Raw genomic sequence first — 144,179 nt, 5'->3', positions numbered from 1 at the left:
TGGAGACATACAATAGCAGATCTCAAGAGGCAGAAGAAAACACTCAGGAACTGGAGAAGAAGACACCTGAAATTCTACACAAAAGAACAGATAGGGAAAAGAATGGAAAAAATATGAGCAACGTCTCAGAGAATTGAATGACAACATGAAGTGCATGAATGTACACGTCATGGGTGTCCCAGAAGGAAAAAAGAAGGGAAAGGGGGCAGAAGCAGTAAGAGAGGAAATAATCAATGGAGATTTCCCATCTCTTATGAAAGACACAAAATTACAGATCCAAGAAGTGCAGCATACCCCAAACAGAATAGATCTGAATAGACCTACGCCAAGACATTTAATAATCAGATCATGAAACGTCAAAGTCAAAGAGAGGATCCTGAAAGCAGCAAGAGAAAAGCGATCCGTCACATGCAAAGGAAGCTTGATAAGATTATGTGTGGATTTCTCAGTAGAAACCATGAAGGCAAGAAGAAAGTGGTGTGTCATATTTAAGATACTGAACGAGAAAATCCACCAACCAGTAATCCCATATCCTGCAAAACTGTCCTTCAAATATGAGGGATAATTTAAAATATTCTCTGACAAACAGACAGTGAGAGAGTATGTGAACAAGATACCTGAGCTACAGGAAATACTAAAGGGAACACTACAGACAGATAGGAAAAGACAGGAGTGAGAAGTTTGGAACACAATTTTGGGGGATGGTAGTACAACACAACAATCTGTGAGTATGGTTGAAAGAGGGAGATTAGGAGCATGTGGGGCACCAGAAGGAAAGAGGAAAGGTAAAGACTGGGATTGTATAACTCAGTAATACCTAGCGTGCTCAACAAGTGTGATAAAATGTACAAATATGTTTTTATATGAGGGAGAACAAATAAATGTCAACCTTGCAAGATGTTAAAAATGGGGTGGTATTGGGGAAAAAAGACAATCAATGCAAACTAGTAACTATAGTTAACAGAAACATTGTAATATGCATCCTTAATGTAACAAAGGCAATATACCAAAGCTAAATGCGTATAAGAGGGGGACGTAAGGGAGGGGTATGGGACTCTTGGCAATGGTGATGTTGTCTGCCTGTTTTATTGTACTTTAGTTAATTCCATCTTTCCTTTTGTTCCTTTTAACTGTCATTTTTTTTCTTTTTCTTTTGTCTCTCTACGTTCTTTGATTCTTCCTCCTTCTTTGTGGAAGAAATGGAGATGTCCTTATATAGATAGTGGTGATGGTGGTGAATGCATAATACGTGATTATATAGGGAACCATCGATTGTTTACTGAGGACAGACTGTATGGTGGGTGAACAAAACCGTCTTAAAAAACAAACAAAAAAACACCAGTTAATGAAGAAAACTTGAGGGCACTATATTGAGTGAAATAAGTCAGGCACAAAATGATAAATACTGTATGGTCTCACTGATATGAACTAATTATAATACGTAAACTCATAGATATGAAATATAAGTTACCAGCATATAGAATCAGGCTAAAGAATGGGGAGTCGTTGCTTATTATAAGCAGAATGTTTAACTAGGTTGAACGCAAATGTTTGGAAATGGACAGAGGTGACGGTAGCACATTATTATGAGAATACTTAACAGTGCTGAATGGTATGTGAATGTGGTGGAAAGGGGAAGCTTAAAGTCACGAATGTCATCAGAAGGAAAGTTGGAAGTTAAAAAATGGGAATGTATAAAGTAGTGAATCTTGTAGTGGACAACGTCTGTGATTAACTGTAAGAATATTAGAAATCTCTTCCATGAACTAGAAAAATGTATGACACTATAACTAGAAGTTAATAATAAGAGGAGAATATAGGGAAAAAATATACCTATTGCAAACTATGTACTACAGTTAGTAGTATTTTAACATTCTTTCATCAACAGTAACAAACGTACTATACCAATACTATGAGTCAATAATGGAGGCGGGGTGGTTAGGGGTATGGGAGAATTCAAGTTTTCTTTTTTGTCTTTATTTCTTTTCTGGAGTATTGAAAATTTTCTAAAAATTAGGAAGAAAAAATTTATTATGGTGATGGATGCACAGCTATAAGATGGTACCGTGGGCAAATGATTGCCCCCTTCAGATCTTTGTACGATTGTATGGTATGTGAACAATCTCAATAAAATCTAAAAAAAAAAAAAAAAAAAGGTGAAAAAGAGACTCAAAAATAAGATATGACATATAAAAACCAAAGGTTTGAGTAAGTACTGCCTTTATAATAATAATATTGAATGTTAATGGATGAAAACTCCCCAATCAAAAAACACAGATTGGCAGAATGGATTTTAAAAAGTATGATCCAACTATATGCTGTTTACAAGACACTCACCTTAGATTCAAAGACACAAAGAGATGAAACCGAAAAGCTGGAAAAAGATACTCCACACAAACAGTAACCATAAAAGAGCTGGGGTAGCTATACTAACATCAGACAACACAGACGTTAAATGCAAAGCTGTTATAAGTGACAAAGAAATACATTATATATGAATAAAAGGGGCAACAAGAGGAAATAACAATCGTAAATATAGATTCACCTAACCAGGGTGGCCCCAAAATACATGAGGCAAACATTAGCAAAGCTGAACAGAGAAATACATGTATCTACAATAGTTGGAGACTTCAATACACTACTCACACCAACAGAAAGAATACAGAAGTAGAATCATTAAGGAAAGAGAGAACTTGAACAATTTGATAAATGATCTAGACCTAACAGATATATACAGAACAAAGCACCTCCAAAATGCAGGATACACTTTCTTCTCAAGTGCTCATGATCATTCTTCAGGAAAGATTACATATTGGGTCACAGAACAGGTCTTAATAAACTTTAAAAGACTGAAATTATACAAAGCACTTTCTCTGATCATAATGGAATGAAGCTGGAAGTCAACAACAGGTGGAGGACTGGAAAATGCACAAAACTATGGGCATTAAACAACACACTCTTAAACAATCAAAGAAGAAATTGCAAAAGAAATCAGTAAATATCTCAAGATGAATGAAAACAAGAACACAACATATCAAAATGTTTGGGATGCAGCGAAGGCAGTGCTCAGAAAAATTTATAGCCCTAAATGCCTACATTAAAAAGGAAGAGCCGCTATCAAAGACTTAAGTACACACCTGGAGGAACTAGAAAAAGAGCAGCAAACTAATCCCAAAGCAAGGAGAAAGAAAGAAATAACAAAGATTAGAGCAGAAATAAATGAAATTGAGAACAATAAACAACAGAATCAACAAAACCAAAGGTTGGTTCTTTGAGAAGATCAACAAAATTGACAATTCCATAGTTAGACTAAGTAAAAAAGAAGATGCAAATAAATAAAATCATAAATAAGAGGGGGGGTGTTGCTACTGACCCCACAGAAATGAAAAGGATCATAAGAGGATACTATGAACAACTGTATGCTAACAAATTATAGACAACTTAGATGAAATAGACAAATTACTAAAAACATAACCTACCTACAAGGACTCAAGAAAGAATAAAAGACCTCAACAGACCAATCACAAGTAGAGACAGAATCAGTCATCACAAGCCTCCCAAGAAGGAAAACCCCAGGAACAGATGACTTCATGGGGGAATTCTGCCAATTATTCCAAGGAGTATTAATACCTGTCCTGCTCAAACTCTTCCAAGAATTTGAGGTGGAGGAAATACTACTAAACTTATTCTATAAAGCCATCACACTAATACCAAAGCCAGATAAAGGTATTAGAAGAAAAGAAAATTACAGATCAATTTCTCTAATGATAAAAGATGCAAAAATCATTAACAAAATATTTACAATGGAAATCCAGCAGCACATTAAAAGAATCACACACCAAAATCAAGTGTTTTAACCTAGGTATGCAAGTGTCATTCAACACAAGAAAAACAACTAATGTAATACACCACATTAACAAATCCAAAGGGGAAAACCACATGATCATCTTGATTGATGCAGAAAACGCATCTGATAAAAACACTTTAAAAAGTAGGAACAGAAGGAACCTTCCTCAACATGATAAAGGGCATATATGAAAAGCCCACAGCTAGCATCAAACTCATTGGCTAAAGACTGAAAGCCTTCCCTCTAAGATCTGGAACAAAGATAAGGATGCCCAGTATCACCACTATTATTCAACATTGGCTGGAATTCTGTCCAGAGCAGTTAAGCAAGAAAAAGAAATAAAAGTTATCCAAATTGGAGAGGAAAAAATTAAAACTTTCACTATTTGCAGATGGCATGATCTTATATATAGTAAGCCTCAAAAAATCAACAGAGCTATTAGATCTAATAAATGAGTTCAGCAAAGTGGTGGGAGACAAATCAAAAGTGTTTCTATACACTAGTAATGACCAATCTGAGGAGGAAATCTAGAAAAAAAATTCCATTTACAATAGCAACTTAAAGAATCAAATATCTAGGAATAAATTTAACCAAGGATGTAAAGGACTTATACACAGAAAAGTACAAACATTGCTAAAAGAAATCAAGGAAGACCTAAATAAATGGAAAGACATTCCATGTTCATGGACTGGAAGAAGAAATATTGTTCAGATGTCAATTCCACTCATACCAATTTACCAATTCAATGCAATTCCAATAAAAATTCCAACAGCTTGCTTTTCAGAAATGGAAAAGCCAATTATCAAATTTACTTGGAAAGGAAGAAGCCAGAAACATTTTGATAAAGAAGATCAAAGTTGGAAGAGTCACATTTCCTGAATTTAAAGAATATTACAAAGCTACAGTGGCAAAACAGCATGATACTGGAATAAAGATAAATATATTTATCAATGGAATCAAATTATGAGTTCAGAAATAGACCCTCACATCTATGGCCAATTGATATTTGACAAGTCTGCCAAGTCCATTCAACTGGAACAGAATGATTTTTCTACAAATGAGGCTGAGAGAACTGGATATCCATAGGCAAAAGAATGAAAGAGGACCTCTACCTCACACCTCATACAAACATTAACTCAAAATAGATCAAAGATCTAAATATAAGAACCAGGACAATAAAACACCTAGAAGAAAATGTAGGGAAGCATCTTCAAGATCTTGTGATAGGCCACGGTTTCTTAGAGTTACACGGAAAGTACAAGCAACCAAAGAAAAACTAGATAAATGGGACCTCCTCAAAAATAGAAACTTTTGTGCTTCAAAGGACTTTGTAAAGGAAGTGCAAAGGCAACCTACTCAATGGGAGAAAATATTTGGAAAGCATATATCCAATAAGGATATGTTATCCAAAATATATAAAGAAATCTTACAACTCAACAATAGTAAACAACCCAATTAAAAATGGGCAAAAGACTTCAAAAGTCATTTTTCCAAAAAAGGAAATACAAATGACTAAAAAGTGCACGAAAATATGTTCAACATCATCACCATCAGGAAAACGCATATCAAAACCACAATACAATATCATTTCACACCTAATAAAACGGCCACTATTAAAAAAGCAGAAAACTACAAGTGATGGAGAGCATGTGGAGAAATAGGAACACTCATTCACTGCTGGTGGTAATGTAAAATGGTGTTGCCACTCTGGAAGGCAGTTTGGCGGTTCCTCAGGAAGCTAAGTATAGAAATTCCATATGATACGCAATCCTGTTACCAGTAATATACCCAGAAGAACTGAAAGCGGGGATGAGAACAGACATTTGCACACCAATCTTCACAGTGGTATTATTCACAACTGCTGCCAAAAGTTGGATGCAACCCAAGTGTCCAACAACTGATGAATGGATATACATGTAGTATATACATATGATAGAATATTATTATTCAGCTGTAAGAAAGAATGAACTCCTGATGCATGCAACAACAGTGCATTATGTTGAGTGAAATAAGCCCGACACAAAATGTTGAATGATCTTACTGATATGAACTAATTAGGACAAGCAAACTCATAGAGTTAGAATCTAAAATATAGGTTACCAGGGAATACAATGGGGGTAGAGAATGGGGAGGTGATGCTTACTTTGTACAGAATTTCTACTTAGGTTGATTGTAAATGTTTGGAAATGGATAGTGGTGATGGTAGCACATTATTGTGAGTTTAATTAACTGCAATGAATTATGTTTGTGAAAGTGGATGAAAAGGGAACTTTTGGTTGTGTTTGTTACTAGAAGAAGGAAAGTTAGAAGACAAGACAGGGACCTGTATAACACAGTGAACCCTGTTGTGGACGACTGACTGGGATTAATAATACAAATATAAGAGTGTTCTCTCATGAATTGTAACAAATGTACTAAACTATTACAAGGTATTAATGACAGTGTAGCATATGGGGAAAAATACACCTAATGTAAACTATAGTGGACTATAGTTAACAGTAATATTTTAATATTCTTTCATCAATTACAACAAGGGCACAAAAAAAATAAGATACCCAGGAATAAATTTAATAAAATATTTGCATGACCTATATGGAGAATATTGTAAAACTCTGTAGGAAGACATTAAAGAAGACCCAGTTAATTTAAAAGATAAAACTAACAAATGGACAGGAAGACCCAATGTTGTAAAAATGTTTATTCTCCCTATTAATGATATTTGCAAATTAAAATCCCAAGCATACCAAAAAACATGTATAAGAGTTTCACAACAGCATTATTCATAATAGCCCCAAACAATAAAACAACCCAAATATTCATCAACAGTAAAATGGACACATAAATTGCAGCACATTCAGATAATGGACTGATTATGTAGCAATGAAAACTAACTACAGCCACACACAACTCAACACAGATGAATTTCACAAATTTAACAAAAGAAGCCAGAAACAATACATACAGTATGATTCCATTTATATAAAATTTAAAAACACACAAAACTAACCCATTGTATTAGAAGTAGGGATGGTAGTTTCCTTTGGGTGGGAAGGAGGGAGTACTGATTGGTAAGAGGGGGAAGAGGCACAAGGGGGACTTCTGGATGTTTTATTTCTTCAATAAGTGGTGGTTACACACAGTTGTATTCACTTTGCAATAATTAAACAACCAGAGCACTTAAAATGTGTTTCTTGTTCTGTATATATGTTACACTTCAATAACAGGAAGCATAGTGGTATCTGTAATTTACTTTGACATGCATCCAAAAAGTAAGATGGATTGATGGATGGACAGTGGGATGGATAAATGGACAGCTATGTTATAAAGCAAGCATTATACCATGTTATTGGTACAATCTAAGAGGTGGGCATACAGGTGTTCACTGTAATTTTACATTTTCTGAATAAGTGTTAGAGAAAAAATACCAACAGATTTTTCTGCAGAACTTAACAAGTTGATTCTAATATTATGGAAAATTCAAAGGGCAAAATAGCCAAGACAGCTCTGAAGAGGGAAAAGGCAAGTAGGGACCTGTCCTAACAAATAGCAAGACTAATTATGAAACAACAGTAACTAAAATGAGGTAGTGTTAGCACAGAGATGGACAGAGACTAGTGAAAAAGAATAGAGAGCCTAAAAACTGACTTAGAGAAATAGAAGAGGGCTGGCATGTACAGTAGAGAAAAATAGGACTACTCAATAAATGGTGATGAGACAACCATCTGGGAAAAAAAAAAAAGTAAAATTAGCCCCTACCTTACAACATACAAAAAATTAATTTCAAGTAGATTAAAGATCATATGGGAAAGGCAAAATGTAAAATTCTTAGAAGAAAATGTAAGTTACTTTTTATAATGCACACAGAAAATAAAAATTGAGCAATAAACACAAGTTGCAGAAGAACACAGAAGAATTCTCTCTGTCTTCCCCATACACACACAAAGGTTTAAAACATGAGAAATAGTATTATATATTGCCTAGAACTATATACACACGCAATAAAAATATAGAAATACTTGCCAATGAAATACCAAATTCAAGGTAGGAATTACCTCTGGGGAAAAAAGATGAGAAGGCATTCATGTGCGGAGAGTACACAAGTTGAGTGGTACTTGAGTACATGGGTATTTGCTATATTATTCTTTACACCTTTTTTATCTTAAATATTTCATAACAAATTATATGATTTTTTTTTTTTAATTTAAAAAATTTTGAGGTGAGAGTGCATGGTTTGTAAGTGGTACTAAAAGTAGCTTAATAAGCTAGAGCAAAGACCAAGGAATGGGGGGATGATAAGGGAAGAAGCTAAAAGAACAGAAAGAGACCAGATTCTGTAAAACCTTCTGAAACATGCCAAGAAATTTACTTATTTTTAATGTTTTCATTTTTATCCCATAGGGCAGTCACTGAAAAATATTAAGCTAATGAGTTCTGAAAGGTCACTCTTAACAAAATATATAGGATAGGGTGAGTTCCCTGATGGCAGAGACTTGCTTGCCATTAAATCACTAATTTTAGCACAGTTTATAACATGCTGATGATCAATAAGTATTTGCTGAATTAATGAATTCATGGAAGAGGTGGGGAGGGGAAAGCACAGATAAAGGAAGACAAATTAGAAAGCAATTATAATCCAGGCAGGAAATGTTGGGCTTAAAAGGATCACCTAAATTTACCACTGTTTCTTTATTTTACAAGAAACATTAAGACTATAAGAAACTTTAAACAGACATGAAATAAAATGAGGCTCTACTACATTATAAACATGAACACCCAGGTTCAAATCAGGCAATGTAATAATTCCATAGCCACTCACCATTCTTCCGCTCACTCAGTGGAGGCAAATTGGGAATCCTGCCAGGGTGGAGTCCTACGGTCAGCTCGGGCTGCAGGGAGAGCTCCTGCAGCTCATTGGCAACAGCTTCACTCTGGGGGCTGGGTGCCGCAGAAAGGGACACCAAAACTGGCTCATCATCATTTTCGCCAGCCCCTCCTCCGTCCAGCCCATTCACAGCAATGACGGAAGGGGGCAGGCACACCACACTGGAGAAATCCACTTTGGCTTTCGTGATGGCAACCTGAAAATGGAAGGAAAAACAAAAGTTTAGATGTCACCAAAAAGAGACTATTCCAAGGAGTGTATGTTGAATACTGATATAAATTATATTTTTAGTAAATTACCATCATTCTTAAAAGCTCTTTGTAAAGTAAGTTACCATCATTATTAAATAAAAGCTCACAGCATGCATGAATTTGATGTCTGGTACTGACCTCAAATAGATCACTCAAAGAGGATAACACACCAATGAAATAAAAGCAGACATAGATAATGGGATAAAAGAATATGACAGTCAAGAAGAAAAAGGTATGAGATAAATGTTCCCTTCCAACAACTGAGCGCAAGTACCTTGAGAAATAACATTTAATGAGCAACCACAAAATACTAAACTATTATATTGTATCAACATAATCTTTAAGAAAACAATCACCGAACAATCCATAAAGAAACCAAAATAGAGATGTCTGTTTGATGATGGCTATTAGCCCAAATATTTTAATCTACATGAATATGCATGTAGGAATGGGATTTAAAAACAAAACACCTGAAAACATGAGAAACCATAGTCTTTTAAAATGTCAAAGAATACATATAACATGAAGTTCTCTTCAGCAACATGGGAATTAACAGTTAAGTGAATTAAGAACATATTCACTCCTTGACTGCTATGCAGCTATTAAGCACAATTTTCATAAAGCATTTAAAATGTGGAAAATGTTTATTCTAAAGTTAAGATTTTTAAAATGCATACGCAGATGTAAATATTACACAGAGAAAAAAATTATAAAGGAAGCATACCCCCCCAAAAAATAAATAAATAAAACCAAAAAAACAGGGGTTTTGTTTGATAGGACTATGAAAATTTCTTTTTACCTTCATGTAGTTCCCAAATTTTCTCTACAAAAACAAACAAAAACCCACTTGTATTGCCTTTATAAAGAGAAAGATTTTGTTCTTGATCTAGAAAAGGGACCTGGGAGTTCCCTGCAGAGTTTAGGGAGGATTTTAGTCTAATTTGCTTCATATGAAGAAACCAACAAAATATTTGAAAGTTATGAAGAAAGTCAGTGAAAACTAAAAAGACCATCACATTCTACCTTCATGTAAGGTTATAGTGTACTCAAACCTGACTGTGATTCTGGTTGACATACCTCATAAAATATAAATTAGATTGGAAAAGATCCAGATAAGAACAATTAAGAAGACGGGGGATGACATTAAGAAGAATAAAGATATTAAGAAGGAGTCTCTACTGCAAAAAGACTGGAAGAAGACTTGAATGAGGCAAGTCTAAAAGAAAAAAAAAGGAAATTTTAGGAACTCAGCAATTCAAGAGGCAGTATGGGCAAACATTGAGAAAAGGACTTCTTTTAAGGGTTTGAACAATTTTAGGAATTATAATCCAATGATAGCTACTAAGAAAATCCAGAATATAACTAACCTTCAAAGATTTTTTTTCCATCCTCCTATGACTTACTATCACGTAAGTCATGTCTCTGTGTGTGTTGGGAACACAGCAATTGCCATACTGTATTAATCTATCTGGCTCAGTATTCTTTGGCCATCAACCTTAGAAAAGCATTCTTGGCTTTCCTTAACAGCAGCCTTTTCAGACTAAGAAGACGTCAGTTTCATGAAATTCAAGGACCCCTTGAGACCCATCCTCCTTAGGACAGCAGTCCTCTATGCTTTTCCTCCACCCCACCCCTCACAGGGATAACTGCAAAGGGAATATGTTTTCTAAAAACACAAAATGCTTTCCTAAAGGAAAGAAGGAGCAGTATAGTATCAAAACTTCAGTTCTACAAGAAGTGGCTTCACATACAGTAACAGGTTCTCAATATAGTTGTTAAATCATTATGAATTACAGAAGTTCATACCTCTAAAAACATTAGAAAATTGCGAGATTTTAACTGACAGTAACAACCATGTATGAAATAGCTAGACCCTGCAAATAATAGCTACACCCTGCATATAGTATTTGCACATAATAAGCATTCAAATATTTACTGACTGAAAAAAGAGAGAAGCAAATAAAAAATACATAAAGATAATCTGAGAACCAAAACAAGCAGGTCTTAGGGAAAATATAGATGACACCAAGGAAGGTTACATGAAAGACACAGAAACAGGTAAGAATAATGTTTGGAAATCAAAGACAAGAACCAGCAAACCTCACTTCACTTAACTACTATAGCTAAACTGTTGGGCCAGAACCACGGTTTCATATAAAAAGTTCTTACACAAACAGCAAAACCCTATTATTTCAGACTTAACTAATGATACTATAATTTAGTATGTGATTAAGGAGAATTTTAGGCTAGTTGGAGTGGGAATGGGGGTTGAAAAAAAAGCCTGCCAAGCAGTGTTTACCTGACTAAAAGAAAAACTAAAATAGTGCCTCATAACATACAATTCTTTACATGATTACAAAGGAGATCAAGAATCAAATGTTATTATGTAATTGAGTATTTCACACTTAAAATGAGTTATTTTGTCATTAAAAATGGCCTGGCAAGACCTCTGCCTAAAAAATAATTTACCAGGTTAACTTTATTATTCACTGAACCTGAAAGACAACATGATATATATTCTTTCAACTGTACTTTAATTTACTTTTTACTAATTCAGAACAACCTTCCTATTACTATGAGTTAGATAACTATGCTGGGATTCAGAGATTTGCTATTCCCAAGAGATGTTTAACTATTCCCAAGAGATATTAAAGATCCGAAACTTAATACCATTATTTTTCTAATGAAGCATGAATTTAAACTCCATGAATCTGTGCAGTAGGGTGAATTGTGTACCCCAAGTTGGACATGTTCTTAGTCTTGTTCGCATTCAACGGGTGTAGAACCATTGTAAATAAGATCTCTCCAAGATGCTACTTCAGTTAAGATGTGGCCCAACTGAATCAGGTTGGGCTTTGATCTGGATGACTGAAATCCTTTGTAGCCGAGTGAAAGTCAGACAGAGAGAGAAGCCACAGGGAGCAGCCAGAAACTGTAAGTCAGGGAACCTGGAAGAGAAAGAAGACAAAAGCCAAGGGACAAGCATCACCGGCAGCCAGCCCCAGAATGCTAAAGTCTTTGGGGAGAAAGCATTGCCTTGCTGGCGCCTCTATTTTGTACTTCTCCTAGCCTCAAAACGCTGAGCCAATAAATTCTTTTGTTTAAACCAATCCACTGTGTGGTATTTGTTTTAGCAGTTGGGAAACTAAAATAGTCTGTGATTCTCATATGCACTTAGTATACATAAGCAGTACTTCTAGAAAACGATTTTTGTAAAAAAAAGGACTACTGTGAAAAATGGCTCCCAAAAGAAAGTCAACTCATCTCTAGCACTGGGCATGAAGAGGAAACGAAGTTTAAGAAAGTGATGTTTCTTATAATACATATATTTTTAATAGATTAAAGAAAGAAATATCAAGTTCTGTAGTGATTTGGACCATGACTGCGCCTACTACTGGCCAGAATAAAAGACAGAATTTGAAAAGAATTTGAAAAAATGTTTTAGTGAGTGTGCTGCTTAGGTTCATGTGTCACCTTGGCCAGGTGATGATGCCCAGTTGTCTGGTCAAGCAAGCACTGGCCTGTTACTGCAAGGACATTTCATGGCTGGTTAACAAACCAAAAGGCTGGTTTATTAAATCATCAGTCAATTGATTGCATCTGTGGCTGATACACCTATGATCAAGTAAGGGAGGGTCTCCCACAATGAGAGAATCCAATCAGCTGGATTTAATCCAATCAGCTGAAAACTTTTAAGGGAGAAGAGAGAACTCTCACTACTTCAGCCAGCCAGACAACTTCTCCTGGGAGTTCATCGAGGACCTTCATCGGAGTTGCCAACTTGCAGCCTGCCCTGTGGAATTTGGACTCATGCATCCTGCCCTACAGAATATCTCCTGCTGGTTCTGTTTCCCTAGAGAACTCTAATACAGTGAGTTTTTCATTCAGAATTTATTTTAATACCTTAGTAACTGATGAAGTTCCATATTTATAGGATCATTAAGGGTTTAAAGAGGTTACATAAAATTTTTATATATATAATTTACCACACATTTTTATTGGGTGAATTATATGCTATGGTGGTATTTGTTAACCTAGGTATTTCAAAAGCTTCAGAAAATAGTCAATATAAAAAATGTAAAAAATGCCCATATTAAACTGCATTACAATGATATTCCTCCAGAAAAGTGGCAGGGCAGGGGAGGTGGAAGAGAAGATTAGATAAAACAAAAGTAGAATGTTGATAACTGCTGGAGATAGTAATGGGTATATGGGGGTTAATTATACCATTCTCTCTATATTTGTGTATATTGAAAACATTCTTGTAATACTTTATTTAAAAAATAAGATTCCTCCAGAGAGCAAAGTGAAGACTCGGTGAGAATTAAAGAACAGTCTCTTTAACCTCAAGCCTAAGAAACAGGCCTGTGGTCAAATAAAAGTAAAGTAGAAAAGTAGACAATAAAAAGAAAATAATTTTAGCATAAGATATATACAATGAAAAGATTTTTTTCTGTAACACCCTACAGGCCTAGCACATTTTATGGTGCTTCACTTCACTGAGCTTCGCAGATATTGCATTTTTGAAAGATTGAAGGCTTGTGGCAACCATGCATCCAGTCTATCAGTGCCATTTTTCCAACAGCATGTGCTCACTTCACATCTCTGTGTCACATTTTGAAAGAGAATGTGTTAAAAAAGGAAAAAAAAAGATTCCTTTCAAAATATTACTGCTGACAACGCACCTGTTCATTCATGAGCTCTGATGTAAATGTACGAGATTAATGTTGTTTTCATGCCTGCTAACACACTCTGTGTCACATTCTCCCAGTATGTCAAACCTTTTCATTATTATTATTATATCTGTTATGGTGATACATGATCAGTGACCTTTGATGTTACTATTGTAATAGTTTTGAACAATATGAATCGTGCCATATAAGACAGCAAACTAAATCAATAAATGTTGTGTGTATTCTGACGGTTCCACCACCCATCTGTATCCGTCCCCCCATCCTGGTCTCTCTCCCTCTACCCCTGGCCTCCCTGTTCCCTGAGATGCAACAATATTAAAATTAGGTCAATTAATAACCCTACAATGGCCTTAATTAAGTGTTCAGTGAAAGGAAGAGTTGCACATCTCTCACTTGAAATCAAAAGCTAGAAATGATTAAGCTTAGTAAGGAAGGCATGTAGACAGTCCAAAAGTTTGGCACCTTGCACCAAAGAGTTAGCCAAGTTGTGAATGAAGGGAAAGTTCCTGAAGGAAATTAAAAGTGCTACTCCAGTGAACACACAAATGATAAGAAAGTGAAACAGCCTTATTGCTGATGAAGAAAAAGTTTTAGTGGTCTGGGTAGAATATCAAACCAGCCGCAACATTCCCTTAAAGCAAAGCCTAATCCAGAGCAAGAACCTAACTCCCTGCAATTCTCTGAAGGCTAAGAGAGGTGAGGAAGCTGCAGAAGAAAGGCTGAAGGTAGCAGAGGTGGGTTCATGATGTTTAAGGGAAAGAAGCCATCTCTGTAACATAAAAGTGCAAGGTGAAGCAGCAAAGTGCTGATGTAGAAGCTGCAGCAAGTCATCCAGAAAATCTAGCTAAGATAATTGATGAAGGTGGCTACACTAAACAACAGATTTTCAGTGTAAACAAAACAGCTTTAAATCGGAAGAAGATGCCATCTAGGACTTTTAAAGCTAGAGAGGAAAAGTCAATGCCTGGCTTCAAAGCTTCAAAGAACAGGCTGAACCTCTTGTTAAGGGCTAATGCAGCTGGTGACTTTAAGGTTTAGACAATGCTCATTCACCATTTTAAAAACTCTAGGGCCCTTAATTATGCTAAATCTACTCTGCCTGTGTTCTATAAATGGAACAACAATGCCTGGATGACAGCACATCTGTTTACAACATAGTTTACCGAATATTTTAAGCTCACTGTTGAGACCTACTGCTCAGAAAAAAAAGATTCCTTTCAAAATATTACTGCTCTTTGACATGCACCTGCTCATTCTCGAGCTCTGATGGAGATTACAATGAGATTAATATTGTTTTCATGCCTGCTAACACAACATTCATTCTGCAACCCATGGATCAAGAAGTAATTTCAACTTTCAAGTCTCATTATTTAAGAAATACATTTCATAAGACTATAGCTACTACAGATGGTGATTCCGCTGATGGATCTGGGTAAAGTAAACTGAAAACATTCTGGAAATGATTCACCATTCATTCTAGATGCCACTACAGAACATTCATTAATCATGGCAGGAGGTCAAAATATCAACATTGACAAGAGTTTGGAAAAAGTTGATTCTAACTCTCACAGATGACTTTTAGGGGTTCAAGACTTCAGTGGAAGAACTAACCGCAGATGTGTTGAAAATAGCAAGAGAACTAGAATGAGAAGTTGTGGAGCATGAAGATGTGACTGAATCGCTCCAATCTCATGATAAAACTTGAAAAGATGAGAAGTTGCTTCTTATGGAAGAGCAAAGAAAGTGGTTTCTTGAGATGGAATCCAACTCCAGGTAAAGATGCTGTGAACACTGTTGAAATGGCCTCAAAGGATTTAGCATATTACATAAACTTGATTAATAAAGCAGCAATAGTGTTTTAGATGATTGACTCAAATTTTGAAAGAAGTTCTACTGTGGGTGTTCTAGTTTGCTAATGCTGCCAGAATGCAAAACAACAGAGATTGACTGGCTTTTATAAAAGGGGGTTTATTTGGTTACACAGTTACAGTCTTAAGGCCATAAAGTGTCCAGGGTAACACTGGCAATTGGGTACCTTCACTGGAGGATGGCCAATGGTGTCTGGAAAACCTCTGTTAGCTGGGAAGGCACATGGCTGGTGTCTGCTCCAAAGTTCTGGTTTCAAAATGGCTTTCTCCCAGGACATTTCTCTCTAGGATGCAGTTCCTCAAAAATGTCACTCTTAGTTGCACTTGGGATATTTGTCGTCTCTCAGCTTCTCCAGAGCAAGAGTCTACTTTCAACGTCCGTCTTCAAACTGTCTCTCATCTGCAGCTCCTGTGCTTTCTTCTAAGTGTCCCTCTTGGCTGTAGCTCCTCTTCAAAACATCACTTACAGCTGCACTGAGTTTCTTCTGTTATGTCAGCTCATTTATATGGCTCCACTGATCAACTTAGACCCACCCTGAATGGGTGGAGCAACACCTTCATGGAAATTATCCAGAGTCATTACCCACAGCTGGGTGGGGCACAGTCCAAAGAAACACTCGAAGAATTACAATCTAATCAACACTGATAACGTCTCCCCACACAAGATTACATCAAAGATAATGGTGTTTGGGGGACACAATATATTCAAACTGGCACAGTGGGTAATAGGGTATCAAACAGCACTGCATGCTACAGAGATATCTTTCATGAAAATCAGATTCATTCAATGCAGAAAACTTCATTGTTGCCTCATTTTAAGAACTGCCACAGCCACCCCAACCTTCAGCAACACCACCCAGATCAGTCAGCAGCCATCCACATCAAGGCAAGACCCTCCACCAGCAACTTGCTGAAGGCTCAGATGATGGTTAGCATTTTTAGCAATAAACCGCTGTTAATTAAAGCATGTACAATTTTTAACACATAAGGTTATTGAACACTTAATAGACTACATAACTTTTAAATGCACTGGGAAACAAAAAAAAAAAATTGTGTAACTTGCTGTATTGCAATATTCTCTCTATTGCAGTGGCGGTCTGGAATCTATCCCAGTCTCCAAAGTATGCCTGGACTCGGGATTCATTTTGAAATAGCCCAGAGAAGAAAGTCTCATCTAAAAATGATGAGCTATAGCCGTCATGGATTAAGTCCCCTATACCAACTTCTGAATATCCCTAAAATTTTACTTACTGTAAAATGTGCTTAAAAAAATACTGAATATTATTTATCTCAGATTATATGTCATATTATTTAGGAAAATTAAAATGTTACCTCTTATCTGGCAGAACATACTTTCTGAAATGTTCCAATGGTAAAAGTAATTTTAAAAACCAAAAGAAAAAAACTGTCATGTTTTAGTGTTGTGAATTTATAATTCTACTGAGTCCATGATCAAACATTCTTTTTCATCAAAAGATCACGAACTCCTATTTCTTGACTGCTAATTCACACGTGATTGGTAACCAGAACAAAAACATCATAGGGGCAGGTTCATCTCCCACAACCCATCTGCTTCCCTTCTCTTGCTGCCTAATTCGACCTCGTCTTTTTCCCAACCCACCCTCCTTCCAGCAAGCCTTCTGCTGGTGCAGAGCAGCATATTTAACTAGAAGCAACAGCACAAAATGTATTAGAGAAATGGAAGAGCTTAGACAGCTGATAACTCTTAAAAGTACATACTAGCAGGATTCTTTTTTATGTCCTGTAACAAAGAGTTGGTTTCACACAACCAAACAGTATACAGTTCTTCTGAAAATGGTACCATTTTTCTGAATAAATTTTTTTTCCTGTTTCAACTGAGTTTTCTTTTATCTGCTTTCTCTTAGCTGAAGACAGATTTTTACTTTTATTTTCATTTATTTATTCACTTACTTATTTTTTAAGTTGGAGAAGTTGTAGGTTTACAGAACAATCATGCATAAAATACAGGATTCCTGTACACCACCTGGGCAAGTTCGATGTATTATGTCCTCCAAAACACCATTACATTTGATGCAATCTTGTGTAGGCAGACATATTACTGTTGATTAGATTTTGGAATCGTTTGGGTGTTTCCATGGAGACATGATTCAATCAACTGTGGACAGGACCTTAGTCTGGAAAATTTCCATGGAGGTATTATTGCCCCACCCATTCAAGGTGGGTCTGAATTAAATTACTGGAGCACTATATAAGCTCAGACAGAAGGAGCAAGCTTGCTACAGCCAAGGGGTACACTTCAAAGAATGCACAAAAGCTAAGAGAGTAGCTGCAGATGAGAGACAGTCTGAAGATGGCCATTGAAAGCAGACTCTTGCTCCGGAGAAGCTAAGAGAGGACAAACACCCCAAGAGCAACTAAGAGAGACATATTTGAGGAACTGCAGCCTAGAGAGAAACATCCTGGAAGAAAGCCATTTTGAACCCAGAACTTTGGAGCAGATGCCAGCCACATGCTTTCCCTGCTAACAGAGGTTTTCCGGACACCACTGGCCATCCTCCAGTGAAGGTACCCAATTGCTGATGACTTACCTTGAATACTTTATGGCCTTAAGACTGTAACTTTGTAACCAAATAAACCCCCTTTATAAAAGCAGATCCATTTCTGGTGTTTTGCATTCCTGCAGCATTAGCAAACTAGAACCCCACCCTAATATTAACATCTTACATTGGTGTGGTACGTCTGTTACAACTGATGAAAGCCCATTTTTATAATTGTACTATTAAACTACAGTCCATGGCTTACATTAGGGTGCACTGCTTGTGTTGTACAGTCCTATGAGTTTAAGAATCTTTTTCTAGTAACACGTAAACGACCTAAAATTTCCCCTTTTAACCACTTTCAAATACATAATTCAGTGCTGTTAATTACATTCACAACATTGTGCTACCATCACCAACATCCATTACCAAAACTTTTCCATCAGCACAAACAGAAACTTGATACAATTTAAGTCTTAATTCCCTAATCACTACCCTCATCATGGCCTCTGGTAAACTATTCTAGACCCTGACTCTATGAGTTTGCTTATTCTAATTATTTCATTTCAGGGAGATCATACTATATTTTTCCTTTTGTGTCTGGCTTATTTCACTCAACATGATGTCTTCAAGGTTCATCCATATTGTTGCATGTATCAGAACTCCTCTCCGTTTTACAGCTGAGTAACAGTCCATTGTATGCATAAAACACATTTTGTTTATCCATTTATCAGTTGACAGAAACTTGGGCTGCTTCCATCTTTTGGCAGTTATGAATAAAAGCTATGAACATGAGTGTGCAAATATCTGTTTGAGTCCCTGTCTTCAAATCTTTGGGTATACAGCAAATCTTGAACACTCTTATTGTCTAAGCAGATATATATAAAATTTGACATGAAGGAATTCAAATCCATTCAACAAGTACTTCCTAACAACTTACTATATATATCTACTAGGTACTTCCCAGGTACCGAGTAGAAAGTAAGGAAAACATCAAGTCTTGGCTAACTATCTGCCCTTACCCTGTCATTACCATCCCCATCATCTTCAGAAGTCTTAAAAACTACTTAAACTTCTAGCAATAGCAAAGATAAGGTCTTACTGACCCCTCTTCTTTAAAATCATCCAAAAACAAGGAGTATGAGAAAGAGAAAATACCAGATACGAAAAATGAAAAGCACATGGAAAAGTGGTGTGGCAGATTAAAGATGCTTTCAAATTCTCTAATCCATTGATAGGTGGTGTCTATTTCCTTTCCCCTTAAATCTAAGTTTGCCTGTGACTGACATGACTAACCAAACACAGCACAAGTACAATTTGTCAGTTTCGGATCTAGACTGTAAGAATACTGGAAAGCTTTTGTCAACTACCCTGCTGGGGAAAACATAAGAAGAGGCCCAAAGACTACATAGAAAGGAAGAGAGATCCAACTGAGTCTGGATTTCCAGATATCCTCACCAAGATGTGGGTCATGTAAGCAAAGCCATCTTGGACCTTTCAGACAAGTTCAGTCACCTGCTGAATATCACCAGTTAACACTATGTGGACTTAAGTTTATACCACGTGGAGTAGAAGAATTGCCAAGCTGAGACCTGCCCAAATTCCACACTTACAAAATTGTGAGATACAATAAATGGCACCACACTTCTCAAAACCAACATCGGAAACTAAAAGACAATGAGTCCAGAATTCAGCAAGAGGACAAGGGGCTCCACGGGAAGATGTTCAGGGGGAAAAAAACTGACAAACTACCTACTAGGTTTAAACACATAGAAAACTGTACTTGAGACCCACAAAAGTTATGGGAAGAATGAGTGGTATTTATAAAGAAAATTAAACAATAAATTTTAAATGAGGCAATTATCAGCTCCGGAAAAACAACAGCAAAAAATTGTACAAGAAAGGAAAAGGGAAACAAAATCAGAATATATTATTTGTCTAAGCAGTGAATATTTACACATTCATAATAATGTTAACACTGAATATGGAATATGAAATTGTAATATAAACTCAATGGGAGGATGGCAGAAATGGAATCATAATAGAATGTGTATTAGTGAGGGTTCTCCTTGGAAACAGAATCAATGAGAGATGTCTCTTATTATCAAATTGTAAAAGTGACTCACGCAACTGCGGGAGCGCACGAGTCCAAATTCTGCAGAGCCGTCAACAAGCTGTCAACTCCAAGGAAGACGTCCGACGAACTCCTCGGGAAACGAACCGACAACTTTGACAAACTCCTCAGGAAACGAACCGGCAACTTTGAAGAACTCCTCAGGAAACGAACCGACAACTTTGACGAACTCCTCAGGAAACGAACTGGCAACTTCGACGAGCTCCCCAGGAAAAGCTTCACTGAGCAGCTGAAGAAGAAGTGAAGGTTCTCTAACCGTCCGGCTTATAAGCCTCCAACTGATCACCCGGACCAAATCCAGCCAATTGCATTCTCTCACTGTGGAAGCACGCCCCTTGATGAGTCATCAGTCAGCTGCAGTCAATTGACTGATGATCCAACAAACCAACCAGCCTCAAATAGCCTCACAGGAATCGTCAGGCCAGTGCCCGCTTGACCAGACAGCTAGGCCACCTAGTCAAGCTGACACATGAACCCAACCATCACAGTCTACCCCTTGTCAACTTGGCAGTCGTACACATCACCTAAAACCATATCTTCAAAATGAACGTTACAGCTTATGCCATATGATAAGGGGATAAGACAGAGAAGAAAGCAAAAATATTTTCTTCACAGACAAATACCAACATAATCATCACAAAACGAGGAGGAAATATTCATATCATCATAGTCCTCGTTTCTGTAACTGGTCACGTGGCCGTAGTTCATATTTATCACGACCTTCTTCCACTACCCATTCCATGTTCCCTTTACCCTCAGCAAGCACTTCAGCTGGCCATGGTTCTTTGCCTGGTGGGGTGACCCAAACCTTCATTCCTGAAGTTTCTTGGCCACTGGTAGTCCTGCCTGGATTGGGTTGTTGCAGTTTTCCATTGACTTGAATCACGGGGCATGGTAGTACTAAGAGACGCCCCAGGGGATCTCCTGTACGCCAGGAAAACTCTTCTTTACTTCCATTGTGTAGTTGCAGTGCTATTTCCCCTTGATAGTCAGGATCAATCACCCCAGCCAGTACAGTAATCCCCTTACTTGCCTGTTGATTCAGAGGCATAAGAAGCCCAAAGTGGCCAGGTGGCAGCCTTAACTTCCAGTTCAATGGGATTATTGTTGTGTTTCCTGGTGGAAGCACTCCTCCTTTTGGAACCAAGACTTGTAGACCAGCAGAGCTTAAACTTGCAGGGACAGGAAGCAAAAATTTCCCTAGTGGATCACTAGGAGTGATAGTGAGTGGTGCTACTCCTGTTTCCACCCCTTGATTCCTGGACCCATGAATCCTGGCTATGGGAGAAACAGCACCATAGAGTGGACGCTGATTCAGAGCATACACAGCCTCCTGGAGAACACTGCCCCAACCCTGCAAGGTATTGCCACCTAGTTGGTGCCGTAATTGAGTCTTCAATAGGCCATTCCACCGTTCTATCAACCCAGCTGCTTCTGGATGATGGGGAACATGGTAAGACCACAGAATTCCATGAGCATGTGCCCATCCCCTCACTTCATTTGCTGTGAAGTGGGTTCCTTGGTCCGAAGCAATGCTGTGTGGAATACCATGACGGTGGATGAGGCATTCTGTAAGTCCACGTATTGTAGTTTTGGCAGAAGCATGTCATGCAGGGAAGGCAAACCCATATCCAGAGTATGTGTCTATTCCAGTAAGAACAAATCGCTGCCCTTTCCATGATGGAAGTGGTCCGATGTAATCAACCTGCCACCAGGTAGCAGGCTGATCACCCCGAGGAATGGTGCCATATCGGGGACTGAGTGTGGGTCTCTGCTGCTGGCAAATTGGACACTCAGCAGTGGCTGTGGCCAGGTCAGCCTTGGTGAGTGGAAGTCCATGTTGCTGAGCCCATGCATAACCTCCATCCCTACCACCATGACCACTTTGTTCATGAGCCCATTGGGCAATGACAGGAGTGGCTGGGGAAAGAGGCTGATTGGTATCCACCAAACGGGTCATTTTATCCACTTGGTTATTAAAACCTTCTTCTGCTGAAGTCACCCTCTGGTGAGCATTCACATGGGACACAAATATCTTCATGTTGTTTGCCCACTCAGAAAGGTCTATCCACATACCCCTTCCCCAGACTTCTTTGTCACCAATCTTCCAATCATGTTCCTTCCAAGTCCCTGACCATCCAGCCAAACCATTAGCAACAGCCCAGGAATCAGTATACAGACGCACCTCTGGCCAGTTCTCCTTCCAAGCAAAGTGAACAACCAGGTGCACTGCTCGAAGTTCTGCCCACTGGGAGGATTTCCCCTCACCACTGTCCTTCAGGGATATCCCAGAAAGGGGCTGCAGTGCTACAGCTGTCCACTTTCGGGTGGTACCTGCATATCGTGCAGAACCATCTGTAAACCAGGCCCAAGTCTTCTCTTCCTCAGTCAACTGACTGTAAGGAACTCCCCAAGATGCCATAGCTGTGGGCTGGGCAAGAGAAGGTAAGGTGGAAGGAGTGGGGGCCATGGGCATTTGGGCCACTTCCTCATGTAACTTACTTGTACCTTCAGGACCTGCTCGAGCTCTATCTCGTATATACCATTTCCATTTTATGATGGAGTGCTGCTGTGCACGCCCAACTTTATGGCTTGGTGGGTCAGACAATACCCAGCTCATGATAGGTAACTCAGGTCTCATGGTAACTTGGTGGCCCATGGTTAAGCGTTCTGTCTCTACTAAGGCCCAGTAGCAGGCCAACAGCTGTTTCTCAAATGGAGAGTAGTTATCTGCAGAAGATGGTAAAGCTTTACTCCAAAATCCTAAGGGCCTGCGTTGTGATTCTCCTATAGGAGCCTGCCAAAGGCTCCAAACAGCATCTCTATTTGCCACTGACACTTCCAGCACCATTGGATCAGCTGGATCATATGGTCTAAGCGGCAAAGCAGCTTGCACAGCAGCCTGGACCTGTTGCAGAGCCTCATCTTGCTCCGGTCCCCACTCAAAACTAGAAGCTTTTCTAGTCACTCGGTAAATGGGCCGGAGTAGCACACCTAAATGAGGAATATGTTGTCTCCAAAACCCAAAAAGGCCAACTAAACGTTGTGCCTCTTTTTTGGTTGTAGGAGGGGCCAGATGCAGCAGTTTATCCTTCACCTTAGAAGGAATATCTCGACAGGCCCCACACCACTGGACACCTAAAAATTTTACTGAGGTGGAAGGGCCTTGTATTTTTGGATTTATCTCCCATCCTCTGCCACGCAAATACCTTACCAACAAATCTAGAGTAGTTGCTACTTCTTGCTCACTAGGTCCAATCAACATGATATCATCAATATAATGGACCAGTGTGATGTCTTGTGGGAGGGAGAAATGATCAAGATCCCTGCGGACAATATTATGACATAGGGCTGGAGAGTTGACATAACCCTGAGGTAGCACGGTGAATGTAAACTGCTGGCCTTGCCAGCTAAATGCAAACTGTTTCTGGTGGTCCTTGCTGACAGCAATTGAGAAAAAAGCATTTGCCAGATCAATAGCTGCATACCAGGTACCAGGGGATGTGTTGATTTGCTCAAGCAATGATACCACATCTGGGACACAGCAGCTGCAATTGGAGTCACCACCTGGTTAAGCTTACGATAATCCACAGTCATCCTCCAAGACCCATCTGTTTTCTGCACAGGCCAAATAGGAGAGTTGAATGGGGATGTGGTGGGAATCACCACCCCTGCATCCTTCAAGTCCTTAAGAGTGGCATTAATCTCTGCAATCCCTCCAGGAATCCGGTATTGCTTCTGGTTCACTACTTTGCTAGGCAGAGGCAGCTCTAGTGGCTTCCACTTGGCCTTTCCCACCATAATAGCCCTCACTCCAGGAGTCAGGGAACCAATGTGAGGATTCTGCCAGTTGCTGAGTATGTCTATTCCAACTATGCATTCCGGCACTGGGGAAATAACCACAGAATGGGTCCGGGGACCCACTGGACCCACTGTGAGACGGACCTGGGCTAAAACTCCATCAATCATCTGACCTCCATAAGCCCCAACTCTGACTGGTGGACCAGAGTGACGTTTTGGGTCTCCGGGAATTAATGTCACTTCTGACCCAGTGTCTAATAATCCACGAAATATCTGATCATTTCCTTTTCCCCAATGCACAGTCACCCTGGTAAAAGGCCGTAGGTCCCCCTGGGGAAGGCTGGGAGGAAGATTAACAGTGTAAATTTTTGGCAGTGTGACAGGGTCCTTCTCCAAGGGTACCCGGCCTTCCCTTCATTCAAGAGGCTCTGGATCTGTAAACTGTCTCAAGTCTGGGAATTGATTAAGGGGCCGTGACTCTCTGTTTTTGTAATTCAAGGGAGATTTTTGTTCACGTGGCCTAGAATTCTTCTGTTTATATAGTTCAAACAAGAATTTAGTCAATTGCCCATCTATTTTACTATTTGGTACTCCATGATCCACTAGCCAACGCCATAAGTCTCTGCGAGTCATATTATTTTGATTGCTGCTTTGAGCCTGTTTTCCATTATGGTAGCCCTGTCCACCTTGTCTGTGGCGATTAACTGCAGCCACTTGGCTTCTGCTGACTCGGGACCCGATTATCCCCATTGTGTTTAAGGATTCCAGTTCAGTGACAGCAGTTCCTACAGTAATATCTGACCTACAGAGAAGGGCGACTACAGAGCTCTTCAGGGATGATGGAGCTAGTTTCACAAATTTATTCCTTACAGTCCTGGTAAAAGGTGTGTCCTCTGGACATTCCAGGGCTGTGTGAGCAGGTTTTCCATGATAAATCCACTCTAACATTCCAATCTCTCTAAGCCTTTGAATCAACTTCTGGTAATGCCAGCCACCTTTTGATCCATGTTTCAGCCAGCCACCCAAACAAACTGTTAACACCCTTTCTAACCCCTCGAGCTACAACATTGAATGCAGAATCTCTGCTTAGTGGGCCCATATCAGTAAATTCAGCCTGATCCAACCTTATATTCCTTCCACCATTATCCCACACTCTCAATATCCATTCCCACACATATTCCCCTGGTTTCTGTCTGTATAAGTTGGAAAACTCATACAGTTCTTTTGGAGTATAGCGTACTTCCTCATGGGTCACACTTTGTACCTCACCCTTTGGGGCTTGTTGGGACTTGAGCCTAGTTATAGGTCTTGAAGCAAAAACTGGTGGTGGGGGTGGGTCATGAAAAGAGTTAGAATTATCTCTCAAGCCATTCACCTCAGGGCACTCTGTTGCATTTTCATCTCTTAAAACAGGATTAGTCTCTCCAGACAAAAGAGTGAGGGCTGCTTCCTCAGAGGAGGTGATTACAAGATTAGCAGGCATTGAAGGGTCAATCTCCTTAGGTGGGAGTTGCGTGGCAGGCTCCTTAGGGCAGACTGGAGGCAGAGAAGCTGTTTCCCCAGAACAGCCCTCTACAGGTAAATCTAACAATGACCCAGCAGAATCCAGGGTTCCAATGTCCTCACTGTCATTATTATCAATCCATATGTCTCCATCCCAAGTTTCTGGGTCCCATTCTTTTCCAATCAATGCCTTTACTTTAACAGCAGACACCCTGAGAGGTTGAGATTTTAGTTTACGCTGTAAATGTGCTACTCGCACAATAAGAGACTGTGTCTGATTTTCAGAAACCTCCAGTCTGCGAGCACAGGAAATAAGATTTTCTTTCAGGGCACAGATGGAACCCTTTACATCTGTCATACGGCATTCAAGTTTCGAATGTGAAGCCTTTAGCTCATCCCTTTCTCTTACAACTGTATCCAAAGTATCTAAGAGCAGCCAGCCAACATCATTATACTTCTTAATACTGCAAAACTCCGTGAAAGTGTCAAAAACGCTGTCACCCAGAGCCTCGCTTCGTACTAGAGCACAATTAGGAGAATCAAATGGTGCTATTTTGCGTATTTCCTTTGCCAACTCCTGCCATGGACTCTTAGTACCCTCTTGATTATTGGAAATAGAGTCATCAGTGCCTCTGAATCTAATCAGAGTAGAAAACAAGTTGTAAAAGCCCATTTTAAGATTCCGTTTCTCAAGACCCACTCTCGGTACCAAGTTGTATTAGTTAGGGTTCTCCTTGGAAACAGAATCAATGAGAGATGTCTCTTATTATCAAATTGTAAAAGTGACTCACGCAACTGCGGGAGCGCACGAGTCCAAATTCTGCAGAGCCCAACAAGCTGTCAACTCCAAGGAAGACATCCGACGAACTCCTCGGGAAACGAACCGACAACTTTGACGAACTCCTCAGGAAACGAACCGGCAACTTTGAAGAACTCCTCAGGAAATGAACTGGCAACTTCGACGAGCTCCCCAGGAAAAGCTTCACTGAGCAGCTGAAGAAGAAGTGAAGGTTCTCTAACCGTCCGGCTTATAAGCCTCCAACTGATCACCCGGACCAAATCCAGCCAATTGCATTCTCTCACTGTGGAAGCACACCCCTTGATGAGTCATCAGTCAGCTGCAGTCAATTGACTGATGATCCGACAAACCAACCAGCCTCAAATAGCCTCACAGGAATCGTCAGGCCAGTGCCCGCTTGACCAGACAGCTAGGCCACCTAGTCAAGCTGACACATGAACCCAACCATCACAGAATGAAAAATTTTTCTATTACAATAGGCAGTCAACAGATAGCATCTAAAATTGCTGTATCAAGAAATCATAGTATACACATTATTTAGAAACATAGAGTTAAATATCAAAGTAAACTTTTCGCTACTAGTAACAGCTTAGAATTGTCTCCCTTTCCCAGCCCTACCCATTCTTTCTGTTACCCATCCCCTTCCAAGAACCCTGGATTCCACAAGATCCCAAGCTTGCTTCTATCATTCCTTACTTTTATTACTATTATAATGTATTGATCCCCCACTAAATGGTAAGTTCGCTGAGAAAAGGGAACATCATTCCACTGTCTTTTTGTCTCAAATACCTACTTATAATACTGGACACAGAATAGAAACTCACATTATTTGTTGATTTAATGACTATATTAACCTCACAGCAGCCACATTTGATATATATATATATATATATATATATATATATATACACATAAAAAATCAAAGTCAGCACAGATACAGAAAAAAGAGGGCAAAATGTTCTGTCACAGGTAGGTATCTATGTTTAAACAGAAATACACAAAGTATCAGAAGAAGCTTCCTGAGAGAAGTTATATTAATATTTAAGAACAGTCTTAAAAAATGAATAGGATTCACTTAATTTTCATTCATTCTTTTGATAAATATTTATTCAGTACCAAGTTCATCCCAGGCACTTATTATTAAGGGTGTTGGGGATACTACAGTGAACAAAACAAAGTTCCTGCCCTTGGAGAGTTTATATTCTGCCAGGAGACAGAACAGCATGAACAAAACCATGGAAGTGAGAAAGTACAGGGTATGTTCCAAAAGGAAAACCCAGTTTGGCAGATCACATGGTTCAAGTACAGAAGTCATGTGAAATACACCTAGAATAGCAAGCCAAGTCTAACTTACAGAGAACCTTAAGCTTGAGGAAGCAGGGTGTGGCATGATCAAACAGTGTTTTAGAGAACTTAATCTGGCAGTGGAATATATGCTGGATTGGAAAGGAAGAATATGAGGTGGGGAAAAATGTTACAAAACTACTTCATCAAGCAAAGTACAAGGTGTTGAGATCCTAAACTAGGGTAATTAAAGCAGAAAGAAGTGAACTGCCCCATAACCTACAATAGTACCTGGCATACAGCAGGAACTCAATTTTGCTGAATTAATGTTGAATGAATGAGACAGGATTTATATGAAATAGGATGTGTTTGTGTTTGGGGTGGAGAGATGGTCAGAAATGATTCCAATGTTTTAAGCCAAAGTGACTGCAAAAAATGGTGATTCCGCTAATAGAAATGCGGCGGGGGGAGAGGGAGTGGTTATGTGAGGGGATGATAAATTTCATTTGGGATCTGAAGTCCTGGACCAAAACCCAAACAATGCCGTTTGGGTTTCTGTTCGGTATATGAGAAGGTAAACATGTAAATTAAGGTAGAATGAGAAAAAGGAAACATAGTATGAAGAGAATGGCAGAAAAAAGTAGAAAATGAGAAAGAAGTAGAGGTATAGATTTAAGGGAATTATAAATTGCTATCAAACCTGATTCAGCTGATAATGCAGGAATTCCTGGTCTCACATTGCCTACTTTGGATCTTAGGAAAATCTTTTAGACCATCCCTCCGTCTCCTAAAATTATCATATACAGCTGAATATCCAATTACATATCAGCAGTTTCTACTCACACTATTTTAGAAGAAGCTCAATAAAGCTGTAACTTTATAATGCTGGGGGCAACCAGCTGTCTCCAAAGTTAAAAGACATAAGTAAGCTCAATGGCTTATGTAAAGGGTTATGAACTCACCAGCTGGAAGAAGCAGTAACAAATAAAATCAGAATAAAAGTAAAATATGCATTTTATCCCCAGGCCCAACCCCTTTTCACATGACTATCTCTCTACACTACCCCCTACAAGACCTGTGAGACATTCATAGCTTACAGCATTGTCCAGTGGTGTTGGTTACACACAGGAACATTTCCCTTAACTGAGCAACACAAATTGTCTTTCAATCTTATGTCACCTAAGATTACCTTCTGGGGTGGACATGATTTTCATTAATTCATTCAACAATTGATCAGACACTATTCTAGGTACTGCTTTCACGGAGCTTATATTATAGTGGGAAAGACATATAAAAATACAAGTAAAATTTATATATATATAATAAAATAATTTCAGGTAACTATAAGTGTTATATATCTGGGGGCAGGGTGACTAATTTAGATTAAGTTAGGTCTAAATGAAGAGGTGGTATCTGAGCTAAAATTTGAATAATAGGTGACACCGGAGCAGTTATTACGAGCAAGGCACTTTATGTGTATGTATGCAATCTTCACAACATTAAGAGGTATTCACTTGTGTTTTAAGTTGGGAAAAATGAGGCGCCTAGCAGTTAAATAACTTTTCCAAGGTCACATGATCAGTTAGCAGCAGAGGTGGGATTTTAACCTGGGCAACTGGGCTTCAGAACCTGTGCCCTTAACCTCTACAAGACCAGACTCTGCCTCAACAAGACAAGCAGCAGCCAGCCATGCAAAGGGAACAAAATGTGCAAGTTCAAAGGCCATGACGTAGGACTGAGCTTGGCAAATTCAAGGAATGGAAAGACCAACATGGCCAGAGAGCAGAGAGGGAGGCAGAGAAGTATACTCTAAGAACAACTGGATGCCATTGGGAGGTTTTAAGCAGTGGAGTGATGTGACCTGATTTATGTTTTTAAATGATCACTTTGGCAGCTGTGTAGGGAACAGATAGTAGGGGAGCTTGTTCACCTTAGCCTGCTGCCTGACTCTGAGTTTGGTGTAATTTACTATTCTGCCTGGACCCCTAGTAACAGTGCAATAATGTTGTTTTGGGGAAAAGTTATGATATATGCCCTGTATCCTAATATAAAATATCACTAAGATTAATGATATGACCATGAGCAAGTCATTCTGAACAAACAGCTGTCCTGTTATCTTGAAGGGTCTTATGGTAAGTTATTCTGAAAAGTACAGAGAATTTAAGTACAAGGTGGTATTTTGTTGCAAACATTTAACAAAACTTGAACAATTGCCCTTAAATCCCTCAATAGAAAAGGCTGCTTGAAATTTAGGGCATTATTTTGGCAAGTTGACTCCAATACATTCCCTAAATTATATTCATGTCCCCAAACACTACAGGTATGCTTTTCTTATGATTCCCAATCCCTCTTCAGCAATGTTCAAACACATTACAATTTTTAAATGTGAAAATCTTTTTGTCTTTCATAGGTTTCTTCTCTGGATATTTAGAGGTCCACAGGTTGTGTATAAAAGACCTAAGTTTAAATATCATCTGAAATAGTAAATAAAGGGAGAATAAATAAATAAATAAATAAATAAATACCATCTGAAAATATTTTTTGTACTCACCAACACAAATATGCAATTCATTGAGAAAATTTTCAAGGTATAAATTCTTCAGTCATTTCCACTCTGGCACAGAAACCCTATACTCCAATACATACAGATGAGGAGGGGGACAGAAATAAGGGAAGTTTGAAGAGAGATGGCTTGGGGAACCTGAAATGTTGCCCAGCCACAGTACAGGAAGTCTGCCATCATGGTCCTGCCCAGGTATGAATAAAATGAAAAAGACTACTTATTTTTAAACATACTATGGAACGAAAAACTTGTTGAGACAAACCTCACCTAGGATGAAGACAGGCAGCAGATGGGGGGAAAGGAAAACATTTACAGTATTGTGCTTTGTTTCCACACTACAAAGGAGCATTTAAAGAGAAGTCCAATTTTCCAGTGCCAGAAGCCTCATATTACTAGGTTTCCCAATGGGCAAATTCTCCATATCTCAAGCAAATGCTCCAACTTTGCAAAAGAGACCTTGAATACTTTCTTAATTTCTTGATCAAATATTTTTAAACAATGTGAATGAAGTATCTTGCCATCAAAAAAAGATAAGAAAAAAAGAAACCCACAATTTTTTGAAACATCAGAATACAGCAACACAGACTCAGAGAAAAGTGTTTATTCAAAACTGTAGAGCATCTGTGGGTCAACCAGAAGAGGTCAGCCTACGACTCCTATGCACCTATCAGAACAATGCCAACACTGAGGACAGCACTGCAGCATTTCTAGGTAAAACATTTAGGTAATGACTAGCATATTCATGAATTATTCTTCTGATTACATTTTAACTGTAAAAGCTAGCTTATTAAACTAATCTACTCTGGTAAGATCAGTTATCATACAAAAGCACTGGCTCTTCAAGTTCCTTCATGATATACAGTACAAAATCTGTGCTTAAAAATGCATTTTCAGTTTCTCACGGTCATTAAAGGTTTCAATCAAGCTAGAACCTCTGGAAACACAATGAACTTTGAAAATGTAAATAAAAACAGCTCCTAAAAAGTCATAGCTCATTATTCTTTCCTTCTGACAGCCTCATGCTCTTAAATAGTATTTCTCTGAGCTAATTAATAATTCTGAAAAGGTGCTGAGAATTTCTGATAAAGTAAAATGTAATAAACATTAGTAAATATTTCAATTATATTTAAAATAAAGAGGGATATGGGAATAGAGGCAAAGGCATCCATTTCCCAAACAAGGCAAATAACAACAAAAGTGTTCTCCACAGTACTGCAGGAGTTGCCACATTAAAACTACATCCAAGAGCAAGTATCATAATTTACAAAATGCTAAAAACACAGCAGCAGCAGTCAGCAGTCAGTGCTCTGCATTTTGAAGGCATCTGTGCTGGCAATAAGCATGGTGTGGACAGGAAGAAAACAAAAGGTAAACACACACCAGCTTGAAAATCTTCAAATATCTTGTTGATGACATATATTAAAATGAAAAAATGATAAATGAATCAAGAAGAAAAGACACTGATCATCCATATCAAAAAGAACAGAACCACACAAATGTAGCAACTCAGAAACCTCAGTTGGCATGAAGAAAAGAATACAACAGGAAGAGATTATGAACATTTTTAAATACCACAGACTACCAATTAACAGGGAATAAAAGAATTGTCTCAGGTTGTTGCCCAATATCTACTCTCCCCTTCTTCCTTCATAGGAGAACATCTCAGTTGCTAAGTAAGTGCCTGCCAGAACAAAGACTGTACTTCCCTGCCTCCCTCATAGCTAGGTGCAGGCACGTGACTGAGTTCAGGCCAATGGAATGCAAGTAAAACTATAAGGTGTGATTTCAAGAAATATTCTACTGGGTACATTCATCTTTGGACCCTCCTCCTTCCTGCTGGCTGGAATGTGGGTAAGACTGGCTGGAGTGTAAGGGATAACGTTATCTTAGACTATGAGTAATAAATCACATGTTGAGAATGGCAGGGCAACAAAATAGAAAGAAACTGTTTCCCCAACACTGTCAAGCACCACCAACCCTAGGTTACCTATCTCTGGACTTTCTTTACATGAGTAAGTAAAAAACCATGATGTTTAAAGCGACTGTAATTTTAGCTTTTGGGGGGGCACAAATGGTTACACATAATCCTAATACGGAATCTGGTACCAAATATGTTATGTTCTTTCTCTCCATGAGAAAGCATTGGCTTAATGGAAAACTGCTAGGTGGCAAGCACTCACATATTGAAGATTGAAAAGCTGGTGCTCTTTGTTATGCAGTCGGTTAAACCATTGCTTTATTATCTTGGAAGATTATACAGCTTTAAGGGAAATAGCAGAAAAGATTCTGGTTATTTATATGCTGAATGCTTCTTGCAACATTCAGCAACATTATACTAGAGAAAAAAATTCAGACTAGAATTAGCTCAGTCAGTAAGCAGAGACATAAGGAAGTATCTTTACTAAGGAAGGTACTCTTTGCCTGTGGCCTGCAATCTAAATTGACTTAAAAGTCTCTTACTTTGGAGTCTTACAAAGTAGAAAGAGCAAGTTCCTCAGACAAAAGCAGCAGTTTTTAAAAGGCAATACATTATTTTTTTTATTTTTTTTATTTTTTTCTCATTTTTCACATTATATGTCCAGTCTCGGCTTGGAAGCCAACAACAGTCTGTAAAAGTCATAAATTGACAGCTCCAACCCTCAACAAGAAAGAAAAACAAAAAACAAGCAATCCCAAAGGAGTGAGAGAACTGTATTTCCAGAGCTATAACAACTTAATACTAACAATGTCCAGTTCTCAACAAAACATTACAAACACACAAAGAAACAGGCAAATATGGTCCATTCATAAGGAAAAAAAAAACATTTTCAAGAAATCATTCCTGAGGAAGCCCATACATTCAAACAATTAGTCGCAAACATTAAATCAATTGTCTTAAACGCAATCAATGGGCTAAAGGAATCCATATACAAAGAATTAAATGAAATTAGGGGGAAAAACTGTATGAACAAAATAAACAGATAGAAATAAAAAGGACCTAAACAGAAATTTGGAAGATGTAAAATACAGTAGTTTAAATGAAAAATCACTAAAGGGAATTAACAACAGACTTGAGCAGGCACAAGAAAGAATCAGGAAATTTGAAGGCAAGACAATGGGAATTATCCACTGTGAGGGCATGTACGTGAGGCCCATCTGTCTGGTGGTGGCCTGAGGGACTCGCTGACCCAGAACTTGCCCTGCATGTACAAGAGAGCTCATGGAACTCTCTTACAGAACGCTTTGGGACAGCAGTCAAATTGAGCTGCCTGGGGCAAGGGATTGCCAGCTGTCAGTGCAGGGCCCAGGAATGACAGGAATTTGTTTCCCAGGGAAGAGGGGACATTTGTATTCATGTAAATGGCTATGATGTATGTTTGTAGTCACACATTCAAATAGCTATAGATAATCCATGTAAACATCTGGCTATAAATGCACAACACCTTGCAACAAAAAGTTGCATGACATTGTGTGTTTATGGGCACCAGTGATTACTGAGGCCAAGATCATTTAAAGAAAGGATCGGGGAGGCCCTTCTGTTTCAGCCTGGAGCTTTCCTCTAAACTCCTTCTCTGGATAACCCTGCAAGTCAGGGTTGCACATATCTATCTGCTAAAAATGGGAAAGGTGTTTGGTTTGGTTTTGTTTTTTGTTACCTCCTGGCATTGAAGGAAAGCTCTGTCATAACACTAGATTTTACACCATGACCAAGTGCAATTTACCCCAGGAATGCAAGGTTGGCTCAACGTTCATATATCAGTCAACCTATATAGTACACTACACTAAAGGAATAAAGGGGGGAGACCACATAATCATCTCAATAGACACAAAACCATTTGACAAAACCCAAGACCCTTTCATGATAAAAACCTTAAGCTGAAGAATAGAATAGAACTTCCTCAACCTGGTAAAGGGCATCTACAAAAAACCTACAGCTAACATCATCATACTTAATTGTGAAAGGCTGAAAGCTTTACCCCTAACATCAGGAACAAGACACAGATGTCCTCTCCTGCCACTTCTATTCTTATTCTATTGTACCAGAGGTTCTAGCTAGGGCTAATAGGAATAAAATGAAATAAAAGGCATCCAGATAGGAAAGAAAGAAGTGAAGTTATCTCTATTTGCAGATGGCATGATCTTGTATATAGAAAATCCTAAGGAATTCACAGAAATACTATTAGAGCTAATAAATGAGCTTGTTAAGGTTGCAGGATACAAGATCAATATTCAACAAGCAGATGTATTTCTATATAGCAGCAATGAACAAGATAAAAATGGAATTAAGAAAATCAGTTCCATTTACAGTATCAAAAATAAAATCCTTAGGAATAAATTTAACAAAAGAAGTATAAGATGTTCACACTGAAATCCACAAAGAAATTACAGAAGACCTAAATAAATGGAAAGATATCCCATTTTAATGGATTCAAAAATAATATTGTTAAAATGGTAATACTCCCCACCTAATCTACAGACTCAATGTAATCCCTTTCAAAATCCCTTACAATTTCTTTGAACAAACTTATAAGGGACCCAGATACAGCCAAAACAATATTGGGGAAAAAAAGAACAAAGTTGGAGGACTCATACTTCTCAATTACAAAACTTACTTTGAAGTTTCAGTAATCAAGACAGTGTGGTACTGGCATAAAGCTAAATATATAGCTCAACTGAGAGTCCAGGAATAATCCCTCATATTTACAGTAAGTTGATTTTTGAAGAGGGCCTAAAGACAATTCAATGGGAAAAGAATAGTCTTTTCAACAATTGGTGCTGGGACAACCAGATATTCATGTGAAAGAGAATCAAGGTGGATACCTACCTCATACCACCTACAAAAAGTAACTCGAACTGGATCAAAGACATAAATGTCGGAGCCAAAAGTATAAAACTTTTAGAAGAAAATATAGTGTAAAGCTTCATGACCTTTTATTAGGCATCAGTTTGATAGCTGTAACACCTAAATCACAAGAAATCAAAGAAAACAATAAATTCAATGTAAAGAATAAATTCAATTACATTTAAAACTTTTGTGCAAAGAATACTATAAATGGGAGGAAATATTTACAAATTACATATCTGATAAGGGTCTAGTATCCAGAATATATAAAGAATTCTTCCAACTGAACAATAAAAAGACAAATAACCAAAGTTATAAATGGGCAAAGGATGTAAATACACACTTCTCCAAAGAAGATAAATAAGTAACCAATAAGCACATGAAAAGATGCTCAACATCATTAGTCAGTAAGGAATGCATATCAAAACCACAATAAGCTACCACTTCATAACCAAAAGGATGGGTTTAATAAAAATAAATAGACAACCAAACAGAAAATTGCAAGTATTGACAAGGAGGTGGTGGGAACAAAATGGTGCAGCAGCGGAAAACACTTTGGCACTTCCTCAAAAGTTAATCATACAGAGAGGAGAAACTAAGATGGCGGCTAGGTGAGACAGGGCAAAGGAACACCTCCGTGAAAAACACTAGATAAGGACCAGAGAGTGACCCAGAATACAGGTTACAGCGATGCGCCAGCTGGACACGGTCTGCTAGTTCCCAGGGGCTGTATACTTGGTGAAACCGGGAGTCGGCATTCTGAAATGAGTAAGCAGGCTGGAAGACCCGCAGCCACGCGGCAATCTGGGGAAGCCAGGGTTTGGCGTTTGGAGACCGACTGGCTCTTTAAAAAAAGGGGGGGGGGGGGGACCCAGGAGCGGCTGCAGCTGCAATTGTGGGAACCATGCAGTAAAACACAGCAAGAGGGGGCTGGGCCAGCCTCTTGGTGTCTGGCCTGGAAGATAGCCCGCTGCAGATACCCTTGGGGCCGGGGGAACGGAGGGGAGAGCCAGAAGCAGAAAGAAACCCCGCGGCTAGCAGCTGGCTCCCCGGAGGGCTGGATAAACTCCTGCCCGGGGCCATGCCCATGCCAGAGCCCCAACAGTTGTCCCGGAGCTGGGAAGGAGGAACTGTGTGAGGAGGGGGTTGCTGAGACGTCCCATTCGGCCATTCTTGCATCCGGCTGAAAGTGCTCCAGCACGGTCCAGCGGCCCGGGGCTTCCTTTGAGAGACAGTGCGCACTGGTGACGTAGCATGGCATTCCCTCGGCAGAGGTCCTGGAGGATCGCGGCTAGGCGGGGGGACCCGCTCAGAGAACCCAGGGACGCTATGCCAAGTCCAGTGGTTTGTGGGACAGTGAGAGAGAGGGTCTGGGGCTGAAATGAAATGAAGGCTTGGACTCTTGCAGCGGCCTTGAATCTCCAGGAACCTGGGGGATTTGAATATTGAGGCTGTCCTTCCTCCCTGGCCACCCATACACGCGCCCCGCATTCAGGGCAGACTCACAGATGCCATCTGCTGGTTAGTTAGAAAAAGTGTATGCCACCAAACAGTGTTTCTGAAAAATCAGCTAGGTTTTTTTTTTTTACAACTTGAAAGAACCCTGTTAAGCAGAGCAAATGCCAAGAGGCCAAAAACAACAGAAAATCTCAATGCATATGATAAAACCAGACAATATGGAGAATCCAACTCCAAACACACAAATCAAGTTATCAGAAGAGACAAAGTACCTCGCACAATTAATCAAAGAACTACAATCAAGGAACGAAAACATGGCAAAGGATTTAAAGGACATCAAGACGACCATGGCCCAGGATATAAGCTACATAAAGAAGACCCTAGAAGAGCATAAAGAAGACATTGCAAGGCTAAATAAAAAAATGGAAGATCTTATGGAAATAAAAGAAACTGTTGACCAAATTAAAAAGACTCTGGATATTCACAATACAAGAACAACATCTCAGTGTCCTAGAAGTCCACAGAACAGAAAATGAAAGAACAAAAGAAAGAATGGAGAAGAAAATCGAAAAAATCGAAATCGATCTCAGGGGTACATTAGATAAAATAAAACGTCCAAACTTAAGACTCATTGGTGTCCCAGAAGGGGAAGAGAAGGATAAAGGTCTAGAAAGCATATTCAAAGAAATTGTTGGGGAAAACTTCCCCAACCTTCTACACAATATAAATACACAAAGCATAAATGCCCAGCGAACTCCAAATAGAATAAATCCATATAAACCCGCTCCAAGACATATTCTGATCAGACTCTCAAATACGGAAGAGAAGGAGCAAGTTCTGAAAGCAGCAAGAGAAAAGCAATTCACCACATACAAAGGAAACAACATAAGACTAAGTTGTGACTACTCAGTGACCATCATGGAGGCGAGAAGGCAGTGGCATGACATATTTAAAATTCTGAGAGAGAAAAATTTCCAACCAAGAATACTTTATCCAGCAAAACTCTCCTTCAAATTTGAGGGAGAGCTTAAATTTTCCACAGACAAACAAATGCTGAGAGACTTTGCCAACAAAAGACCTGCTCTACATCAGATTCTAAAGGGAGCCCTACCAACAGAGAAACAAAGAAAGGAGAAAGAGAGATAGGGGATTTTAACAGACATATATAGTACCTTACATCCCAAAGCACCAGGGCACTCATTTTTCTCTAGTGATCACAGATCTTTCTCCAGAAGGGACCATAAGCTGGGACATAAAACAAGGCTCAAGAAATTTAAAAAAAAAAAAAAAAAAATTGAATATACTCAAAGCACATTCTCCAACCACAATGGAATACAAATAGAAGTCAACAATTTTTGATTTGTAACTCCACTATTTACTTCCTACATGATATAAATTACACAAACTCTAATGACAAATCAGTGGTTTTGAACTCAATGTAAAATATGTAATTTTAGACAACTATATAAAGGTGGGGGAATGGAGGAGTATAGGAACATAGTTTATGTGTCCTATTGAAGTGAAGGTGGTATCAAAGAAAAACAAGATTGATATGGATTTAAGAGGTTAATTTTAACCCCCACAGCAAACACAAAGAAACTATCAGAGAATATAACCATAGAGATGAAATGTAGAGTTCGGGTTAAGAGAAATGGGGGAAGGGGCAATGGGGAGTTAAGAAATGAGGGTGGAGTTGCTGTTTGAGGTGAAGGGAAATTTCTAGTAATGGATGGTGGGAGAGAGCATTACAACATTCTAAATGTGATTAATCCCACTAATGGAAGGCTAGGGAGGGAGTGGAATGGGAAGATTTAGGCTGTATACATGTTTCCACAACTGAAAAAAAAAAAAAAAAAAAGTCTAAATAGATGACGATTGAATGCCAAGGATGAACTTGGATGGGATTGGAGGATAGAGGACAGGTGGCTCAAAGGAACGCAGCTGAGACATAAGGTAAGGGAAATATAGAATGTAAGCTTTGTATCATTGTTGAATCTCTTGTACTTCTTAGCTGCGCTTAACGGGATTGCATAAAAGAATGTTCTTGTTCATGGGAAGTGTATACGTGAATTATAATGTATGTTCAAGGATGTGTGCAGCTAGCTCTCATATGTTCAAGACAGAGCAATAGATGATGGATGATAGGGATGGAGAGAGGGAGGGAGGGAAAGAAATAGCAATGTGACAGCATGTTAAAGTTGCTGGATTGAGCTATCGGGGGAGGGGGGTCAGGGTATGATGGACTTCTGTGTATGGGGTTAGTATTGTTTTTGCAACTGTTCCTATAACTTTGAATTTATTTCAAAATAAAAAAATAATTTAAAAAAAGTTAATCATACAGTTATCATATGATACAGCAATTCTACCCCAGGTATATACCCAAGAGAATGGAAACACACAACCACATAAAATGGCTCAAAACAGCATTATTCATAACAGCCACAAAACAGAAATAACTCAAATGTTCATCAATTGATGAACAGGTAAACAAAATGTGGCACATCCCTACAGTTGACTGTTACTCATCCATAAAAAGAAATTAAGTGCTGTTACATGCTTCAACATGGATGAACCTTGAAAACATGCTAAGTGAGAGAAGTCAGACACTTCAGAGAATGCACAGTGGTAAAAAATACAATGACTACTAGCACAGTTTGGTGCCACTCTCTCATGCTTAGGCATCAGCAGTTTTACCCACCATTGTTTTTACATGATCAGTGCAAATGTCAACACAATGAAACAGAGAAATTAACATCTTGGTATTATTACAAAAACAGTTATGAACTTGTAACTTCCAGGAGTCTTTCTCTAGACCTTACTTTGCAAACCCTTGCACTAGACTACAAGCTACTAAAAACAGGGAACACATCTTATCTTTACACCTCAGGATGACTAGAATGTGAGTAGAAAAAGAGCAAATGCTTTTTCACTTTTTCATCAGGTAGACTTAAGTTCAAATACCAGATGTGCTAATTAGGTTATGAGAGCTTAACATGCTTCAACATGGAATAAACTTGAAAACATGCTAAGTGAAAGAAGCCAGACACAAAAGGTCATATATTGTATGATTCCATTTACATGAAATGTCCAGAGTAGGCAAATCCAAAGAAACAGCAAGTAGATTAGTGATTGCTGAGGGCTGCTGGGAAGGGGGATGGGGAGTGAAATAACCCAAAGGTATGTGGAGGCATGTGGGATGGAGAGGCATGTGATCTAATAATGCAGTTCCTATGCTATAAAACGAGGATAACACCTATCAAACAGCTTCTGTAAGGATTAAATTTGAAAAGATATAAAATAATCTGACTATATAAAATAAACAGGTACTCGGTAAATGTTAGCTTGCTTCTCCTTTATGCTCCCAAACAGCCAGTACAAAGCTTTGCAAAAAAAGATGCTCAACTGCTCAATAAAATGGGTGGAATGTAATTAACTACCTCATATAGATCTATATAAATCATAGTTCTAAGATGAAATTTAAATGCTAGATTTAGACACAAACTAATTAGATATGTTCAGATATTTTTCACAAAAATATTCTTTGTTAAAATGATGTTTTTACAAATTTATTCATTTTCCAGCTGAGTAGCAATAAAAGTGAAATGACATGTTAAATACTACATATTGTCCCCCACCACTGACTGTAAAAATATTTTATGGCCTAGCCTGCATATCCCTATACCTCAACTGATTGAAACTCAGGGGACAGAACCAATCTATTGGCAACGTTTTTCAATCAATATAGCAATGAAGAGCATGAGCTTTTCAGTCAAGGTCCCTGATTTTACATGCCAAGATTGCCATTTACTAGACTGTGTGATCCTAAGCTAATTATTCACACTCATATTAGTGTGAGGATTCAATGAGATAATATATGAAAAACAGTCATAAACAGTGCTAACACAAGAACTCAACAAATATTTAAAAGCAATTTTTTTCCTAATTTAATTATATTATACTCAAAGTGATAGTCTTTTATAGCATTCTTACGTAATATCTTGGCAATCAGAATAGATGTAATTTAAAAAACAACAAGGTACTCTTTTAAATTACTAATACAAGTAACTTTGGGGTGAATGCTGATAATCTTAACATTCTCTGAAGTTTTGCATTCATACCATAAACTTACTATTTCCCCCTTTCAAAAGGGCAATCCAAGGGACTCTGAATCATGGTATAAATCTGGAATTCCTTTAATTATTCCTTTAAGCAGCAGAGAAACTATGTTCCCAAGTTCAGACTTTGGCTTGAACTTCGAATTGTTCCAAAAATAGGGTTTTGGGAAATTACAGAAAATTTCTTTGGGCATCACCAGATTCCCTACCTGCTTAAGTCTTTAAGAAATGTGTTAAGCGTATCTATGCCAGTTTGTATATATTATGTCCCCAGAAAAAGCCATATTCTTTAATGCAATCTTGTGGGGGCAGATTGATTAATCTTTTTGATTAGGGTGTGACCTCCTGATTGGATGTTTCCATGGAGATTTGACTCAGCCCATTCAGGGTAGGTCTTGATTCATTTACTAGAGTCCTTTAAAAGGGGTTGACAGGCCCAGATACTTGCTGACGCTGATGCTTATACATGCTTGGAGATGCAGACAGAAGGATGTTTAGCTAAGAAACGAAGCACCAAGTTTGCCCCAGGATATGCTAAGACAGGACCCCCAGGCACTTAAAGAGAAATATCCGAAGAGAAAGAACCAAGAATACATAGAAGCTGAGACAGGAGCTGGAACACAGCCCGGGATCAGCAGGCGCCAGCCACATGCCTTCCCAGCTAACAGAGGTTTTCCAGACGATATCGGACATCTTTCAGTGAAGGTATCATCTTGTTGATGCCTTAGTTCAGACACTTTTATGGCCTTAGGACGGTAAATTTGTAACCAAATAAACCCCTTTACAAAAGCCAATCCATTTCTGGTATTTTGCAAAACAACAGCATTAGCAAACCAGAACAGTGTCTTTAAAAATATAAAAATATTCACTGGGGAAAATGTTCAATATATGTTTAACTAAAGTAGTTTGTTTTCTGCCACCATTAAGATAGATAATGAGATGGAACAGATGATTACAGCTGAGAAGCCCATACATTCCTGATATGACTGTGCTTCCCATCTGAAAGACTTCATTTTGGAGTGGAGGGGAGAGAATATTTAAAGAATGTTGTGCACACAGTGGATACTAACGGTTTTAGTTGATAATGACTAAATGCAACAAAATAAATACATAAATGAAACACCAACTTGGCCCCAACCATGTGAACATTTCTAAACATCTCCAGGGAGCGACTCATTATGCCTTCAAAAGCTAGGAAGAAAAGGAAAGAGACAAAGTCAGAGAAAACCATCGCTGTTCAATCTAAATCTGATCTCTTCAAGGACCAAAAAGTCCCTCAGAATGTCTCTGAATTCATGAACCTTTCAATAGCACTACTGACCTCTACCCACATACCCTATTCAAAACACAACGCTCTAGAGAAAAGTCAAACTTGAAAATTCAATCTAAAATATAAAACCTCAACAATTTCTTTTGAGGGGAAAAAAACAAACTAGGAAAGGAACATTCTCTGTACTAAAAAGAAAAGATCCTAGTTAACATCCTTTCCTCTAAGAATGATAGAAAGGAAACTATGCTATGCTTAGGGACAGCATCCCGAGTCAAGTCTATTACTTTAAAGATGAATATTAAGGAATGCTCAAGTCTCTAAAATTTATTTAGGTTGAGTAGTAAACTAATTGTCATCATCTACCCCTAGCGCCATTCTTCACTTCTAAAAAGCTCAACCCCCCTAGAGCCAACACTGTGGGATTGAGAGGATCTTCTTGACCAAAAGGGGGAAGAAAGATGAAACAAAATAAGGTTCCAGTGGCTGAGAGATTTCAAACGGAGTCAAGAGGTCACTATGGAGGGTATTCTTATGTGCTACATAGATATCACTTTTTAGTTTTTAGTGTGTTGGAATGGCTAGAGGGAAATACCTGAGGCTGTCAAACTGCAGCCCAGTAACCTTGATTCTTGAAGACAACTGTATAACTATGTAGCTTGCACAGTGTGACAGTGTGATTGTGAAAACCTTGTGGCTCGCACTCTCTTCATCCAGTGTATGGACAGATGAGTGGAAAAATTAGATGAATAATAGGGTGGGAGGGAGAGGATGGAAAGATTTAGGTGTTCTTTTTTGCTTTTATTTTTATCTTGGACTAAAGAAAAGGTTCAAAAATTGATTCTGGTGATGAACTCACAACGGTATGATGGTGCTGTGAATAACTGTACACTATGGATGACTGTAGGGTGTGTGAATATATCTCAATAAAACTGTATTTTTAAAAAAGTAAATGAACAATTGGGGGAGGAAGGGAATGGAATGTTTTGGATGTTCTTTTTTATTTTAATTTTAATTTTATTTTTTGGAGTAATGAAAATGTTCAAAGACTGTGGTGATGAATGTACAACTATATGATGATACTGTGAACAACTGACTGTACACTTTGAATGATTGTATGTTTTGTGACTATACCTCAATAAAATTGCATTAAAAAAATAAATCAAGCCATTCAGTGCATAGAGGATAACTGTACTCTAATGTCAGTGCATAAAATAAATAAATTTTAGGAAAAATGAATAAATAAAATAAAAATAAAAATAAAATAAAAAGCTCAACCCTAACAAGCTCTTCTAAAGCACACATATCTGGTAATTTACACTTTCTTATTATAAAAAATAAGTGTTTATTTAAAATAAACTTTGAATTTTTAATAAACTTTTAAATCATCAAAAAATGTGGTTAAATGCCTACCGATATCATACTAGTCTTGTTTACAGCCTTCCTTAGAATCTAAGTGTGTAAAAGAACATCGGAAAAGAGCATTAAGACCCTTGCTAGGGAGCATTCTCACACCACAACCAAAAGACACAGATACTCTCTTAGAGGACAACTAATGTCCTAACTATAAAACATGAAAACCTGTGCATTTTAATAAGAACTCAATCATACCAATAACTAATGTTTCAACTCAACCAAGGAAATCTGCATTTTACAATCAAAAAAAAATATGGATAAGTGAGGATTTTAAAATTAAAAGATATGAAGTGACCCTCAGCATTTATATCACACTTCTTCAAAACTAATGTTCATCCTCCCAACAAAGAAAAGCAAGAACCAGATGGCTTCACAGGTAAATTTTACCAAACATTCCAAGAAAAATTAACACCAGCCCTGCTCAAAAAATTGAAGAGGAGAGAACACTCCCTAACTCAGATTCTATGACAGTAACATCACCCAAAGTCCAAACCCAGATAAAGATACCAGAAGAAAAGAAAATTACAGACCAATATTCCTTATGAATATAGATGCAAAAATTCCCAACAAAATCCTCACAAACTGAATCCAATAGCACATTAAAAGGATAATACACCACAGTCTAGTGGGATTTATCTCAGGTATGCAAGGGTGGTTCAACAAAACTAATGTAATATACTGCATTAACAGAACAAAGGGGGAAAAAACACATGATCATCTCAATTGAAACAGAAAAGGCATCTGACTAAATCCAGCACCACTTCTTCACAAAAACACTGATAAAACTGGGTCTCAAAGGAAACTTCCTCAACATGATAAAGGGCATATAAGAAAACCCACCGCTAACATACTCGATGAAAGACTGAAAGCTTCCTTCTAAAATCAGGAACACCAATGAATTCCAAATGGAATAAATTCAAATAAACCAACTCCGAGACATATACTAATCAGATTGTCAAATGCTGAAGAAAAGGAGAAAGTCCTGAAAGCAGCAAGAGAGAAGCGATTCACCACATACAAGGGAAACCACCTAAGACTAAGTACTGACTACTCAGCAGGCACCATGGAGGTGAGAAGGCAGTGGTATGATATATTTAAGATACTGGAGGAGAAAAATTGCCAGCCAAGAATTCTTCATCCAGGAAAGCACTCCTTCAAAACTGAGCGAGAGTTTAAAAGTTTCACAGACAAACAAATGCTGAGAGAATCTGTTAACAAGAGACCTGCCCTACAAGAAATATTAAAGGGAGTTCTTCCAGCTGAGAAAAAAAGAAAAGAAAGAGGTCTGGAGAAGGGCTCAAAACTGAATATTATTAGGAAGGGTAACCTAAAGAGAAAAAAAGGGGGGGAGGGGGACAAATTTGACAAATAAAAACCAAAGGATAAGATGGTTGATTCAAGAACTGCCTTCACAGTAATAACACTGAATGTGAATGGATTAAACTCCCCAATTAAAAGATATAGATTGGATGAATGGATTAAAAAGCATGATCCAACAATATGCTGTTTACAAGAAACTCACCTTAGACCCTGCAACACAAAGAGACTGAAAGTGAAGGGATAGGAAAAAAAATATTCCACCCAGCTGCAGCCAAAAGAAAGCATGGGTAGCAATAGTAACAACCGACAAAATAGACTTTATATGCAAAAATGTCATAAAAGACAGAGAAGAACACTATCTATTAATAATAAAAGGGACAATTCACCAAGAAGAAATAACAATCATTAATGTTTATGCACCCAATCAAGGTGCTCCAAAGTACATGAGACAAACTGGCAAAACTGAGGGAAGAAATAGCTGTATCTACAATAATAGTGGGAGACTTCAAAATACCACTCTCTCCTATAGATAGAACAACCAGACAGAATTAGCCTTAATAGGCATATTTAGAGCATTACTTCCCAAATTACCAGGATATACATTCTTCTCTACTGCTCATGGAATGTTCTCCAGCATAAATCATATGCCGGGGCACAAAACAAGCCTCAATAAATTTTGAAAGATTGAAATTATTCAAAGCATATTCTCTGACCATAATGGAATGCAACTAGAAGTCAATAACCACCAAAGAACCAGAACATTCACAAATATGTGGAGGTTAAACAACACTCCTAAACAATCAGTGTCAAGGGAAAACAGTCAATATCTAGAGAGACAAATGAGAATGAGAACACAACATATCAAAACCAATGGGATGCAGCAAAGGCAGTGCTGAGGGGAAAATTTATAGCTCTAAATGCATATACAAAAAAGGAAGAAAAAGCTAAAACCAAAGACCTAACTGAACAACTGAAAAAGCTAGAGAATGACCAGCAAACTAACCCTATAGCAAGTAGAAGAAAAGAAATAACAAGGACTAAAGCAGAAATAAATTATATGGAGAACAAAAAGTCAATACAGAGAATAAATAAAACCAAAAAGTTGGTTCTTCTGACAAAATCTTAGCTAGACTGGCAAAGTTAAAAAGACAAAAGACCCAAGTAACAAAATTAGAAATGAGAACAGGGCATTATTGTGGAAACCAAAGAAATTTTAAAAATCCTAAGAGGATACTTATGAACAACTGTACACCAACAAACTAGAATTTAGAGGAAATGGATAATTTCCTGGAAACACATGAACAGCCTAGACTAACAAGAAGAGACAGAAGATCTCAACAAACCAATCATGAGTAAAGAGATCCAATCAGTCATCAAAAAGTTTCCTACATATAGTTGTGCATTCAACACCACAATCAGCCCGTGAGCACATTCATTACTCCAAATTAAAAAGTTACAATAATAAAAAAGATAAAAGAAAAAATAAAAATAAGGTAAAATAAAATACAATAAAAAGGTCAGACAACAACTGTGCCAGTTTGGATGTATTATATCCCCCCAAACACCATATTCTTTGGTGCAAACTTGTGGGGACAGATGTATTTAGTGTTGATTAGATTGGAATCCTTTGATTGAGTGTTTGCACGGAGATGTGACTCAATCAACTGTGAGTGAAACGTTTGATTGAATAATTTCCAGGGAGGTGTTAGCCCGCCCATTCAGGGTGGGTGTTAATCGGATCACTGGAGTACTTTAAAAAGAGAAACACAGGCCCCAGAGGCTTGCTACAGCCAAGAGGGACACTTTGAAGAATGCACAGGAGCTGAGAGAGGAGATGCAACTTACAGAGACGTTTTAAAGACAACCATTGAAAGCAGAGTTCTGCTGATGTTTGCAGGTATTAGCCCAGAGTTTGCCCTGAGAAGCTGACACAGAGACATTCCGGAAAACGCCATTTTGAAACACAACCTGGGAGCAAGCAGATGCCAGCCACATGCCTTCCCACTAACAGAGGTTTTCTGCTGCCAATGGCCATCCTCCAGTGAAGGTATCCGATTGTTGATGTGTTACCTTGGACACTTTATGGCCTTAAGACTGTAACTTTGTAACGAAATAAAATTCCTTTATAAAAGCCGATCCATTTCTGGTGTTTGGTGAAAAGGCAGCATTAGCAAACCAGAACAACAACACTACCACCAAGAATCCCCCTCTTATAGACACTTAGCTTTGGTATATTGCCTTCATTACAATTAATGGAAGCATATTACAATGTTACTGTTAACTAAAGACTCTAGTTTGCATTGACTGTATTTTTTCCCCAATACCATCCCATTTTCAACACCTTGCAAAGTTGACATTCATTTGTTCTCCGTCATGTAAAAACATTTTTATACTTATATTTCTACATTAATCACTATCACTTACCCCTCTGGGTTTCAGCAAGTTGTATAGGCCCAGTCTTTATTTTCTATCTGTCCTTCTGAAGTCATATATGTCCCTAGCCTTCTGCTTTCAACTTTACTCACAGTCACCTTTGTTTAATATACTCACAATACTGTGCCACCATCACACAGTACTGTACTATCCATTTCTGGATCTATACAATCAATCCTGTTGAACATTCTATAATCCTTCAGCATCAAATGCCCAATCTCTACCCTCTTTCTATCTCCTGATAACCTGTGTTCTCTGTTTTAACTCTCAAACTTTGCTCATTAATGTTAGTTCATATTAGTGAGACCATGCAGTATTTTTCCTTTTGTTTCTGGCTAATTTCACTCAACATAACATCCTCAATATGATGATACAATGATCAATTGATTGTACACTATGGATGATTGTATACTATGTGAACATATTTCTACAAAATTGCAGGGGGGAAAAACAAACAGAGGGATACAAGTACTGGAGAAAACATGGAGAGAGGGATGTACCTACTCACTGTTGGTGGAGAAGTAGAATGGTGCATCCCATCTGGAGGGCAGTGTGGTGGTTTCACAAGAAGCTAAATATGGTGTTGCCCTAAGATCCTGCAACTTCATTATTGGGTATATACTTGGAAGAACTGAGAGCAGGGATATAAATGGACATTTGCACATTGGTGTTTATGGCAGCAGTATACATGATTTGCAATGGATGGAGGTGGCCTAAGGGGACATCAACTAATGAACAGAATGGTGAACTGTGGTGTATGCATACAATAGAATATTGAGCAGCTGCAAGTAGGAATGAAGTTGTGAGGCATGCAACTAGATGAATGGATCTTAAGAACAGCATTTTGAGTGAAATAAGCCAGGCAAGATAGGATTTAAAAAGGATTACGAATACTGAATCTTTATATATATATATATTTAGATGCTAGGGTATTAGAATAGCTAGAAGGAAATAACAGAAATGGTGGCACTGTAATACATAACATTCTTTGAAATTTGCTTTAGAGCTGTTAAATTGTACTTTGAAAGTTATCACCTTTCTATATATATATTTCACAATAAGGAAATAACTGAAACTGTGGAACTGTAACCGATAACATACTTTGAAATTACCTACATAAACAACTTTTAAATCATACTTTGAAAGTTATCACCTTTATGTATATATGTCTCTGTGGATTTATCTACTCTAGACATTTCAAAAAAAAATGGAAAAATACAATGTGATCTTTTGTGACTAGCTTCTTTTACTTAGCATAATGTTTTCAAAGTTCATCCATGATAACACATATTATCAGTACATCATTCCTTTTTATTGCCAAATAATATTCCATTTTATGGATATGCCATATTTTATCCATTCATCCAACCATTTAGGTTATGTGATGGTTAGGTTCATGTGTCAACTTGGCCAGGTGATAGTACCCAGGTGTCTGGTCAAGCAAGCACTGGCCTAACTGTTACTGCAAGGACATTTGTGGCTGGTTTATTAAATCATCAGTCAATTGGCTGCACCTGTGACTGATTATCAACAAAGCGGGTGTCTTCCACAATGAAAGAATGTAATCAGCTGGATTTAACCCATTCAGTTGAAGACTTTTAAGCAAGACAGATAAAGCACCTTCACTACTTCTTCAGCTAACCAGCAAAGTGTTCCCTGAGGAATTCATCAAAGTTGCCAGTTAGTTTCCTGAGGAGATCATCGAACACATTCATCAAAGTTGCCAGTTCGCTGCCTGAGGAGTTCATCAAACATCTTCACTGGAGTTCCAGTTTGCTGCCTGCCCTACGGAATTTGGACTCATGCATACCCTCAGTTACTTGAGACACTTTAATAAAATCTTGAATTTATAGATATCTCTTGTTGATTCTGTTTCCCTAGAGAACCCTAACTAACACAACTTGATACTGGGAGTGGTTCTTGAGAAACAAAATCTTAAAATGGGCTTTTACAATTGGTTTTCTACTCTGATTAGATTCAAAGGCACTAATGACTCCATTTCCAATAATCAAGATGGCACTACAGTCCATGGCGTGAGATGGCAATGGAGATACGCAAAATATTACCATTTGATTCTCCTAATCATACTCTTGTACAAAGCAAGGCTCTAGGTGACAGTGTTTTTCACACCTTAACAGAGTTTTGCAGAGTTAAGAGGTATAATGATGTTGGCTGGTTGCTCTTAGATACGCTGGATAAAGTTATGAAAGAAAGGGACGAGCTAAAGGTTTCAAATTTGAAACTTAAGCGCCGTATGATAGATGTAAAGGTCTCTACGTGTGCCCTGAAAGAAAATCTTATTTGCTGCCTACGTGTGCCCTGAAAGAAAATCTTATTTGCTGCAGCCACAGACTTGAGATTTCTGAAAACCAGACGCAGAGTCTCATTGTGCGAGTAGCAAATTTACAACGTAAACTAAAATCTCAACCTCGCAGGGTGTCTGCTGTTAAAGTAAAGGCACTGACTGGAAAAGAATGGGAACTGAACCTTGGGCTGGGGATACATGGATTGATAATAATGGCAGTGAGGACACTGGAACCTGGATTCTGCTGAGACTTGTTACATATACCTGTAGTGGTTTGTCCTGAGGAAACAGACCCCCCACCTCCTGTCTGCCCTGAGGAAATAGCTTCCCAACCTCCAGTCCACCCTGAGGAGCCTGCCACCCAAACTCCACCTAAAGAGATTAACCCTTCAGTGCCTGCTAAACCTGTAATCACCTCCCCTGAGGAAGCAGCCCTCACTCCTCTGTCTGGAGAGATTAATCCTGTTTCAGGAGATGAAATTACAACAGAATGCCCTGAAGAAAATGGCTTGAGGGATACTTCTCATTCTTTTCATGACCCACCCACACCACCAGTCTTTGCTTCAAGACCTATAACTAGACTAAAGTCCCAACAGCCCCCAAAGGGTGAGGTACAAAGTGTGGCCCATGAGGAAGTTTGCTATACTCCAAAAGAACTGTATGGGTTTTCCAACTTATACAGACAGAAATCAGGGGAATATGTGTGGGAATGGATATGAAGGGTGAGGAATACTGGTGGAAGGAATACAAAGTTGGATCAGGCTGAATTTACTGATATGGGCCCACTAAGCAGAGATTCCGCAACCAATGTTGTAGCTCAAGGCATTAGAAAGGGTGTTAACAGTTTGTTTGGGTGGTTGGCTGAAAAATGGTTCAAAAGGTGATCAACATTACCTGAGGTCAAAATGCCAGACTGCCCTGGTGTAATGTAGAGGCAGGTATTCAAAGGCTTAGAGACACTGGAATGTTAGAGTGGATTTATCATGGAAGACCTGCTCACACACTCCTAGAATGTCCAGAGGACACACCTTTTACCAGGACTGGGAGGAATAAATTTGTAAGACTACTCCGCCATCCCTGAAGAGCTCTGCAGTCGCCCTTGTCTATAGGTTAGATATTACTGTGGGAACTGCTGTCACCAAGCCGGAATCCTTAAACACAATGGAGGTAAAGAAGAGTTTTCCTGGCACACAGGAAATCTCCTAGAGTGTCTCTTAGTACTACCATGCCCTGTGATTAAAGTCAATGGAAAACTGCAACAACCAAATCCAGGCAGGACCACCAATGGCCAAGAAACTTCAGGAATGAAGGTTTGGGTCACCCCACCAGGCAAAGGACCATGGCCAGCTGACGTGCTTGCTGAGGGTAAAGGGAACATGGAATGGGTAGTGGAAGAAGGCAGTGATAAATATGAACTACAACCACATGACCAGTTACAGAAACAAGGACTATGATGGCATAAATATTTCCTCCTCGTTTTTTTATGAGCATGTTTGTATTTGTCTATAAAGCAAATATCTTTGCTGTCTTCTCTATCTTATCCCATTATATGACATCAGCTGTATTATTTATTTCACAGTATTTACATTAAAGGAAATCAATTTTAAGGGTTAACATCACCCAAGGACTTGCACCCTATTCTGGAGAGATGTAGTGTGTTTCCGGTTATATGCAGGATAGCAGAGTATCATTAGGAGAAATATATGTCTGTTATTGTTCTCTACTTAGAGATCAAGTATGGTTTAAGGGATGTGTAAAACTCCGAAGTTGACAAGGGGTAGACTGGGATGGTTAGGTTCATGTGTCATCTTGGCCAGGTGATGGTACCCAGGTGTCTGGTCAAGCAAGCACTGGCCTAACTGTTACTGCAAGGACATTTGTGGCTGGTTAATAAACCATAACTCATCAGCCAATTGGCTGCACCTGTGACTGATTACATCAACAAAGGGCATCTCTTCCACAACGAAAGAATGTAACCAGCTGGATTTAACCCATTCAGTTGAAGACTTGTAAGAGAGACAGATAGAGGACCTTCACTTCTTCCTCAGCTAACTAGCGAAGTGTTTCCTGAGGAGTTCATCAAAGTTGCCAGTTAAGTTTCCTGAGATCATTGAACACATTCATCGAAGTTGCCAGTTCACTGCCTGAGGAGTTCATTGAACATCTTCACTGGAGTTGCCAGTTTGCTGCCTGCCCTATGGAATTTGGACTCATGCATACCCACAGTTACATGAGATACTTTTATAAAATCTCGTATTTATAGATATCTCTTATTGATTCTGTTTCCCTAGAGAACCCTAACTAATACAGGTTGTTTGCACCTTTTGGCTACTATGCATAACGCTGCTATGAACATATGTGCACAAGTTTTTGTGGGGACATATAATTTGAATTCTCTTGGGTATATACCTAGGAGTAGAAGTGATGGGTCATATGGTAACTCTATGTCAAACCAACTGATTTTTAAGTAACACCAAGCACATTTTAGTACAATGACATACCTGAGTGCTAAATTCCTATGAATCCTTCCCAAGAAAAATCCATCAGCCCACTCTTAATCAAAGTATAAAAACCTCCCTAGACATTTCCTTCAATTCAGACACAGAACAAAGCTCTTAAGTCTTACACACACAGTTCTCTATATAAACATACAGTCTGCATATCACTATACTTTCTGTTTGAGAAAAGGCTGGCACAGTTGGCCATGATTACATAGGGGTGAGAGGAACACACTGCCCTTAGGCACTATAGTGGTAAGAGCCTCACAGGACTGCAGCAGCTAATAACTTTGAGGGAACGTTTTCAATCCCTTTTACCAAGTGGAGTAAAAAGCCTTTAACAAACAGGGCTGTGAAAGAACCTGAATGCCACCAAAGAGCTCTATTAGCTCTTTCCTTGTTAAAAAAACAGAACCTTGTTTTGCCTATTTCCATAGAATGCCCACCAAACCTCCCAACTACTTGAAAGCAAATATAGTCACAGGACATCTCATAAAAAGAGTTACAATTTTGAGAGAAAAACAAAATGTGTAATAAGGAAACCATAGCTCCCTATGTGAACCAGGGGCACAGCTCACAAACAGGGTGGTCATAAATTTGGTAATCTTATCTTTTTGATACAAACGCAACTGCAGTACTGCCTCAGGAGGAAGGAGGAGGGTTCCAACCCTCAGAGCAATGAATTTCTCAGCTTTACCTCTCACTGCATTAAGCAGACTCGAGACTCAAAACATAGCACAAAGAGAATGTCACAAGGAATTAGCCTTGCAACTCAAGGAATACTTAGTAAAGCAGAGACCAAAAGACTCTATAGCCAGGTCACAGAATAGAGACCATAGAGCAGTTCACAGAAAGTACACAGGAAGGGTCTAATTATCTACATTTTTCACTCCCATAGTGGTATATATAATTACTTGTCAACTGCATAGTACTTAATATATCAGACTATTTTATGATCACAATTTTGGAATTATTCCATTACAATAAAAGGTATGATAAATTACAATTTATTTTCCTTCTTCTAGGCATTCAAAGTACACTGAACAGCAGAAAATCAGGAAGGCGGCATGGAGAAAGGGACTCTACTTTTGCTACAAAATAACATCCAAAAAATGGCAGAATTGCTGAATTTTAGGGTTTGAGGAAACCTGAACTATCCAATGATTTCCAGACAATTAAGAAAATAAAAGTCAGAGGGATTATAAGCAATTTATCCAATTTATCACCAGATGAATTAGCAGCAAAGCCAGAAGGAGAAACCAAATGAATTAGCAGCAAAGCCAGGCCTGCTACCTGACTCCCAACTCCCAGCTCAGCCTTTCCAGACTGCCATAATGCCTTTTCTATAAACAAATAATGAGAGGCGGGGCAAGATGGCAGAGTGGTGAGGAGCAGAATTTCGTCTCCCCTAGAGCAGCTGGCAATTACCGAAGAACTATATGAAACAGTGTTTTCGGGGTCTCCAGTAACCAGTCACACATTGGACACAAGTTTGGAATTGGAGGAAAAGCTGAGATCGCAGCGAACAATGTAAGTTCCCCGGACCAGGGGTCTGGCGCCCCTCCCCACCCAGACCTCACAGACTGTCTTGCTGCCGGCTCCCTGAAGTGGGGGGGGGGGGACAAAAAACAGCAATCTGCTGAGGGCAAGAAGGGAGGCTCAACCCAGCCTCAACTGCAGAATTAATTAACAAATTAATTGACTAACTTTGGGAGCTGGGGTGCTAAAGAAGGGCTGGGCTCTGAGAATTGGGAGCACGTAAAAGCAGGCACCCATTCCCAGACTCCAAAAAAGCCATTTTTTTTCCTACATTTTGTCCCTTCTGGCTTCTCACTGATCCCTTATCTTTTTGCATTTCAATAGCCCCCCCCCCCAGGGGTGGAAATGAAGCGGGTGGAGAGTAATTATCAGACAATAGCCCAGACAATAGCCCAAAGCATATCTTTAAATGCTCTATTCTGACACTGACAAAACTTCCAGGCTGGGGAAAGGCTTTTAAAAGAGACTTTATTTTTTTTTTTTCCTTTTTTCTTTTTCTTAATTTCTTTTCTATTTTTTTTTTTTTAATCTAAAAGTAATATATGTGGTTATTTTCCATCGGAAAGCCCAGGTTGAGGGACTAGGCTGGGCTTGGGGGAGACAGAGTACCCACAGTGTCTTTGAATTCCGTATTCACTACTGAAGGCCTCCACCCCTGTCTTTAATTGGCAACTCAGGCTGACCAAGGAATCTACCTGGAGAGGCCCCAAAGAAGAGAGGGGAGAAGGGAATAGTGCCCCTGAGAGACAACTGGAGTTCTGAGGATTGGGAGAGTGGAGGGAGGTCCAGCTCAACTGGCAGTCCTCCTTCTGGGAATTCAGACCCCAGGGGCTGGAATTCAGATTCCGGCTTCAGTCAGCCATGCCCCTGACAGGATCAGAGTCACCAGGAGAACTAAAGTCTACATACCTCCTTACACTGGTTGGGGAGCTGTGGGCTGGCCAGCGCCACCTGCTGGACAGGAGAGGAAAAGCACCAATTCTAAAGGCCTCATAGGAGGGTCTCATTCTCAGGAAAACTCCATACCCTCCCAATGAGACCTGGGCCTCACTAGACTGGGAAAATCTGACTAGGGTCAACCATATCTGAGGGGACCCACTCAGAAAAAGGTTACATAGAGGCAGAGCAAGAAACAGAAAAAACAAGAGGGGAAAAATTCTGATCAACTAAATAGAACCTACGTTAGAGGTCTAGAATAAGTTGAACTGAATAACAGAGGCCAGAGAACAAAGCCAACCAACAAGAAAAACACTAGGTAAAAGACAGAAAACAAGCTCCAAAATAAACTAATCAAGAAAATCAGATGCCTAGACAACTTAAGATAACAAGCCATACCAGGAAACATGAAAACATGGACCAGCCAAAGGAACAAACTAATAGCTCAGCTGAGACACAGAAGTGGAGGCAACTAATGCTAAATAAATTTGATGAAATGAAGGAAGATATAGCAAAAGAGCTGAAGGATATAAAGAAGACACTGGCTGACCATAAAGAAGAATTCATAAACTTAAAAAAACAAATGGCAGAACTCATGGGAATGGAGGCCACAATGGAGGAGATGAAAAACACAATGGAGGGACACAACAGTAGATTTGAACAGGCAGAAGAAAGGATCAGTGAACTGGAAGACAGGTCATTCGAATTCATACACACAAAAGAACAGATGGTGAAAAAAATGGAAAAATATGAGCAGGGTCTTAGGGAGCTGAGTGACAACATGAAACGCACAAATATACGTGTTATGGGTATCCCAGAAGGAGAAGAGAGGGGAAAAGGGGCAGAAAGAGTAATAGAAGACATATTCACTGAAAATTTCCCAACTCTTATAAAAGACAGAAAATTAGAGATTCAAGAAGTACAACGTACCCCTAATAGAATAGATCCCAATAGACCTACTCCAAGACACTTACTGGTCAGATTGTCCAATGTCAAAGACAAAGAGAGGATTCTGAAAGCAGCAAGAGAAAAGCAATCCATCACGTACAAGGGAAGGTCAATACGACTATGTACAGATTTCTCTGCAGAAACCATGGAGGCAAGAAGACAGTGGCATGATATATTTAAGATACTGAAAGAGAAAAACTGCCAACCAAGAATTCTATATCCAGCAAAACTTTCCTTCAAAAATGAGGGAGAGATTAAAACATTTTCAGACAAACAGACACTGAGAGAGTTTGTGAATAAGAGACCGGCACTACAAGAAATACTAAAGGGAGTGCTACAGGCTGACAGGATAAGACAGGAGAGAGAGAGCTGGAGAAGAATGCAGAAATGAAGATTATCAGGAAAGGTAAAAGGAGAGGAAAAAATAAGATATGACATATAAATTCCAAAAAACAAAATGGTAGTAGAAAGTACTGCCCTTACAGTAATAACACTAAATGTAAATGGATTAAACTCCCCAATAAAAAGACACAGACTGGCAGAATGGATTAAAAAACAGGACCCATCTATATGCTGTCTACAAGAAACTCACTTTAGACACAAGGACAAACATAGACTGAAAGTGAAAGGTTGGAAAAAGATATTTCATGCAAACAACAACCAGAAAAAAGTGGGAGTAGCTGTATTAATATCAGACAAGTTAGACTTCAAAAGTGAAACAATTAAAAGAGACAAAGAAGGACACTATATATTAATACAAGGGTCAATTCATCAAGAAAACATAACAGTCATAAATATTTATGCACCAAACCAGAATGCCCCGAAATTCATGAGGCAAACACTGCGATCACTGAAAGGAGAAATAAATACCTCTACAATAATAGTTGGAGACTTCAATACACCACTCTCATCAATGGATAGAACATCTAGACAGAGGATCACTAAAGAAACAGAGATGTTCAATTGTATGATAAATGAACTAGAATTGACGGACATTTATAGAACACTACATCCAACAACAGCAGGATACACTTTTTTCTCAAGTGCTCATGGAACACTCTCTAGGATAAACCACATGTTGGGTTACAAAGCAAGTCTCAACAAATTTAAAAATATTGATATTATACAAAACACTTTCTCAGACCACAATGGAATGAAGTTGGAAATAAATAAAAGGCAGAAGGTCATAAAATTCACAAACATATGGAGGCTAAACAAATAATGAAACAGGTGTGGAAGATTCTGGGCTGTTTGGTTCAGCACAATATCTTGTCTTTTAAAATGCTAAATTATGCTTACCAAAAAAAAATTTACAACAAAACCCATAGCAGCTATCACTTCTGCCAAACTGAAAGGAAGTGTCAGTCAATAACATAGACCAAATGATACACTGGACTGAAGGGTGAATATAGCAAGATTGTGAAGAAAGATAGCAAAAGAGGAAACAGGGATCAGAAGTTGTTTCTAGGCCTCAACGCTGCTGGGAAAAGAGGGCTCCACTTTGTAACTTAGTCTACATATCTGAAGTCAATAATTACAATTTTAACTTAATTTTTTTAGTTTTTATTAAAATATTATATGAACTTTTTTAAAAACATGTATATGCTACTGGAAGGCATTCTTATGCACTACACAGATATCCCTTTTGAGTTTTCAGTGTATTGGAATAGTTAGAAGGAAATACCTGAAACTGTCGAACTGAAAATCAGTAGCCTTGGGTTCCTGTTTGCTAATGCTGCCTTTTTGCAAAATACCAGAAATGCATTGGCTTTTATAAAAGGGAGTTTATTTGGTTACACAGTTACAGTCTTAAGGCCACAAAGTGTCCATCAACAAAGGGTACCTTTGCTGGAGAAAGGTCATTGGCATCTGGAAAACCTCTGTTAGCTGCGAAGGCACATGGCGCATTCTCCAAAATATCTGCATCAGCTTCCAATGGCTGTCTTCAAAATGTCTGTCTCAGCTAGAGCAGTGAGCTCCTTATGTCTGAGCTTATATAAGGCTCTAGTAAACTAATCAAGGCCCACAATGAATGGGCGTGGCCACACCTCCATGGAAATACTGAACCAATAGGTTCCAACCTAATCCACATTAATATGTCTGCCCCTACAAGACTGCATTAAAGAATATGGCTTTTTCTGGGGGACATAATAAATACAAACCAGCACACCCTGATACCTGAAGACTTGCATAACTATGTAGCTTACATTATGTGATTGTGTGATTATGAAAACCTTGTGGTTCACACTCCCTTTGTCCAGTGTTTGGAGAGATGAGTAGAAAAATGGGGACAGAGCTAAATGAAAAACAGGGTGAGATGGGGGTGATGGAATGTTCTGGATGTTCTTTTTTTATTTTTATCTTTATTTTTATTTATTTATTTATTTATTTGTAGTAAAAAAATGTTCAAAAGTTGATTCTGGTGATGAATGCCAACTAGATGATGGTACTGTGAATGGCTGATCGTACACTGTGGATGACTGTAAGGTATGTAAATATATCTCAATAAGACTGCATTTTTAAAAAATGTAGGCTAGATTTATAATGAAAAAAGTAATGGTCAGTAGGGTTGATATGACCAGAATAATATTTTAAAAGCATCACTCAGACTGAAGAACAGAGTTGGGGATAGAGCATGAGAGGAAGCAGGAAGTACAACATGGAGGCTAGTGGAGAAGTCAAAGGCAGAGATAAATGTGGCTTAGCCAAGGGCAGTAATGGACCAGGTAGTCACAAACAGTCAGACTTGGGATATATTTTAAACCATGGGTTAGAGTCTCACAAACATATAACCTAAAGCAAATTTTTCAAATTGTAATACACTGATTGTATAATCAATTTAGTGCGACAAGAACAATGTTTTGTAATTAAATAAAATGGAATAAAATAGAAAATAGAAGACTGTATCACATGTAATGAGGGTAAGTGACTTCAAACTATGAGTCACAGACAAAAATGTTTGAAAAATATTGCCTAGAGACTGACAAAATGGGAGGCAGGGGATAAAAATACTTACCTTCCATAAAATCTTTATCATAGTCCTACATTAGCCTCAAGTGAAACAAGCTACAAGTTTAATTACATTTCTAATAAAATCTTATGGATTTGCCAAATAAATACATCATTTGCTCTTTTAAATAAAGAAAGAAAAGGAAGAACAGTACAAAGCAATGTTCAGGCATCCCTGGTATGCCAGGCACAAATTATATTATTTTCACCAAACAAGGAGATATACACATTCCAAAGACTATGCTGCCAATGCCCTTTAAGAAGTTCTTCAACCAGTAAACCATTCTAACCATTCACCTACTCCTAAATTTAGGGATTAAACACCACGAAAAAACAGTCATAACATTTTCAGGAAAATACCTTAATCTCACGAATGAGAAAATATGATCCAATTCTCCTTCAAGAATTCAGAGACTATATACTACAGCTGTGAAAGAATCTTTCAAAGAACTTCTTGCCTTAGGCGATAGCCGTTTTTAATTACTAAAATAAAACAAAGCATTATCTACTAATACACCAAGTTTTATATTCAATTTCTCAACAGGGACACCACTGAAATTTTGGATGGGACAATTTTTCTTTGTGTTATCCCTGGCCCCAGACCACTAAATGCCAGTGGTGTCCCCCCTTACAGTCACTGTGCCAACAAAAAATGCCCCATACTTTTTCAAATACCCTCTATGGGTATGATACACTTTCCCAATTGAGAACCACTGAAAAACTCAGCTGATACTCTTCTTAGATCAACTGATTAACAAATAACGAACTGTGGCCTCCAACTCAGGGCAGAGATAAGAGGGAATTATCACTGCCTTGAATTTAACCCTTTCTAAGGTAGCATTAAGATCATATAGCCTGAAGTTCTAGAAAGAATATTTACCATCTTTTTCCTAGCACTAGGCAGTCTCGAAGTCAAAGTGGTATGCAGTCAATTGTAGACATTTAAGAAAAAAAAAATACACAACATAAGGATTCTACAAGTATCCTAAGTTAAAAGTGAATCTAATGGCAGCCAAGCTAGAAGCCTGAGGAACTAAAGAAGTCACCAGCTGCCACATGGCCCTGTGTGTTTTCCGGACCACGTGCTGCTATGCATACCTGAAGTACTTGAAATGCAAACTTGGGGAGATTTTGCCATCTAAATGTCTGACTGGATTAAGCACCTAATTAGGATGGTTCTTCAACAAGTTGGAGTAAGCATGCAATCGGCTTTCAAGTGTAGCACTGAAAACAGATGGATAGTTTTTCTCCTTAAGGAAAAATCATATACTTGAGAAGTTTTAAGGTACTTTGGTCTGGAAAGCCACACGGTTCATCTCGAAGTATCGTAAGGAAAATTGGTACAAATTTGCCTGATTCAGTGTCCAAAAGTTCAATTTCAGTTCTCAGTCAAGACTTATGAACCAAAAGAAAAGCACCACTGACTTGTATAGGAAAAATTTCAGATCATGGAGGGACTTGCAAAACCTGTGAACTTTGATCCAGGTTTCAACAAAATATGACACAAAACATACAAAGAAACAGAAAGTGATGGCCCAGTCAAAGGAGAAGACTGAAGCATTAGAAACCATCAGTGAGGAGAATCAGACTTGGGACATTCCAAAGACTTTAAAAAAAAAAAAAAAAAAGAAGGTCCCAAATATGTTCAAAGATCTAAAGGAAAACATGGATAAAGAACTAAAGGAAATCAGAAAAACAGCAGATGAACACAAAGAGAATAAAGGAGAGAGATGGAAATTACGAAAAGGAACCAAACAGAGCTGAAGACCACAGTAACAGAACTTAAAAATTCCCTAGAAGGCAACAGCAGATTGGAGCTGGAAGAAGAAAGAATCACTGAACTTGAAGATGAGACGACTGAAATCATCCATTCTGGGCAACAGAAAGATGAAAGAATGAAGAAAAGTGACCACAGCCTAAGGAATCTGTGGGACACTGTTACAGTCTGCTAATGCTGCCGGAATGCAAAACACCAGAAATGGACTGGCTTTTATAAAGGGGGTTTATTTGGTTACACAGTTACAGTCTTAAGGCCATAATGTGTCCAAGTTAACACATCAACAATCGGGTACCTTCACTGGAGGATGGCCAATGGCGTCCAGAAAACCTCTGTTAGCTGAGAAGGCACATGGCTGGCGTCTGCTCCAAAGCTCTGGTTTCAAAATATCTTTCTCCCAGGATGTTCCTCTCTAGGCCGCAGCTCCTCTTCAAAATGTCACTCTTGGTTGCTCTTGGGGTGTTTGTCCTCGCTTAGCTTCTCTGGAGCAAGAGTCTGCTTTCAACAGCCATCTTCAAACTGTCTCTCATCTGCAGCTACCCTCTCATCTGTGCATTCTTCAAAGTGTCCCTCTGGGCTGTAGCAAGCTTGCTCCTTCTGTCTGAGATTATATATTGCTCTAGTAAACTAATCAAGGCCCACGCCGGATGGGCAGGGCCACACCTCCATGGAAATTATCCAACCAGAGTTAACACTCACAGCTCAGTGGGTCACATCTCCACGGAAACACTCAATCAAAGACTTACAATCTAATCAACACTAATACATCTAACCCACACAAGACTGCATCAAAGATAATGGCATTTTGGAGGACATAATATATTCAAACTGGCACAGACACCATCACAAGTGTCCTAATATATGCATTGTGGGAGTCCCAGAAGAAGAGAGAACATTCAAAGAAATAATGACTGAAAACTTCCCAGATTTAATGAGACATGAGTACACATATCCAAGATGCTCAACAGACTCCAAACAAGATAAACTCAAATACAGCCACACTGCACCATGTTACAATCAAACTGTTGAACACCAGAGATAAAGAGAGAATACTGGAAGCTGCAAGAAAAGCAACATGTCACATACAAGGGAGCTTCAATAAGATTAAGTGCTGATTTCTCATCTGAAGCCATGGAGGCAACAAGGCAGTGGGAAGACTAAGTGCTGAAAACAAAAAATTGCCAACCAAGAAATCTGTATCTGGCAGAACAGTCTTTCAAAAGGAGGGAGGAATTAAGACATTCCCAGATAAACAAAAGCTGAGGGAGTTTGTCACCACTAGACTGGCCCTATAGGAGATGATAAAGAGAGTTCTGCAGGTTGAAAGGAAAGGAAAACAGACAATAGATTGAAACCACATGAAGAAATAAAGATCTCCAGTGTGGGTGATGACCTGGGTAAATATATTTAACTGAAAAAAAAAAAAAAAGTGCATCTACATTCCCCCAAGTTTCACTAAAAAAGGATGGGACAAAGTAATTTGGGCCCCCCTGAGGAGCTGGGGGAGGATGCAGAGGTGTTGGACTTCCTCACCTGGATTGTTGCTGATGTTCTCACAAACACTGGGGACTGACGACTTGGTATGCTGAGCCCTCTGTCTTGGGGCTTGCCCCTACAAAGCTTGTTACTGCAAAGGAGAGACTAAACCTGCTTATAATTGTGACTAAGAGTCTCCCCCTCAGTGCCTCTTTGTTGCTCAGATGTGGTCCTCTCTCTCTAACAAAGCCACCTTGGCAGGTGATCTCACTGCCCTCCCCCTCCATGTGGGACCTGACTCCCAGGGGTGTAAATCTCCCTGGCAACGTGGGATATGACTCCCGGGGATGAATCTGGATCCAGCATCACAGGATTGAGAACATCTTCTTGACCAAAAGGGAGATGCAAAATGAAACGAAATAAAGCTTCAGTGGCTGAGAGATTTCAAATGGAGTCAAGAGGTCACTCTGGTGGACATTCTTATGCACTATATAGATAACACTTTTTAGGTTTTAAAGTATTGGAAGAGCTAGAAGTAAATACCTGAAACCACCAAACTCCAACCCAGTAGCCTTGACTTGAAGACGATTGTATAACAATGTAGATTACACAGGGTGACAGTATGATTGTGAAAACCTTGTGGATCGCACTCACTATATCCAGTGTATGGATGGATGAGTAGAAAAATGGGGACAAAAACTAAATGAAAAACAGGATGCGATGGGTGGGATGATTTGGGTGTTCTTTTTTACTTTTATTTTTTATTCTGATTCTGATTCTTTCTGGTATAAGGAAAATGTTCAAAAATAGATTGGGGTGATGAATGCACAACTATATGATGGTAATGTGAATAGCTGATTGTACACCATGGATGACTGTATGGTATGTGAATATATCTCAATAAAACTGAGTTTAAAAAAAAAAGGATGGGACAGAGAGAATTACAGAAGAAATGTAAATGTTCAAAATTATTTTCTTCAACAAAGTCTACAGGTACGTTTATATGTTTTTGTATACAAGTGTAGTACATAGATTTAAGGAAAAGTCTATGAGTAAATACGTCAGAAGTTTTATAAAGTTGAGAAGAAGAATATATAACATTTATAGAACACTTGTGACCAGAAGCTGTGCCAAAAGGTTATTTAATCTTCCTGGCAAGCCTATGAAGCATTACTATTCTCCCTATTACACAGCAAGAGAACACTGAGGTACAAAGAGGTTAAATACCTTGGTTAAGTTCACCAAGTGATGAAGCATCAGAGCCAGAATTCAATAAGTTCAGAACTCTCACTAAGAATTGTATTGTTCCAAGGCACACATAAGAAGACTGGAGGAAGAGAATTTAAAAGCAAGAAAGAACTTATCTGAAAACTATGAAAAATATTAATAGTCTACTTTAAGTGTAGCTATGAAAAGGTTATCAGCAAAAATTCCTTAAAACCCAAGAACTCTAGATTTTCATTCCAAGGCTCTTAAACATTTGTATTTAAACTCTGCACTTAAAAGTTCACATTACAAAGAAACTAAAATTAAATGAATTCAAATTTATACATATTATCTTGCATATAATAGATACTCAATTTTTAAACACTATTAGCCAGTTTAGTTGCTCTTAGAAGAAGCACAAGTCAGGGAGTAAGATGGGAATTCAAACCAGTATGCTTCAAATCCCCTATCTTCCTTTCATTATAAACCCATGTGCTGGTTTGTATATATTATGTCCCCCAGAAAAAGCCATATTCTCTAATGCAATCTTATGGAGGCAGACATATTAGTGTTGATTAGGTTGGAACCTTTGGATTAGGTTGTTTCCATGGAAATGTGACCCACCCAACAGTGGGTAACACTGTGGACTGGATTATTTCCATGGAGGTGTGGCACTACCCATTCAGCATAGATCTTGATTGGTTACCAGAGCACTTTAAAAAGAGCCACAGAGGCCCAGAACCTTGCTGCAGCTGGGAGACACATTTTGAAGACAGCCCTTAGAAGCTGACACTTGACATTTTGGAGAACGCCATTTTGAAACACAACCTGGAAGCAAGCAGACGCCAGCCACATGCATTCCAAGCTAACAGAGGTTTTCTGGATGCTAATGGCCTTTTCCAATGACTGTACCCTATTGTTTATGCCTTACCTTGGACACTTTATGGCCTTAAGACTTTATTGTAACCAAATAAACCCCCTTTATAAAAGCAAATCCATTTCTGGTGTTTTGCAAAATGGCAGCATTAGCAAACCGGAACACCCCAATATAAACATAACAAACATATTGGCAGGAACTTCAACACTATGATTTTCTGAAGTATAATAAGCTCCACATGCAGAAACAGCGATCATTCATTCATCCTTCAATATTCATTAAACATCGGTGTGCCAGACTCCCTGCCAGCAGCAGAACAGCACAAATAAGAGCACAGGCTTTGGAATCGGAGTGCCCAGGGTCAAATCCCATCTCTACCACTTATTATTTGTGCAACTTTTGGCAAATTACTCAATCTCTCCGTGCTTTGGTTATCCTCAGGGTTTTTTTGTTTTTGTTTTTTTGTTGTTGGTTAGCTTTTGTTTTTCCTTTATTAGAGAAGTTGTGGGTGGTATCCTCATTTTTAAAAGGAAGAAAATAACAACAGCTACTTCAAAGAGTTGTTATGAGGATCAAATGATGTAATATATGTAAAATGCTAGAATAGGACTCGGGCAAGATGGCGGCATAGAGAGGAGTGGAAGCTAAGTAGTCCCCCTGGAACAACTACAAAAAAAACAGAAACAATTAGTAAATAATCCAGAATAACTGCGGGGGGACAAACAAGACCATCCATTCATCATACACCAACCTGAATTGGGAGGAATGCCCGAGAACACAGCATAAAATCTGTAAGTAAAACCTGCGGAACCAGGTCGGGAGACCCCCTCCCCCATAGCTCGAGCTGCGGAGCTGCGTGGTGCCACAAAGAAGCTCTCTCCCAGCAAGCGAATACAGCTCAGCTGAGCTCCAACTGGGGTTTTAAGTAGCGACTGTGAACTGCTCACTACAGGTACGAATCCCCAAAAAACAGACAGAGGCTTTGGGTGACGACTGACTTGGGGGAGCCGGAGGGTTGCCTCGGACTGGGTCTGAAGGGGACTATCTGTTTCTTTTTTGGCTCAGTGGAGAAAGCCCCAGTCATTTTCAGCTTCCAGGGCTGTGACTCGGGGAAGGGTGGAGACACCACAAGCAGAGAGAGAGAGAGACCGTTGAAATGCTAATGACCTCCACCTGAGGGGTCTGTCTTCTCTAGGAGGAAAGGGGTGGGGCCCTTTCCATTCAGAACCAGACCCCAGAGCCTGGGGGAACATGGCCATACCTCCTCACACCAGTCAAGAATTACAGGCTAACAGGCGTCACCTGCTGGGCAGAAAAGCACAGTGACCTGAGGCATCAAAGGGTGGAGCAATTTTCTAAGACACACCCTCAGGGAAACCAGATATTGAATATTTCTTCCCTCTGGGACCTGAGCCTGTTCTGGTCTGGGAAAACCTGATTTGGATAACCAAGGAAACCATGCCTAGACAACAGAAAATTACAACCTACACTAAGAAAAACAAAGTTATGGCCCAGTCAAAGGAACAAACGTACACTTCAACTGAGACACAGGAATTTAAACAACTAATGCTAAATCAATTCAAAAAGTTTAGAGAAGATATTGCAAAAGAGATAGAGGCTGTAAAGGAAGCACTGGACATGTATACGGCAGAAATCAAAAGTTCAAAAAACAACTAGTAGAATCTATGGAAATGAAAGGCACAACACAAGAGATGAAAGACACAATGGAAACATACAACAGCAGATCTCAAGAGGCAGAAGAAAACACTCAGGAACTGGAGAACAAAACACCTGAAAGCCTACACGCAAAGGAGCAGATGGAGAAAAGAATGAAAAAATATGAGCAACGTCTCCGGGAACTCAAGGATGAAACAAAGTACAATAATGTACGTATCATTGGTGTCCCAGAAGGAGAAGAGAAGGGAAAGGGGGCAGAAGCAATAATAGAGGAAATAATTAATGAAAATTTCCCATCTCTTATGAAAGACATAAAATTACAGATCCAAGAAGCGCAGCATACTCCAAACAGAAAAGATATGAATAGGCCTACGCCAAGACACTTAATAATCAGATTATCAAATGTCAAAGACAAAGAGAGAATCCTGAAAGCAGCAAGAGAAAAGCGATCCATTACATACAAAGGAAGCTTAATAAGACTATGTGCGGATCTCTCAGCAGAAACCATGGAAGCAAGAAGGAAGTGGTGTGATATATTTAAGATACTGAAGGAGAAAAACCGCCAACCAAGAATCCTGTATCCAGCAAAGCTGTCCTTCAAATATGAGGGAGAGCTCAAAATATTTTCTGACAAACAGACAATGAGAGACTTTGTGAACAAGACACCTGTCCTACAGGAAATACTAAAGGGAGCACTACAGGGTGATAGAAGACAGGAGTGCGTGGTTTGGAACACAATTTTGGGAGATGGTAACACAACAATGTAAGTACACTGAACAAAGGTAACTATGAATACGGTTGAGAGAGGAAGGTGGGGAGCATGTGAGACAACACAAGAAAGGAGGAAAGATAACGACTGGGACTGTGTAACTTGGTGAAATCTAGAGTATTCAACAATTGTGATAAAATGTACAAATATGTTCTTTTACCAGGGAGAACAAGCAAATGTCAACCTTGCAAGGTGTTAAAAATGGGGAGGCATTGGGGGAGGGATGCAATCAGCATAAACTAGAGACTGTAACTAATAGAATCATTGTATTATGCTTCCTTTAATGTAACAAAGGTGATATACCAAGGTGAATGCAGATAAGAGGGGGGGATAGGGGAGGCATGTTAGACACTTGACATTGGTGGTATTGTCTGATTCTTTATTCTACTTTGATTTAAGGTTATTTTTCCTTTTGCTGCTTCCTAGCTGTCATTTTTTTGTTTCCTCTTTCTTTTGCCTCTCTACCTTCTTTGACTCTCCCTCCTGCCTTGTGGAAGAAATGTAGATGCTCTTGCTTAGTATGAGCAGAACGTTCAATTAGGATGAACTTAAATGTTTGGAAATGAACAGGGGTGTTGGTAGCAAGATGTGAGAATAACTAACAGTGCCGAATGGTGTGTGAATGAGGTGGAAAGGGGAAGCTCAGAGTCATACATGTCGCCAGAAGGAAAGTTGGAGATCAAAAGATGGAAATGTATAAAACTGAATCCTATGGTGGGCAATGTCCATGATCAACTGTACAAATACTAGAAATCACTTCCATGAACCAGAACAAATGTGTGACAATACAATTGGAAGTTAATAATAGAGGGGCATATAGGGAAGAACTATATACCTATTACAAACTATATACCACAGTTAGTAGTATTTCAACATTTTTTCATAAACAGTAACAAACATACTATATCAATACTAGGAGTCAACAATTGAGGGGGGTTGGTTAGGGATAGGGGAGGTTTAGAGTTTCCTTTTCTTTTTTTCTTTTTTCATCTTTCACTTTATTTCTTGTCTGGAGTAATGAAAAGTTTCTAAAAATTGAACAAAAATTAAGTGTGATGGATGCACAGCTGTATGAGGGTACCCAGGGGCAAGTGATTGTACACTTTGGATCTTTGGATAATTGTATGGTATCTGAACACTCTCAATAAAAATGAAAAAAATAAAATAAAATAAAATAAAATAAAATAAAATAAAATGCTAGAATACTGCCTGGCAAATATTAAGCACTCATTAGATATTAGCCTTTTTTTGGTTGATTTTGGTATTTTTAAGCACTGAGAATACAAAATCAAAGAAGATTAGGCTCTTTCCCTCAAGGTTTTGCAGTCTACTTGGGGAAACAAACAGGAAAACCAGTGATCAGAGAATAATGGGATAAGCATTATGGTAAAGTAAAGGTTCACATTTACAGTAAAGATACTGAGAGAGCAGAGAGAAGAGGCATTTAAATCAAACAAGGGATAACAGAAAGTTTCCCACAAGTGGGACCAGAGCTGATTTCTAAAAAGTAATTATTTCCCATGAAGGTCTTAGGGGGAAACAGCATGATATCAGTTGAGGTCAGGCTAACAGAGTGAAAAATATGGCAGGAAAAAAGGAAAGCAGGAAGCAGATCATAAATGGCCTGTGTTTGAAGCAGAATTTGAACATTTTCCTAAAAACTACAAGGACCCATTAAAAAAGAAAGAAATGAGATATGAGATTAAATTTCCATCTCAGAAAGATCACTTTGATAGTAAAAGGTAGAGGGCAAATTAAAGAGGTGGAAAGACCAGAGGCAGGTTACCTAGTTAGAATTCTACTGCATTAATACAGAGGATAAAAATACAGGTCTCAACTCCTAGGTATATATCCAAGAGAAATGAAAACATACATCCACTCAAAAACTTGTACATGAATGTTCATAGCAGCATTATTCAACTAAGGAATGAAAAAAAAATGTGTTATGCTAGTGTGATAAGCCCATCACAGAAGATCACATATTGCATGATTCCATTTATAGGCATCCAGAATAGGCAAATCTAGAGAGACAAAAAGTAGGTTAGTTGTTACGTAGGGCTGGGGAGTTGAAAGGAAGGAGGAAATGGCACTTCACAGCTAATAAGTACAGGATTTCTTTTCCAGGTAATGAGAATGCTCAAAATTGACTTCAGTGATGCTTGCACAACTCTATGAATATACTAAAAATCATTGAGTTGTATACTTTAAATGGGCAAACCGTATGATATTTGAATTAAATCTCAATAAAGCTGTTTTTAAAACACAGGCCTTAACTGAATCTATAGCAGGAAGGGTCTAAGCTCGTTTCCAAGGTCTCTAACATGAATAATATGAATGAAGAGGTAATTGATGCTATACTCACCAAATATAGGGCATAAATAAAGAGGTACAGAAGGTAGGGGGAAAGGAGTTGGATAAGTCAAGCCTGAACATGTTAACTTTAAAATAACTTTGGAACACCCAAGTGGAGATATCCAGAGGCAGCTGGATGGACAGATCTAACAATTATTAGAAGTCTGGGGTGAAAAAAATATAGATTTAGAAATCAATAGCAAACAAGCAATGGTTGAAATCAGAGTTTGTTTAATTGTGGTAACATATATATAACATAAAATTTGCCATTTTTACCATTTTTAAGGGTACAATTCAGTGGCATTAACTACATTTATCACGTTGTGCTACCATCAGCACCATCCATTACCTAAACTTTTTCATCACCCCAAACAGAAACTCTGTACCCCTTAAGCCTTAACTCCCCATTTCCCCACTCTCACTGGCCCCTGGTAACTTCTAATCTACTTTCTAACTCTATGAATTTGCTTATTCTAGGTATTTCATATAAATGAACTCATATGTGTTCTTTTGTGTCTGGCTTATTTCACCTACCATAACATTTTCAATCCGTGTTGTAGCATGTATCAGAAGTTCATTCCTTTTGATGGCTAAGTAATATTCCATTGTATGCACAGACCACATTTTGTTCTTCCATTAATCTGTTGATGGACACCAAGATGCTTCTACTACTAGGCTACTGAGTATAATGCTGCTATGAACATTGGCATACAAGTATCTATTTGAGTCCTTGTTTTCAGTTCTTTTGGGTTTATACCTAAGAGTAGAGTTGCTGGGTCACATAGTAATTCTATGCTTAACTTTTTGAGGAACAGCCAAACTGTATTCCAAGCCACTGCACCATTTGACCTTTCCCCCAGCAATGCACAAGGGTTCCAATTTCTCCATATCCTTGCCAACAACTGTAATTTTCCCTTTTTCTAAATAATTGCCATCCTAGTGGGTGTGAAATGATAAAATCAGAGGTTTGTTTGCAGAGATCCTGCAAAGAGTATAGTGATGAGAGTCAAAGTCTAAGATTAGAGAGCTTTGGGGAGTATCAATATTGAAAAGCTAAACAGAGAACAAGAAGCCTAGGAAAGAAAAAAGCAATAGCCAAAGAAGGAGGAGCAAAGAAAGGAAAATACGTACTTTTTCTGTCCTGGACACAAAGTTTCAAGAAAATAAAATCATTCACAGTATCAAATGCCTCTGAGGAGTCTTATCCCTAGCAGAATACCAGGCACATAGAAAGTGCTCAATAAATATCTGATAAACCAATACAAAGAAAGAAAGATTCATAGATTTGGCTATATGGAAGTCTGTAATTGGTGGCTTTAGTGAGACCATAAAGTACCTTAGTACGAATTCAGCAGGTATCTTCTTTGGGTGGGCACGAAGATTGACAAGTAGAGCTCAGGCCGATTTCAGGCCCCAAAGACCTCCTCAGGCTGGCATCCTTGCACAGTGAACAACTACAGTCAGTTAAACAATAAAGACCCCAATCAAGATGGCATAGTGAGACACTTCAGGGCTCTGTCACCCTTGAATAACCAGCAAGAACAGGCAGAAACATCTTTCTAAAAGCTTCAAAAAGCAATTAAAGGATTGCAGTAACAGAGCAAGTTGCCAAATAAAGAAAAAGGTCACTTAAAAAGGGTAGGATCATGTGGCATCCTGGCTGACCCCTCCTCCATACGCTCACTAGCTTGACACAGAGCCAGCCTATGCTCCCAGTGTGGATCCTTGGTCCTGGTTCCAGAGAGCAGATTAACTTCCATGTACATATGGGAGCATGTGTGCCTGGCCCAATCTGTCTGTGGTACTGACCATCCCAGAACGTGCTCTGCATTTACAAAGCAGCTCACTGAGCTCTCCTACAGAACGCTGTGGGAGAGTAGTCAGGTCATGCTGCCTGAGGCAAGGGATTGCCAGCTATAGGAAAAAGTGCAGTGCCTGGGACTGTGAGAAAACTGTTTCCTAGGGAGGAGGGGATATTCGTATCTGTGTAAACAGGGGAATTCCTAGGGTCACATGCACATGCTCAACACGGGAAGCATGCACAGAAAGGTCCAGGGAAACCCCTACACATTGGCCTAGGAGTATTCTCTAACTCTTAATATGGATAAGCACTGAAGAAAAGCACTCTCACAGGTCAATCTTCAAAGACTGGGAAAGGTGTTTTCTTTTTTTCTTTCTGTCTTTTCTTGTTTGTTTGTTTGTTGTTGTTGTTTGTTAGATCCTGGCATTCAAAGAAAGCTTCTTCATAACACTAGCTAGATACAAGCTTAAGGAACATACATGCTTCAGAGCCTAAATTCCAACAATAACATATTAAAATATTCAAATGCCCAGATTTCAACAAAAGACTACAAAACATACAAAGAAGCAGGAAGTAATGGTCCAGTCAGAGGAGAAGATTAAAGCATTAAAAACCGTCAATGAAGAGGACAAGACCTGGAATATACCAGATAAACACTTAAAAAAAGATCCTAAAAATGTTCAAAGAGCTAAAGGTAAACATGGACAAAGAACTAAAAGAAATCAGGAAAACTATAGATGAACACAAACAAAATATCAATAGAGAGATAGAAATTAGGAAAAGGAACCAAGCAGAGCTGAAGACCAACATAACAGAAATTAAAAATCCCCCAGAGGGGGTTGTATTAGTTAGGGTTCTCAAGGCAAACAGAATCAATGAGAGGTATCTCTCACTATAAAATTTGTAAAAGTGACTCACGCAACTGTGGGTATGCACAAGTCCAAATTCTGTAGAGCAGTCAGCAAACTGTCAACTCCAAGGAAGATGTCCAATGAATTCCTCAGGAAACAAACCGGCAACTTCAACAAACTCCTCAGAAAATGAACTAGGATCTTTGACAAACGTGTTCGATGAACTCCTCAGGAAATGAACTGGCAACTTCGACGAACTCCTCAGGAAACGCTTCACTGGGCAGCTGAAGAAGAAGTGAAGGTCCTCTATCTGTCTCGCTTATAAGCCTTCAACTGATTGATTGGATTAAATCTAGCCAATTGCATTGTCTCACTATGGAAGACAAGCCCTTTGGTGAGTCAACAGTCACAGCTGCAGCCAAATGACTGATGATTCAATAAACCAGCCTGTTGGTTTATTAACCAGCCACAAATGTCCTCACAGCAATTGTTAGGCCAGTGTTTGCTTTACCAGACAGCTGGGCACTATCACCTGGCCAAGTTGACACATGAACCTAACCATCACAGGGTTCAATAGCAGACTGGAGATGGCAGAAGAACAAATCAATGAACGTGAAGATAAGAGAATTGAAATCATCCAGTCTGAGGAGCAGAAAGAAGAATGAAGTGAACAAAGCCTGAAGAACTCATGGGACACCATCAAGCATACCAATATATACACTGTGATAGGCCCAGAAGGGGAAGAAAGAAAAAAGGGCAGAGAGAATATTCAAAGAAATAATGGTTGATAGCTTTCCAAATTTAACAAAAAAACATAAATATACACATCCAATATCCTTGATGAACTCCAAACAAAATAAACCCAAACAGACCCACACCATGACATGTTATAATCAAACCGTCAAATGCCAAAAACAGAGAATTCTGAGAGCCACAAGAGAGAAGCAACATGCCACATACAAGAAAGCCTCAATATGATTAAGTGCCTATTTCTCACTGGAAACCAGGGGCAAGAAGGCAGTGGGAAGACATATTAAAAGTGCTGAAAGCAAACAATTGCCAACCAAGAATTCTGTATCTTGGCAAAACTGTTTTTCAAAAATGAGAGCGGGGGTTAAGACATTCCCAGACAAACAAAAGCTGAGGGACTTCATCACCACTAGGTCGGCCCTACAAGAGATGCTAAAGGGAGTTCTACAGGTTGAAAGAAATGGAATGAATGACTGAAGCCATATGAAGAAATAAAGATCTCCCAAAAAGATAACAGCCTGGGTAAATATAAACACCAGTGCTACTGTACCTTCCATTTGTAACTCCACTTTTTTACTTCCTACAGGATCAAAAGGAAAATGCATAAAATATGATAAACCAATGGTTTGGGGCTCAATGTTTAAATATGTAATTTGTGACAAGAACTATATACTATATAAAGGTGAGGGGAATAGATCATAGTTTGTGTATGCTATTAAAGTTGGTAAATTGGTATCAAACCAAACAAGATTATTATAGATTCAGAATGTGAAATTTAAGCCCCACGGTAACCACAAAGAAAATATTAGAGAATACGCAAACTCACAGAGACAGAAAGCAGAGTACAGTTACCATGGTAGGGGGCAAAGGCAATGGGGAGTTAATGCAAAAAGAGTGTAGAGCGAAGTGAAAGTTACAGTAATGGATGGTGGTGAAGATACCGCAACACTGAGAATATAATTAATCCCACTGAATAGGATGCTTAGGGTGGGGGGTGAGAAGATTTATGTTGTATATATGTTTCCACAATTAAAAAAAAAAAGATTTAAAAAACTACAGGAAGAATGACAATTAAATGCAATACATAATATGGTATAGGCTCTAAGAATGGAGGAGAAAAGGCTCAAAAAGACATTATTGATACATAAAAAATTAGAGAATGTAAGCTTTATATCAATGTTAAATTCTTGAACTTGATAACTGCACTTATGGTGATTGCATAAGTGAATATTCTTGTTTGTAGGAAATGTACATGGAAGTATTATGTGTTCAAAAAGTTTGATGAATGCAACCTGCTCTCAAATGTTCAGAAAAGAGACAAAATGATATGGCAAAGGTAGAAAAATGTTAAAATTAGTGGATGCGGGTATCTGGGGAGGTGAGCTGATGTTGGAGTTATCTGTATGGGGTTTGTATTATTTTTGCATTTGTCCTGTACATTTCATATTATTTGAAAATAAACAGTTTTTTAAAAAAGTAAATAGAGAAGAGATAACAGCAAGTACAGACTGCTCTTTCATAACCTGTCTGAGAAGGCAATTAGAGAAGCTTTTGGTGCCAAGAAGAAATTTCTCCAATTCTAAAACCCACCAACTGACTAGACCATACACTCTCATCATCTAAATGGCTTGTGAATTTGGGGAGGTTAATCCCGGTGTACCAGTTTCTATATATTATGTCCCCCAGAAAAAGCCACGTTCTTTGATGCAATCTTGTGGGGGCAGACATATTAGTGGGGATTAAGTTGGAATGTTTGGATTAGGTTGTTTGCATGGAAGTACACCCCACCCATGCGTGGGTGATGACTTTGATTGGATAATTTCCATGGAGGTGTTACCCCACCCATTCAGGGTGGGTCTAAATTAAATCACTAGAGCCACATTAATGAGCTGACAAACAGAAGGAACTCAGTGCAGCTGAGAGTGACATTCTGAAGAGGAGCTACAGCCAATAGAGACACTTTGAAGAATGCCCAGGAGCTGAGAGAGGAGCTGCAGATGAGAGACATTTTGAAGATGGCCGTTGAAAGCAGACCCTTGCTCCGGAGAAGCTAAGAGAGGACAAAACACCCCGAGAGCAACTAAGAGTGACATTTTTGAGGAACTACAGCCTAGAGAGGAACATCCTAGGAGAAAGCCATTTTGAAACCAGAACTTTGGAGCAGACACCAGCCAGGCGCCTTCCCAGCTAACAGAGATTTTCCAGACACCACTGGCCATCCTCCAGTGAAGGTATCCTTTGTTGATGGACACCTTATGGCCTTAAGATTGTAATTTTGTAACCAAATAAACCCCCTTTTATAAAAGCCAATCCACTTCTGGTGTTTTGCATTCTGGCAGCATCAGCAAACTAGAACACCCCGCTTTAGAGAACATGTTCTATTTATAACCTATTCAGTAGTTTTAAGTAAAAAAAAAATGTTAAAGCTTAAATTACTAGGAAGAAATTAGGACATAACCTAGATATACATACAAACAATTAAAATAACAAACTAAATTCTACTGTAAATAAAGGAGAAAGTAGCTACAGGATTCATAGGCAAGAACAAAGTCATTCAAGTACCAATTGTGGTGGTTTTAAAATACATCCGCAAATTCTTTAATATTCCCTTCTTCAAAAGGTGGAAACTAACTCGTCTCCCCTTGAGTGAGAACTATACTTGGTGTTTCTCTTCTGAAAACTATCAGAATGTGACAGAAGTAACAATAGGTGACATATGAGACAAAAGTGATGGTGGCTTTTTCCATATTCTCTCATATCAGTTGCTGTGAGGGAAACTAGCTGCCATGTCATGATGACACTCAAAATGTCCTATGGAGAAGTCCATGTAATAAGGGACTGAGACCTCCAGCTGACAGCCAGGGAAGAACTGAGGCCCCCTACCAATAGCCATTGTGCTGGTTTAAATGTATTATGTCCCCCAGAAAAAGCCATATTCTTTGATGCAGTCTTGTGGGGCAGACATTTTGGTGCTGATTAGATTTGCATGGAAATGTGCCCACCCAACTGTAGGTGATAACTTTGATGAGATATTCCCATGGAGGTGTGTCCCCACCCATTCAGGGTGGGCCTTCATCATTGGAGCCATATAAATGAGCTGACGGGCAGAGGGAACTCAGTGCAGCTGTGTGTGTATAGGAGTTCCCCAAAACAACAGTACTGTATTTTGTTTACCCTATTTGCAACTACAGAGAACAAGCAAAACTGTTCCTATGAACACCACCATTCATATTTGTTTTGAGCTCTGAAAATATTAACCTACTCTGACCTCCCCTGCAACAACTTTGGTAAACCCTGAGTCAAGAGTCTCAACGTCCCAAATCAGCTCAGGTGTCTCTAATTTCAGACCTGCTAGTCTCCTCCCTGCCTTTGCTAAATCAGTAGCAAGCCCTGAAAATAAAAACAAAAACAAACTACTTTACAAACTCATGTAGGCACTTCCTCTTTCCTACCCCACAGAAGAATATTTTAGCATACACAAATGAAATAACTTATCAGTATATTACTCTGTTTCCTCTGAATGTTCATATTAAAGGCCAAAACTGTTCAAGATAGTGATATTCATAACACTATCCACCTAGACTTGAAAAATTGTAATATCAATAAATTTTGTATATTAGATAAAAGAACATAAATGCAAGTTCCCAGTACCATGCTTAATACTAAATGTTAGTTCCTTTCCATTAATTCTTATTGTATTTCCATGAAGTAGCTCCTGTTTATTTCCCCAATATGAAAGCAGGATAATAGAAAGAAGATAATTTTCCTGACTGGCCAGCCAGATTAGAACCTGGAAATTCAGGATATCATTTGATGATGAGATTCATTTGCAGAAGTTAAACTTTAATCTACCTGCTCTTTCTCCCTTCCTAGGCAGCACTGTTAACTCCAAGGACCATGTTCCCTCTGCTATGGAAGTGGATCAACTGTGTGCCCTTGTGGAAATGTATTACAAGTTCCTGTTCTCCATAACCCAGATACTGATCCAGTAGGTGTGGGATGAATCCTGGGCACTGATATATACTTTTTTATGTGCCAAAGTTAATTCTGTTTTCTGGCCAGGGTTAGGAAACAAGCATCTAAATAAGGAAACCGGATTTTAAGTTAGAGCATTTGGTCACATTTCCCACCTTCAACATCATGTTCAGAATACTCTGAAGCTTTTCCAGGCTACATCTCACCCGATTCCGGCCAGCGTTTTCCCTAAGCCTCAAATAGCCACGTGGATCTCACTAAGTTGTAACCAGTGGTACATGTACAAACAATTTGGGCCTTTCTGTACACAGCTTGAGGACATTATAATGCTGGCCTTTCTGAAAGAAACTTGATTTTAAGTAAAAGTTTTTCATGTAGGGAAAAAAAAAAAGTTCCCGTTCTTTGTGACTAAGAAAGTCAGAACCATGCTCAAGAACCCAGGCTGTTCTCCTAAGTACAACAAAAGCCCAAATACTGATATCAACCCATACGCCCCCTTGTACAAGTTCACAGCATTCCTGGTGGGGGGGTGAGTGGTGGTGTCATTTTTCATTGTTGTTTGGCTATCATGATCACTCTAAGCAATCCAAGTCTCCTGCACCAGTGAGCAATGGGGTCTCCACAAACCTAAGATCATAGAAAACTAGAACTCCATAAACTAAGCACTACCCCTTGCTTTGACAGGAAATGTTCCGACAGGAATAGGTTTGCAGAGCTGTGTGAAGATGCCATCTACAGTTCTTCTTGTGGGAATCGGACACTAGATACATACGTAAACCAAAGCCATACCTAGTGTACTTTTGTTCAGGCCCCAGAGCTTAAGATAGGAACACCAAGCATGCTGTGTCAAATCAAACTCTAGTGGTTACATGGACAAATCCTGTCATCAGTAGCAAAATTTATAGTTGTCAGTAGCAGCCTGGCTACAGTCAGGACAGGCCCTTTGTTGCATTTAGTCTACCAATTATTATATCTAGATTCACGTAAGTTTCTGAATTTAGAGTGGATCAGAATTAGCTGCCCTTTCATTACTCCCAAAGCAACTTATATGATCGTTCTAACACAAGAACTTGTGTTTTCTAAGGATGAATTCAGATACTGAACTATATATATATATACACACACATATGTGTACATATATGTATAAATTGATGATTCTATTCTATGACTACCAGAATTTAAACAATCATTTTTGACCACTATTACCTGCTAAATCAGTTATGCTATTTCTTGGCACTCAATACATTCTAGTAAGATACTACATCTAGTCCAGAACACTAGATAGATAATGGTGATAGACCATCATGGGACAGTGATGAATGATTCCGCAAAAGATAATGTTTCCCCAAACAATTAATCAAATCTGATCTATTCTGGTTCAGTAGAATTGAAAAGACTAACAAACACATTAGGAAAGGAAGCAGAGTAAATGAACCCAGGACCTACCTTGTTTACAATTCCCACAGTGAGATGAAATTCAATTCCATGCCAACCATACCCTTCGATCACTAAAACACAAACAGAAAAATAGAAGTTCATGCGATGTAAGCAGTTCTTCCAATTCCTAAAAGGCATTAGATTTCAAAAGTAAGAGGCTGCTTCCAATTTCCTTGCTATCCTATTCATACCCACAACAGAGGTTGAACTGTCACTGGCCAAAGGCCCATACAAATGGAGTTAAATAATAGCTAACACTAACTGAGCACTTTACTATATGACAAGCACCGTTGTAAGTGCTTAAATGTACTTATTAATTTAATCCTCGCAACAATTCTATGAGATAGGGACTCAAATTAATCCATTTTACATCAAAATGACAACCAAGAAGAACACCTCTGAAAATTACTCTTGTTGTTAAAATAACTTTTAAATAAACATAGGCAATCACAATCATTGCATCTGGGCTGTCTCAATGGTTTATAACCATAAATATCCTATATTTATCCATTCATTACATGTTTCTTGAATCAACACTATGTGCTCAGCACTATACCAAGTACTGGATGGGATTCAATCTGCCCCTTCAGAGTTGAGAAACTAGTTCGGAAGATCAGATCAACAGTTCAAGCAATGAAGTGCCAGATTAGGAGGTACAGCCACTGTGTACAATCACTGAGTAAAAAAATCGCTAAGATGAGTTTCTGATCAACTAAAATGGTGGCAAAGATACTCCAAGGTGCCATTTCCCCACAGAATATTTGAACAAATAGCAAAAGTGGGCAGAACCACTTTCCTCAAAACCCTGGAAAACAGTTAAAGCACTGCAATAACGAGGCGAGAGCCAAATCAAGAAAAGGCAGCTTAAAAACAGCAGAAGTTTGTGGTGTCCCTGCTAGCCCTTCTCTACCCGCTCCACAGCGTGGTATGGAGTTGGCCTGAGCTCCCACTGTGCGTCCAACCTGAGCTCCTACTGTGGGTCCGTGTATGCTTCCAGCAGGAACAGAGTAACCCCTATGCATATACAGAGGAGATTATATGTCCCTGCTAATCTATCGGATGGCAGCCTGAAGGGAAAAACCAAGAAACTCTTCAAGTTCATCCTCCTAGAACTTGCCCTACAGGCTGATACAGCTAGTGGACAGTTAAAGGTGTGTAAGAAACAACTAAGTCCAAGGGGGCTGGAACAAAGGATTACTTGCTTTAAGTCATACAACAGAGCACCCTGGAGGGGGAGAAAATCTATTTTATAGAGAGTAGAGGTGGCATTCAAATTCATGTAAACAGGAAATTTCCCTAAGGCCACAAGCAAGCACAAGCCCAAGATAAGACTTAAGCTCATACAAGACAGAGAATACCCTGCATTTCACTTTCACCTCAGGCTGATCTTCTTGAAAGAAGAGCTAAACTCTGAAGTAGAGCACCAGCCAACACACAGAAACAATTTGCAAAAACTGTGAAAGGTGTTTTTTGGATTGCTTTATTTTTGTTAGCCCCTGGCACTCAAGGAAATCTGTCATATCATTAGCTGGATTCAAACTTAAGGAACAGTCAGTTCAGGGACTAAATCCCAGAATTCAATTTTAAAATGTTAGAATGTACAGTGTGCAACAAAAGACTACAAGACAAAGAAATAGGAAATGATGGCCCATCCAAAGGAACAAGATAAAAATTCATATTCAATCAATGAAGAAAATCGGACTTTGGGCAAACCAGACACTTTCAAGAAATGGTCCTCAGTATACTCAAGGAGGAAAAAGAAAGATGTAGAGAAAGAACTAAAGGAAATCAGGAAAACAATGAGTGAACAATATAAGAATGACAATAATGAGATAGAAATTTTTAAAAGGAACCAAACAGAAATACAGGAGTTGAAGACCACAATAACTGAAATGAAAAATTGCCTAAAGGGTTTCAACAACATATTGGAACTGGCAGATAAAGAATCAGTAAACTTGAAGACAAGACAATTGAAATGATTCAGACTGAGTAACAAAAAAAAAAGAATTTTTAAAAAGTGAATAAGACTAAGACTTGTGGGACAGTATCAAGCATACTAATATACAAATTATGGGAGAACTAGAAGGAAGAGAAAGAGAGAAAGAGACAGAAGGAAAATCCAAAGAAATAATGGCAAAAAACTTCTCAAATTTAATGCAAGACATGAATATGTACATTCAAAAAGCCCAAAGAACTCCAAATGGGATAAAGTCAAAGAAAATCATGCCTAGACACATAATAGTCCACCTGCTGAATGCCAAGGACAAGGAGAGAAGTTCTGAATATGTTATGTACAAGGGATCCCCAACAGGATTAAGTGCCATTTTCTCATCAGAAACCATGGAAGCGCTCGCTCTCTCTGCTCGGAACGGCAGAACGCTAACTTCACTTTCCTGACCCACCACCATCAGGAAAAATCATCTGCTTTTTTGAGTTAACATGGGACATGGGATGTCCACTGCCAGCCAGTATGGAGGAAGCCAACTGCAGCCTACCTCTCCCACTGATTACAACTAAAAACTATAGACAAAATGCAAAAAAAAAAAAAAAGACTACCTGAGGACTCCAAAAGGAAAACAGCAAGCAGATTTAAGACTACAGTCAAAATCTGAATAACTCTCCATAGCTGATCTATAGCCAGGAAAGGGAAATGTTCTCACAGAGATTGTGGTGATGAAAGCATAATTATATTTATACCGGGAGCTACTGATTGTTCAATTAGGATGGACTGCATGGTATGCGAACAAACCTTTAAAAAATAAACAGAAAGATACAAGTGCTGGAGAAGATGTGGAGAGAGAGATATACCTATTCACTATTAGCAGGGAGGTAGAATGGTGCAGCACCTTTGGAGGCAGTGTGGTGGTTCCACAGGAGGCTAAGTATAGGGTTGCCATATAATCCTGCAACCCCATTATTTGGTATATACTTGGAAGAACTGAAAGCAGGGACACAAACAGGCATTTGCACACTGGTGCTTATGGCAGCAGTATTCGTGATTTGCAATGAATGGAGGCAGTCTAAAGGTACATCAGTTGAAAAAAAGAAGGGTAAACTGTGGTGTTTACATACAACAGAATACCAAACAGCTGCAAGAAGGAAGTAAGTCATGAGGCATGCAACTAGGTGAATGAACCTTGAGGAGGTTATGTTGAGTGAAATAAGCCAGAAATGAAAGGACAAATATTGTAAGGTCTCACTAATATAAACTAACTATAATGAGCAAATGCTGAGAATTGAATTCGAGAGTATAGGTACCAGGGGATAGAATGTAGATAGAGATTGGGCAATCCATGATGCAGGAGTACAGAATATTCAATGAGACTTGTTGTAAAGATTCCTAGATTGCAAACTCTTAAAGCAGTCACATCTATTACTGTTATTTAAGAGATGTTTATTTGGTACAAAATATCTATTCTGTGTGGCACACTTCCTAATATAACCTGTATGGTCGGTTTATTTAAGCAACATAATTGCATGGAACCTAGATTAGGGAATGAGATCTTGTTATTCTGTACAGGTTAATGTGATACCTCAATGCATCCCAGAATATTTTGAGCAAAAAATTAAAAAAAAAAAAAATTTCCAAAGTCTCCTTGAGGGATTGGGGGAAAATGTGGAAGTATTAAACTTCACCACCTGGGGAATTCCTGATAATCTCACAAGCATTAGGGATTCCCAATTTAATACGTCAAGTCCTCAATCTTGGGGCTTGCCCTTAGGAAACTTATTCCTACAAAGAAGAAGCAAAGCCTATTTATAATTATGCCTAAAAGACACCCCCAGAGAACCTCTTCTGTTGCTCAGATGTGCCTCTTTATTTCAGCCAACTCTGCAAATAAGCTCACTACCCTCCCCTCTATGTGGGACACGACTCCCAGAGGTATAAGTCTCTCTGGCAACTAGAGACAGGACTCCCAGGGCATCACGGGATTGAGAATGCCCTGGCATCATGGGATTGAGAATGCCATCTTGACCAAAAGGGGGAAAAGAAATGCAACAAAATAAAGTTTGAGTGACTGAGAGATTTTAAATAGAGTCAAGATATCAATCTGGAGGTTATTCTTACACATTATATAGATATTACTTTTTAGTTTCTAGTGTATTAGAATAGCTAGAAGGAAATATCTGAATCTGTTGATGGTAACAGAGTAGACTTGATTCTTGATGATAACTGTTTAACTAAACAACGTTTATCATTTGACTATGTGATGGTGAAAACCTGATGACTGACACTTTCTCTGCCCAGTAGATAGGCAGATGAGTAATAAAATAATGACAACCCCTATATAAATAATAGGGGAGAAAAAGGGTATGGGATGGTTTGGGTGTTCTTTTTTATTTTCATTTTTTTCTTTATTTTGGAATAATGAAAAAGTTCTAAAAATTCTAAAAGTGATGAATGAACAACTATATGATGATACTGCGAGCCACTGATTCTATACTTTAGATGGATTATGTGGTGTGTGACTATATCTCAATAAAATTGTATTAAAAAGAAAAGAAAGACAAAAAACCAAGATGGCGGCTAGGTGAGACAGGGCTAAGGAACACCTCTGTGGAAAACACTAGGTAAGGACCAGAGAGTGACCCAGAATACAGGTTACAGCGATGTGCCAGCTGGACGAGATCTGCTAGTTCCCAGGGGCTGTATACTTGGTGAAACTGAGAGTCTGCATTCTGAAATGAGTGAGTAAGCTGGCTGGAAGTCCCGCAGCCGCGCGGCAATCCGGGGAAGCCAGGGTTTGGCATCTGAAGATCAACAGGCTCTTTTAATAAAAAAAAAAAAAAAAAAGAAAAAAGGGGAAAACCCAGGAGCAGCTGCAGGTGCAATCGGCTGCAGGTGCGATCGTGGGAAACACGCAGTAAAACACAGCAAGAGGGGGCTGGGCCGACCTCTCGGTGTCTGGCCTGGAAGATAGCCCACTGCAGATATCCCTGGGGCCGGGGGAACGGAGCAGAGAGCCAGAAGCCGAAAGAGTCCCCGCAGCTAGCAGCTCGTTCCCGGGAGGGCTGGATAAACTCCAGCCTGGGGCTGTGCCCACAGCCCAGAGCCCCGCCAGTTGTCCCGGAGCTGGGAAGGAGGAACTGTGCAAGGAGAGGGGTGTGGAGACGCCCCGTTCGGCCATTTTTGCATAAGGCTGAAAGCGAGCTGGCTCGGCCCGGCGGCCCGGGGCTTCCCTTGAGGGACGGTGTGCACTGATGACATAGCACGGCATTCCCTCAGCAGAGGTCCTGGAGGATCGCGGCTGGGAGGGGGACCTGCTCAGAGATCCCAGAGACACTAGGCCAAGTCCGGTGGTTTGTGGGACATCGAGAGAGAGGGGCTGGGGCTGAAATGAAATGAAGGCTTGGACTCTTGTGGCGGCCTTGAATCTCCGGGAACCTGGGGGATTTAAATATTGAGGCTGTCCTTCCTCCCTGACCGCTCGAACAAGAGCCCCGCATTCAGGGCGGACAGCTCCAGCAACACACCCAGGCTGAGTTCTCCGGCTGGACCCCACAAGAATCATTTACCTATTCACCGCGGGGACAAGGTGGAGAACTGACTTGAGAGGTATAGGTGACTCACAGACGCCATCTGCTGGCTAGTTAGAGAAAGTGTATGTCACCAAACAGTGTTCCTGAAAAATCAGATAGGTTTTTTTTAACAAATTAAAAGAACCCTGTTGAGCAGAGCAAATGCCAAGAGGCCAAAAACAACAGAAAATCTCAATGCATATGATAAAACCAGACAATATGGAGAATCCAACTCCAAACACACAAATCAAGTTATCAGAAGAAACAAAGTTCCTCGCAGAATTAATCAAAGAAATACAATCGAGGAATGAAATAAAGGACATCAAGAAGAGCATGGCCCAGGATATAAGCTACATAAAGAAGACCCTAGAAGAGCATAAAGAAGACATTGCAAGGCTAAATAAAAAAACGGAAGATCTTATGGAAATAAAAGAAACTGTTGGCCAAATTAAAAAGACTCTGGATATTCACAACACAAGACTAGAGGAAGCTGAACAACATCTCAGTGTCGTAGAAGTCCACAGAACAGAAAATGAAAGAACAAAAGGAAGAATGGAGAAAAAAATCGAAAAAATCGAAATGGATCTCAGGGATATGATAGATAAAACGTCCAAATTTAAGACTCACTGGTGTCCCAGAAAGGGAAGAGAAGGGTAAAGGTCTAGAAAGAGTATTCAAAGAAATTGTTGGGGAAAACTTCCCCAACCTTCTACACAATATAAATACACAAAGCATAAATGCCCAGCGAACTCCAGATACAATAAATCCAAATAAACCCACTCCGAGACATATTCTGATCAGACTCTCAAATACGGAAGAGAAGGAGCAAGTTCTGAAAGCAGCAAGAGAAAAGCAATTCACCACATACAAAGGAAACAACATAAGACTAAGTTGTGACTACTCAGCGGCCACCATGGAGGCGAGAAAGCAGTGGCATGACATATTTAAAATACTGAGAGAGAAAAATTTTCAACCAAGAATACTTTATCCAGCAAAACACTCCTTCAAATTTGAGGGAGAGCTTAAATTTTTCACAGACAAACAAATCCTGAGAGACTTTACCAATAAAAGACCTGCCCTACTTCAGATTCTAAAGGGAACCCTACCAACAGAGAAACAACAGAAAGAAGAAAGAGATATAGAGAATTTTAACAGAAATATATAGTACCTTACATCCCAAAGCACCAGGACACTCATTTTTCTCTAGTGATCACAGATCTTTCTCCAGAAGGGACCATAAGCTGGGACATAAAACAAGGCTCAAGAAATTTAAAAAAAAAAAAAAAAAAAAAAAATTGAATATACTCAAAGCACATTCTCCAACCACAATGGAATACAAATAGAAGTCAATAATTTTTGAACTTTAATTCCACTATTTACTTCCTATATGATATAAATTACACAAACCCTAATGACAAATCAGTGGTTTTGAACTCAATGTAAAATATGTAATTTTAGACAAATATATAAAGGTAGGGGAATGGAGGAATATAGGAACATAGTTTATGTGTCCTATTGAAGTGGAGGTGGTATCAAAGAAAAACAAGATTGATATGGATTTAAGAGGTTAATTTTAACCCCCACAGCAAACACAAAGAAACTATCAGAGAATGTAACCATAGAGATGAATTGTAGAGTTCGGGTTAAGAGAAATGGGGGAAGGGGCAATGGGGAGTTAAGAAATGAGGGTGGAGTTGCTGTTTGAGGTGAAGGGAAATTTCTAGTAATGGATGGTGGGAAAGAGCATTACAACATTATAAAGGTGATTAATCCCACTAATGGAAGGCTAGGGAGGGGGTGGAATGGGAAGATTTAGGCTATATATATGTTTCCACAACTGAAAAAAAAAAAAAGACAGTCTAAATAGATGATTGAATGCCAAAGATGAACTTGGATGGAATTGGAGGATAGAAGACAGGTGGCTCAAAGGGACACAATTGAGACATAAGGTAAAGGAAATATAGAATGTAAGCTTTGTATCATTGTTGAACCTGTTGTACTTCTTAGCTGCGTTTAATGGGATTGCATAAAAGAATGTTCTTGTTCATGGGAAGTGTATAAGTGAATTATAGTGTATGTTCAAGGATGTGTGCAGCTAGCTCTCATATGTTCAGAAGACAGAGCAATAGATGATGGATGATAGATAGGGAGGGAGGGAGGGAAAGAAATAGCGATGGACAGCATGTTAAGGTTGGTGGATTGAGCTATCGGGGGAGGGGGGTCAGGGTATGATGGAATTCTTGGTATTGTTTTTGCAACTGTCCCTATAACTTTGAATTTATTTCAAAATAAAATAGAAAAAAAATGCAAGGAAAAAAAAAAAAGAAATAATACAGAGAGATCCCTGGTACACTTTGCTCAGTTCCCCCAATGGTAATGTTTTGTGAAACTAAAGTATAATATCACAACCAGGATGTTCACATTTTTACAATTCACTGATCTTATTCAGATTGCCCCAGTTTTACTTGCATGTGTATGTGTGTTAAATTCTTTACAATTTTATCACCTGTGTTAAGTTCATCTATCTACCACCACAGTCAAGGTATTGAACAATTCCAACATCACAAGATCTTCCAAGTTGCCTTTTATAATATCCACCTCCCTCCTATACCCACCTCTCCCTCCCCACTGTTATTTGTCCTCCATTTTTAAAATTTTGTCATTTAAAAAAGATTATATAAATGGAATCACACAACATGTAAACTTTTGGGATTGACTTTTTTCTCTCAGCAGGATTCCGTTGAGATTTTTACAAGCTGTTGTGTGTATATGCATACCACAGTTTGTTTAACCATTCATCTGTTAAAGGACATCTGGGATGATTCCAGTTTTTGTCTTTTACAAATAAAACTGCTATTAAAAAAAAAAAAGAAAAGAAAAAAGAAAAAAAAGAGATAAAAAAGAAACCATGGAAGGAAGAAGGCAGTGGGATGAAATAAAGCACTGAAAGGAAACAACTGCCATTTAAGAATTTAATATTCAGTGATTCTCTTTCAAAAATGAGGGAGACTTTTTAGTTACTCCTCCAGGGCAGTAGGTAGAAAGCCAGGAACTGCGTGGACTAGACACCACAGAGCAATCTGACTTTCGGCATACTTCATACAACACTCACAAATGCGTGGAACAGCTGAGATAAGTGAAAACTGTAAGTTATCGTGGTCAGGGAACCCGTGTCCCTCCCTGCCAGGCTCATTCCCATGGGAAGAGGGGCCGTCTGTGCTGGGAACGAGGAGGGAGAACTGCAGTTGGGGCTCTGATTGAAAACTCAGGCTGCTGATCGAAACTCCAAATATAGATAGACTGAGACCAGACGCCAGAGAATCCGGGAGCAGTCAACTCAGCGGTGAGGAGATAGGGCTAGGAAAAAACAGCAAACAAAAAACCCAAAAATAAAAACAAAGACTTTTTGGAGTTCTGGTGAAAATAAAACAGAGAACGGCAGAGCTCAGGCAGAGTCAGGCTCATATGCACATCCAGAGGATGAGGTCCCTGGTCTGAAGAGCCCAAGAGCCAGGTTCTCTGCTTTCTTGGTTGTTCCTTAATGGCCCTGATCTTCCTGTCTCTTAGGATTTCAATAGCCCATGAGATCTGCAAGGAGGGCCCTTCTTTTTTTTTTTTTTTCCATCTTTTTCTCTTTTTCTAAAACAATTACTCTAAGAAGCCCATTACAAAAAGCCTCAAAGACTTGCAGTTTGGGCCCAGGCAAGAGCAGAGCTAAGATAGCTCTGAGAGACAATGCAATTAGTCTAGCATCTGAGAAAATTCGCTAAACGCCACAACTCATCAAAAAAGGGGGGCATCCCCTTACAGCCATCTTCCTGGAGGGCTGGGAACCCTCCTGCCCAGCCCCACCGCCACAGCCCAGAGCTGCCCCAAGCAACCCAGTGTGACAGGAAGTGTTTTCAACAACACGTGCACACACTGCAACATAGGACACAGACAACAGCCTTTTACCCACCCACAGCTAATTGTCCTGGAGCCTGGAAGACAGAGCTGTGTGAAAAGGGGGAAATAAACACGCCCCATTCGGCCATCTTTCAGCAGACTGGGAACGCCCCTACACAGCCCTGCAGCCCAGAACTTCCCTTGGGGGACTATGCTCACCTGTGACGTAGCACAGTCTTCCCTCAGCAGGGGACCTAGGAGGGCAAGGCTTGGAAGAGGGACGCACTCGCAAGTCCCAGGGACCATACACCAATAGCAAGGACTTGTGGGTCAGCGGCAGAGACAAACTATGGCAAGAATGAAATGAAGGATTAGACTATTGCAACAGCTTTAAATCTCCAGGAATACCTGGGAGATTTGATTATTAAAGCCACCCTCCCTCCCTAATCGTTGGCACATGCTCAACATTCAGGGCGGGAAGCACCAACTATCTATGCAAACTTGGTGCATCAATTGGACCCCACAAGACTCACACCTCCACTCACCACAAAGACAAAGTTGGGGAAAACTGGCTTGAGAGAAATGGGTGGCTAGCGGACGCCACCTGCTGGTTAGTTAGAGAAAGTGTACTCCACGAAGCTGTGTATCTCACAAATTGGAGATAAGTGCTTGAATCAGTTAACATATCCTAAAAAGACCCTATCAAGTTAAGCAAATGCCAAGAGGCCAAAAACAAAAGAAAATTTTAAAACATATGAAAAAAACAGACGATATGGATAACCCAAACCCAAATACCAAAATCAAAAGATCAGAAGAGACACAGTACTTGAAGCAATTAATCAAAGAACTAAAGACAATGAGAGCATGGCACAGAATATAAAGGACATGAAAAAGAGGCTAGAAGAGCACAAAGAAGAAACTGCAAGAGCAAATAAAAAAACAGATGATCTTCTGGAAATAAAAGAAACTGTCAACAAAATTGAAGATTCTGGATATTCATAGCACAAGACTAGAGAAAGCTGAACAGCGAATCAGTGACCTTGAGAACAACAGAATGAAAATGAAAGAACAAAAGAAAGAATGGGGGGAAAAATCGAAAAAATCAAACTGGACCGCAGGGATATGATAGATAATATAAAACGTAAAAATATAAGACTCATTAGTGTTCCAGAAGGGGAAGACAAGGTAAAGGTCTAGGAAGAGTATTCAAAGAAATTATTGGGGAAAACTTCCCAAATCTTCTAAACACCATAAATACACAAATCACAAATGCCCAGCAAACTCCAAATAGAATAAATCCAAATAAACCCACTCCAAGACATATTCTGATCAGACTATCAAATATTGAAGAGAAGGAGCAAGTTCTGAAAGCAGTAAAAGCAATTCATCACTTACAAAGGAAACAGCATAAGACTAAGTAGTGACTACTCAGCAGTCACCATGAAGGCGAGGCCATGGCATGACATATTTAAAATTCTGAGAGAATAACTGCCAACCAAGAATTCTTTATCCAGCAAAGCTCTCCTTCAAATTTGAGCGAGAGCTTAAATTTTTCACAGACAAACAAATGCTGAGAGAATTTGCTAACATGAGACTTGCCCTACTTGAGATACTACAGGGAGCCTACCGAGAGAGAAACAAAGAAAGGAGAGGGAAATATGGAGAAAGGTTCAGTACTAAAGAGATTCAGTATGGGCACATTAAAGGACATTAAGAGAGAGAGGGAAAAAATATATCTGAAAACATAAACCAAACGATAGGACGGCTGATTCAAGAAATGGCTTCAGTGTAATGACATTCAATGTAAATGGATTAAACTCCCCAATTAAAAGATATAGACTGGCAGAATGGATCAAAAAAATGAATCATCAATATGTTGCATACAAGAGACTCATCTTAGACACAGGGACACTAAGAAATTGAAAGTGAAAGGATGGGAAAAATATCTCATGCAAGCTACAGCCAAAGGAAAGCAGGAATAGCAATATTAATCTCAGATAAAATAGACTTTAAATGCAGAGATGTTATGAGAGACAAAGACGGCCACTACATACTAATAAAAGGGGCAATTCAACAAGAAGAAATAACAATCATAAATGTTTATGCACCTAATCAAGGTGCCACAAAATATATGAGACAAACACTGGCAAAACTAAAGGAAGCAATGGAAGTTTCCAAAATAATTGGGGGAAACTTCAACACATCACTCTCTCCTATAGTTAGATCAACCAGACAGAAGACCAATAAGGAAACTGAAAACCTAAACAATCTGATAAATGAATTGGATTTAACAGACATATATAGAACATTACACCCAAATCATCAGGATATACATTCTTCCCTAGTGCTCATGGAACTTTCTCCAGAATAGTTCATATGCTGGGACATAAAACAAGCCTCAATAAATTTTAAAAAAATTGAAATTATTAAAAGAACATTCTCTGACCACAATGGAATACAATTAGAAGTCAATAACCATCAGAGACTTAGAAAACTCACAAATACCTGGAGGTTAAACAACACGCTCCTAAACAATCAGTGGGTTAAAGAAGAAATAGCAAGAGAAATTGCTAAATATATAGAGACGAATGAAAATGAGAGCACAACTTATAAAAACCTATGGGATGCAGCAAAAGCGGTACTGAGGAGGAAATTTATAGCACTAAATGCATACATCAAAAAGGAAGAAAGATCTAAAATCACAGAATGTATGGAGCAACTGAAGAAGCTAGAAAATGAACAGCAAACCAATCCTAAACCAAGTAGAAGAAAAGAAATAATCAGGATTAAAGCAGAAATAAATGACATAGAGAACCAAAAAACAATATAGAGGATAAATAACACCAGAAGTTGGTTCTTTGAGAAGATCAACAATATTGACAAGCCCCTAGCTAGACTGACAAAATCAAAAAGAAGACCCATATAAACAAAATAATGAATGAGAAAAGTGACATTACCGCGGATCCTGAAGAAATTAAAAAAAATTATTATAAGAGGATACTATGAACAACTGTATGGCAACAAACTGGATAATGTAGAGGAAATGGACAATTTTCTGGAAACATATGAACAACCGAGACTGACCAGAAAAGAAACAGAAGACCTCAACAAACCAATCACAAGCAAAGAGATCCAGTCAGTCATCAAAATGCTTCCCACAAATAAATGCCCAGGGCCAGATGGCTTCACAGGGGAATTCTACCAAACTTTCCAAAAAGAACTGACTCCAATCTTACTTAAAATCTTTCAAAACATCAAAGAAAATGGAACACTACCTAACACATTTTATGCAGCTAACATCAATCTAATACCAAAACCAGGCAAAGAAGCTACAAAAAAAGAAAACTAAAGGCCAATCTCCCCAATGAATATAGATACAAAAATTCTCAATGAAATACTTGCAAATCGAATCCAAAGACACATTAAAAAAATCATACACCATGACCAAGTGGGGTTCATTCCAGGCATTCAAGGATGGTTCAACATATGAAAATCAATGTATTACAGCACATTAATAAATCAAAAGAGAAAAATCAAATGATCATCTCAATAGATGACGAAAAAGCATTTGACAAAATCCAACATCTCTTTTTGATAAAAGAAATTCAAAAGGAAGGAATTGAAGGAAACTTCCTCAATATGATAAAGAGCATATATGAAAAACCCACAGCCAGCATTGTACTCAATGGTGAGAGACTGAAAGCGTTCCCTCTAAGATCAGGAACGAGATGACATTGTGCTAGAAGTGCTAGCCAGGGCAATCTGGCAAGACAAAGAAATAAAAGGCATCCAAATTGGAAAGGAAGAAGTAAAACTGTCATTATTCGCAAATGACACGATCTTATATCTGGAAAACCCTGAGAAATCTACGATACAGCTACTAGAGCTAATAAACGAATTTAGCAAAGTAGCGGGATACAAGATTAATGCATATAAGTCAGTAATGTTTCTATATGCTAGAAATGAACAAAGTGAAGAGACACTCAAGAAAAAGACACCATTTTCAATAGCAACTAAAAAAATCAAGTACCAAGAAATAAATTTAACCAAGGATATAAAAGACCTATACAAAGAAAACTACATAATTCTACTAAAAGAAATAGAAGGGGACCTTAAAAGATGGAAAAATATTCCACATTCATGGATAGGAAGGCTAAATGTCATTAAGATGTCTATTCTACCCAAACTGATCTACAGATTCAATGTGATCCCAATCAAAATTCCAACAACCTACTTTGTAGACTTGGAAAAGGGAAGATGCCTCGAATTGCTAAAAACACTCTAAAAAAGAAAAACAAAGTGGGGGGACTTACACTCCCTGACTCTGAAGCTTATAATAAAGCCACAGTAGTCAAAACAACATGGTACTGGCACAAAGAAAGACATTGATCAATGGAATCGAACTGAGAATTCGGAGATAGACCCCAAATCTACAGCCGACTGATCTTTGATAAGGCCCCCAAAGCCACTGAACTCGGACATAACAGTCTTTTCAACAAATGGGGCTGGGAGAGTTGGATATCCACATCCAAAAGAACGAAAGAGGACCCCTACCTCACACCCTACACAAAAATTAACTCAAAGTGGATCAAAGATCTCAATATAAAAGACAGTACCATAAAACTCCTGGAAGATAATGTAGGGAAACATCTTTAAGACCTTGTATTAGGCAGCCACTTCCTAGACCTTACACCCAAAGCACAAGCAACAAAAAAAAAAAAAAAAAAAATAGATAAATGGGAACTCCTCAAGCTTAGAAGATTCTGTACCTCAAAGGAATTTGTCAAAAAAATGAAGAGGCAGCCAACTCAATGGGAAAAAATTTTTGGAAACCATGTATCTGACAAAAGACTGATATCTTGCATAAATAAAGAAATCCTACAACTCAATGACAAAGTACAGACAGCCCAATTATAAAATGGGCAAAAGATATGAAAAGACACTTCTCTCAAGAGGAAATACAAATGGCCAAGAAACACATGAAAAAATGTTCAGCTTCCCTAGCTATTAGAGAGATGCAAATTAAGACCACACTGAGATACCATCTCACACCAATTAGAATGGCTGCCATTAAACAAACGGAAACTACAAATGCTGGAGAGGATGTGGAGAAATTAGAACTCTTATTCATTGTTGGTGGGACTACATACTGGTCCAGCCACTCTGGAAGTCAGTCCGGCAGTTCTTTAGAAAACTAGATATAGAGTTACCCTTCAATCCAGCAATTGCACTTCTCGGTATATACCCAGAAGATCTGAAAGCAGTGACACGAACAGACATCTGCATACCAATGTTCATAGAAGCATTACTCACAATTGCCAAGAGACGGAAACAACCCAAATGTCCTTCAACAGATGAGTGAATAAAATGTGGTATATACACACGATGGAATACATGGCTGTAAGAAGGAATGATGTCATGAAACATATGACAACATGGATGAACCTTGAAGACATAATTCTGAGCAAAATAAGCCAGGCACAAAAAGAGAAATATTATATGCTACCACTTATGTGAACATTGAAAAAATGTAAAATAAATGGTTTATAATGTAGAATGTAGGGGAAATAGCAATAGAGAGCAATTAATGGAGGGGGAAATGATAACCCAATAAGAACAGATAAGCTATCATGGGTAAATTTAACATTCTGCAAATGCCCAGAAATGATTATGGTTTGTTAAATTCTGATGGGTATGGTAGGTACAAGATCACAGAAATGTTGCTGTATTAGGCTATTTTCTTGGGGTAGAATAGTAACATGTTGGAAGTAAAGTAGATATTTTAGGTTACTTGTCTTTTTCTTACTCCCTTGTTATGTTTGTTTGAAATGTTTCTTTACTGTATTTTTTTTATTTTTTATCTTTTTGATACAGTTAATATTTTTTAAAAAGTTAATTTAAAAAAAAAAAACAATGAAAAATATGCAGTGCCCTCTTGAGGAGCTGGTGGAGAATGCAGGGGTATTGGGCTTCCCCACCTCAATGGTTGCTGATGTGCTCACAGACATAGGGTACTGGTGGTTTGATGGGCTGAGCACTCTACCATGGGACTTGCCCTTGGCAAGACTGTTGCTGGAAAGGAGAGGCTAGGCCTGCATATAATTGTGCCTAAAAGCCTCCTCCTGAATGCCTCTTTGTTGCTCAGGTGTGGCCCTCTCTCTCTAGCTAAGCCAACTTGAAAGGTGAAATCACTGCCCTCCCCCCTACGTGGGATCAGACACCCAGGGGAGTGAATCTCCCTGGCAACGTGGAATATGACTCCCGGGGAGGAATGTAGACCCGGCATCGTGGGACGGAGAACATCTTCTTGACCAAAAGGGGGATGTGAAAGGAAATGAAATAAGCTTCAGTGGCACAGAGATTCCAAAAGGAGCCGAGAGGTCACTCTGGTGGGCACTCTTACGCACACTTTAAACAACCCTTTTTAGGTGCTAAAGAATTGGGGTAGCTGGTGGTGGATACCTGAAACTATCAAACTACAACCCAGAACCCATGAATCTTGAAGACAATTGTATAAAAATGTAGCTTATGAGGGGTGACAATGGGATTGGGAAGGCCATAAGGACCACACTCCACTTTGTCTAGTTTATGGATGGATGAGTAGACAAATAGGGGAAGGAAACAAACAAACAGACAAAGGTACCCAGTGTTCTTTTTTACTTCAATTGCTCTTTTTCACTTTAATTATTATTCTTGTTATTTTTGGGTGTGTGCTAATGAAGGTGTCAGGGATTGATTTAGGTGATGAATGTACAACTATGTAATGGTACTGTGAACAATCGAATATACGATTTGTTTTGTATGACTGCATGATACGTGAATATATCTCAATAAAATGAAGATAAAAAAAAAAATTAAAGGGAGGACATTACTGCCGACCCAAAGAAATAAAAAAGAATTATAAGAGCATACCATGAAAAATTATATGACAACAAATCAGATAACCTAGTAAAAAGGAAAATTTCCTAGAAACACAGAAACTACCTACACTGACTCAAGAGAAATAGAAAATAGAATATCTCAACCAACCAATAACAAGAGATTGAATCAGTGATGAAAAGCCTCCCAACCAAAAAAAAAAAAAAAAAGAAGAAGAAGAAGAAAGAAAGAAAAGAAAAGAAAAGAAAAAAAAAGCACAGGACCAGAAGGTGTCACAGGTGCATTTTACCAAACATTCCAAGAAGAATTAACACCGATCTGCTCAAAGTCTTCCAAAAAACTGAAGAGGAGGGACCACTCCCTAACTCATTCTATGAGGCCAACATCACTCTCATACCTAAGCCAGATAAAGACACCACAAAAAAAGAAAATTACCAATATCCCTTATGAATACAGATGCAAAAATCTGCAACAAAATACTAGCAAACCAAATCCAACACATATTAAAAGAACTGTATACCACAATCTAGTGGGATTTAACTCAGGTTTGGAAGACGGTTCAACATAAGAAAATTGATTAATATACCGCATTAAAAGAATAAGAAAAAAAATGATCTCAATAGACCAAAAAAAAAGGGATTTGACAATATTCAGAGTCCCTTCTTGAAAAAAACACTTAGAAAACCTAACAGTAGGAAATTTCCTTAATGAGCTAAAGAACATATATGAAAATCCACAGCTAACATCATACTCAAAGGTGAAAGGCTGAAAGCTTTCCCTCTAAGATCTGGAATAAGACAAGGATACCTGCTATCACCACTGTTATTCAACATTGTGCTGGAAGTTCTAGCTAGAGCAATTAGGCAAGAAAAAGAAATAAAAGGTATCCAAATTGGAAAGGAGGAAGTAAAACTTTCCCTATCTGCAGATGATATGATCCTATATACAGAAAACCTTTTAAAAATCCACAACTGTGACCCATGACATTCTTTGAAATATGCTAACTACTTGTTAAATCGTACTTTGAATCAAAATTTCAGCAGCCATCTTTGCAGAAACGTAAAAGCCAATCATCAAATTTATATAGAAGGCTAAAGAGCCCTGAATAGCCAAAATATCTTGAAAAAAAAAAAAGTTGGAGGATTCACACATCCCTATATTAAAACTTATTACAAAGCCACAGTAATCACAACAGCACATTTCTGGCACAAGGACAGGCACAGACACCAACGGAACCAAACTGAGAGTTGAAAAAGAAACCCTCTCATCTCCGGCCAATTGATTTTTGACAGGAAGGCCAGTCCACTCAATGGGGAAAGAACTGTCTCTTCAACAAATCATGCTGGGAAAACTGGATGTCCATATGCAAAAGAATGGAGGTAAACTCCTACCTTACACCATATACAAAAATTAACTCAAAATGGAATAAAGACTTGATATAAGAACCTAAACTATAAAACTCTTGGAAGAAAACAACGGGAAGCATCTTCAGGACTTCGTGTTAAGCAATGGTTTCTTAGACTTTATCCCAAAGGCATGAGCAACAAAAGAAAAAATAGAATGGGACCTCATCAAAATTAAAAACTTTTGTCCAAAGGACTTCATCATTTCATGTAAAAAGACAACCTGTAGAATGGAAGAAATATTTGGAAACCACAAATCCGATAAAGGTTTAACACCCAGAATATATAAAGAAATCCTACAACTCAACTACAAAAAACACAAATAGCCCAATTAAACAAAAGGGCAAAGGACTTAAATAGACATGTCTCCAAAGACAAACAGATGGCCCAAAAAGCACATGAAAAGATGCTCCACATCATTAACAATTAGGGATATGCAAATCAAAACCACAATGAGATACTACTTCACACCTACCAGAATGGCTACTATTTAAAAAAAGAAAAAAAAGAAAAGAACAGGTATTGGAGAGCATGTAGAGAACTCCCACCACTGTTGGTGGATATGTAAAACAGTGCAGACGTGGTGGAAGACAGTTTAGTGGTTCCTCAAAAAGTATATAATTACCATATGACCCAGCAATCCCACTTCTAGGTATAAACTCAAAAGAAGTGAAAGCAGGGATTCAAACAGATATTTGCACACCGTTGTTCATAACTAGCATTATTCACAACTGCCAAAAGAATGGAAGCAACCCAAGTATCCATCAACTAATGAATAAAGAAAATGTGGTGTATATATATATATATATATATATATATATATGTATATGTATATATATACACACACACACACAATGGAATATTATTCAGCCACAAAAGGGAAAGAGGTTCTGATACATGCAACAACATGGAGTAAACATAAAGACATCCCGTTGAGTAAAATAAGCAGCTACAAAAGCATAAATATAGTATGATCTCATTGATATAAAATAATTAGAATAAGCAAGTTCATAAAGTCAGAAACTAAAATAAAGATTACCTGGGGACAAGGATGGGGGCAGGGAATGTGGAGTTAATGCTTAATTGGTATAGAATTTCTTTTGGGGGTGACAAAAGAATTTGTTAAAGGATGGTGGTGATGGTACCAATCACTGGGAATGTGATTGACACCACTAAATTGTATAATGGAAAGTGATTAAAAGCTGAAATATTAGGTTGTATACATGTTACTAGAATACAAATTTAAAAAAAAAAAAGAAAGAAAAAAAACAGGACTGTACAACAGTGAACCCTAATGTAAACTATGGACTACAGTTAATAGCACAATTATAATAATATTCTTTCACCTACTAACAAGGTTCCATACTAATGCAAAGTGTTATTAATAAGGGTTATATGAGAACTCTGTATTTTCTGCATTATTTTTCTTTAAACCTACATCTCTAATAAAAAATATATGTATTTTTAAAAATCAATAAGCTTTGGAGAAAGGGGAGGAAACCTTCAAATAAGAGGTGCCCTGAATGCCAGACCTTTAAAAATAGGCTAGATTGGAAAAAGAAGAAGGAAAACAGAACAAAACATGGTAGCAGGAATGGACAACAGTGTATCTGAGCTCCTTCATAACCCAATCCCACCCAGTCTTACTAGTCTGTTCTGCCATTTTCTCCTCATTCCTCACATCAAACTTCTTACTTCCTGGACACACAATCTTTGATAGTTGCATGTGCTTACACATGTTTCTCCCATTGCCTGGAATGTTCTTCCCTCCTTTCCACAGGTGGGTAATGTTAACTAGTTTGGGCATAGTAGACCCTCAATAAAATGCAGCCATTTTTGTAATAATTTTTATTATTATTTAAGGCCCAACTGAAATATCCTCTCTCTAAAGCTTTTTCCAATTCCCCAGCATTTATCTACTCACCTCTCCTCTATTCTCCCATAGCATTTTGTCTATTTCTCCATTACAGCACTTACAACATTTTACTGTGCCCAGGTTTCCATCTTTTTCTCTCTTACTTCTCTGAGCAGGAACCATTTTCATTCAGCTCTGTATCCCCTACCACTCAGCACAGCGTCTGGTACATAACAGGTGCCCATTATAGACTTGTTGATTGAAGGTCAACACTAGAATAACACTAGAATTCTTTTAAAAAGCCAGCTCCTTTAATATATTTAGATTAGTCAACATATCAAAATCTGACTTACATTTTCACGAATATGTCTGTTGTATAACAATTCATGTACAAAAAAGTCTAAATTTCTTGATTCACTAAAAACAACCAAGGGACTATGAAAACCACTCTAGTTTTTGTTTGACAACAAAACTAGGCCCTCATTCATGCCAAATGAGACATGATAAACTAATTTAATTGGTAATTTAGATATTTTAGCCAGTGACCTTTCTCACTGACCAGGTGCCACTGCCCTGTTTGCAGATTACCTATAGGTATTCATATTGGCTTTAGTCATGGAGAGTAGAGGTTACAATTTTAGAAATCCAATAATAAATCCTAGATTTATTTATAGAAACTTTCCATATGGCAGGAGTTTAAGAAGTAAAACATCAGCCTTTTTCCCTGCCGAAAGCAAAGGGTAGCAGAATGCCAAAGGATTTGTAAACCCTCTCCTGACTCTGCTCTTGGCACTCCTTAAAGCAGAGGAAGAAATGTGCAGGGCAAGCAAGAGCCTCAGCTGAAAATTTCAGTCACCCAGGGCAATAGGCATTTTGAATGTCTGTGCTATTACAGGCTGAAATATTAATTTTATACATACCCTTGTTCATTTAAAACACAATTTGCAGCTTGGAACTTAAAAAATGTCCTAATGTGCTATTTCATCCACATATTAATCAAGTCAGCCAGGTTTGAACATGCTGTGCTTAAAATACTCTCTAGATCATTATGCAAAGGTATGAGCTCAATCCTTTCTTCTCTAGAAAAGGAATTTAGGGGAAAGTGACTAAATAATGCTATTTCAATGGCAACCATGGAAACCACAGCAGAAAAAATAAACTCCTAAATAGTGATGAGTTACTTTAAAAAATAACTGAATAGAAATAAGATACAAATTAATGACAGATTTCTTACATTTATTTCAAGATGAGATCCAGACATTTTAGTTCAAAGTTGTCAGGAAATATATTTTGAAACTGGTTTCTACATGAGACCACCTTATAAAAAGGTTGTTTTAGTCATCCATTGACTATGGCACTTTAGAATCCAAGTCTAACCTCACTTTATATTGAAATGAATCTATTTTTATATGAACAGTATTACAAGAAACATTCTTTTATGAGCTTTAGAAAAAAAATGCCATTAAAACTTGGAATCACTAAATTTTTTTTTTCTGGTTACAAGATAAGGTTTATTTAGTTTACAGCCCATTACACAGATTATGACTTCCTCTTATTACTGTTTTAAATTACTGTTTTACCTTGGCATTACCTATTTTCAGTGAGTTTTGTTTGCCTCCAGATACACTTTATAGCTACAAACTGCCATAATTGTCCTTCTAGAAAGCAAGGGCCAGATAAACACAAAATTCAGGGTAGTCCACGACATTCTTTGAAATTTGTTCTCTAACTACTTGTTAAATTGTACCTTGTACCTTGTTAAAGTTTGCAATTAAAAAATGCATTTAAAAAAATTTAAAAAAAATCCAAGATCGTAGTTCCCTCTCCTGAAACCAGAACAAGAAAGGGACAACACACAGGTGGATTCAATGATCATGATCTAGGTCCTAAGTTGAGCAGTGGATTCATAGTTGATCATTTCACTATTATGCATCATAACATATAATTTTTTTTTCTTTTACAATGCAGATTTATTAACTTACAGGTTTACAATTCTGAGGCTGTGAAAATGTCCAAATCAAGGCATCATCAGGATGATGACACCTTCTTGAAGACAGTCTGTGAGCATCCAGGACTCCTCTGTCCCATGGGAAGGCACATGGCAACACCTGCTGGTCTCTTCCTTCTCTCCCGAGTTCTGATGCTTTCAGCTTCTGGCTTCAGTGCCTTCCTCTGAGGTTCTGTGTGTCAATCCCTCTTTTAGCTGCTGCCTCTCTTAGCTTCTGTGGGGCTTTTTTCTGTGTTAGCTCCTCTCTCTCTTTTTTTTTTTTTACATTTTATTTTGAAATAAATTAAAAGTTATAGGAACAGTTGCAAAAACAATACAAACCCCATCACAGAACTCCAGCATTCCCTGACCGCCCCCCGATACCCCAGTCCACTAATTTTAACATGCTATCACACCACTACTTCTTTCCCTCCCTCCCTATCTACAATCCATCATCTATTGCTCTGTCTTCTGAACATATGAGAGCAAGCTGCACATATCCTTCAACAAACACTATAATTCACATATACAATTCCCATGAACAGGAACATTCTTTTATGCAGTCCCATTAAGCGCAGCTAAGAAGTACAAGAGATTCAACAATGATACAAAGCTTACATTCTATATTTCCTTTTCCTTATGTCTCAACTGTGTCCCTTTGAGCATCCTGTCCTCCATCCTCAGATCCCATCCAAGATCATCCTTGGCATTCAATCGTCATCTATTTAGACTGTCTTTTTTTTTTTTTCCTCAATTATGGAAACATATATACAGCCTAAATTTTCCCATTCCACCCCCTCCCTAGCATTCCATTAGTGGGATTAATCACATTTAGAATGTTGTAATGCTATCGCCTTACCACCATCCATTATCAGAAGTTTCCTTTCACCTCAAACAGCAACCCTACACTCATTTCTTAACTCCCCATTGCCCCTTCCCCCATTTCTCTTAACCCATACTCTACTTTTCATCTCTATGGTCATATTCTCTGATAATTTCTTTGTGTTTACTGTGGGGCTTAGAATTAAACTCTTAAATCCATAACCAGCTTGTTTTTCTTTGATACCAACTTAATTTACATAGGACACATAAATTATGTACCTATACTCCTCCATTCCCCCACCTTTATACAGTTCTTTCCAAAAATTATATATTTTACTTTGAGTTCAAAACCACCGATTCGTCATTAGAGTTTGTGTATTTTATATCATATAGGAAGTAAATAGTGGAGTTACAATTCAAAAATTATTGACTTCTATTTGTATTCCATTGTGGTCAAAGATTGTGCTTTGAATATGCTCGTTTTTTGTTTTGTTTTTTAATTTACTGAGGCTTGTTTTATGTCCCAGCATATGGTCCATTCTGGAGAAAGATCCGTGATCACTAGAGAAAAATGAGTGTCTTGGTGATTTGGGATGTAAGATTCTATATATGTCTGTTAAAATTCTCTATATCCCTCTCTCCTTTCTTTGTTTCTCTGTCGCTAGGGCTCCCTTTAGTATCTGAAGTAGGGCAGGTCTTTTATTGGCAAAATCTTTCAGCATTTGTTTGTCTGTGAAGAATTTAAGCTCTCCCTCAAATCTGAAGGAGAGTGTTGCTGGATAAAGTATTCTTGGTTGGAAATTTTTCTCTCTCAGAATTTTAAATACATCATGCCACTGCCTTCTCACCTCCATGGTGGCCGCTGAGTAATCACTACTTAGTCTTATGTTGTTTCCTTTGTATGTGGTGAATTGCTTTTCTCTTGCTGCTTTCAGAACTTGCTCCTTCTCTTCAGTATTTGAGAGTCTGATATGTCTTGGAGTGGGTTTATTTGGATTTATTCTATTTGGAGTTCACTGGGCATTTATGCTTTGTGTATTTATATTGTGTAGAAGGTTTGGGAAGTTTTTCCCAACAATTTCTTTGAATACTCTTTCTAGACCTTTACCCTTCTCTTCTCCTTCTGGGACACCAATCAGTCTTAAATTTGGATGTTTTATTTTATCTATTGTATCCCTGAGATCCTTTTCGATTTTTTTTATTGTTTTCTCCATTCCTTCTTTTTTTCTTTCATTTTCTGTTCTGTGGACCTCTAGGACACTGAATCGTTGTTCAGCTTCCTCTAATCTTGTATTGTGAGTATCCAGAGTCTTTTTAATTTGGCCAACAATTTCTTTTATTTCATAAGATCTTCTATTTTTTTATTTAATCCTGCAATTTCTTCTTTATGTTCTTCTAAGGTCTTCTTTATGTCCCTTTTATCCTGTTCTATGGTCTTCTTCATGTCTTTTATATCCTGTGCCATGTTTTCGTTCTTCGATTGTGATTGTTTGATTAATTGTGCCAAGTACTGTGTCTCTTCTGATATTTTGATTTGGGTGTTTGGGATCGGGTTCTCCATATCATCTGGTTTTATCATATGCATTAAGATTTTCTGTTGTTTTTGGCCTCTTGGCATTTGCTTTGCTTGATAAATTTCTTTCAAGTTGTAAAAAAAAAAAAAAATACCCATCTAATTTTTCAGAAATACAAGTTGGTGGTGTACACTTTCTCCAACTAACCAGCAGATGGCATCTGTGAGTCACCTATACTCCTCAAGTCGGTTCTCTCCAACTCCGTCTCTTTGGTGTGTGGGGAAATGATTTTTGTGGGGTACAGTTGGTGAACTCAGTTTGGGTTTGTTGTTGGAGCTGTCCGCCCCAAACATGGGGCGTGTGTCTGGGTGGTCAGGGAGGCAGGGCCGCTTTAATATTCAAACCTCCCAGGTGTTCCGGGAGATTCAAGGCTGCTGCAAGAATCTAAGCCTTCATTTCAGTTCTGCCCCAGACCCTCTCTGTTGCTGACCCACAAACCACCGGCACTGACGTAGCATCCCTGGGTTTTCTGAGCGGGCCCCCATTCTCAGCTGTGCTCTTCCAGGACCTCTGCTGAGGGAAGGCTGTGCTACGTCACTAGTGCGCATCATCCCTCAAGGGGAGCCCCAGGCCACCAGGCCGTGCAGGGGCGCTCTCTGCCTGATGCAAAGATTAGCCTAATAATTCTTGACTGGTGTAAGTTCTGAATGAAAGGCAGGTAGTAGAGCTGGGCCCCACTCCTTTCCTCTTAGAGAAGATAGATGCCCTAGGGGAGGTCATTAGCATTTCAATGGTCTCTCTCTGCCTGTGCCACACCCGTCTGGGTCACAGAACTGGGAACTGAAAATGGCCGAGGCTTTCTCCACTGAGTTGAAAAAGGAACAGAGCTAGTCCAAGGTGACCCTCCAACTCTTCAAGGTTGGTCATCACCCAAAGCCTCTGTCTACTTGTTGGGGATTCGTACCTCATAGTGAGCAGTTAGTTCACACTCACTAATTAAAACCCCCAGGTGGAACTCTGCTGAGCTATATTTGCTTGCTGGGAGAAAGCTTTTCTCTGGCACCACCAGGCTTTGTAGCTCGGGCTGTGGGGGAGGGGTCTCCCGATTTGGATCCGCAGTTCTTAGTTACAGATTTTATGCTGTGATCTCGGGCATTCCTCCCAATTCAGGTTAGTGTATGATGAGTGGACGGTCACGTTTGTCCCCCTGCAGCTATTCCGGATTATTTACTAGTTGTTTCTGGTTTTTTTTTAGTTGTTCCAGGGGGACTACTTAGCTTCCACTCCTCTGTATGCCGCCATCTTAGAATCCCCGGAATCACTAAATTTTTATAGCTAGAACTTTAGAAGCTAACATATTCAATCCCCTCATTTTCAGTTGAGGAACCTGAGTACGAGGTTCCACGACTCAATAAAAGAAAAACTAGAACCAGAATCTGATTACTAGTCCAATGTACTTATTCTTCTGCATACTACTAAACACACCACTTTATTAAGACAGAAAATGGTTTGGAAACTACAACAGAAGAAAAGTTTAAATACCTACACCCACTCCCTAACTGGGAAGAATTTAAAAATTAGATGTGTGTGCCCTGAAAATTTAGAAACACAATCCCTTAAAAACTTGGGTAGTATAAAATTATAGCAGTTATTTTCAATGCTTTTGGCTCAAGGCATGCTAAAATAGAATCTCTGCTGGAATTCTAACTTTAAAAAGTTTTCCTTACATTCCAAAGAATATATGTGAGACTACTTTTTACAATCTAAGAAGACATTACTCTTACTCTAAAAAATCAACTTCCCATGTGCCAGTTTGAATGTATTGTGTCCCCCAAACGCCATTATCTTTGCTGTCATCTTGCGTGGGCAGCCGTTATCAGTGTTGATTAGATTGTAATTCTTTGAGTGTTTCTTTGGAATGCGCCCCACCCAGCTGTGGGTGATGACTCTAATTGGATAATTTCCATGGAGTGTTGGCCCGCCCATTGGGTGGGCCTTGATCAATGGAGCCATATAAATAAGCTGACGGGCAGGCGGAACTCAGTGCAGCTGGGAGTGTCATTTTGAAGAAGAGCTACAGCCAAGAGGGACACTTTGAAGAAAGCACAGGAGCTACAGATGAGAGACAGTTTGAAGATGGCCATTGAAAGCAGACTCTTGCTCCAGAGAAGCTTAGAGAGGACAAATATCCCAAGTGCAACTACGAGTGACATTTTTGAGGAACTGCAGCCTAGAGAGGAACGTCCTAGGGGAAAGCCATTTTGAAACCAGAACTTTGGAGCAGATGCCAGCCACATGCCTTCCCTCCTAACAGGTTTTCTGAACACCATTGGCCATCCTCCAGTGAAGGTACCCAATTGCTGATGTGTTACCTTTTATGGCCTTAAGACTGTAACTGTATAACCAAATAAACCCCCTTTTATAAAAGGTGATCCATCGCTGGTGTTTTGCATTCCAGCAGCATTAGTAAACTAGAACATCCCAAAACAAAAATATGCAATTTCATAGAATTCAGGGTCTTCTTTCAAACAAGCACAGTTCTAAAATAATGCTGCTGTCTCATTTTAATTGAGAATACACAGAAGAGAAAAGTAACAAAACAGAATGGAAGTGGGGGAAAAAGAGGAAAACAGAGGAAAGAGGAAAGAAAATCAATATACAGGTTTGACTCTGGTATCAAAAATGGACAGGGAGTAAAAGAGCTCCTAATTAAATGAATGAACTGCGGTTTTAAAGTGGTAAGCCTTTTAACAGGGTATAGTTACATACCTCCTCAAACGGAATACCTATGAAAAAAATCTTAATCTCACTTTGATTCCTCTGTTTGCTCTTTCTTCCACACCCAAAGAGAGAATATTAAAATGGGCCCCCTGGAGGAAGGAGGGGAGTTAGAAATGCCAGTCCATGTAGCCCCCTCAAAGTGATGATGCTGGCTGGAAACAGATATATCAGAGGGTCTCAAAAGGAGAGTCAAGAGAAACCACTGTGTTCCTTGCCATGTCCACAGCCTCCTCTAGAAGAGACTAGAAACTTGCGAGGAACAATATACTCTGTAAAGTGTTTATTTGCAAAGGATGGGCAATAAACCAGCAGAGCTCCTATGATAACTGGAATCACAGGAGAAGGAGCCCATTTGTCTATCAGTATTCTAAAGAAAGGGGAACTCGTTAGACCTCAAACATGACAAACACCTGTGCAACTAGTCTTAAATAGATACATCCCTGATTTCTCAAGCAGAATAAAATGAGCATTTTATTTTTCCTTGCTTTCTCCTATAACATTTTTTTTTAATTTTTCAAAACAGGCAATATATAACTACAGCTTTAAAAAAATCAAACAGTACAATAAGGTATATAGTAAAAAGTACATCTCTTTTCCAGCCCATTTGGTCGGTACCCCTTCCCAGAAACAATTTCAAGTTTCTTGTCACCTAACATTTTCTTGATGACTCACTCTCCTATGCTTACAGGTGTGCTGCAGGAGTTGAGTAACTTAGCTGATTACTGCCCTTCCAGACGGAGTACATCTCCTCTATCACCAGAGCCTAAGAACCTGCGCAAGAGGCCTGCCTTCACTGCGGCATACTCATCCCCTCCCTAGTCATATGCTCACACACATACACATACACAGCAGCATCCAAAGGAGAGAGCTCTTATGTCTATGGCTTCAAAGCCTTTTGAATTTGAAGGTGTTCTTGTAACAATGGTCCATCTCCACCTCACATTCAGTGCACTTATCTTCATTCAGTGCACCAGTGCCACTTCAAATTTTATCCACGACAGCTACCTCTATACTCCACTCTGCCTTCTCTGCTTTTCCTGCATATCCATTCACTTATGCTTTTTTATCTTCTAAAAAATGCTAACCTATTTATTACCCAGACTTGGCTAGTTTAATCAACACAATCTTTCAACTTCTGGATGGAAGAACCAACTACTCACAACATTTTCTGGCACTTTAACACTACTCAGGAATTGTCGAAAGTGCTTAAAAGTTCTTAGTTGACTAGCTAAGGCACTTTCTTTTCTTTTCCTTTGTTTTGAATTTAGTACTCTCCTGGATGCTTGATGATGACAGAAAGTTGGTTTCTGGATAACCAAAGTTTTACCACAGGCATTTTCATGGCTAAGTTCACCTGCATTTAAACAGAGCTTGCAGATAAATGAATACATCAAGCTTCTCACTTCCCAAGAAGAGCACTACAAAGACGACAGAATTAAAACTCCTCTTGTTAATAACTGTTCCGGTTTGCTAATGCTGCCAGAAGGCACAATACCAGAAGTGGATTGGCTTTTATAAAGGGGGGTTATTTGGTTACACAGTTACAGTGTTAAGGCCATAAAGTGTCCAAGGTAAGGCATCAACAATAGGGTACCTTCACTGAAGAATGGCCAGTGGAATCCAGAAAACTTGTTAGCTGGGAAGGCACATGGCTGGCGTCTGCTCCAGAGTTCTGGTTTCAAAATGGCTTTCTCCCAGGACGTTCCTTTCTAAGCTGCAGCAGCGAGCTCCTTCTGTCTGAGCTTCTTATATAGGACTTCGGTGATTTAATTAAGAACCACCCTGAATGGGCAGGATCCGTATCTCCATGGAAATTACCCAATTAAACATTTCACTCACAGTTGATTGAGTCACATCTCCAGGGAAACACTCAATCAAAGGATTCCAACCTAATCAACACTAATATGTCTGCCCCCAGAAAACTGCATCAAAGAACATGGCTTTTTCTCAGGGACATAATGTAACCAAGTCAGCACAGTAACCCACAATAAATTGTTATTCAACCGTCAATGAAGATGTAACATAATATGGCTACAAAGAAAAAGTGTGGGCTTTGGAGTCAAATCTGGATTTTTAATCTCTGCTTCTAGGCTTATTAGCCAGATGACCTTGAATTAAATTACTTAGCTTCTCTGAGTCTCAATTTCCTCATCTAAAACTTCAGGATAATAAACTATCTTGTTAAGTGACCATGAAGGTTAAAGAGAGATTATTAATGATATATTCAAATATACAAACTGCCTTGTTTAGTACTGGCTCTAGATACTTCAAAACCACTGATTTAAGCAAAACAAAGTTCGACATCTCACAATTTATTCATTCATTTATTCAACAATTATTTAGTGAGGGCCAACTATGTACCAGGCATTGCAGTCAAGTAAGACACATCAGTGATCAAGACAGATACAGATCCCTGCCCTCATGGAGCTTCTAGTAGGGGAAGACAAGTAATAAAGTAATAAATATAATAATTAAATTATATAGATCTTAAAATATTGTAAATGTTTTATAAAAAAATAAAAGGTAGATCAGAATAAAGAGAGTCAAAGTGTTGGGTGCAGAGGGATTATAAATTTCAAATTAATTCTAAATAAAATGATTAAAGTAGGCTTCATTGAAAAAGTGACATTTGAGCAAAGATTTGACAGCAATGAGAGATTTAGCCATGCAGATATCTGGGGGAAAAATATTCGTGACAGAGGGAACAGACAGCGCAAAAGTCCTAAGGCATGACTGCCATATTCAAAAAACAGCAAGAAAGCTAGGGTGCCTAAAGCAGAGTGAGCTAGGAGGATGCAGTAGAAGATGAGGTTAGAAAGTTAACAGAAGACCAAGTAACTTAAGGCTTTATGAGTTTTTACTCAGAATGGAAGGGGAAGACACTGCAGGGTTTTTGAGCAGAGGAGTGACATGATCTAACATATTGAAAGAATTGTTCTAGCTGTGTGTTGAAAATAAAGGAAAAGGTAGAAGATGGGAGACAAATTAGGATGTGCTGTAATTATCCATGCAATAGAGGGCAGTGGCTTGGACCAGGGTAATAGCAGAAGAGACAGTGAGAAGTGGTTAATTCAGTTATATCTTGAAGGCAGGGCCAAATAAATTTTCCTTTTGGGTTGGATATGGGATGTGAGAGAAAGGGAAGATTCCCAAGTTGTTAGCCAGAGCAAGTGGAAGAGTACAACTGCCATCAAATAAGACAGGGAAAACTACTGGTGGAAAAAGGGTTAGAGAGAGAAAATGAGTTTACTTTTGACTTTACACATGTTGAATTTGAGACAGTTGGCTATTTCCTAGGCAGATAGAGTCAGGCAGATGAAATAATGTTTTTACACTTTCATTTTACTACTTGTAATAGATGATAAACCACAGATTTAATCTGGACTAGACGCTACACTCTCATAACAAGCTGATGTTTAATTTCAGCAATTACCATAAAGATGACCAAAAAAATACTCAGAACATAGTTTGAGTTCCCAGTGACTGATCACATCTTTTAAATCTTGAAAATCAAGATTGAAATCCATTCTACCCACAGTCTTGTGATTTCAAACCCCTAAAGCAGCAGATAAAATAAGAGGGGTCTCCATAATGTCAACAGCCTTTACAATATGAACAATTTAGAGTGGTCATTGCCCAGATATCCCTGAAGACTGAGACAGTGATCAAATCAAATGAGAGGAAGGAATAGCAACGGACAAGACAGGGTTTAACAAAGGATTATGACTAATGAATCATTATGTAGATTTTTTTTTTAGTCTCTAATGTGTTAGAACAGCTAGAAGGAAATAAATGAAATTATGGAACTGTACTTTGAAATTTGCTCTATAACCACTTGTTAAACCATACTTTGAAAATTATCACTTTTCTATATATATGTTATATTTCACAATAAAAAGATGTTAAAAAATAACAATAAGTAGGGGTCAAATCTCAGTAAATGAGGAGGAAGAGTAAAACAGAATGAGTAACACTAAATCGTAAATTATAAACCTCCCTGTAGGCAGGAATTGAGCAAATCAATGCATTTTCTAGAACAGTTTCAAAACACCAACTATTCATACTTGCACGTGTGTGCCTACCCCCACACACATATGATTATTGATGAAATCATGAATAAGGCAAACATTTGTACAAGTAAAATTTAATATCTGATAGTGAAAATGACTAAACAATTCAGAACCCATTCAAAGACAATGAGTATTTGAAAATTTACCATATTCTTAAAGATAAACTCATGTCCTCTTTCTTTAATATGGTATTAATTCTAGCTTAGGCATAAGTAGAAAATGTTCTAATCAAGACACCTGTAAATGAGGATAAAAAGAACTTTCCAAATTAAGATAGACTATCAAGATTACACACATGCAATTCTAATACCAACTTTTTTCCTTGTTCCCATATCCCTGCTAAATTTCTCAAAGTCAGTTCCTCTGAAGTCTCAGCACAGCAACCAACTCTACTATACAGTCCATTACACTCTTTTACTGGACACAGATTGCTGCCATGGAACTGCCTCCTCTTAAATTTCTAGGCTATTATCAGATGGAAGCAGCTCTTAATCTACTTGCCTCGTTTTTCAGGGTAATATGCGAAGAAAAGGTGGGGGGGAAACAAGTCCTAGATCCACAGTTATTTAAAGTAAGTACTGTACTTTTTATCTATACGGCCTCTGAACTTACATGTTACTCAACTTCACAACAGGATGTACCATCAATCTTCTTTGTTTTATTTACTAAGCCCCCTTGGTAGAGGTCTCATACTGGATACATGGGAGAGAAAATATCAATCAGGTAGAGGTAATACCTCAATGAACTATGATGCTAATAGGAAGAGAAGGTCTTGTGGAAAAAAAGAAAATGGAATAAAAAAAAAGAGAGAGAAATTGTGACAGCAGAAAGGGAGGGGAGAGTTTGAAAACAAGCATGAGTAGGGATAACTCATTTGTATTAATCAAGGAGAATTGTTTTCTAAAGGAGTTAAGTCTCAGGCTAACTTTAAAAATGGACAAAGACATAGTTTAGGGAATGGAAGGAGGAAGGCTGTTCTGAAAATTCAGGGCAGCTTGACCAAAGTCAGGAAACTAACAATTATCAGTATAAAATGATAACCAGTGCTTTTTAAAATTCTGATTGAAAAAATATGTACTAATTCTGCATGGTGAACTACAAAAGTCTGCATTAGCCATAACCAAGTTTGATAACAATAGCATATGGTTACAGACTAAATATAAGACCAAGAAGCAGTTTTAGCAACCAAATTAAATCAGTTCACTCATCCCTCATACACTCTAAAGGAAAAGGAAGAAAAAATAACCTGCCATTTCTTAGTTGTACCAGAATGATATTCTGAAATGTTTTGCTTCCTCCTATCTGCAACGTTACTATATTCAGAGTATGTTAAGCCTAAATTACTTTTCCACAGATCCCAGAGTGTAAACACACACACACACGCACAAAGGTAGCTGAAACAGATCCTAAGCAAGAAGAGCTTACCCAGCAATAGCTTTTATTATAAGTCAAATATAAAGTTCATATGTATAATCCACTCACATTTGTATAATTCCTCATGGTTAGTAAGTACTTTATTTAGGCTGGGTTTTGCACATGGTAGATACTCAATAACTATTTAAATGAACAAATGATCTCATTTGTACTCAAGTGATTACTGCCAAGAGAAGCCAAACAAAACTTACTTAATTGAATGGAGCTACAAAATTGTCAAAGGATGAAGGATGGGATATTTTCTTTCAACGAGCTGCAAGAAGGCACATTATTCATCCATACAACAAAAATTTGAGGACCTATTATGGGCCAGGCACTCCGGTAGCATACAAGTGTATGAGGGGTTTAGATCAGCTGTAAGAACTAGAACCTGTCTGACCTCAACCAAATTTAGCGAGCACACATTTTTTAGCCAGCCTATAGAGTGTTAACCCACGCAGCATTTTTTTAATCAACTTTGAGATATAATTTATATTTTTAAAAATGCATGCATTTTAAGAGTACAGTTTAATGAGTTCAATTGAGTTTTGACAAATGAACACACTCATGTAACCACCACCTACAATCAAAATATAAAAACTTCCTTCAACTCTCATGCTCTTTTACAGTCTATCTTCCATCCCTAGCCTCAGGCAACCTAATCACTAAAGATTGGTTTTGCCTATTCTAGAACTTCACATAAATGAAATTATACATTACTCTGTGTCTCACTTCTTTCACACAAGATATTTTTTGAGATTTTCATACTGTTGCGTGTATCTATAATTCATTCCTTTTTTTTTTTCTCTAAGTAGTAATCTATTGTTTGTTTATCTACATTTTGTTTATCCATCTACCTGTTGATGGGAATTTGGGTTGTTTCCAACTTCTTGGCTGTTATGAATAAAGCTGCTATAAACATTCACATGGTCCGTTTGTGAATATATGGTTTAATTTTTCTCGAATAATAAACACCTAGGAGTAGGATCACTGGGTTGTATGGCAAGTATATGTATGACTTTATAAGAAACTGCCAAACTGTTTTCCAAAGCAGTTGCACCATTTTATACTCCCATTTGGTCCAGATCCTCACCAATACTTGGAATTATCTTTTTAATTTTAACCATTCTAATGGGTATGAAATAGTATCTCATGGTGGATTTAATTTGTATTTCCCCGATGACTAACGATGTTGAATTTCTTTTTTATATGCTTTTGGACATTCATATAGGTATTCTTTGTGAAATGTCTATTCAAGTCTCTTGCCTATTTTCTAATTGGGCATTTGTCTATTAGTGAGTTTTTTAAGTTTTTTACATATTCTGTATATGTTGTCAGATACATATACTGTGAACAATTCCTCCCAGTCTTTGATTTACCTTTTCATTTTCATACAATGTCTTTTGACAAGCAGAAAATTTTAATTTTGATAAGGTCTAATTTATCAATTTTTTTCATTTACAATTAGTGCTTTTTGTTTCCTAAAAAATCTTTGTCTACCTACCCTAAGATCATAAAGATTTTCTAGTTCATATGTTTAAGCTATGACCCATTTCAAATTAATTTCTGTGTATGGTATGAGACAGGAATTGAGACTCATTACTCTGCATACAAATACCCAGTTGTTCCAGCAATATTTGTTGAAAAAGTTATCCTTTCCCCCAATGAATTACATTTGACCCTTGGATGAAAATCAACTCTCATATATGAATGAGTCTATATCTGGAATTTCTGTTCTGTTCCAATTATCTACATGTCTTTTTACACCAATACCATACTATATTATTGCAGCTCTATAAGTCTTGAAATCAAGTAATTTAATTCCTCCATCCTTTTCTAAATTGTCTTGTCTATTCTAGGTCCTTTTCTTTTCAAATAAATTTTAGATTCTACAAAGAAAGTATGCTTAGATTTTGAATGGGAATGCACTGAATCTTTAGGTCATCTGGGAAGATGAGACAGCTTAACAATATTGGGTCTTACAATCCATGAAAATCCACTTATTTAGGTCTTCTTTAATTTCTCTCAGGAATGTTTTATGCTTTTCAGTGCTAAGGTCTTATGCATCTTTCATTACAATTATTCCCAAGTATAAACAGATTTTTTTTTAATTAAATTAGTTGCCAATATTTTAAAATCAAGAAATTTCACATATTAAAAAATCCAGATTTCTGACCTCTCTTGAAAAAAATCAGATCAGCATTCTGGGCCTGCATTCCCACATACCAACAATATGCTAGAACTAAAAAGAGGATATTCCCTTTAGACAGGGCCATACTCTCCAATTTTGCCACAGTTCTTACCACTCCCTATTAAAATTGCTGATCTGCCCAATTTCACTCAAGTTACCTTTGGACCCTATCAGCAGTAAAGGTTTGAGTGAAGAGGAAGGAGTGTGGTATGATTAGATGTGCATTTTAGAACTCTGGCTTCAATTACTAAGATACACGCAATTACTAAGATACTTCATTTACTAAGATACACGCAATTACTTCAGTTACTAAGATTCACAACCAGGCAACAGGCCCCTCCCGCCCAGGCGGGAAAACATTAAAACTTCCCTCCCCTAATCACTCTTAGTAACCAAATCTCGCGAGAAACTCCGTTGTCACAAACCTTTATAAGCACCCCTCCTTGGCACTCCTCTCTCCCTCTCTCCCTCTCCCTCTCTCTCTCTCTCTCTGCAGAATGATGGAATACTGACTTCACTCTCCCAACCCTTCACCATCAGGAAAAATGGTCTCCTGTTTTGTAAGTCCCTAATTAAACTCATGGGTAAAAAAAACCTATGGCTTCAGTGTGGAGCAGTGATTGATCCTGAAGGGAATGATGTAAACAGGGGAATCAGTTAAAATTCTCTTGAAGTGATTCTGGAAAAAGCAAGATTAGTCAGAGTGGTTTCAGTGGAAGAGTGAGAAGCTGACAAATTAGGCAGTAAAGAGTGATATCAATGGAAATTGATAATGGGATGGATATGAGGAGGGAGGGGAAGATGTCAAGGATGACCCTTCAAATTTCTTGCTTGTATAACCAGCAAGAAGAGTCATTTAGAGAAATGGGAAACACCAGAACAGGAACAAACCTGGCAACAGGAAACGAGGATTAAGAGTTCAGTTTGGAATGTAAATTTGAGATGTCTGTGAGCCATCCAAGTGGAAATGGCAAAGTGGCTACAGTTTTAAAAAAAATCCAGGGTGGTGATATAAATTTGGGAATCACTGGCAAATAAGTTATATTTAAAGCTATGGGACTGAATGAAATCTCCTTAAGAGAGCGACAAGAAGTATTAGGCTGAACCCTGAGAAAATCCCACATTCAGAGGCCAAGTTGAAGAACAGCCAACAAAAGAGACTGAGAGGGAAAAGAGAGGGAAGAGAGAGAGAGAGAGAGAGAAAGAGAGAGAGAGACTGAGAAAGGTTGGCAGGAGAGGTGGAAGAAATGGGCGGGGTATTAAAAGGAAAACTAGGAGAACAGTGTCATGGAAACCAAGAGTATAAAATGGTTCAACAAAGAAAGTGATCAACTATATCAGATGCCACTTGCAAGGCAAAATAAGAATGAAAATGCCCATTCATTAATTCACTCAAGAAATATTTATTAAGCACTACTATATGCCAAGTACTGTAGGTACTGAGGATAGAGCAATAAATAAAAGTCCCTGGCTTTATACAGTCTATCATCTAGTGGGAGGAGACAGACAAATAAATAAATATATGTCAAATATTGAGAAATCCTATGAAGAAAAGTGAAGCAAGTTAACAGAAATAAGGAATGCCAGGAATTGAGAATAAGGTTGCTCTTTTATATATGGTGCTTATTCTAGTTTGCTAATGCTGTGGAAATGCAAAATATCAGAGAAGGATTGGCTTTTATAAAGGGGGTTTATTTGGGCTACAAAGTTACAGTTTTAAAGCCTTAAAGTGTCCAAGGTAAGGCATTGTTCCGGTTTGCTAATGCTGCCTTTTCACAAAACACCACTTAAAATGGATCAGCTTTTTGGTGGTGGATACCTGAAACTATCAAACTACAACCCAGAACCCATGAATCTCGAAGACAGTTGTATAAAAATGTACCTTATGAGGGGTGACAATGGGATTGGGAAAGCCATAAGGACCAAACTCCACTTTGTCTAGTTTATGGATGGATGTGTAGAAAAGTAGGGGAAGGAAACAAACAGACAAAGGTACCCAGTGTTCTTTTTTACTTCAATTGCTCTTTTTCACTCTAATTATTATTCTTGTTATTTTTGTGTGTGTGCTAATGAAGGTGTCAGGGATTGATTTAGGTGATGAATGTACAACTATGTAATGGTACTGTAAACAATCGAAAGTACAATTTGTTTTGTATGACTGCGTGGTATGTGAATATATCTCAATAAAATGATGATAAAAAAAAAAAAAGAGGAAGGCTAGGAGCATATAGGTTATTAGAAGGAAAGCTAGAGGATAACAACTGGGAATGTATACCTTAGCGAAACCTAGAGTAGATGATTATGGTGGATAATTGTACAAATATAAGAAAGTTTTTACATGAAGTGGAACAAATGTATGTCATTATTACAAGGTGTTAATAATAGGGTGGAATATGGAAATATAATTAATGCAAACTAAGGTCTACAAATAATAGTAACATTGTAATATTCCTTCATTAAATGTCAATAATAGGGGGATATAATGGGTATGCGATTTCTTTTGGAAGAAATGAGAATGTTCTCATACTGACAGTGGTGGTGAGTGCATAACTACATGATTATACTAAGAGCCATTCACTGTACACTTAAGATGGATTATATTGTGTATGAATAAAACTGTTAAAAAAAAAGAATAGGGGAGGATAAAGGGTATGGAATATTTTGGGTTTTCATCTTTATTTTTATTTCTTTTTCTGAAGTAATGAAAATGTTCTAAAATTGATCATGGTGATGAATGCACAACTATGTGAGATACTGTGAGCCACTGTTTGTATACTTTGGATAGATTATATAGTATGTGAATATATCTCAATAAAATTACATTAAAAATGTCAACAAAAAAAAAAATGGATCAGCTTTTATAAAGGGGTTTATTTGGTTACAAAGTTACAGTCTTAAGGCCATAAAGTGTCCAAGATAAGGCATCAACAGTCAGGTACCTTCACTGGAGGATGGTCAATAGCGTCTGAAAAACTTCTGTTAGCTGGGAAGGCACGTGGCTGGAGTCTGCTCCAGAGTTCTGGTTTTAAAATGGCTTCCTCTCAGGACATTCCTCTCTAGGCTGCAGCTCCTCAAAAGTGTCACTCTTAGTTGCTCTTGGAGTATTTGGCCTCTCTTAGCTTGTCCAGAGCAAAAGTCTGCTTTCAAAGGCCATCTCCAAAACGTCTCTGTAAGCTGCAGCTCCTCTCTCAACTCCTGTGTGTTCTTCAAAGTGTCCCTCTTGGCTGTAGCAAGCTCGCTCCTTCTGTTTGAGCTTATATGGTGCTCTAGTAAACTAATCAAGGCCCACGCTGAATGGGCAAGGTCACACCTCCATGGAAACTATCTAATCAGAGTTATCACCTACAATTGGGTGGGTGGCATCTCCATGGAAACACTCAAAGAATTACATTCTAATCAACACTAATATGTCTGCCCACACAAGACTGCATCAAAGATAATGGCATTTTGGGGGACTTAATACATCCAGACTGGCACAGGCATCAACACAGGGTATCCTCACTGAAGGATGGCCATTGGTGTATGAAAACCTCTGTTAGCTGAGAAGGTATGTGGCTGGCATATGCTTGCTCCCAGGTTGCATTTCAAAATGGCATTCTCCAAAATGTCAGTGTCAGCTTCCAAAGGCCATCTTCAGCTCACCTGCAGCTAGCAGTGAGCTCCTTCTGTCTGAGCTTTTATAGGGCTCCAGTGAACTAATCAAGGCCCACGCTGAATGGGCAGAGCCACATCTCCATGGAAATTATCTAATCAGAGTCATCACCTACATTTGGGTGGGTTACATCTCCATGGAAACAATCTAATCAGAAGGTTCCAATCTATACTACTAGATCTGCCCCCACAAGACTGCATTAAAGAATATGGCTTTTTATGGGGGACATAATATATGCAAACCAGCACAGTGCTCAAGAAATGCTTTTCTAATAAGGAAAAATCTGAGCAAAGATCTGAAAAAAAGTGAGGAAATAAATCCTGCAAAGATCTGGGGAGAGATTTCAGGTAGAGGGAACAGCAAGCACAATAAACTGGCATGACCCGGGAACAACAAAGAAGCCAGCGGGAGTGGAGCAAAGTAAGTAAGGGGGATAGTGGCAGATCATGAAATTGACTCTGGCTATTCTGTGGAGAAAACACCGTGAGAAATCAAGGGCAGAAGCAGGGAGACCACTTCAGAGAAAGCTACCGCAATAATCCAGGCAAGAAATAATGATGATATGCTGGTAAGTTTTATTGCCATCTTGGCTAGGCTACAGTCCCCAGTTATTCAATCAAAAACTAGTCTAGGTGTTGCTGTGAAAATATTTTGTAGGTGTGATTTAACATTCATAATCAGTTGACTTTAAAGGAGATTATCCTGGATAATCTGGGTGGGTCTGATGTAATCAGTTGCAAGGCCTTAAGAGCAAAACTGAAGTTTCCCAGAAGAAATTCCACTTGTGGAGAGCAGCTTCAGTTCATTCAGAATTACAGCCTCCCTTCCTGAAGGCCTAGCCTACAGATTTTAGACTTTGCTAGTCAGCCCCCATGATCACATTAGCCAATTCCTTCTAATAAATCCCTTAATATATAACTTCTCCTAGTTCTGTTACTTTGGTAGAACTCTGCCTGATACAGATTTTGGTACCATGTAAGTAAGATGAGGCTGTAACAAACATCTAAAAGTATGGAAGTGGCTTTGAAGTTGGATAATGGATAGAGGCTGGAATAACTTTCAAAGGCATGATAGAAAAACCTAGATCACCTTAAAAAGACTGTTGGTAGATGTGGTGGTTTGAAGTTGTACTTACCCCAGAAAAACATGTTCTTAAAGTTAATCCATTCCTGTGGGTGTAAACCCACTGTAAGCCGGACGTTTTAATGAGGTTACTTTTTTCTTTCCATTTTGTCCATTTTAAAATGGGAATGCCTTTAACTGTTATACTATGTGTGCCCTATCATCATATTTTCAGAACAGATAACTTGTTTTCTAGTTTCACAGGTCCACAGGCAGAGACAAATTTTGCTTCTGAATGGATTAAACCCAGAGTCTCACCTATGATTTCAATGATGAGGATTTGAGACTTCTAACTGATAATATTTAAATGAGATTTTGGACTTGAGTTGGTGCTGAAATGGGTTGAAATTTGGGGGGATTTGGGGTGAACGTATTTTGCAAGTGGACGAATCTTTGGGAGCTGGAGAGCAGGCTGTGTTAAGCTGAAAAGTGGCCCTCCCAGATAACTTCACCTAAGGTGATTATGTAAGTGAATACCCTTGTTCATAGGAAATGTATATGGAAGTATTAAGTATTCAAGGAGTATGATGTGTGCAAGCTGCTCTCAAATGTTCACAAAATAGACAGCAAAAGAAAGAAAGAAGGGGGGAGAGAGGAAGGAAGAAGGAAAGAAAGAGGAGGAAGGAAGGAAGGAAGGAAGGAAGGAAGGAAAGGCACAGGTGACAAAATATTAAAATTGGTGGATCTGTGTATCTGGGAAGATGGGGAGACACTGAAGTTCTATGTATGGGGTTTGTATTATTTTTGCAACTGTCCTGTAAATTTGAAATTATTTCAAAATAAAAAGCTTTTTAAAATGACCCCCCAAGAGACAGTCACACCTTAATCCCTGGAACCTGTGAATGTTTTCTTGTATGGCCAAAAAAAAAAAAAAAAAAAAAGGAGAGGAGATGGAAAGGTTATCCTGAATCATCTGGATGGATTCTAAGCATGTATCCTTATAAAAGAAAAAGAGAGAGAGATTTGAAAAACAGAGGAGAAGATGACATGAAGATGGAGCAAAGAGAGATTTGAAGATGCTGACCTTAAAGGTTGGCGTAATGCAGCCACAAACCAAGGAAAGCCTCAGCCACCAGAAACTGGAAGAGGCAAGGAAAAGAGTCTCCCCCTAGAGCCTCTGGAAGGAATGCTGCTGTGCCAACACCTTGACTTTGGAAACTGATTTAGGACTTCTGACCTCCAAAACTGTAAGAGAATAAATATGCTTTGTTTTAAGCCACCAAGTTTGTGGTGATTTGTTTCAACAGCCACAGGTAGCTAAGAAAGGTGGCTTGGGCAAAGGTGATTATGGTGGAGGTGGAGAGAGGTGATCAGATTATGGCTATATTTTGAAGGTAGAGCCAACAGGATTTGCTGTTAGATTGCCTATGAAGTGGAAAAGAAAGAGAAGATGACTCCAAGATTCTTATGTAAGTAACTAGAAAACTTACCATTTACTAAGCTAGGGAAAATTCATTGGCTCAGCAACATATAAGTCAGTGGTGACCTCAATGAAAATTGTTTTGGTGAAATTTGGGGCTGAACACCAGATTATAGTGGGTTAGAAAGTCCATGAATACTACCTTCTTACAATTTATTTTGAATACTGCTTTCTTTTTGGTTGTAATTTATCTGACCATTGCCCTCCCCTTTACCTTGCTCCAATCTTCAACAGACCAAAGTTCAAGTAATAAATTGATTTATTCTCAAATGGACTGAGGGAAATATGTTCAGGACACTGTCCTTTAAAACAAGGGGAATATGGTCAGGAGAGGCAGTAGTAACTTTCATTCATTCAATAAGTATTTATTGAGCAGCTACTATATGCCAGGCCTAGCACTGTGCTAGATGCTGGGAATATAGCACTGAAAAGACGGACATGGTTCCTGGCCTCACAAAGCTTATGAGAAAACAAACATAAAATAATTACACAATTATTTAGCTGTAATTATGTCTAGTGCTACAAAAAAATAACTTTGGGTACCATGAAAATTAACATGTATTTAATATCTATTACATGCTAAATGATTCACATATAGCTTTACTTCTCACCACTATCCTATATGAAAATGGAGGTTGAGAAAGATTAAATTCCTTGGCCAAAATCACAGAGCCAGTGAATGACAGAGCCATGATTGAAAACAGGTACGCTACAGGCTGGGGTGAAATCCCAATACATCCTAGAGTGATATGGGGAGAGAGAAGAAGTGTATTTACGGAGCCCCCAGAGGAACTGGGGAGAAATGCGGAAATGTTGGACTTCCCCACCTGGGTTACTGCTGATTTTCTCACAAACACTGAGGACTGCCAACTTGGTGGGCTGAGCCCTCAATCTTAGGGCTTTCCCCTGTAAGGCTTGTTGCTCCAAAGGAAAGGCTAAGCCTACTCATAATTGTGCCTAAGAGTCTCCCCCAGAGAACCTCTTTGTTGCTCAGATGTGACCCCCCCCTCTCTCTCTAAGCCCACCCAGCAGGTGAACTCACTAGCCTCCCTTCTTCGTAGGACATGACTCCCAGGGGTGTGAATCCCCCTGGCAAGACAGGAAATGACTCCTGGGGATGAGCCTGGACCCAGCATTATGGAACTAAGAAAATCTTCTTGAGCAAAAGGGGGAAAAGAGATGAAACAAAATAAGGTTCCAGTGGCTGAGAGATGTCAAATGGATTCGAGAGGTCACTCTGGAGGATATTCTTATGCGCTATATAGATACCACTTCTTAGTTTTTGGTGTGTTGGAATGGCTAAAGGGAAATACCTGAGGCTATCAAACTGCAACCCAGTGACCTTGATTCTTGAAGACGATTGTATAACAATGTAGCTTGCACAGTGTGACTGTGTGATTATGAAAACCTTGTGGCTCACACTCCCTTTACCAGTGTATAGACAGATGAGTGGAAAAGTGGGGACAAAAATTAGATGAAGAATAGGGTGAAAAGGAGTGGATGGAAAGTTTTGGGTGTTCTTTTTTGCTTTTGTTTTTATTTTGGAGTAAGGAAAAGGTTCAAAAATTGATTCTGGTGCTGAACACACAACTGTATGATGGTGCCGTGAATAAGTGATTGTACACTGTGGGTGAACGTAGGGTGTGTGAGTATATCTCAATAAAACTGTATTAAAGTAAATGAACAATGGAGGGAGGAGGGGAATGGGATGTTTTGGATGTTCTTTTTCATTTTAATTTTAATTTTATTTTTTGAAATAATGAAAATGGTCAAAGATTGATTGTGGTAATGAATGCACAACTATATGACCATACTCTGAACAACTGATTGTATAGTTGTGTGAATATATCTCAATAAAACTGCATTAAAAAAAAAAAAAAACTGGTACACTACAATCCCCAAAAATTACAGAAATCTATGCTTAAAAAAAAAAAAGTGCTATGAAGATACTGTAAAAATGTGGAAGCCTCAGAATAGGTAGGGAGTCATGCTCTTTGATGCAGTCTTGTGGGCGCAGCAATGTTGGTGCTGATTAGGCTGGAACCTACTGATTGAGTGTTTTCATGGAGATATGACTCAATCAACTGTGGGCGGGACCTTTCATTGGATAATTTTTATGGAGGTGTTACCCCACCCACTCAGGGTGGGTCTGAATTAAATCACTGGAGCCATATAAAGAGTTCACAGACAGAAGGAGCTCAGGGCAACTGAGAGTGACATTTTGGAAGAGCTGCAGCTAAGAGAGGACAAAACGCCCAAGAGCAACATTTGGAGAATGCCATTTTGAAATACAACCTAGGAGTAAGCAGACACGTGCCTTCCCAGCTAACAAAGGTTTTCTGGATGCCAATGGCCTTTCTCCAGTGAAGGTACCTGACTATTGATGCCTTACCTTGGACACTTCAAGGCCTTAAGACTGTAGCTTTGTAACCAAATAAACCCCCTTTATAAAAGCCAATCCATTTCTGGTATTTTGCTTAACAGCAACATTGGCAAACCAGAACAGAGGGTCATCCAGGTAAAGTTTTGAGAACCCTTATTCTAGAAAGAGCTTTCTAAGCTCTCCTGATAAAGATGAATTTTGGAGGATATTCAAAAATCCCTTAACACTTTCCAAATAGAACAAAAGGTTACACTATAATTAAGTCAGTTTTATTTAGGCACCCAACAGGTTAGTAGACATGTTGAAAATGAAATGTCACGTATAGCTTGTCCAAACTGTCAGATCATGTACAGTATTACTCTATACTGATCTTTTCAGGTTTACTTTCAAAATCAGGTTTCAGGTAAAAGTCAAAGGGGGGACAGGGGAATCATGCTACACACTCATCAATTCAGGAAAAAGATAAAATAAATAATTGTTTGACTCAATATATACAAAGACTCATGACAGAGATCACACAAATAAACCAACACATCCTATGAACTTCTACTAGGTGGTAAAGGAAATTCTTAAATTTATTTCATTTCAAATCACCAGCCTCTCATACTATGTAAGACGCTTGGTTCCCTGTTCCCATTCCACAATGAAAACAAATAACCTGAACAGAAAGGAAAGCTTAACAAGATAATGTGAAATGCTTCACTGAATCTAAAATATAGAGTATAATACCACAACATTTTTGACCTTCAATGCCATGAACTTGAGGGCTTTAACCTGGAGTCAGAATTAAGAGTAAAAAGTTCCTGAAAGGAAGTTTTAGTTCAAGTGACTTCTTTTCATAAAAAGTAATTATCTCATGTCCACAGGTAAAAAAGAAACCAAACCTTACTTTTTTTAATTTCTAATTCTTGCTTCCTATCTCTGCCTCTTAAAGGAAAGGAATGACAACATATATATAGCAAACTCAAAAAGACTACTCTAAATATACAACAAAATGTAAAAATCAACAATAAAGCCAAAGTTTCAACCAGATAACACCACTATTTTACCAAAATGCAACCTGATGTACTAAAGTACAAAGAAAAGACAGCTTTTCAAGTTTCTGTAAATTATGTGGTAGTGAAAATATGTATAAATTACCACAGTAAGAAACCGTGGTGTCATTTACACCATTCACAGTTAAAAAGATACTGAAACACTGACAAAAAGTCTAAAAATTGGGGCATTATTTAGTATTTATTGAGTAATTTAAGATGTGAAGACAGGATTATAGCTTTTCCATTTCAGAATGGCAACAAGGTACATATAAGAATATTGCAAAGAATATTGTGCAAGCTCCAACACCTTGATTACTACCATGAAGAATTCTCACCACAACTGACATTTTCATTAACCTATGAAGGTTACTGGGGCAAGGTTAGGCACTTCATACACATTATCAGAGGAAGCCAGAATCTTTCAGTTCAAAGACAAACCATGGTTCAAATCTTCACTGTGATCTTCCTTAGTTCAACTCTCCAAGCTTCTCTTTCCTCTTCTCCAAAATGGTGTGACTACTTACTTCATGTAGTCTGTGTGGGGATTAATGAGGTAGTACAAGTACCATAACAACAGATGCCACTGTTACTTCTCTTTCCATTCTCTTTCCATTTTTCCATAATCTTAGAACAACCTCAGATTATAAAAATTATTAACTCTACAGACAAGGAAAAACTCACAAGAATGTTAAGTAATGAGCCTGCGGTAACAGAGCTGGTAACTATCGGTGTCCAGATCTGCTCATGCCCTTAAACTTGACAGGTTACTTCACAGGTTATTTTATTCTCATATAGTATGGAATTTAGATTTTTTTTTTCAATTGACATCCATTACACTTTACATTTTTATACCAAAACAAAGATTTTTTTAAAAAATCAAAGTTGCCCATAATTTCCACTCACAAATTTTAAAAGCCAAAGATCTGTGAATATTCTACCTATCTTCAAATCCCATAACAAATAGAGGATACACTCCAGATTTCAAAATGAACCATCCAAATTACTCATTACCGGCTATCACTTACAAAGAGAATGACTTCTAAATGCATATTATTAAGAGTGAGTGGGAAAGTAAATGAATCAGACATACAAAAGTAAAAATATGGTATCTGAAAAAAAAAAAAAAAAGAAAAAGAAATTTTCACAATGCTCATTCTTCCAAGGATTCCATAAATCTTCTATTACTGTTATATGAGCCAACCTTAAACACAGGGTGAGGAACTGGCACAACCTCAGCCACTGAAGTGTTTGGAACCTCAAAGCATTGAAGTTCTCAGTGCCTCCCTTCAACTAAACAATAAGGGAGTTGTATGTGAGTCACTGAACCACAGAACTTAAGGCAACTTAAACAATTAGTTGCAAAGAACTTAAGGCAACTTAAACAAACTTAAGGCACCCTGGCAGATCACACCTTCTAACTTAACACCTACAATGATATGGAGTTCAATTACCTTCCTTCTTAACAGAAGTAACATATTTAATATTTTTAAGAATCTGTGCATTTTTTAAGTAAATAGAATTTATACTATTTGATATACAAAGATCAGATGAGAGGCTTTAAAGTTGTAAAAAGCTTAATCCAATTGCTATTTCTTTTCATCCCAAAGGAAACCTCTTTACCAGGAAGACAGATGATCAATGCCTCTGAAGAGTTCATCCAAACTGAAGGGCTTTCACACAGTCTGTACTTTTAGTTCCTAAACTTACATATTCCAGATGTAGAAGCTTCTCATAATTTAACTTTCTGTGCCTAAGGCTTCCTTTTAAATTCCTCCCAGATTAACCTTATTCTCAGACTCAGCCACAGAGGTTCTCATTCACCTTTGAGAACCCGCAGATGGAGGACCTCGTATTTTAAACAAGAGGGACAAGAGTGTATGAGATACCCTAAATAGGCAGTTGTGCACCTCCTGGGGTCTTGTTTTAATTGTTCAATAGGCCAGATGGAATTCAACTAAATAAAGTCACTAGTTCACTCTACTTTGGGAAATAAAAGTTATACACACATAGTTACTTAAACTGGAAAAACTGCTAAGGAAGCAGCAATGTTTGACATTTAAAAGTCTCTTTCTGAATACTCATATCATTTCTACAACTACTTCATCTCACTCAATCTCATTCAACCACATTAAATAATATTTATAATTTAAATAATAATAAATGTAAAGCTGTTCCAAAAGCTTTACATATTTGTGATTATTTAATCCTCATGGCAACAATATAAAGCAGGTACCACTATTATCCCCATTTTACAGCTAGGGAAACTGAGTCATACAGAAGATATAGTGGCAAGAATATCACAGTCACACAGCCCAAGGTCACATACAGCTAACAAGCAGTGGAACCAGGATTAAAACTACCTGGGTGTTTATGATCTTACTCTATAGCTGCTCAACTATCAAGAAAAACATATCAGAAAAATGACCTCACCCTCATCTTACACATACAGATCAAATTTCTGTCCTTAGAGTCAATGCTGGCCAAGGCTACTTCAAACATTTCATGTAGCCCTAATTCAGTGTCCACTTCCACAAAGTAGTCTACCATGTGAAAGGCACACTGTAAATAAATGCATGTGAATATCTGCTAAAAGAATTAAATCTTTACCAATTCCCTCATCCTCCCAAAGGTCATCCTTCCCTCCTGTCACTTCCCCACCATCAACCCATCCCCTTCCCCAGCACTCCATACCTTCTTCCAACACTTATTTTCTACTTTACCCACTGTGAAATATAACCTCCAAGATGGTCCCCGACAATCTTGACTTCCTGGTATTCACATCCTTGTATGGTCCCTTCCCACAATGTGTGAGCAATAGAATACTTAAGTGACAGTATATGACTTCTGAGGCGAGATCATAAAAGACAATGCAGCTGGGTCTCTTGGATTACTTGCTCTGGGGGAAGCTAGCTACCATGCCATGAGATCATTCAAATAGCCTCCTAGAGATGTCCATCTGGAAAGGAACCTAGGATTCCCAAAGAGCCTGCACCAACTTGCCAGCCACGAGAGGGCCATTTTGGAGAAGGATCTGCCAGCCTCAGTTAAGCTGTCAGCTGACTGTAACCCCAGCTGATATAAGAGTACCATCTCATGAGAGACCCTGAGCTGAAACTTCCCAGCCAAGCCACTCCCAAATTCCTAACTCACAGAAACCCTGAGAGATAACAAATGTTTATTATTGTTTTAAACAGTAAGTTTTGGGGAGTAATTTGTTACGCAGCCATAGATAGCTAATACATGTACCCTTCAAAACTACAACCTCCTTGAGAAAAGAGACTTCCCTTGATTCTCAAAACTCCACTAAGTAGCTAGAAGTAAATACCTGAAACTACCAAACTCCAACCCAGCAGTCTGGACTCCTGAAGACAATTATATAATAATGTAGATTACAAGGGGTGACACAGTGTGATTGTGAAGACCTTGTGGATCACATCCCCTTTATCTAGTGTATGGATGAGTAGAAAAATGGGGATAAAAACTAAAGGACAAATGGGGTGGGATGGGGGGATGATTTGGGTGTTCTTTTTTCACTTTTATTTTTTATTCTTGTTCTGGTTCTTTCTGATGTAAGGAAAATGTTCAGAGATAAATTGTGGTGATGAACGCATAACTATGTTATCATACTGTGGACAGTGGATTGTATACCATGGATGATTGTATGGTGTGTGAATGTATTTCAATAAAACTGAATTTAATTTAAAAAAAAAAAAAGTCAGAGATGGCAAAAAAAAAAAAACCTCCATTAAGACTTTAAATATAAACAGGGCCCATATTTGTTGAATTGTATCAGTGGGACATTCACTTTGTTCAATTCTCCTTTTCTCCAAAATGTACCCGTTGTAGATTTAAATAAATATTTAAGCTGCAGACACAAGAGAAGTCCATACTTTTTAACATGAATGTCCTCCCTTCTTACTGAACACTCTCATGGGTCACACTTTTTTTTAGCAAATACTATCACATTTATAAATATAAAATAAGCTCAGTTACTTCTATTTGGAATATCTTCTTCTCCTTCATCTAACAAGTTAAGAGTCAGCTCAAACACCATTTCTCTTTGAAGCCCTCCCATATGGCCAAGGGAAAAGCTCCCTTAACTCTCCCATACTTTTCTGGGTTTGAACTGGGGCTTATTTCATTTATCTGCCCCTCCCACTAGATTGTGAGCTCCTCCTAAGAAAGAGCCATATCTCACGTATCTGACAAGCCCAGCTCTTAGAAAAACACCTGACACGTTTCAAGGATGAACAAGTTTGCTGAATGATTGAATGAATGAAGTCATTACTTAAGCGATACTTATAATTACTAACAGCTGACCCAAACTTTATGGGTTTGCCCTTAATGGACAGAGATCCTATTTCTTACTTGTTTTACAGAATTCCTCCCTCATAGCACTTGGCAGAGTACTGAAGACCTGGAAAGTCTACAAAAAGTACTTTTTGATTATGGGACACATATTCCTCCCCCATCTCTCAGGTGTTTACTCTAAAAAAAAATGTAACCTAATAGATGTGAGCTATGGGAAACTTTTTAAACAGGGGCTCTTCTTAACTATTGGCACAACTGAGGAAGACACAAGGGCTATACTACAGTTTTTCCTTGCACATTTAGTTGAAGAAAGCAGTAATGGTTTGTTTCTTTCTAAATCATTTCATTAAACTGAATATCATAAAGCCCTTTGATTGCTACTAAAAATGCAATGACATTAGGCAAAACTTAGTTTAGTAACGTTCAGCCAAAGATTCCACACCCTGCAGTCAGGGGGCTGCAGGCCAGCTGGCATACCATCTCACCCCTGGGAGGTGGTTGCTTTTCAACAGTAAAACCATGTAAGAGAAATGTGGCGATTTTAGGGATCTTCTAAATTTAAAACACTAAAGTTTAACCTCTTACTGAGAATAAAGCTTATGTTACAGGCTTTGACTTCATGTAGAATAATAATCTTTCAGTCTTTGGAAAGATCTCAAAATCTGGCAACTTGGGGATATTCCAGACATCTTATGGGCTTAAAACTATGCAATAATATGTAAAGTGTGGGTGTAATTTCTTTATTACATATAAATGATGTATTTCACATTCCTGTAATGCATACACTTCATGCCAAGTATAGGCTGGCAAGCAGTTAACTGTCCACCAAACTGCCCTTTACTTATACTACATAAAAGGGAGAAAACATAGCAAAAATCTTGACAAAGCCAAGCTGGGTCAGTGTTCAAATATACACTAACTAGACCAGCGTTCTCAACATCAGAACAGAAAACATTTCTTGGGCCCTTACTATGTGCCAAGCTCTGTGCCAAATATTTTATGAGAATTACTTCATCTAGTACCCACAAAAACCCAATGGGATAGATATTATTATTACCCTCATCTGGATCAGGTTAGGAAACCGAAGCCCAAATGACCACCGAAAAAGGCAGGTCTGGGAGTCCGACTCTAAGGCCTCCGCCTTAGCCACTATTGAGTTATCAATGCTTTCTTCTGGTAGAAGGGGGAAAGCAATCAGTGTCCTGACAGCCATACGCTTTCTTAGAAGCTCTTGGCAGTCAAGTTTCAAATCTGCACAGAGCTCTGTACACCGGAGGACATTCAGGTTGCTACACAGGCATCAACAAGTCCAGGTGAGCTTGCTTCCCTTGCCTGGGAATCCTGGGAATTGCACACGGATCCTGAGGGCTTGCACAAGATCCCGAAGAAAGCGCCCAGACACCCCGGGCCTGCAGTCAAAACACACCCCGGGCGCCGAGAGGGCGGGAACCTGGGCGTCTCGCGGACCAGGCGGCGCACAGGTGCACGCCCGGGTCCCGCCGGCCCGGCTTAGCGACCCCTGCTCGGAGGGGAGAGAAGGGGCGGGCCGGCGGCGGGAAGGAGGCTGGGGACACCAGGACCGCCCCGCCCGATCCCTCGAGGGGCGCGAGCGGCCGGGTCGCTAGGAGAAAGGATGCTCGGGGCGGGGCCGGTGCCGCGGTGGGGGAGGGGTCCTCTGTCCGGACTCTCACTCACCGCCTCGCGCTCCTCCCGGGCCCGGCTCCGCGGCTTTCCCAGCTCCCACTCTCGTCTGCCCCTGAAGCTCAACGTCCCGCCAGGGCGCGCGAAGCTGGGGAGAGGTCGGCGCGAACCGAAGGCAGGTAGCGAGCGGAGCCGAGAGGGTGGGGAGGATGGAACAGTCGCTCTCGCCGCCGCGGCCACCACAGACACTGCCGCCGCCGGCTCCTCTCAGCCACGGAAGTTACGGACCCTCCCACCACACCCGCGTCCCGCCTCTCCACCCCGCCCGCTGGAAGAACGACAGCTGCCATTGGCCAATCGGAGGCCTTGTCCGGGCCCAGCGCTGCCAGACTGAGAGAGGGCGGAGAAGGTAGAGGAAAGAGGGAGGCTAGGACGGCGGCGGGACTTCCTGTGACTGACGGCACGGCGCAGCCAATGGGCAGAAGGAAGATGACCTCATCGCGGAGGGAAGTCTGGAAGTGGACGAGGCGCGGCGACGAGGTGGGAGAAGGTCTTAAAGAGGCCGCGGTTCATTGGTCACTCTGTCAAGACAAGGGCGGTGGACGCGGCTGGACCTCGCCGAGTTGCCAAGGGTCAGTGCCCAGCTGCGAATTCTTACTGCATTGATCCTCTCGACCCCAACCCGATCCGGGGTAGAAGCGTCCTCGCCTGGGGCGCTTACGCCGATTATTTCATAGTCATGCTTCCTAAAAGGAGACACAATAAATTCCGCTCTGGCCCGGAGCCCTGAATTCCCGTTACAGCCCCAGCCCCACCGAGGCCTGTTGCCTCGTTTCTCTGAGTCAGTTTCCCCGACGCTGAAAGGGAGGACGTCGGCATCTACCTACCCCTCCCTGCCTATCAAGAATGTTGAGATCATCAACAGTGAAAGTGCTTTCGACTGTGAGAAGAAACAGGGCTGAATGAACACAAAAGCTTGTATCCTGACGCTCCCGGAAGAGCCCCTGTAAAAGGGAGAACTGGATTAGATAACTCCCGATGACTTTTGATTTCTAAGACTTCTAAAATGCTGACTTCTTACTCTTTCTGGCGTCCGTTCATGTAGCGAACGCGTGGGTATCTCCTGCATTAGGCGCAGGGGCCGCAAAACCAGCAAGACCCAGTCCACGTCTTCCACAAGGAGAGAAACAAGTAAAGCAAGGTCCGTTGTGGTAAGGCGCCTTGCTGGAAACAGGTTCTTTGCCTTACCCCCTCCCCGGTTCCCAGCGATGGGAGGGAGACCTGAAAAGGAGAAAGTCCAAATTGGGATGGAAAAGAAGGGAAAAGGCTATCCCAAAGGCTTTCTGGGGCTCGCCTTAGTGGGCAGAGTTAGAAGGAGTAACAGTAGCTAGACGAAGAAGGGAGCAGTTTCCAGAAGAGCACAAGGAACAATTCACTTCACATCCCAGAAGAAACTGTTGCTATGATCTCCTGTTCTCCTCCACCGTTGCCTCCCTCACCCGTGACTTCCCATTGGTGTAAGTCCCAGAGGAAGGGCGGAAGAGGATGCCTTGCTCTCCAACAGCTGCAAGAACTAAAGTGGACTTTGGTGTTCCCAATTATTCATCTTTAAGTCAGCCTCAAGTTCATTACCAGGGGCTAATCATAGAATCTTGGAGTTAGACAGGATCCATGGGATCCTTTAGTCACACACCTTCCTCCAAGGCAAGAGTCCTTCCACAAAAGCCCTGATAATGTTATCAATCAGTCAATGTTTCTTGAGTCCCCCACCATGATTAAGACCCGGGGGGGGGGGGTGCAGGGGGCTAAGAGAAATGAGATAGTCACTATCCTGGGCGCACTTAGAACAGACTGGGGGAAGTTAAGGCTTCTACTGGGGTGACAGGAATGAAGTGTCATGACTAACACAAAGGGTGCAGAACTGAGCCTCAGAGGAGAAAGCACCGCCTGTTGGAATTATTGGGGTGGGCCAGATATCCCCAAGACTAGACCGGGATGGGACATTCTAGAGGCAGCACTAGTGAAAAAGCAAAGATAGGTGAGAAGGAAGCACAAGTGTATTTTAATAGTTATAGAAGGTACAATATGCACATTCACAGCAGGGACTCCCCAAGCCTCTCACACATGGCAAGCTCACCGCCTCACAAAGAGGGCTATTCTTTTTTTGGAACAATTTAAATTATTTATATATATATATATATATATATATATGAACTGTTTTTATATATTTCTCATGGATGATCTGTCTCCCTCTAATTTCTGATCCTAGAACTCAACATTGTCCTCTGAAGTTTCACAGAACATGTCCGATCCCACTTTGTTATGGACAGCATTCCAAATATTTTAAGATGGCAATCATGAACCCTTTCCCACACACGCCAATCATTTCCCCAAACAACAGGGATAAAGTCCCTTTTCCTTGTGATCATTCTTCAGATGAGTTCCCGTGTGCCTCACCATCCTCAATTACCTCTTGTGGACATCCTTCCATTTAGCAGGATCCATGGTAGACATCTGTTCTTTCTGTCCTTCCAGCAAACATTCTCTTTCTCTTGGTAATGGCACCCTAATTTCCTCTGGAAAATCACCCCTCTCCACCCTTTCGCCCATGTGGTTGCCATGGGAATGACTTCACCACTGAACTTTCCAAAGGTGAGCACATGGCCCAGCCCTGACCAATCAAAGCTCTGTGCCACCACTGCCATTTGTAAAGACTGATTCAGGGAAAGCAATGTGATCCCAGACGGCCCAAGCAGAATGAGTCCTAGGACCTTTGTTGGAACCACTGTGAAGAAGCACTCTTCAGACTGGGGCTGCTGAACTGCACAGCTATAGCCTTGGAGTTAACAGGGAGGTCCTTGGAGAGAGAACTTGCTAGAGAATAAAGCCAATAATTAAAAAAAAAAAAAAGAAAGAAAGAAAAATCAGAGCTGAGATACAGATAAAGTTTGCATCAGGTGATGACTCTGTTTGAGAACCTGAATCCAGCTATTTTCTGGCTTTTCAATTTTGTATGTGTCTTAGGTCAGCCTCCTGAGAAACAGAACCTGTCAGACGAATCAAGTGAACAGGAGCTATTGAGGGAGGCCTCTTCAAGAAAAACCTGTAAGGGAGGGAGTTACCTGTAAGGGAAAGAGTGAAGAAAGGCCTTGGTTTCAAGACAAGCTCCTCTTGGCCTGATCCACAAGGGCAGAGCTCTTGGCCACAAACCACACCACAGAGTTATCCCTTGAGGCAATGGGGCAGCTCTTTGTACCCCAGTATTGGTCAGTCAGTAGCTGTGAGCCATGGTAGAGGTGAGGTACTCAAATCCACTCCCTTCAGCTAAGGACAGTTCTCCAGAATTGTAGGCATCTGGCAGCCCTTAGCAGCCAACACTCACAGCAGCTGGGGGTATGTGCACTGACCTGTGAAGGGGATCCAGAAAAGGCACCATCTGAGACTATCTCTACCCATGCAATCCCTTCTGAGTTGGGGTTCTGTTGCTTGCAAGCCGAATGTGACTTACTAAATACTCAGGTGTGGTCTTACTACTGCAGACTATGGTGAGAGCGTGACCCTCCTTGACCTTGAACCCCACATCTCTTAGTACACTATATGATTACATTAGCAAATTTAGTGGCCCCACTGACCCTTTGGCTCAAATCGACTTTATAATGGCCAGTTCTTTCCACCTCCTCCCACTAGAGCTTTTACTCCACAAACTGATTCGCTAAGGCAAATTCATTCATTATTGCACTTCTGTAATTAATTCTTCAATACAAAAGTAAGTCTTAATTAGCAGCTAATTGGCATTTTTCCCATTTCTATCCTTTGCTGCAACTTGCTGAAATCACTTGCTGATTAGATTCTGCCACCTATCAAACTGTCCACCGCTTCCAATTTTGTTCCTGTTGCTGAAAGGGGGAAATCTAATGGCAGGAATCTTCAGAAAAACACTGGAGACTAGTTTCTGTTCCTTCCAATCTGCTAATCCACACTCCCAGAACACTTACTTTCTTGTCCTTCTCCTATCTCAGTCTCTCTTCCTAGGGAATCTCTCCAAAAGTATTACCCAGGACTTACAATTAGCCCTGTCCTCAACATACCCTGCTCTTCCTTGTTTCTTCTTAATTTTTTGTTTGGGTTGGTTCCTCTGCCTAGAATGTATTCCCTCTTATCTTCATCTATTTATATCGCAGCTCACATCCCACTTCTTCCAGGAGTTATCAGTTTTTTGATTATTTGTTTCTTTGTTTGCTATTGTCCCATGCTACATAGATCTTTTCCTTCCCTGGCAATCCATAGCTCTTATGTTGCCAAGAACAGTGCTAAGCTCTCTAAGTGCATCGTCTTATTTTATCCTTGTAGTAATCCTACAAAGTATATGCTGTTATTGTCCCTGTTTTTCGGATGAGAAAACTAGGGCTTAGAGGAATTGATTATATAACTTGTCCCATCTCACACAACTAAAAACCAGCAAATCCAGGATACAGAGACTAAAATTATAATTCTGAATTCAATCAAATGAACTTTTGTTGGCTGCATGCAAGGAATTAGAATAAATATAAAGAAGTGATATATACAACCCTTTTTCATAATTAAGAACAGGATCTACAAGTGATTCTAATATGAACAATGCTGTAAGAACAGTATAAATTAACAAAGAGAAGGGAGAGCCTTCCTATGACAGATGGGGAACCCAGTAAGGCCTCTCTGACAGGCAGGAATGAGGTGGAATGCTCCAACTTGAAGAACAGTGTAAGTAAAAACATGGAGGAAGGAAAACATAGGACATGTTTGAACAAGGGAGTTGTCTGGTTTATTTATGAGATAAGACTTGAAAGTTTGCTTGAGGTCCTGTTGTAAACAAATAATGAATTCCCAAAAACCTCAACAAACCCCAAACATAATGTGCTAGTTTGAATGTATTATGTCCCCCAAAATGCCACTATCTTTGATGCAATCTTTTGTGGGCAGACATATTAGTGTGGATTAGATTGTAATTCTTTGATTGAGTGTTTCCATGGAGATACGATCCACCCAACTGTAGGTGATAACTCTGATTAGATAATTTCCATGGAGGCGTGGCCCTGCCCATTCAGCATGGGCCTTGATTAGTTTACTAGAACACTATATAAGCTCAGACAGAAGGAGTGAGCTTGCTACAGCCAAAAGGGACATTTTGAAGAATGCACAGAAGCTGAGAGAGTAGCTGGAGCTGAGATAGACTTTTTGAAGACAGCCATTGGAAGCTGAAGCAGAAATTTTGGAGAATGCCATTTTGAAACGCAACCTGGGAGCAAGCAGACACCAGCCACATGCCTTCCCAGCTAACAGAGGTTTTCTGTATGCCAGTGGCCTTTCTCCAGTGAAGGTACCCTTTGTTGATGGACATTTTATGGCCTTAAGACTGTACCTGTGTAACCAAATAAACCCCCTTTAATAAAAGCCAATCCATTTCTAGTGTTTTGCACTCTGGCAGCATTAGCAAACTAGAACACATGATAAGCCCAAATAAACCCACACTCAGACATAGTATAATCAAATTATCAAATGCCAAAGATAAAGAGAGAATTCTGGAAATTGCTAAAGAGAAGCAATGCATTATGTACAAGGGAGCCTCAGCAAAATTAAGTGCCAATTTCTCATCAGAAACCACAGAGGCAAGAGGAAGTAGGATGAGATATTTTAAGTGCTGAAAGAAAAAAAAATTGCCAATCAAGTATTCTATATTTGGCAAGACTGTTGTTCAGAAATGTGGGAGAGATTAAGACAGTCACAGATAAATAAAAGCTGAGGGACTTTGTCATCACTAGACTGCCCTACAAGAAATGCTAAAGGGAATTCCTCAGGTTTAATGGAAAGGACCCTAACAATAGATTGAAGCTCCACAAAGAAATAAAGATCTTCAGTAAAGGTAACAACGTTGGTAAGTATATATGCACTTTTGGTTTATAACTCCACTTTTTACTTCTTACAGGATGTAAAATGCAAATGCATAAAAAAGAAATGATAAATCAATGGTTGGGGACTCACGATGTATAAATGTTTAATTTTGACAAGAGCTAAATAAAGGTGGGGGAACAGAGGGCTATAAGAAAACAGTTTGTGTATGCTATTGAAGGTAGGTTGATACTGAACCAAATAAGATTGTTTTAGATTTAGGATGTCAAATTTAAGCTCCACGGTAACTACAAAGAAAATATTGGAGAAACCTGCACAGAAAGAAATGAGAAGGGATTTTAAAGGGCTCAGTACAAAAGTTCACCAAATTCAAAAATAAGCAGTAAAGGAAGAATTGAAAGACAAAAAGGAATAAAACTTAAAAATATCAAAGAGCAAACTGGCAGAAGAAAGTCTTGCATTATTAGTAGTTACTTTAAATGTAAATAGGTTAAACTCTCCAATCAAAGGCAGAGATTGGCAAAATAAGTAAAAAGGCATGACTCAGCTATATGTTGTTTACAAGAAACACAGTTAAAAATCAAAGAAACAAGTAGGTTGAAATTGAAAGGATTGGGGGAAAATATTCCATGTATGGTAGATCATTATGTACTCCAGAAAAAAAAAAACATGTTCTTAATTTTAATCTGCATACCTGTGGGTGTGAGCCCATTGTAAATAGGACCTCTTGAAGATGTTATTTTTGGTTAAGGTATGGAGAATTGAACCAGTGTGGGCCTTTATCTGCCTTACCAACCTTATGAAGATAACCTAGAAGTCACAGAAGTGGGAGAGGAGAGGACATGGCCATGTGATGGAGTCAGAGATAAGCCAAGGAAACCCAAAGATTGCCAGCAGCCAGCTCCACAATGCTACAGTCTTCAGGGAAAAAGAAGTCCCTGCTAATATCTTTATCTTGTACTTCTCTACCCTCAAAGCCATGAGCCAATAAATTCCCATTGTTTAAGCCAACTCATTGTGTGGTATATGTGATAACAACTCTGGCAAACTAAGACACCAAGCAAATAGTAATCAAAAGACAGCAGGGGTGAGTATGCTAATATCAGACAAAATAGATTTTAGATAAAAAATTGTTAAAAGGGACAAAGAAGGGCACTAAATATTGATAAAAGGGTCAATTCATCAAGAAGATATAATGATTATAAACGTATATGCACAGAACAAGAGAGACCCAAAATAGGAAGAAAATATTAACAGATCTGAAGAGAGAAATTAATAGTTGTACATTAGTAATAGGCAACTTGAATACACCAATAGTCGGTAGAAGCTAGATAGAAGATCAGTCAGGAAATAGAGGACTTGAACAATGCTATAAACCATCTAGACCTAGTAGATATATATAGAATATTTCATCCAGCAAAAGCCACATGCACATTCTTCTCAAGTGCACACAGATCATTCTCTAGGTTAGAGCATATATCAGGGCACAAGAGAAGACTCAGTGAATTAAAAAAATATTCAAATTTTCTGACCACAATGGGATGAAACCAGAAATCAATAATAGAGAGAGAACTGGAAATTTTGGAAAAATGTGGAAATTAAACAATATACCAATATACTGTGTTTTTTTTGTTTTTTTTTTTGTTTTTTTGAATTTCAGGTATACTTTTATTCATGGCAGACATTTTTGGTGGAGAGACTTCCTTGGAAATCTTCCTTCCTGGTTACTTACAGAAGCCAACTCCTAACTTAAATCCAGACTCTCTTACAACAGCATCTGGTGAGGTAATTTCCATCTGCCATTTACTAGGCTTGAAAGCATCCTGCCCCCAGGTTTCACCTGGCCTCGCCCATACGGATGGCGAGGACCTCGCAGCACTACCCAGCAGCCTGCTCAAAGTCGTTTCTGCAGCTGGGGAATAACAACCATTAATCCATTTTATTACTGAAGGACTTTACTTCTTTGTTCCCATGATTTATAAATAAGACACATTATTTCTTAATATTATTATATACTTGTAATACAAACAATGAAGACTGGCGATATAGGAAACAATAAAAAAGCAAACAGTGTTCATTAAGCATTTTCCTCTGTCAAGTACTATACTATTCCTCAACTTTTTAAATTTTTCAAATTTTTGTTATGTAAAGTCACAGGAGTCCCCTCTGATGTTGTCAATACTGGCCTCTAAGCTTAGCACTCCTGACACCGACTTTTGAGTGGCAAGAATTTTTACTCTGGGCTTCTATGGTCAATATAAAGTTGTTACTCTGAAAGAACTGAGCTAAGAAATTGTTTAGATAAAATAGTAGTTCTTAAGACCTCATCTTAGTACAACAAAGTCATGGGTCATTTTTCAGCCAAGCGACTGTCACAGACTTAATATGGTCTCTTTCCCTTTTCTGTTTCTTTTTCATCCAGTCACTCAAAGAAAAGGTGGGGTAATTGAATTGTAGAATCCTGCCAGACAGTTTGTGGTAACCAGTGCAGATGAACACTGTAGGGTTCTACTGTATTAGAATCTCATGCAAAACTCTAACATTCCATTCCACTGGGCTGTTCTGTTATTTTCCTTATTTAACAATTCTAACACACTAAAGTGGCAGCAGCTACTTTTCATCAACTGCAGCATCTGATTTCAGGGACTTAAAATAGAAAAAAACAGATATAAATCTGTGGTTTGATTCTGAGTTTTGGTGACAGGGTAGTGTTACCAAATATTTCTGAATAAACAATTTTTAAACTTTTTTGGTCAAGTTGAAAAATACTGCCGACATACTATTTGGTGTCAGTTCAATAGTCACTCTATACTGAAAATTAAAAACCTAAGCTCCTCAAATGTCTAACTTCACAAAATCCACTTATAATGGAAGGATTTACTATTTGTCTAAATTACACATCAATTTTTATCAAACAGCAGCTAATACAAAAGGAATGACAGAAAAAAAAGTGACTTCACAAAAATACATTAAAATATTTGATAATATTATGCAGGAACTGCCAGAGATTTAGTGTTTAATATTTAATAGCATGATTGACCAAGGCCCAAGATGTGAAGTTATCAAGTTCAAGAAAATGGGGAAAAAAATCACTCTGAAAACTAACAATATAGTATATGACAAGAATGCACACTTTATAATATAAAACCTGTGTACACAATAGTAGTTGCAAAAAGCCATTCAGTCTTCTCTTGGCTTGTAAAAATGGTGTTCCAGATTTCATTGCAAATCAGCAACCTTCAGCTCTTCTGTGTGGCAGGTGTCTTGTTTTCACCTTCCAGTTCTTCCACCCCAGCCTGTGTCATGAGGTCTGCAATGTTTCTCTCCAGATTGTCAATGCGACTACTCATGTCATCAATTCTTCCAATGATCTGGTCAGACATAGTCTGAAGAAATCACCAGTAAAATTAGAAAATGTCACCAGATTAATGAAAATGAGAACACAATTTACCAAAACTTATGGAAGGCAGTAAAGGCAGTGCACAGAGGGAAATTTATAGCTCCAAATACTTAAATTAAAAAAGAAGAAAGCTCTAATCAGTAACATAATCTTCACCTAGAGGAACCAGAAAAAGAAAGAAAAAAAAGAACAAACTCAAAGCAGCAGAAGGAAGGAAATAATAAATATTACAGCAGAGATAAATGACATAGAGGATAGAAAAATGATAGAATCAATGGAACTTAAAGTTGGATCTTCGATATGATCAATAAAATTGACAAACCTTTAGTGAGTCTGAGAAAAAAGAAAGGATGCAAATAACAAAAATCATAAATGAAAAGGGGGACATTACTACTGACCCCATAGAATCTAAAAATGATTATAAGAAGATGTTATGAACAATTGTATGTCAACAAACTAGACAACCTAGATAAAATGGACAAATTCCTAGGAACACACAAACTACTTAAACTTCAAAAAGAAGTAGAAGATCTCAACAGACTAATAACATAAGGAGATTGAAACAGTAGTTAAAAACCTCCCAACAGGCAAAATGTTAAAATTGGTGGATCAGGGTAGCTAGGTGGGAGGTATATTGGAGATTTCTGTATGGATTTTGTATTATTTTTTGCAAACTCTCCTATAAGTTTGAAATTATTTCAAAATGAAATATTTGGGGGAAAAAAATCCTTCCAACAAAGAAAAGCCCAGAACCAGATGGCTTTACCAAGGAACTTTACCAAAGATTCAAAGAAAAATTAATACCAATCCTTCTCAAACTCCTCCAAAAAACTGAAGAGGAGAGAATACTTTCTAATTCATTCTATAAAGCCAACATCACCTGTAAGGAAAGCCAGGTAAAGATACTACAAGAAAAGAAAAGTACTGACCCATATCCCTTATGAATAGAGATGCAAAATCCTCCACAAGATACTCGCAAGTCAAACCCAACAGTGTGTTAAAGGAATTTTGTAACATGATCAAGTGGGATTTATCCCAGGTATGCAAGGATAGTTCAGCAGAAAAAAAAAGTAAATTAATGGAATACCCCACATTAATAGAACAAAGGGAAAAACCCTCATGATCATCTCAATTGATGCAGAAAGGGAATTTGACAAAATCCAGCACCACTTCTTGACAAAAGCACTGAGAAAACTAGGACTAAAAAGGAACTTTCTTAACATTGTAAAGGGCATATATGAAAAACTCAGAGGTAACATTATAGTCAATGGTGAAAGACTGAAACTTTCTAAAATTAGGAACAAGACAAGGATGCCTACTGTCACCACAATTATTTGACATTGTACTAGAAGTTGTAGTCAGAGCAATTAAGCAAGAAAAAGAAATTAAATCCATCCAAATTGAAAAGGAAGGAGTAAAACATTCCCTATTTTCAGATAACGTGTATATACATACATATATATATATATATATATTCCTGAAAAAAATCCACAATAAAGCTATTAGAGCCAAGAAATGAATTCAGCAAAGTGGCAAGATCAAAGAGCAGAAATTTAGTAGTATCTCTATACACTGGTAATGAAAAATCTGAGGAGGAAATCAGGGAAAAAATCCTTTTACAATAGCAACTAAATGAATCAAATATCTAGGAATAAATTTAATAAAGGATGTAAGGACTTGAATGTGGGAAATTTTTAAAAATGCTAAAAGAAATCAAAGAATACCTAAATAAACAGAAGGATATTCCGTATGCATGGATTGGAAGGCTAAATATCATTAAGATGTCTATACTACCCAAAGTGATTTACTGATTCAACAGAATTCCCATCAAAATAAAAAACAGCTTCTTTACAGAAATGGAAAAGGCAATCATCAAACATATGGAAGACTAAAAAAAACCATCTTGAAAAAAAGAAAGCTAGCAGCTCATACTTTCCAATTTTAAAATTTATTACAAAGCTACAGTACTCAAAACAGTATGGTACTGGCACAAGGACAGACATATAGTCCAATGGAATAAAATTGAGAGTTCAGAAATAAACTCTCACATCCATGGCTACCTGATTTTTTGATGAGGGTGCCAATGGGGAAAGAATTGTCTCTTCAACAAATGGTGCTAGCAAAACTGGATATCCATATGCAAAAGAATGAAGGTAGACCTCTAACTCACATCATATACAAAAATTAACTCAAAATGGATCACAAACCTAAATATGAGAACCAATACTATAAAACACCTCAGAGAAAGCATAGTGAAGCATCTTCAGGACCTTGTATTATACAATGGATTCTTAAACTTTACACCAGAAGTATGAGCAACAAAATTAAAAATAGATAAAATGCATTTAGTCAAATTTAAAACCTTCCTGTATCAAAATTTAAAACTGTTGTGCATCAAAGGACATTATCAAGAAAGTGAAAAGACAACCTATAGCGAGGGAGAAAATATTTGGAAACCATATAAATCTGATAAGGGTTTAATATCCAGAATGTATAAAGAACTCTTACAACTCAACAACAGAAAGAAAAACAACCCAATTAAAAATGGTCAGAGCTATGTGGGACCTGACTCCCAGGGGTGTAAATCTCCCTGGCAACACAGGATATGACTCCCGGGGATGAATCTGGACCCAGCATCATGGGATTGAGAACATCTTCTTGACAAAAAGGGGGATGCAAAATGAAACGAACTAAAGCTTCAGTGGCTGAGAGATTCCAAATGGAGTTGAGAGGTCACTCTGATGGACATTCTTATGCACTATATAGATAACCCTTTTTAGGTTTTAATGTATTGGAATAGTTAGAAGTAAATACCTGAAACTATCAAACTCCAGCCCAAGAGCCTTGACTCTTGAAGATGATTGTGTAACAATGTAGCTTACAAGGGGTAACAGTGTGATTGTGAAAGCCTTGTGGATCACACTTCCTTTATCCAGGGTATGGAAGGATGAGTAGAAAAATGGGGATAAAAACTAAATGAACAATAGGGTGGGATGGGGGGATGATTTGGGTGTTCTTTTTTACTTTTATTTTTTATTTTTATTATTTCTGGTGTAAAGAAAGTGTTCAAAAATAGATTGGGGTGATGAATGTATAACTATATGGTGGTACACCATGGATGACTATATGGTATGTGAATATATCCCAATAAAACTGAATTTAATTTAAAAAAAAAGAATAAGAATATAAGCAAGTATGGTCAAATTATTAGTGTTGGAGTATATTGTTAGCTATATGTTTATATTTTATATTTGTATTTTTGACTCACCTTGTCATTTCTCATTAACAATTCAAGCCCCGAATGTGTTTGACTTTATGTGAGAGTTATCTTAATATAACAAAAATTAAATATCATAAAAAAAATGGACAAAAGACTTGAATAGACATTTCGCCAAAGAAAATATTCAGATGGCCAATAAGCACATGAAAAGATGCTCAACATCATTACCGTGTGTGTGTGTGGGGGGTGTATATGGGAACTCTGTACTTTTTGTATGATATTTATATAAACCTAAAACTTCTATAATAAAAAAAATGATTTGAACAGACACTTCACCAGAGATATATGGATGACAAATAGGCACATGGAAAGATAGTAACATCATTACCTATTAGAGATAAGCAAATTAAAATCACAAAGAGATACCAACTCACATCCATAAGAATAGTTAAAATTAAAAATAATAACTTCCTATCAACTATTGATGAGGATGTGGAGTAACTGAAACTTTCATACCCTGCTCATGAAAATGTAAAATGGTGTGGCCACTTTGGAGAACAGTTTAGCAGTTTCTTAAAAAGTTCAATATCTGTATACTTGAAAGTGGTTAACATGGGAAATTTTATGTTGTATATATGTCACCACAATTTAAAAAAAGAAATAAAAATTAAACATATAATTACATGGAGCCTAGAATAGGGAATGAAATCTTATTATCCTGCATAGCTTAATGCAATACCTTGATACATTCCAGAGTATTTGGGGCAGAAAATAAAAAAAGTATTTGCAAGATCCTTTGAGGGACTGGAGAAAAACTATGGAACTATTAAACTTCCCCATCTGGGAAATTCCTGATATTCCCTGAAGCATTAGGGACTCCCAATTTAATAAACCAAGCCCTCAGTTGTGAGGTTTGCCCTTATGAAACTTATTTCTGTAATGGTGAAGCTAAGCCTACTTATAATTATGCCTAAAAGTCACCACCAGAGAACCTCTTTTGTTGCTCAGATGTGGCCTCTCTCTCTAACCCAAACTCTGCAAATAAACTCATTACCTTTCCCCTACATGGGACCTGACTTCCAGGGGTATAAGTCTCCCTGAAAACATGGGACATGACTCCCAGGGATGAGCCTGGCCTTGGCATCATGGGATTGACAATGCCTTCATGACCAAAATGGGGAAAATAAATGAAACAAAATTAGGTTTCAGTGGCTAAGAGATCTCACATAGAGTTGAGAGGTCATTCTGGAGGTTACTCTTATGCAAGCTTCAGCTAGATACTGCAAAACACCACGGTATGCCAAGCCCCAACCAACAGTGTTCCTGAAAACCCTAAAGAATATCCTGGGTATATCTAAGAATCTATAAAAGTTTTGCTCACTACGTTTATTTTTCAGAAACTTAAAACCTCCAGATTTTCCCTATGCCAGATAAGCCCTGAAACCCAGAGTTACCAGTTTCTGCAAGAACATCAACTAGTTGCATTCTTCTACACCATAATCTTGACACCCTTTTTCAGCATGGAGAAGTTAAAAGGGTCATTGCCCAAATATCCCTGAAGATTGAGAGAATGATCAAATGAGAGGGAGGAGTTGTAACAGAGAAGTTAGGATTTAACAAATGATTATGGCTACTGAATCATTATATAGGTATTTCTTTTCATCTTCCAGTATATTAGAACAGCCAGAAGGAAATACCTGAAATTGTTGAACTGTAACCCAGTAGCCTTTATCTTTGATAATGATTGTGTAATTATATAGTTTGTATCTTGTGCCCATGTGGACTGGTTTGTATGTTATGTTCCCAAAAAAAAGCCATGTGCCAGCTCTTAGCTTCTCCTGGGAGCAAACCCTGGATTACATATCTTAGCTTCTCTCCAAAATGTCTCTCTCAGCTTCTCTGAAGTTATCTTTTCTATTAGCTCTCTTAAAATACTCCAGTGAACTAATCACTGGATGGGCGGGGTCACATCTCCATGGAAATGATCTAATCAAAAGGTTTCACCTACAGTTGGGTGGGTCATATCCCCATGGAAACAACCTAATAAAACATCACACTCTAATCAAAAGACAAATAAGTCTGCCCCCACAAGACTGCATCAGCAAACCAGAACACTGTGTGATTGTCAAAACCTAGTGCCAGACACCCTGTTCCAGTTTGCTAATGCTGCTGTTATGCAAAATACCAGAAATGGATTGGCTTTTATAAAGGGGATTTATTAGGTTACAAATAACCTAAGTTCTAAGGCCATACAAACTAAGGCATCAACAAGAGGATACCTTCTCTGAAGGAAGGCTGATGGTGTCTGGAACACCTCTGTCAGCTGAGAAGGCACACTGCCAGCATCTGCTGGTCCTTTGCTCCCTGGCTGCATTTCAAAATGGCTTTCTTCAAAATGTCTCTGGGCTTCTTTTGTTGCTCAGATCTTAGCTTCTCTGTCTCAGCTCCTGTGCATCTTTGCCTGTTCACCCAGGGCGTTTCTCTCTAAGCATCTGGAGGTATTCTCTTAGCTTCTCTGGGGCAAACTCTGGACTTCATCTCTTAGATTAGCATCTCCAAACGTCTTCTGTCTGCATCTCCAAGTGACTCCAAGCATCAGTATTGGCTCTTGGCTTCTTCCAAAATGTCTCTCTCGGCTTCTCTCAGCTACTTCTGCCATGAGCTCTCTTAAAGGACTCCAGTGATCTAATTAAGATCCACCCTGAATGGTGAGGTCCACACCTCCATGGAAATGATCTAATCATAAGGTCTCACCATAGCTGGGTGAGTCACATCTCTATGGAAAGATTCAGTCAAAAGTTTCCACCCAAGAAGATTGGATTAAAAGATCATGGCTCTTCTGGGTTCCATAAAAGTTTCAAACCAGAACACACCCCCTTTATCCAGTGTATGGTTAGATGAGTAATAAAATAAAGACATTCATGGGGGGGATAAAAGTTAAATATATACCTGCCATATGATCTTGCCATTCTGCTCCTAAGTATCTACCCAAAAGAAAAGAAAATATATATCCATGCCAAGACTTGTACATGAATGCTCACAGCTGCTTTATTTGTAATAGCTCCAAGCTGGAAACAACCCAAATATCCATCAGCAGGTGAGAGAATAAACAAATTGTAGTGTATGTAGTCATTGGAATATTACTCAGCAATAAAAAGCAACTACTGGTACATCCAATAACATGGATGAATCTTAATATATGCTGTGTGAAAGAAGCTAGGTTAAAAGAAAACATACTCATACTGAATAGTCCCATTTATATACAACTCAAGAAAACGCAAACTAATCTATAGTGACAGAAAACAAATCAATGTTTCCTTAGGAGTGGGGGTGTGGTAAGGGGTACAAAGAAACTTATGGAGCAATGTATATGTTCATTACCATGATTGTGGCGATGATTTCATAGGCATATACTTATGTCAAACTTAAATTGCATGTTTTAAATATGTGCAGCTTATCATATGTTAATTATAATACAGTAAAGCTTTAAAAAAGCTCACACCCACTAGGATGGCTATTATTTTAAGAAGGGAAAATAACAAGTGCTGGGAAAAATAGGAGCCTTAGTTCCTATTTGGTGGGAATGAAAAATGGTGCAGCCACTTTGGAAAGCAGTTTGGCAGTTCCTCAGAAAGTTAAACATAGAAACACCATAATACTTGGCAATTCCTTTCCTAGGTATATACCCCAAAGAACTGAAAACAGAGACTCAGACAGATATTGCATACCAATGTTCATAGAAGCATTATTCACAATTAGCCAAAAAGTGGAAGCAACCCAAGTGTCCATCAACAGATAATGGATAAACAAACTGTGGTATGTACACATGACGGAAAATTACACATCCTCTAAAAGGAAAGTGTTGATACATGCCACTACGTGGATGAAGCTTAAAGACAGCAGGTTGATTGAAATAAGGCACAAAGGCACAGATATTGCATAATTCCACTTATATGAAATAGATGGAATAAGCAAATTCGTAGAGATAGAAAGTAGAGTACAGGTTACCTGATGCAGGGAGGGGAAATGGGAAATGGATGTGAAATTTTATGTTGCATCTAAGTTCCCACAATTTAAAATTTGATATCTATATATGTGTGTGTGTATATATATATGGAGAGAGAGAGTGTGTTCAATAGGTACACAACAGTATGTAAAGCACAAAACAAAATACAATCTCAAAAATCTGAAAAACAAACCAAAAAAAAACAAAAGGAAAGAAAAGGAAGGGAAAAACAAAACAAAACAAAACAAAACAAAAACCAAGGCGAGGGAGGCATTAGGCTTTGAACACACAAACCAAACGCTGTCTTAAGAAGATTTGCCTGATGGTTTATCGATTGGATTAGAATGGGGAGACTGATTTGGAGTTGGGGAGATAAATTAGCAGCTTACTACTGCTTAACCAGCAAGGAGGAAATAAGGACCTCTGAGGGTGGAGGCAGTGAGCTTGGATTATTTTTTCCAAGTATTTCATAAACACTTTGTTTCTCTCCCTGTTGCCTAAAGATCATAGCATCCTTGAAAAGTGTCCCTCATTTAAAAAAAATATGCCCATAATCTCTCAACTGCTAAACTCTCAGCAAATATTTTCAGAATTGAATTGAATGCATAAACAGGATGGTAAA

The sequence above is a fragment of the Choloepus didactylus genome, chromosome 8 (assembly GCF_015220235.1).
Source record: "Choloepus didactylus isolate mChoDid1 chromosome 8, mChoDid1.pri, whole genome shotgun sequence".
Lineage (NCBI taxonomy): Eukaryota > Metazoa > Chordata > Mammalia > Pilosa > Megalonychidae > Choloepus > Choloepus didactylus.
This window is presented reverse-complemented; position numbering follows the sequence as displayed.